The sequence below is a fragment of the Idiotropiscis lumnitzeri genome, chromosome 12, assembly GCF_059441095.1.
Source record: "Idiotropiscis lumnitzeri isolate Australia: NSW breed Sydney's pygmy pipehorse chromosome 12, RoL_Ilum_1.0, whole genome shotgun sequence".
In the NCBI taxonomy this organism is placed as follows: domain Eukaryota; kingdom Metazoa; phylum Chordata; class Actinopteri; order Syngnathiformes; family Syngnathidae; genus Idiotropiscis; species Idiotropiscis lumnitzeri.
The window spans coordinates 10,111,624-10,253,233 of NC_142402.1; the positions used below are offsets into that span (position 1 = coordinate 10,111,624).

Below are 141,610 nucleotides of genomic sequence, written 5' to 3' on the forward strand. Positions count from 1 at the left end.
CAATCAAATAATCCAATGGCGCCAGTATAAATACTCGTCGGATAGCCATTTCACATGTTAAACATGACCCCACTGTCCTGCCGGCGACGGTACTACTTCGTAAGACTGGAGAATGGCATCTCAGATCTGCATGAAATTTTACTTCTCTTCCACGATGTGACTTAGTGTACAAACCGCAAGCCTGCAAAAAGCCGCTCTTTGTTTCATCTCCCTTGATGGGGAATCAGCCCTCACCCGTGTGCCTGGTTGTCATAGCGATCACCCTCAACGTTGTTTGAACATAGAACGAAGGGGCTGCCTTGAGCACATTCAGAGAGGAAATCTAAATGTGAGGGTCTAATAGGCTGTAAATTCAAGAGCCATACCATTCCACACGGTTGCTTTTGTGATGATTATGGTACGGAATTCCTCTTTTCCATCTTTAGACAGGAATGTGAAGTTTTTTTTTTCCTTTGTCAGAGTGAAAGCGGGTGTTCATGTTGAGCTTCTTTGGTTGACTTTTTTGACCATAACAACAAAAGATGAATGAGTGCTTTTCTCTAAATCACCATAGTGACAGACTAAAACTTTGGAAGGAATCCAAAATGGTCACTTTATAATCAACGGCAACCTCTCTCCCCGTATTTGTGAGTATGGGGGAGTGTGAGGGAGGCGGAGCTTCACTGTTCCCTCACGGTGAGTGGACTGATTTTTCATCATTAGCATTAAACGCCAAATGGCTTAACCGTCTCACATTAAATGTCAATTGCACGTGTCTAACAGCAGCAGGGAGCATCACCCACCCTGACCGGTGACAACTACAGCTGACACCCCCACCATGCCCTTCAGTTAAGTGTGAAGAATCTAAGTACAGCATTAATGCAAGAAATTGTTTTCAGGGCAGGATGGACTAGTGGTGATTATATCTTATCTGCCTCCCTGTGCTGAGGTTTGGCTCATAATTGTGATTTTTTTTGTCCAATATTTTTGTATTTATTCTCTTAATAGTTTCGACATCTTTTTCATAATGATTGTGTATTTTTCATCTAAAATAAGTTTCTGTTGTTTTTTGGGGGGTATAAGTTTTCTAATATTCTAATATCTTTTACTGAAACTTATCTATTCCAATATGGGGGGAAAATAAAGTGTGTTGAAAATGAAAAAATATCACTCTGTTCAAATGGAAAAATATTTTATGGACGTATTTACATATTTTTACAACATTTTGTCACAATTCAGTCCTTTCACAATTTGTTGATAAACCACTGTTCAATATATTGTGCTCTGTGGGGAAAAGGCAAAAATGTACAGTAAAATGAAATTAATAGACTAATAAATGCTGTATTGGCAGAAAATCAATTGAAAGAACATAAAATGTGAGGTCATTTCATTTAGTCACGTATGAAATGGTTCTTATCTGCTAGGAAATCTTTCAAGAAACAATTACAGGTAAGCCGGGTACAGACAGATGTTTGAGGCAAATTTTCTTTTGTTTTGTTCAATGTCGGCCAAGGCCTGATTGTCGGAGGCTCTAAAAGATTATCCTATGAATGAATTATTCCTTTCCCATCTGCTCAGGGTCGACCAACATAAATGATTGACTACTTGTAATTTACAAGCAATTCCTTACATTTTGAAATTCAGTTAAGATGTTAAAAACATCCCACTTTTACCGGTTCTGCCAGTTAGAGAATTTGACAATATTGTCCGCACCTCACATTTATTGCATCTGTGGACTCTTGTGACTGGTGTCTGCCGCTGGAGTTCCCTCGTGTTTCCACCGCGGCCGAGGACTCTCCTACCTCGGGGTACACTTTTCTGTCCACTATTTTAAACTCCACAGACGTGAAAGATGAAAGGCTGCCATTTTTGTTGGCACGCGTTTTGGAGGTGTCAACCACTGGCGACACCCTGAAGCCTCTCCCTATCGCAAAGTTTGTGTCTTTGCTCCGGCTTTGGTCGCTAGTGTCATCTGGGAATGGGTCTGAGTCACTTCCATGTGGCATGGTGAAGTAGTTGCACCTTGGGGGTTGAGGCTTGGCCAGTTCTTCCAGTTCAGATGAGGATATAGCTGCGAGTAGGGTGTGCTGGCTTATTTTGTGAATCTGGGACTCCTCGCTGGAGTTCCCCGTGTCTTCTGCGGTACTGTCCAAATCCCTGTACATGCCCTCAGAGAGTGGCGGGGAATTTCTTATCAGATGGTTTTCCTTGAGCAACCATCGACCTTGGTCAATCAAAACGCCGTTACTGGGTTCCGGGTTCTGTTCGTCCTTAGGAGCTGAGTCAGATTCCCCCTTTTTGGAGCAAGACACAGTCTCCCTTAAAGTTTTTGTAAGGGAGTCAGCTGAAGAAAAACTCCCACCTTCTGAATGACTTTTACATATTTCGGAGGTAGCCCACTCCAGACTAGTTCTTTCAGTCAAGCCTTCTGGCGGTCTCTCCGAAGCATCTTCGTTACTCTCCGAAGTGCTGGCCACAGAGTTTTGGCTTTGATATCCACCGCTTTCCAAACTTTCTGGTCTATAGTCTGATAAATCTGAGGTGAGCGGGCTCTGAAGGCATTTTGAACCATACGAACAATCTCTTTGGATCGTTGGGTCGAGAGTTTTCTTCATTTCAGTGATATGCGCATGATCCGGCTCTATTCTAATTTTGCCATGCTCATCATACGTAAATATAAGTGAGGAAGACTGTAGAGCAGAGTTTACAAAGTCTAGGAGTTCTTGTGATATTTCCACTGGGTGGCTTAGGCTGTGGCTTTGTTCCTGAGGGTGGATTGTGGATAGTGGTGATTCAGTGCCATGTTCCATATTTAAATGATCTTTCTCATCTGAATCCTTCTGTGGGCTTGTACATAAGCTCTCATCAGGGACACTGGCTGTAACTTCTTCTTCTCCAAATTCTTCCTCAGGACACGTGTCCTCCTCATCCACCGTTTCTATCTGTTCTGAAAGATTTTCTTGTTCCTCATTTGCAGTACGATAAGTTACAACTGCATCACCGTAACCGTTTTTGTTGCTGTCCTCACTTAAGATCTCTGTTCCTTCCGCTTCCATATTTTCCTCAATGTCATCCTTTGCCCCTTCTTCATCTTCCATATCATCCCCTTTCTCGTTGACCACTTCTTCAACTCCTTCACTGGGGGAACTTGCTGAACCCTCAACTTCTGGATTTGATTCTGGAAACGCCATGTCATTGTCACTTTCTCTTTCAGTTGGTGTCCCACTTTGCTTCTCCACGACATCTCCAGATTCTTTCTTTGGACAAAGGCCCTCCGCATCCTGCCCCAGCTTCTCTGTCAGTTCATTTGGATTTACTTGTTCCTTGTCAATTGTAGTTACAGGTATGGCAAGAATACTTTCCTCGTAGCTAATTTCACTTAAGATTTCTGTTCCTTCTGTTTGAATATTTTCCTCAATTTCGAATTTGTCCTTTTCATCTTCTGTATCATCCCCCACTCCTTCACTTTCTTCAATAAGCTCATCATGGGGACTTGCTTTATCCTCTATCTCTGTATTTATTTTTTGCGAACATCCCAAGACGTCTTCACTGCCTGCTTCAGCTGGTGTATAATCAGGCATCTCCACTTGGTCTACAAATGCTTTGTCTGGACTAGTTTCTTGCGTTACCTTCTCATTCTCCTCCTGCTTCTGTAGCCATTCTATTCCATCTACTTTTTCCTCGACTATAGTAGGTTCAGATATGTCTTCATCATCATTACCCATCTCGTTTATGTCCTCTGTTTCTTTTTCTTGCACATTCTCCACTTCTTCACATCCCTCATCAGACAGACTTGCTTTACCTTCTTCCTCTGGACTTGGTTCTTGTGAACACACCAAGTCATTTTCACTTTCTAATTCTACTTCTGGGGTTATTTCTCGGGTGTCCTGCTTATCCATTTCCAGCAAGTCCGTCTGTTCTATTCGATCTACTTGTTTCTCCTCAGTAGTAGGTTCAGGTCTGTCTACATTATCATCACCCTTCTTGTATTTGTCCTCACTTAAGAACTCTGTTGCTTCCGCTTCCACGTTTTCCTCGATGTTATCATCCTCCTTTCCCTCATCAGGGACATTTGCAGTTCCTTCCACCTCTGGATCTGGTTCTAGGGAACATCCTAAGCTGTCTTCACTTTCCACTTTAGCCGGTGTCCGATCAGCCACTTCCTCTAAAAATTCTTCTCCTGGACAAATTTCTCGACTATCCTCTTCATCCTCCCCCACCTTCTCGGTCTGTTTAACCAGATCACATTCCAAAATAGCTTCGGGTATGTCTACATTACACTTTTCATTGTTGTCCTCATTTAAGGCTTCTGTTCCTTCCACATTTTCCTCAGTGTCATCTTTGTCATCCACTTCATGTTCTATAATGGCCTCTTCTTCTTCTTTGCCCACTTCTTCATCCCTCTCAACTATGTCGCCTTTTTCCTCTCTCTCCATGTTCTTTGTCTCTTCCTTGCAAGGTTCCTCTTTTTGGCCCCTTTCTTTAAACACTGCTTCATCCTCTGTGTCCTCCTCACTTCCTTTCGGTTTCATCTCCCCTTCCTCTGTGTGATCCTCTGCACCCTTTATCTTTCCTTCATCATCGTGGAGGTCCCCTGTGTCTACCAATGCTACTTTTGGTTTACTGTCATCGCTTGTTTCCTTGGCAGATTCTTCTTCCATTTCCTCAGCACATGATGAGCGATCATCCTTATCATTTGTGTTTTCATGAATGCAAGCATTATCACAGAATTGTTTTATGTCCTGCATAATCTGCTCCACAGGTGCTGCTTCTGAGGAGTTTCTTTCAGGCTCTACAACAGTACACTCTTCTTCGGGAGCCTGTTCAAGTGCTGAGGAAATTTCCTTCCTGAGGTCACACGGAATATTCAGCTCCTTCATGAGCTGGTCAACAATTGCACCCTGAACACAAATTGATTCTTGGGTGTCTTGAAATGTGTGAATGAGTGATTCTGACTCCACCTTTTCCCTCCAGGTTTGGAAATCCATCCAGCTCTTCATAAACTGGGGTGATGCTCCACTGTGCAAATCAATCAGGCTGGCCCGTTGTTCGTCCTGGTCCTCGATGGCAGAAATGTTCTGTAGGAATTTCAAGAGCAGCATGGCTTCTGAGGTATTTTCTGAATCTGTACTGTCGCTCGTTAGATCATCTCTCAGAGCCATCACCAACAAGAATGACAGGACAGTTTTGCAAGAGGAGCCAAACACTGAAGCCACCTGGTATGAAAAATCAAGAGGACTGTTAGATTGATCAGAGATCATTCGCATTGACTGAATTGATGTACAAAGTTCCTGCAAGACCGGCTTCAGCTTTGTTTTCATGCTTAAAATATTGACTTGATATGAAGGTGATTCATTGTTTGACTCGGATGAGTTTTTTGAGAACATACAAGTATGTTGGTCGGTGGATTCAACCTTTGGCATTGAAACATCTGTTGGTTCCTGTTCTTTCGAACAGAGGGGGACAGAGGGACAAGAAGCTGTCAACCTCAAAGTATCAGAGGGAGTCTGACAGTAATCTACTGTTTCCTCTGTTTCTTTCTTTTCCTCAGTTTCTGAATCACAACCAATTTGAAATAAAACCTTTGTTGGCGGTTCTGGTCCATCTGAGGTCACCATGTAAACTACTGGGTCTGGAATGACCTCCTCCAACCAGTTCTCAACATACTGTTGGATTTCAGCGGGGGACCGGTTGAGAGAAATCTTTGAAACACTTGGTTTAGCCAACTCCGTGGATGACAGTTTGTTGTCAATCATGGTTATGGACTTGCTGCTTGTTTTTTTTCTCAAGGATTTTTGGAGCTTCAAAAGATCTGACACATTCTTCTTCATGGGAGGCCTGGCAGATGGGGTATCTACATTGTGGCCATTATATTTAGCAGCTGATTTATTCATGTTTTTTTCCTTGGTTGAGGTTCTAACTAATGTTTCTGATTCCTTTCCACGTCTACCTGAAGTGTTAGTTTGCATTTTTTCAACTAGCTTTGGGTTTGGACCACTTTTAGCACTTTCTGTTGAACTGAGACTTTTTCCAGCATTAGCATTGCTATTGCGCCTGTCCGCTGATGATTGTTTAGGTTTTTTTTCCATTAACCTTGACTGGGAGATCTTTTTTGTCTCTGTCTTTTTCTGAAGTGGTTTTGGGGAGTTTTTCTCAATTATGGCTTCATTCTTTGACACTAAAGCTGGTCTGTTTGCCACCTGGAGTGTTGGGGACATTGGTTCTGATGACAATGACAGCATCTCCTCTTTCTGTCTTTGGAGTGAATCAGCAGTAGGCTGCTGCAAGCTAAAGTCGATATCATTGCTAGATGAACAAGGACCTGAGGCTGTGGACTGGTGGCTTTGTGGCACAGGAGGGGAACGATGCAAAGGGGTATCATCTGAGCCATCATTTGCTAGGTAATTATTGCAGCTGCCCTGTCTCTCATAAATACGCATCACAGTCTCTCGAACCTCCATCCCATTATTTTCTATCTTGAGGACCTCTGCTCCTCCTGAGGATTTCAGGAAGGATGTGTTGTTGCCTTCCAGAACAGTTTTCTGAGGATTTGGGATGGGTTGGCTACTGCTGCTGTGTCTGACCCTGCAGTATCCCTCCATTGTGTCTCCTTCACTAGTCCTCTCCAAATATGAATAATGGCCAACGGTGCTCTCTTGGACCCCGGACTCTGTCAGCATCTTCATGCTCTCAAAAGACGCCTCCTTCTTTACACGATGAGAGCCTGGAGTTGGGGCAGGTCTGATCATTTTTGTTGCGTCCCGCACGTTGTTAAAGCTGACCTTTGCTCCATTTGTTGGAAGCTGGTTTTCCTCTTTTGCCTCATCTTCACGTATGCCAGCGGATCTTTTGGCAACATAGATGTTTGAGTCAGGTGAGATGTTGCCTGACTCAGTGACTGAGGCACGAACTGTCCTCCTCCTAAGGCTTGAGCGGCTGACTGTGGTAGTCCAGTGGAGCATCTCCTCCTCTTTGATGGTAAGACGCACTTTCATCTCTACGGTCATGCTGCCGTCTTGGTTTACCCGGAAGGATTTCTCAATGTCATCGTCCTGAGGTAAGATGCAAGTGTTGGGTTGGTGAGCCGCTGACGTGCATCCACACGATTCCATGCTAGTCGGGTCAACTTCAGGTGATCTAGTGTGACTGCTTCCACTTCCCTCACGAGATTTGTTAATCTGGCCGACGATATATTGCTCGGATGACAGAGAAAAAATCCTGGAGCCTCTTCCACTGGAGACTGATTTGTGGCTGGCTTTAGGAACAGAAAGATGGTAAAGATCATTATTACTCAGGTAAAGTTATGTGACATTTTAAGCAATATGAGGTTTCTATTTAAAAGAGATACATTATTATGGAAAATTACATTTTTTTAATACTAATATACAAACAGTTGGGTCTCTGGAGTGCCTGCCAACCCATTGGGTGTGAAATTCCAAGTTTTTAGTTATCTGCTTATTTTATTGAGTAAACCAATCTGCATATCTGACCCATAGTTATGTAACAAGACATGACATGTTCCGATTGGCTGGACGAAGATCTTGAGTCACTTTGGTGTACTCTATCTGAATATCTATCAGCCAGGGTTGCAACATTACTGCACGCACTCTTGACGGCCGGAAGTCAACTGGCACAGTCGGCAGCGATTTCAAAACCCACTGCCTCACGTACACTATCCAGCGAGATGATGAGAGGCAGCCTACAAGGTTTCTCTAGGGGCAGAGGTCAGGTTCTGCCCCTGATTGTCATGGTGACAACAACTTAACATTGGCCCAGCACTGTATAAGGTGGTGCCCTGCAATTGGCTGGCAACCTGTTCAGGGTGTCCCCCGCCTACTGCCCGAAGATAGCTGGGATAGGCTCCAGCACCCCCCGCGACCCTAGTGAGGAGAAGCGGTACAGATGATGGATGGATGTATAGGGTGGGATGAGGCCTGGCTCTCTTCTATGAGAAGCGACCAACCCTCTCCCCACTCCACAAAAAAGGGCTGATTTCAGCGAGACAATAAATAATGTGTATAAAGTAGTACCTTTGTTCTCTATCCATGGAACGGTTTGACAAAACCATCTTGCACTCCTATTATTAAGACAACAAGGAACTCTTCAATTTTACGAAATGGGTCCACAAAATGTCTTCTTTAACATCTTCATTAAAAATGTAAAACTAAATGCTTTGATTAGTTGAGAACGAGATTAGCATGTGGATTTAAAAAAACAAGATTTACAGTGAGACTTGGGTTTGAGGACAACTGTGACTGCACGGCAGTTCTCTGATCTTAGTTCCAAGTTTTTAATGACTATCTTGACCGACTGAACACTTACGATAGTGGTCCTCAATCCTGTTCCTCGAGGGCCGGTGTCCTGCAGGTTTTCCAACTCTCCCTACTGCAACACAGCTGATTCAAATGATCAGATAATCAGCAAGGTCTGCAAAAGCTAGCGCACGATCGGTCAGGTGTGTTGCACCAGGGAGAGATGGAAAACGGGCAGGACACCGGCCCTCGAGGAAGAGGGTTGAAGACCCCTGACTTACGAGCTTGATGCTGGAGCATGGACCGTTGCCCTGTTTCCATGAACATTGCCTGGACCGTCTGGCTTGTCCTTTGGAAACTGTGGTTGCTGAGCCTAAACGGTTCATTGCCTGCCGCCACTAGGAATCCAGAGCACAAGATTAGAGCAGCGAGACCGCCGATCTGCAAGAAAAGGAAAGATGTTTTACGACATCTGCACTAAAAGCCTCTGTTGTGATAACCACAATAATGATTGTACTAGCATCACTAGGATTAGGGTAGGAGTCTTCTCTCTTCATCTGGTTCCCTGCCAGAATTGTTTTTGACCAAGGAAATCTTGGGTGAACTTGGCCATTTACAAGTTTGTCTATTTGGCAAACTTGTGTTTTTGGGGTGTAGGTGAGATTGATTGTTCAGGAATCACTCGTCTCGGATACCTGCTTCTGATTGGAGCTCATTTGGCCAAATTCCCCAGTAGCAGTTTGGCAAATTATGAGCCCTGGTATTCACCCAATAAGGCTGTTTCTGACAATAATGACCAAGCCTACTGTTCAATTTCAGTCATTTTGACTTTTGTTTTCCTCTACTGAAGTGATTTTCAACTCGTCGGCTGAGACACAAAAGTGGGCCACAGACAACTAGAAAAAAAAACTGATGTGTATTTGTATTAAAAAAAATTTTTTGTTTGTTTGTTTTTTGGGTACAGTACAGAGGCGTGCCAAGTTCCCACAAGGAGTACAGTCGGGAAGCGGCAGGCTATGTTCCTGCTCTATAGTCTCTAGTTTACTTTTGGCAATATTTCAAACTAATTTGAAAGAACGTTTAAAAACATACATGTATTTTCAGTTGCTACTTAAAAAAAAAAGAAAAAAAAAATTAGTGCCCTAAATTCTATAAAAATTGGTGTGGCATTGCAACCATAAGACAATGCAGGTTCCAGAGTGCCAACAGATAAGATAAGATGTCCTTTATTAGTCCCACAATGGGGAAATTTGAGATGAGAACCACTCTTCTAACGGTATCCTCCTAATTTTGTGTTGCGTGTTGAAACTGGTGTTTGCCACACTTAAAATACACAATTCACAAAAAAGTTAAGGCTGTGCAGCTGTCGGGTGAAATTTCAGGATAAACCTAAAATGCATTCACAAGTCATTTGACCTTCTCTAAACTTTTGAATGCACATGCCCAACCCCTCGTTGTTTCAGTGCTTCTTGCACAACTTGCAGTTGTCTAATGAGCTGAAAGCAAAATCCACAACCATTTTTCCCCAACTGACCATGTGTCACTGGGACATCACTGCTCAGTGGTAGAGTGAACATCTCCCGACTCAGAAGCTGAGGGTTTGATCCACGACCAGTGTAATCATGTCGAAGTGTGTTAGAGCAGGAAACTGAACCATCAGTTTCTAGTGATGCTGCCTCTTCAGTAGCTAGATGAGGAAACAGTGTGAAGCCCTTTTAGTGCCAAAGTTAAAAAAAACACAAGTGACAGCCCATTTACCATTTGCCGTATACCTTTCTGTGACTATTTCATTATCTCTGTTGCAGCCTGGAGATTATACTATGTGAAACTCTAACCTCAGTAGCCACTTCCCTCCAAGACCATCCTGTTTAAAGCCTTCCAAAGTACTGTTGATACATTTTTTAGGTGTCTTCTTGGTGTCATGATGTCAAAATGTGACCAGCATGAAAAAGACTTATTTGAATACCAATTTTAACTGAACCAGGAAATGTATTTGTCAATTCATGTATCAAACCATTTTATGAATGTTGCACTTGTTAGGAAGAACAGCAAGATATACAAAAAATGCTGAAACATTCAACTGTGAACACTTCAACGTAGTGACATAGTCAAATTAAGTAAATTTTTTGGGGGGGGTTTTCAAGCCCCCAAAAAACAATCCATTCATCAAAAGCATAAAATTTAACAATTCCAAGAGGGCCTTATGTCTCCCTCAGGCACCAACATCTATTCTTATACTCACTCTTCTTCCGTCGATAGAGTAGAGTTTGAGCACTGGAAACTGCAGAATCTGTGAGAGGTAGTCCAGCAATGCATCAAAGGTGGGCGCCGTCCTTTTCTGCAGCACAATCGTCCGTCTCATTTCAGGATCCTTGTTCTTGATGACCACCAGCCTCCTCGGCGTCCTCACGGCCACTCGCTCCGAAACCTTGACCGGCCTGCCACTGCTATCGCCGCCTCGCCTGAAGGAGCCCAACTGGAGTCCATGGCGCCTCCGCCGGCCCGCACTGAAGGCTCTGGGCATGTTCCAGGGGACCTGCCGCCGGTTTACCTCCTCCAAGTTGACCGGCTTGACTCGCTTCTGGTCAGAGCACAGGTAGGATGCCCCATCTTGTAAATCGTCCAATCCCGTCACCAGGTGGGTTCCTCGGGGTGTGGTGATAGTCCGCACGCCAAAGGGCAGAGGCACTTTACTGGAAAGGATATCCAGGAGGGCGTCAAAGGTCTTGAAGGTACGGGCGTTGATGACCATCCGGTGCCCACCAAATGTATGATCGCCACTTTTGTAGAAGCACAAACGCTTTGGCACTGAGGGGTCGGACATCGGCTGTACCGATCGGGAGGGTTGCGTAGGCCCACTGGCTGGAGAGCCTGCATGGACAGGCTTCTCCTGGGTAGGTGTGTTGCTCATGGTGAGCAACTATAGAGAAGACACAAAGCAAGGGACTGTTGTTGAAATCCATAATGTACTCTGAAAAAGTGCATAGGAGCTGATGTGTAATTAAAATGACTATTATCATTTTGAATGTTACTATTATCATATAAAATATATATATATATAGAACAGGTGTGGGCAAACTACGGCCCGGGGGCCACATGCGGACCGTTAAACGTTTTAATCCGGCCCGCTGAACTTGAAGAAAATTAAATGAAGAAACCTTGTTAATGATGTATTTTCTAAATATTGTGGTTTTTCAGAGACATATTTATTGTTGTAATGCTTTGGTTCACTTTCACTTTCAGGTTACCAAAGCACTGGTCCGGCCCCTCTGTCAAATTTTAGAACCCATTGTGGCCCGCCAATCAAAAACTTTGCCCACCCCTGACATAGAATGTAAAATGGTATAGTAGTCATCAGTAGTCAAATATAATTACACCGCAAACCAAATTTGGTCCGCTGGCTAGAGTTTGACACCTATGGTTTAGGTTGTTTAAGTAACTACTCGTTGTAGCTCAACTGCTAAAATAAAACGAGATGAAAACGCTTTTAAGCTGATCAGTAGATACATTATTGACACTGTCACGCAGTTATTTATTTAACATCGTATGTGGCATGGGCGGGGTGGCCTTTGGGAATTTCCAGAAAATGTGTGAATTTTCTGGAACGGCCAGTATGCCATTCACATCTATCGGCAATTAAGAGTCTTCAATAAACATAACCTGTTATACATGTTTTGGGAATGTGCGACGTAGTTGAAGTACCCGGAGAAAAAGCACACAAAGTGCATGGAGATCACAGCAGCTCTTGAGGGCCTCAACCGGCATTCAGAACCAGAATCTATTGGTTATGTGACACAGATGTACGAGCCACTTTTTAACCATGCTGCCAGAGCTTTCTTAAACATTGAAAAAAATATATGTAATGTATCAGTAAAAAAGAATAACTTTACTTAAGTGGAAATGATAATTACATCCGCTACCTTGACCAAGACAACAAGCCTCGAAAGTAACAAACAAGGCTCCGTATATGGACGTCAATTGGGACAGAAAAAGGCCTTCAGGTAGTACAGGAAATCTGAAAACATGCCTAAGAGATATAAATGACATGATCTTACCTTATTTCTTACATTGTGGCCAATTTAAAAGAGTGTATATCAGTCCTTGTCCGAGCTACAGAGAAAGCCTCTCAGCCGTGTGTGTGTGCGAGTGTGCGCAAGGGCTATTTTAGGGCTGGCAGCACTGCGGCCAATTTGCTTAATCTTTGCTCAGCATTGCAGCATCACAGTAAGGAAACACAAAAAATAAAATAATTGTTTGACAAGAACTACTTGTTTTGGTAGTGGTGGGATGAGTTAGTTACACATTAATGTAGCACAATAAAAATAAAGAAAACTAATTTCTGGTCTCATTGGCTGCATAAAGCTGCAGTAAAGTTAATATGGGCAATTAGCAACGTGAAAGTTATTGTCAGCTCAAAAAATCTTATAAATGAATCCACTGTTATGCACAGGAGACAGCAGAGTTGATTTGAACAGGTACCATTGACAAGTAGGCCGCATAATCAGATTAGAGATTTCTTGGGCCTAATAGGGATTAGCCGGTAGATTTTGCGCACTAGTATGAGTCAGAATAAAATTAGAGCACGGACTGAAAGCAGGTGATCAATTGGTCACTAACATTTACATTATAAGCCTCATTTCTTTGGTAGTAAATTCATACTATGGAGCAGTGGTTCTCAACATTTTACAACATGCAACCATAATGTATAACATGAAAATACAGCAGTGGAGTAGGCCCAATTGTTCATCAAAGGTGTTGCAGAGGTTTCATTCCTAAAAAGCATATTTCATATTCTTCTTCACCACTGCAACACAATGCAGTTTGAATATTAAGACTCGTCTTTAATATGGAACATTTTTTTAAAAAGTACTTACATAATAATTACATTAAAATCTATTGCATGTAAAGATTTTCTAAAAATATATCAATCTTTTTTCAAACTTTGTAACAAGTTTTATTTTATTTTTTCCCCTAATAAAAGAAATATGTAGTTCTGGGAGAAATTAATTTAAAAAAATTGCAACCAATTATAGGAAGAAAATTGGTAAATGAACAATTATTACAGGACCCCTGATAACCTAAATACTCGGTTGGTTGGATTAAAAGACAGGGGCATGTGTGGCCAGCGTGCCATCTTTGCACATTCCCAGTGGACTCTTGGTTTGGTTCCACTAACGGTGGGTGTTAAATTGTATTGTACTTGCATGTAGACACAGTGCAAATAAACAAATGCCCGTGTGCTGATTAAAACCTGCTTATACCGCAACAATATCCACGTGTAGCAAACTGTGCCAAATGTAAGCACAGTGTGGGGAGAAAAAACAATGAATGGTAAGCATTTTATGTTGGCACATTAACTAGCAAAACATGATGGAAGGAGGAATTAAGAGATTATGGAATCTCGAATCAATGTACGGACACGGACTTCTGATTTAGTTTATTTTACTATTTGTATGATTTGAGTCACATCAGGTGCTTTGGCGCCCTCTATAGACGGGGTGATAAATGGTAAAAAAAAATTTAAAAAAAGATCAACAAAGATGCTATTCATCATTTTGTGTCTCTCTTTTTTTTAAAAATCCATTTAAAGTGGCGAAAGAAGAGAAAATTAATCAATTCGGACTTCGGAGTCGTTGATTTGTTTATCCATCTCGATTATCTGCCCCTGCGACCATCGTGCATCGATTAGTCAGGTCTGCTACACAGCGGAGGCTCTGGCATCCGCCGCCTCGCTGCTCGAGCGCCGCTTCCTTCAACGGAGTGGCGTGCTCTTCATCCGGGATTCCCTTTTCCTTCTTTGTCTTTTCACTGGCCTCTCTCCGCGCGCTTGGTTTTCGACTCCCCGGTCGCCATGGGCAAGCGGGAGGAAGAGGAGATCATTCGAATCGCCAAGAAAATGGACAAAATGGCGCAGAAGAAAAACGGGGTGAGTGGCGCTGCAATGTGATGGGAATGAATGCCAGCCAGGCTAAACGGACATTGATATAAACGGTTAGCAAGAACGAATACAAGAAAGTGGCTCTCATTCAACAAAATGTCCCTCTGTGGTAACTTTTTCACTTCCGTTGGACCGTTTCGCTTAGCGTTAAGCACCCAACGTTGGCTTTAAACATGCCTCGGTGGGAGCTAACTTACCTGTTGTTATGTTGTGACGCTTAGCCACGAGCTAGCCGTTAGCTGCTAGCAACAACAACGGCGCTCAAACCATCACCGAACGGGGTGAAATATAAATAAAATTGAGCTTTGTGGGATATCAACGTTGACTGTGTTGCTAAGAACTGTTTTGTCTTTTTGCTCCACAGTCTGGTGCTTTGGACCTGCTCAAGGAGCTCCGCAGCGTTCCGATGACCCTGGAACTACTTCAGGTACCCTGAAAAAGCCCAAAACAGTGCTATATGGGGGTGCCTTGAGATGCAAGTGACCCAATTTACGAGTTTTCAAAATGCCAGACATCTCGCAAAAAACAGCAATGTGGTAAATACTGAATAATTCTTCAAAAAAAAAACATGATGTTCAATGCAGCTCTCAGATAAAGTTTGCCACCAAACTCAACATCAAAGAGAGTTGTTATTGTGTGTATTCATGACAATTGCCGGCCTATCTTTATGCTAATCTATAATATGTAATATAATCTATGATTGAAATGCCAACTGTTAGCATATGTAGTCAGTTTTAGAACCCTGACTTCAAGTAACAAATATTTGAACACAAACGGTGGGGCAACACATGCATGCCGATCGTATGACAACTCACAAGCATTTTCTTACTCCTTTATGAAAAATATTGTTGTTTTTGGGGGAGGCTGGAACAAAATAATGCTCTTTCCACTCATTTTCATTTCAATAACAGAAGATGATTTGAGACATGTTTTGTGTCATGACCGTGGTCACCCAAAAAAGTACTCGCATCTCAATGCACCACTGTGCAAGCAAACTATGAATCCTTTTTTTTTAATTATTTGTTTTTCCATCACAGTCAACCAGAATTGGGATGTCTGTCAACGCCATCCGCAAGCAGAGCACAGATGAGGAGGTGACATCTCTAGCCAAGTCTTTGATCAAATCATGGAAGAAACTTTTGGGTCAGTAGAAATCAGTTTAAAAATATGAGAAATCCACCTTCCTTTCCTGTGCTGTATTCATGATGGACTGGATGCATCGAAACTACTAGCTATAATAAACTACTAACTGTAAAGGCCACTTTATAAAGCAGGAGTGTAGTTGGCCCTAAGTGTTGCTCGAAAATTAGTTTTAATTACCCAAAAAATATTGTAAGGCACTGTAACATTGACACCCACTGAAATACAGTTCAGAAAAAAATAAACTGCACTTAAGTGATGATACAATTCTGTGTGCACATGAAAGTTGAGCGTATGAAATAATGTTTGTAAAAAAAACAGCTCCAAAAGATTCAATGCAAATTTATAAAATTTGAAAGTTCAAGACAGTAAATCCCTCCTATTTGCGGGGGGTCGGGAGCAGTCTGGCAAAAGTCCGCGTATAATTGATGTCCACTGAAATACAATAGGGAAAAAAAGTTCTTCAAAAAAATGATGATAAACATTTCACTATGTGTTCAATTGCAGAAATATTTTTGGGGAAAATATATATATATTTTTTTAAGTTTATCTCTTTAGACTGCGAGAAGCTGGCGGCTTCCAGCTTGACAGAAAGGATTCCAGTAGAGCGCTGCCAGCCAGGCTAGGCTCCAAGTTCTCAAGATGTTGCAGGGAAAGTTCTAGATCAGACTTGGCAGTGATGGAAATTAACAGCTGATCCGTGGGTAATCATTGGGAATGCTTAATACCAAGGTCTTGTGTATCAATGAGTCAAAAATGTAAGAAAATGGCAAATAGGAACAAAGTAATTATTTTTACAAGTTGCAAATTGGTAGCAGAGACTTCAATATGCTCACAGATTTTTCAAAATCAAATGATCTGTGAGGCATCTTGATAAAAATACTTGAGTCGCCACTTCGCAACCTGTAAAAATAACAATGACCAACTTCCTCTTAGCTATTTTATTATGCTTTTGAATCACTAATACATTGCTGCTTATTTTAAAAATATCTATAATGCAGACATCTCCATCTTTAGTTGGTCTTAAACTGAACATCTGTGAACAGCTGTTAGCTTCCGCCACTTTCATCATCTGGACCTTTCTTTGCATCATCTCGAGTCGTTTACCACCCCGAGTCCAGTCTGTGCTTGTCGGATCTCTACTGGAATCTTTCATCACGCTGCTGTTCACTGTCATGCCAGCTGGCAGTTGCTATCCGTTTGTAATCTAATTATTCCGTCTTTGTATTTGCAGACGAACCCGCAAGTGGGGACAAAGCCTCAGACGACAAGAGAAAAGATATGGCCCCTGTATCTCCCTCACAGGGAAGTCCAGAGGCAAAGGAAGAAAGGTAACAAACTGCAATTTGCATCAAGAGTCCTGTTGTCTTGTTGTTTTCTCTTCTAGTATGCATATATTGAGGTCGTTGCGTTGCTCCCCGTCAGCAGCTCCAGCAGTAACTCCAGCAGCAAAAGCGAGCACGCCGACGTCTCCACCAACTCGCTAATCAACACCTTCCCTCGTGCTCCCGGCACTGCGGACTCCATACGGATCAAGTGCAGAGAGATGCTGTCCAATGCTCTCCAGGCTGGAGGTATCAATATTAGTATTACTGTTTGTTCTGGTGGTGGTAGTAGTATTCAAGTGTATAGTATTCATTTTTTAATGTTTAATTGTCAATCATTGTTTCTGTAATGCATGTTTTAAGTTTTCCATTGCTATGAATAAAATATTTTTCCTCCATCACTCTCAGTTTTATTGAATTGTTAAAGTTTGCGTTTTTTTCTTTTGCAGACGACTACATCGCCATCGGTGCCGACTGTGACGAACTTGGCGCGCAGATTGAGGAATATATCCTTCTCTGTGAAAGCACAAGACGAGTCTGCTTTGTGGGTTATAGTTGTTTTTGAGCAAATCCAGTTGCTTTGTTTCCCTGACTGCCCCTCACGCATATTCCAAGAGTTCAAGAACACGGACATGAAGTACAAGAATCGCGTGCGCAGCCGAATCTCCAACCTTAAGGACATGAAGAATCCCAATTTGAGGAGGACGGTACTGTGCGGGAGCGTCACCCCCGAGCGCATGGCCAAGATGACCGCAGAGGTGCGTTCACTGGCCAGAAAGACTCCTCACTCCATTTCCTCATAGCATGGTTTATATTCATCTGATCTCCATAAACCTCCAAATTGATCTTAATTGTTTTCAGATCTGTGTTTAAAGTTGAGCTCATTTGCCATACAGCAGTTTTTTTATTTTTTAGAGGCGGGTCTGCAAGCAATTCATGGCATTTCCATTCATTTCAAATAACACAGATGAAGTGTTTAGAGTTGCAAGCGTGGTCACGGAATGAATTACACTCATATTTCAGCGCACCACTGTGTGTGTATATTTTACACTGGTGAACCAATTTTTACTGCATTTTATTTTTAATCAACGATACAAGTAAACTCTTTTTTTGCGCTGATTCCGAATGTACTCTGTTTTTTACTACCACATCAAGCTTTCATGATGGTGATATAATATGTAATCGTTGTTGTATCAATTAATTTCTGAAACGTCGTGGCTATCAACTACAATGCATGGTAAAATCAGTATCGCACAATCTTTTATTAGTAAATAAGATTGAACATTTTGCAAATGAGATTTAAAAAAAAAAAAAATTTTCTATCCGTATGAAAATTTGGGATTATAAAGGCCATGTTTAGAAAAATAAGTGGTATTAATGTAATTATATGTCCTGATATGTGATGCTCAGGAGTATGTTTCACTAACTTTGGTTGCAATTTTGTCCATTTTTTCCCCCCCTAATATTTCAATTGACCCATCTTCCTCAAATATGACCACGTTTCCACAACCTGGTATTTTAATGCCCTTTCAAAAAATGTGTGCATCTCAATATTTCAAATGTGACCCAAGTGATCTGTTTCGTGTTGGATGTTCACTTTTAATAAAATAATAAAATTAATGTTTTGTTTTTATGTATTATGTTCTGTTGTTCATTCATGTATTTTTCAGATCACCTTGGAAAAGACTTAGAATAATTGTCGTTCTTCCTCCTTCGTGCAGGAAATGGCCAGTGACGAGTTGAAAGAGATGAGGAAGAACTTGACCAAAGAGGCAGTCAGAGACCACCAGATGGCCACCACAGGGGGCACGCAGACGGATCTCTTCACCTGTGGCAAGTGCAAGGGCAAATGCTGCACCTACACACAGGTACATTAGCATCAGCAGGCTACGTTTCGCTCGGCTTTTGGAGCTTCAACCAATGTTTTAGTTGCGATTCAACTGTTCATTTTTGCCTTTTCATCAGGTTCAAACTCGCAGTGCTGATGAGCCCATGACCACGTTCGTCTTCTGCAATGAATGTGGAAATAGATGGAAGGTTTGTTGATTTTTCTATCTCTTTATTTTATTTATTTATTTTAGAAACCTTTGATTTCCACTTTCCTTGCAAAGACTTTTCACTATTAAGTTCTGGCATTGTAGAAAAAGAGGAAAATGTCAAAAAGTGGTTGGTGACAATTTTAAGTAACTTTCTGAACTCTTGTCGCTGTCGCTCTGATGCGTGTCAGTCCCTGTTAATAAACCTGGTCACGTTTTATCGCAACCAAACTAGTGCTTCAAACATATTTAATTTTAATGTTTCAAAGAAGAAATCTCTTAGAAATGTATTATTTACTTAGCAGTGACATTGAAATAATGCACTTTGAAAACATGAATGCGCACCATTTTAAATAAAGGCAGGAACCCAAACACTTAATGCTACTGGCCACTTATCCAAACTATTAGCCATTAGCTTAGCCATAGCTCGGCTTGGCTGCCCCGCTTTTGTTTCCGTTCTGTCTGCCAGACCCGACAACCTGTTGTTCAGGTGCTGTCTCATCCGGGATCTTTAAAGTGAGGTGAAACGTCACTGGAACTCATCAATTTGTATCGTAATCCAATATTAATGAAGATTACAGTACCCAGCAACGAAGGTAAAGGTGCAGTTAAAAAGGCACGTCTAGGTCGTCATCACCAGCGGCATCCGGGCCCGACCGACACCATCGGGTCCCGCAATCGGTGGGTGTGCTGGTGAAAAAGTCGTAACATTTATGTTGTTCTTTGAGTCAATGAGACTTGGGTTGGTTGCACGTGTACAACCTACGTTTGTGTTCAATCGCAATTGCACACTCAAATTGGAACCTTTCAGATGCATTGATATGGACTTTCTCTTTTTGTGTTTGTCCTAGTTCTGTTGAGTGGGCAGGCATCTTCCTTTGGCGCTTTGGATGAGTAGCAAAATTCCTGGACCAGATCCTGTCAATGGGCGGCCGATTGGAGCTTTTTCTTTTTTTATTTTTTATCATGTGGTGTGTACATTGTACACCAAATGCTGTATAAAGGATGCCACTTGGCTTTGAATTTGACTAAAATCTCCTGTGCATAGTTTGAGCTAATTGTCAGCCCTACCCTCTCTGCCCCGACCACCGTCAAATGCAATCTTTTACTATTGTTAATAGTCGTTTCCCACTTACTAGTTGTATGCAATCAAGCTTGACTCCTTCTTTTATCAGCAATTTTTTTTTATATATGTAGATTTAACACAGTGGACGGTGTTGTTATGCTTTGCCTACACAACAACACCCCCATGTTTTATTTAATTTCCCAATAAAGTGTAATCCATTTGATTAAAAAAAAACAGTTGATTAATTTGACTTAATCCGGATTATTGTAGCTATTATTAGCTATTAATACAGTTGTGCCTTAAAGGGGCCATATGGTGTTTTCAGATTTCCACAGTTGACTTTTTGCATATATATGATTATATATTACCTTTGACACAATGGCGATCTAATTTCTTATGAAATGTAAGATAATTTGGTGTTTCTAACCAGCAAGTAAGACGCTAAATTCACTTAAACCTCGCGTGGCTGCCGCACTCCTTTCATGACCTTGTAGTAGAAAAGTGAGGACCCAGTCGTTTTCTTAGATTGGAGCGGAGCGGTTGCTTAGGAGGAATAAGTAGGAATGCTCGAGAGATTAGGGAATGAAAGAAAACTCCATGTTGAGGGGGGTTTTGGAGTGGAAGTAGCATTTAAATGTGGATGAAAGCACTAGAAATGTTGACTTGGCATGATGGGCCCCTTTAAGATATGAGAGATAAAATTTGTTTGAGATGTGAGCTGTCATTGGGCCATTTTTTTTTAACTACACACTTCGTAATCAGCAGCACATGGGCAAATATTGAACAATTTAAGTCTTCATGTCTAACGCCACTCTCTGTTGAAGTTTACTGTTTGAATTAATTTAAGTTTACTGTTAATTGTAACCTATTAACTGCTACAGCTGCGGAAAATTTACTTCAACGACTATGTGTTGAATCTACCAGTAGATCAATTTTATGAGTTTTAAAGATATTGGAGCGTCTCTGGATGTTCAAACAAGAACACATTTTGCTAAATAAACGTTCCACAGCGTTTTAAAATCATTGTGCTTTATTTTGTCTCAATCAAAATGCCCACAAGTCATCATGTTCTTGGAGAATAGCATAAAAACTGAAAACTAAAACCATACACTGTAAACATTCACATTTTTTTCAATTATTTCAAAAATGTCTTCTTTTTTTCTCGGTAAACGCAGCGCAAAAATGAACACATTTTAGATCTCGTAAACAGAAGAAAAACAATATTTTTAATAGGCGTCGCACCAAAACCGCAGTTTGGTGTGTTTGAGGTTGATCTGCACTCGGCAAAGACGTCGATCAGCCATTCGCGTCCCGCCCTTCCCCAACATCCAGTTTGGTAGTCGTCACAAAAAACATGGGAAACACGTCGAGTTCAGCCGATGCGAGGGACGCATTGTTCCGGTCAGCTGGCTGTTGTGCTCAGTTTCCCAAAAAAAAGCACCTTTATGGCGAGAGTTTGACGGTGAGAAAGATGTCGCCCAAACGGAATGTCAAGGCACTGACCCTACCTGCCCCCATGTGAGGAACTCGTCTTTTTGAGCAACGCGGTCATGAGGCAACAAAAGTCAAAAGGGAACACACAAAAGCATTGGACGCTTGGCAACTCCAATCGTAGCGACTGCACACCCGAGTGCAAATGCTGACCCGTGGGTATGCTTTCAAATCTCTGCGCAAACTTGCAAAGTGGCACACAAATAACGGCCACCGAAACATGCTTGGGCCACCTCGGGTGCTAGGCCAACTAATTGACATTTGGGTATTTTCAGATATTTTTTTCCAGTGATTTTTTTTTCCATATTTCCCACTGTGCCCTGCTTTGGCCCCACCATGGCCCCCCTAAGAAAAAAAATCCTAGCTCCGCCAGTGAACAGAGGATAGGTTACAAAAGAAATTGCAAATAGGTGAATCCGCTAATGCCAAACTGAAAATATGCCAGGGTCCATATTATGTCCAAATTTTTTGAGTTATTTTTTGTCCAAAAGTTTGATTTAATAGGTGTTTTGGATCACGAAGGTTGGGATGTACGGTAAATCCAAATTTCCAGTAAGCAAAACAATAATTAGTTTGGTAGACATTTAAGGAAGTGTTATCGTCGCTGTCCAAGACAAAAAGCATGTACCTCCACTTTTCCCCCCTGACAAATAAAAAATATATGTAATTTCTGTTTCTGAGCTGGGTAAAAAAAAAACTCAGTCTTAAACTATCAATAGGCAAGCACAAAAATTACAGCAATAAAAATTGTATGTATGTTCACTCCACATTTTGTGACTTTTTTTATGCTTTTTTTTAAAATGTGGAGTTTTATATTGCCACTGTCCTACAAAAATCCTCATCTCCACATTTTTAATTGAAAAAAAAATCTGCAAAAGAGAGTTCTTCCTGTTTTGGATAAAAAGTAACATTAATTGTAAAATCTAAAATTTATATTACATTTTTTACAAACATATTTTTGCTGTAAAATAAAATCCACATATACACACATATATATATATATATATATATATATATATATATATATATATATATATATATATATATATATATTTCTTTTTCTTTTTTTTTTAAGTTTTATGCATAATACCAATTCACTATGCATGTGAAGTGTGGGCATTATTTTGTCCACTTGAGGTCACTGTCCTATATACTGTCTATGTGACTGACTGAAAGCACGTGACTTAAAAAGACGTTGAGGCAGCGAATGAGAGTGCAGAGTTGGCTGTTAAGTGGCTAAACAGTTAGTTTGTTACCTTCGTTCAAAAAAGCCAAAAGTTGAAGGGTTTATTTTACATCCTAACCAGCAGAGTAGGCTATTTTAAATTGTCTAACGATGTTTGCTTTAGCGGAGAAGGGTAGTTGTGTAACTCAAGTCAGTTGTGCTTAGCAATGGGCTCCTTGCACTTTAGCTTCTTTTATAAGTGTGACATGATCCCAAAACTTTGGACATTCTCTACAAAATATTTTACACACTCGTTCCTCCTGGCTCATGCTTATTGCTCTGCAGTAACAGTCGGTTTGGAAAAATAATCACAGCAAAAACCACAGTAAAGCCCAATATATTCAATATAAAATTAGAAGTAAATAGAATATAATATTAAACCAAAACGTGAGGTGTGATACGGCAAATGTCGCAAATGTGCATGCTTTTGTCTCACAGTACGAATTAGGATGCTAGTTTAGCATAGCATCTGGCTAGAAACAGTAGAACTGAGCTAAACTAGCTTGTTTCTCAATTTCATCGGAAAGCAATTGAAAAAAATCTTTCAATTTCAAATTGTCTTTACATTTAAACCTTTTGAGAAGTTAAAGAGGTGTCTTTTTCTAGTTAGCAATGATATACATCGTCCAAAATGACAGTTATTTAGCAAAATGAGATCAAATGCTTTTTGATATTCAAGGTTCGTAATAAATGGTTTTGCGTTGCTGTTTTCATATCAAAATGGATAATTTGTGCCTCATTATCATATATTGAATGGCAAAACTGGTACTCAAAAGGCGACCATCAAATGTGTGTTTTTGGGAGCCGCTCTCATCATTCATTTGAAACTGCCCGCACATGATTGTCAATAACAATTGTCAACTAATCACTGACTGCACGAGCCAAAGTGGAGGCAGGAAGAATGCACAGAGGAGAGACAACTACTCCGGGGGGAAAAAAATGAGGGACAGCAGGAAAAGAAGTTACATCTGGACGCATGGATCGGCTGCTCAAGTGGAGGCACTTTCTTTTTTTTTCTCATACCAAACTTAACTAAACAGAAGTTATCTGGATGCTGTTTATTTTGGACTCTCGCTTTTTGTAGTTCCGAAGAGAGGAAAGTAAGTAAAGTATATCTATGTATGTATTGAAAAAACAATAGTTCACAAATTTTTTTGTTTTTTTTTTTGTTTCATAAAACCCTAGCTTCACTTCCCTAGAATTAACTTCCCCGCAAAAAAAATGCTCCACAAAGTTAGAAAGTTGCTCATCAAATGAAGTTAATTTGCAAAAAAATACACCCAGCCTTGCTATTTAAACATAAATAAGGTACATAAAATAATTTAAAACATTTTACATTTTAAATATTTTCCATCACTTTCTCATCTTAATCTCATTTGTAATAAAGGTTTTTATTTATACTTTGAGTGTGTAATTGTAGAAAAAAGAATCCATCACAATTACTAACGTCACACAAAAGGAGTTGCCAAGTCACACAAACCCAAGAGTAAGATTAGATTATTAAAAATATATATAATATATTTTAAAAAAGCAAGGTAAAACCAAGGTCAAAGGCTGCTGTACCTCCATCACAAAGCTGCCTGAAAGGTCGAGCTCATGTGTAGCCATTGCCTTTGAACTTGATTCTCATCACGCAGTTAAATATCTCCACGGAAAATACCCACAATTCCCTTTATATTATTTACACACTCATATATATATATATATATATATATATATATATATATATATATATATATATATATATATATATATATATATATATATATATTAGGAGGAATCGTTTAACCCTCCCTGTCCCATGAAAAAAAAAAAGAATTATTTCAAAAAACGTCAACTAAAATAGATTATTTCTTTGAAAAGAAAGGAGTAAAAGTAAGAGAAGTTCCTTTGGAGTGTTGTGTTGCTATGTTGGAGTGTTAGCAGTACTTGTGATGTGGAGCCCTCGCGAGATGCTGAGACCTGAGTGTCTGCTGCTGAGAATTCCCCGAGTGTTGCGGCGGCCCGCTTGGTCGGCGTAAATCCTGCACTGGACACAAGAGAGAGGGGGGGGGGGGAATACCAAAAAAAGAGGGTGATGGATCACAGGTCGTGTTTTTCTTTTTTTTTTTTCCTTATTTTTTTAAGATTCGGGCGACTGCTCGGACAGAGCGTTAAGCAGGTTTTTGTAGGCCGAGGAGTTCATGTAACGCGGGTACGAGTCTCTTTGCATGAGCGTGTAGATCTGCAGCTGGGCATCATCGAACGTGTGCAATGTGGGCTCCTGCATGTTCCGGTTGATGGATTCACGCACCCGGGAGTCCAGACTGACCTGATGGGGGCAAAAAAAAAAGTCATTTTGGGGGGGGGGGGATGATAGATGCGGCAATACAATACGATCCAAGAAAATTAGAATAAATCACTAAAGTGAGAAAGATATGATCGAAGGAGATGATTCGGTAATTATGATGCAACAGAATGATATGGTTGATACATTAGATTGATCCGGTTACGATAGCTTTAAATGATCAAATATGATAAACTATAATGGATACCATCAGAGATCACAACTGGATGTCCCGTTTTGAGTTGCTGTCTGTCATGGAGCTCATAGCGATGAGGATGCAATAGATACGATATGTCACGACGATTAGATCGAACCTAACGATACGATTGTATACAGTAGAAACCAAATCTCTGTAAGATTGAGACAATAATAGCAGAAAAACGATAGAGTAGGTGGGTAGACCTCTTTCGGGGAAAGGATGGAGATATAATCCTCGTAGATGACACGGGCCTTCTCCTCCACGGAGCCCTTGTTGCTGTCCTTGGCGAACTCCTGACAGGCGAGCCAGAAGAGCATGTTCTCCTCGCTGAATTCGGTGCGCAGGAACTGACGAAAGGAGTTGCGTCCAGCCGGGCAGCTCATGAGCTTGTCAAAGGACTGGGCCCAAGAGCGCACCTCCTCCAGCGTTGGTTTAGGACTGCAACAGAACATCTCGATTGGACGCCGCGGTCATGGATGACAAACAACGGGGGTGACTTTTCCACCCACCAGTCTTCACAGTCCGCGGTCCCTTCCTTGACGTCGTACGATGCCTTCCGATTCCTCTCGTCTCTGTCCTCGTTCCTAACCGTCACACAACAGACACGCAAGTATTACATGACAACGCAAGACTACATGTGTTTCATAGATAATGTTCGGAAATATTCTTAAAAAAGGCTTTGCCACGAAGGTTACTGTCAAACAGAACATAAAACAAAGAGAATTACACATCATGTAAAACGAGACAGCCTCCGTTAGCTTAATGCCAACGGATATCTGAACACAAACAGTGCAGCAACACATGTCGACAAGTAATACAACAATACTCTCAAGCCTCAATTTGTTATACTCTGGAGAGAACGACAAAGATTATTGTGATTTACTGAGAAGCTGAGAGCAAGTTCAAGGTTTCAGTGAGATATGATGGAATCAGCATTCCATTTATGAGTTCAGCTCTGTAGTAACAAGCCGGACTGCAGATTTTACAACATATAATGATAGGTGGTGAATAACCTAAGCACTTATTAAAACTTGCAGGAGAAATTTAGGTGTAAGTACGGTGGCCCCAAAGGGTCAAAAAGGCTCAATCCTGTGAGTGTTTGTGTGTGTGTGTTTTTTTTTAACGATTGTAGCAGGTGTGATGGTCTGCAGGAGCGTACCAGGAGCAACTACAGCAGCAGCACCAACAGAAGCAACAGGCGTTGGATCCCCGCGGGTTGGCCTGGCCCGGATGGCCCTGGTGGGCCGGTGCAGTCCCCCCCGCTGCAGACTCCTGCTGCACCGACATCTGCCTCTTTCGCATCTCCATCGGCTCTGATCCCATGGGCTGTTGAGAGGAGTAGACTTTGTAGTAAGCACAATTGTTGACTGCTTTATATTTGACTTTTTGGGTCATGTTGCAAATGAAAGAAGATGAATGGCTTTTCACGTCTTTTCACTTGCAGCAAAAAAAAAAAAAAAAATGCGTGTTGTATTGTGTAGTTTATAGAATATGAAAGTAAAAGTAAATAATTGTGTGTAAATTTTTATTATTTTCAATTAATCCCCAACAAAATGGAAACAAAAATACACAAGAAATCCCAATTATGAAAAATGTTTGTATTTTATAATAATTTTGGAAATTGCATGTTTTATTGGCATATTTTTTCACTTTATTAGACCGCCCAAATACAAAGAGGGAAACATAAATAATGTATTTTTATTATATTTTGTTGTAATTATCAAAATTCATATAATCATTTCATTATTTTAAATTTAGTAATCTCCAATATGCCCTGTGATTTGCTAGCAACCGGGGATTGTGTGACAGACATCCCATTTACGTGAAAAAAAAAAATGGACATATGTGTTTTTCACAGGACAGCAATGATACGCTTTAAATAATAGACATCCTAAAGATTGTGTTTTTAGATTTATATATCGCTATTAAATTCAATGTTTAAATTTTTTTTGCTCCAACTTTGCCAACAAAAAAAGAGCGCTTATACAATGGCAGTGAACTCAACTCAGATTACACCAAGCAGAAGTTTGTCGGATAGGAAATTCTGATTATCTTAATGCTAATAAACGATGCAAACAGGCTAACGAATAAGATCTGTGTGATCCGTTCCAGCCTTCTGCCAAAATTGTTGAAATGTGTATTTTAATGAGGGAATAATTTAACTCTATAATACTGTAACTTGTAAAAAAACAAAACAAAAAAAGATGCCATACAGTGGACCGCCACTATTCACTAAGTCTAGGAACCTGCAGTCAACTGCAATTCCCCTCATTCCCGAAAAATTAAAACAAGAATAAACGCATAAGTAATAAGTGGAGGATCGGGGAAAAAAAACATGAATTAGTGGGAGAGCAATGAATGAAAGGCCCCCCCAAAATATAGTGAATAGGTGGAACATGCCGAACTGCAAATAATGCGCATCCACTGTGATTAAATTAAATTAAAAAAAATAATACTTTAACCATTTTTGTCGCACTACATCAGTTGAATTGCCACTGCTCCTTCTGATATACCTGCCTTGGCCACCTGAGGGCAGTGTGAGACGTCTCGAGTTCTCTCAGCTCATCAGTACGGCACTAATATTTGACAATCAACGCAGAGGATAAACAATAAATGTGAGGACTGTGATATCATATGCACATGTGTTGCTGCATCCTATGAGTTAAAGGGTTATAGCGCCGCAGTAGAGATGCTAATTAGCGGTAGCATGAGGCATGCAGCCTGAAAGGCTAAGCTATGCGATTGTTTTAAATACACAAAGTGGGCTTTTCTCTCTTCTTTCAAATGCTTATGTTTAGTTTGACATTGAACTTCAGCTGGGAGTGGCATCAGTTAGCTTGAGGCCTCTATTTTGATGAATTGTTCACTATTTGCCAAAGTGCTGCTTATTCTGAGGGGAGCTTGCAACTATTACCTTACAGATCTCCTATCTCAATCGCACGGCTTTATTTTATGAATATTAATGCCAATATTTCCCCGTGTTTCTTTTTTTTTTTAGCAGATGCATGCAGCAAAGGGCCCTAACATGCCAACAAAAGGTGTCATCAGCAGGTCAGACACTAAGAAATCCTGTCATATCATTTATGTAACACACACACACAGGCGCGCGCACACACGATACCTGACACAAGGGGGGGTGGGGTGGTGGTGAATAGATGCATTGAAGGAAAAGATTGATGGATGCATGCATGCTGAGACGCAATTGATGAAACAAGATGTTGTTTTTTTTCTCTATTTGAAAAAAATGTACGCGTGCGTATCTCCAAATCCGATTGAATGGCGAAGAGGAGGGAAAAAGAGGAGGAGATGGTTTGGCAGGGGGTGGTGGGGGGTTGGGGGGGTGGTCCACCGCACTGCACTCTGGCTTAATTATTGCAAGCAAATGATTACTCTCAAAATCGCAAAAGGTCGCAAACGGGGGGGGGGTGTAAAATACCCCCCTCCTCCACACTCCTTTTCTTCAATACAGCATCCTCCATTCTTAGCGCACACACAGACAGGACGCGTCATACTTACAATTCCACCATGTATGCACAGCGACAAGCGGTAAAAAAGCAGATAATATGTAGAAAAGGGAACGCTGCTCTTGATTACATCCGATGGCAAAGCGCTTCTTCTTTTGCCCCCCGCTCCTCGCCTCCTCCTCCACCTCCTCCCCGACCGGCTGCTCCGAGTCACTGCGCATGCGCACTCTCTCCCGACTCGTCGCTGAACCCCCCCCCCCAGTACAGAAAGTGTACGTACGTACGGACGTACGTTTGTGTGCGTGTGTGCACGAATTGACACATCGCCCCAAAGATTGGGGCACCGCTCAGTCTGCGAGAGGGGGTTGAAACGGACGCGTAAGCCCATTCACTTCATTCTGAATAATATGAAGGATGTTTTTATCTGCATGTATTTAAACGTCAAGATGTTTTACTTTTTTGCTTTAACTTGCTAGGGTAGACTCGAAATACGAGTGTTCTATGGCGGCAGTGAACTCAGTTTGAGTCACAACACAATTAGTCAAATGGGAAACGATTCTCGACGAACATGGGCTTCAAGATGCTCAATGACACTCCCAGTTCAAGTTTATTGATCAAGAAGAGAAAATGATATATGACAATGGCATTATATCATATCTAAGGAGCTGAGACGCTAATGCTGTACAGACCCCCTTGAAGTTCATCAGTCTGTCAGTTAAATACTGCCCCTAGGTGGCCAAGGCAGGTAGCGGCACAAGTATTTTATTTAGATTGCACGTTTCTTCTTTATTAATCCACAACTGTAAAAGTAAAATATGAACCTTTCTAAACATGTTTTTTTATTGTTTATGTTTGTTAAGATAAAACGTATTTGAGATTTTTTTTTTTACTCTACCCCGGACGGGAGGAAAAATAAAAAAGCTGGAAACATAAGCACATAAATTGCTGTTTTGGAAAGATACAAATTCAGTTTTGTACTTTAAAAAAATATATGTGCAATTTTATTTGTATTCATACATTTTCTTTATTAGTCTTGCACAGGAAAAATGAAATGAAAATGATTAAAAAGAAATTTTTTTTCGATATATTTTTAAATCTATTTTTATTTCATTTTCTTATTTTGCATTATTCATATTGGTTTCCCTTTATCGACAAGCATGTCAAATGATTATTTTAATATATTGCATATATCAATGAAATAAATATTTAAATGTACGTTTATTTTAAACTTCACGATTGCCTTGTAACAAATAAGATACATCAAAATGTTGGTATTGTAAATAGACTTGTAAATGTCGTATATTTATTTTACTTTTAAAACACGTGCGCGCGTGTTTTGTGATGCGCAATCTCAAAGCCCTTTGACAGCCGGGACGATGCCGGGACAATATTGCCATCTAGAGGCATCTTGAGGTATAGCAAGAACGTCTCCTATATACTGCACAGTAGTTACAGTTACAGTTTTGTATATTTATTTTAATATAATTTGCAACACATTCTCTCTTAAAAAGCCTTTTACAAAATATTTTTCGCTAATGGACATGTAAATGTAGATGACTAATAAGATTAGAAACGTATTATTTTGTATTATACAAATACAATACAAAAAAACTTTATTTGTATAGCGCATTTCACGCTTTACATCGAGCACGATGTATATATTTATTTTTAAATGATCCATTTTATATTATATGCCTGCGCAAATATTACTTCAATAAAGTTATTACATGTATATGTATATTTATTTAATATATATATATATATATATTACATTGTGTGTGTATTATTTATGTTTATGTTGTTTACACTGTATTTATACCATTATGCACAGATTTCAAACTCAAAGCCCGAGAGCCAGATGTGTACTGTCAAATTATTTTATATGGGCCACAAAAGCAAATTATGTGCATCGACTTCATGTTTCTTGCTAAAATAGCAAAATTGCTAATTGTGCTCAATTTTCTGAAGTAAACCACAACTATGACAAAAATTAGTTTGACACAGCTGTCTGAGGGCAAAAAAATATTTATGAAGATTAATACATTTTTATAGAGATAGATAGATAGATAGATGGTGGATTTCCAAATCGGCAGCTTCCCCCTCCCCCCCTGATATATTGTACGTACAAATATTCAGAGTTTATTGATAGTACTGTGACGTACCGGAATAGTAGTTGACAGTTTTAGCTGCATCTATTGTTTTGCTGTACATAAACACCAGATGGCACCCCACTGCTGTGTCCTTTATTTCTCTCTGTCATCCTTTCTTTTACTATTATTAGATTTATTTATTTGTTTCCACAGAATTCTTGAAATGATGTGTTTGAATGATGTTAGAAACCGACCATATCGCCACTGCTGGACTAAAACTGAAAAGTCCCTTCTGTCAAGATGCAGTAGTTGCATCTGGGCCCCAGAGACGTGAACATGTGACATGCTCGACAACACTTCATTTAACACTTGACCCTACAACGGCGTTACGCAACACTGACCCGCAAAATGGCCACGTGACCGTGTACCATACTCTCTGGCTCCTGGGAGTGTGTGAGAGTGTGTTGAGGCGGATTTGGGTCCAAGAGTAGAATAATGAAAACCGGGGGCGTGCGATTAAAGCAGGATTGCCAGGTTTTGTGGGGGGGCTTATGGAGAATAAATGATATTTTTTGATGGTGCGCAGAGGGCGACTCGCTGAATAGTTTGCACTGGCAGCTCAGAGCAAGAAGGTCATGGGGGTTTTAATCAGGCAGAAATGGGAACTATACAAGTATAAAGAGGACTTTACCGCTGTATTAAAGAGCCAAAAAAAAAAAGAAAATAAAGTCAAATTACTCACTCGGGATGTGCTTCTTTATGAATTAAAAATAATTTGATACATTTCTCAATACATGGGGTGCAATATGATTCAAGGACGGCTGGCTTTTAAAGTGGAACGATTCGATTTCTATTCAGTGGGATTACAATTTGATTCAATATGGTACGGCTCAGTTCGAGAGAGTATATGATGGAATGAGTTTGTTTTTAGTTTTTTTTACATATGACTGAATTTGTCAGTGCTGTAAATGTGACATTTACTTCAAAGCTATGGCTGTCTTGTAAAATACAATTCGATACATATCTCAATATATTTAAAATTGTAACGATTCAATTAGATGCACCTTTTGTGAATCAAAACCGATTTTCTAATTCAAATTGTTTTTTGTTATACCCCTACTGCTCACCTTTGGTATGCACCTGACATTTTACAGGTACAATAGTCTCTCGAATACCGAGTGACCTAACTTACAATTTTTTTGGGGCGGATTTTTTTTTTTTTGTCATGGGTTGTGGGCTAAGATTTAAGCTACGAGTGCTAGATGGTGCGCTAGTTTACAAAAAGCAACGATTTGTCACATAGTGAACAATCCTTCAAAAGAGACACCAAGTGCTTGCTTCAAGCTATTTATCGCCACTCATATTTGACATTTACTGTTAAACTAAGCAGGCAACAATTAGTGTTTGCAAAAGTAGCAAATGTTGTGTTATCGTAAGCGTTCATTCAAGGTCGCAAGCGTTCGCCAAATGTTTTCCAGACATTCACCAGTACTTTTCGTATCAAGAAAAAAAACCCCATTAAATTACATCTGGACAACATTTGGCAAACATTTGCGACCTTGAACGAAACCCGACAACCCCGACATGAACACACATTTGCTTCCTTCAAAACACTTGCGCTCCTCATACGGGATTTAATGCAGGATATTGAAACTTGTCATCTTCTTCTGTGTTACATCAACAATTCTACATTTAGTATGTCTGTGTTATACTGCCCCCGGTGGTCAGGGAGAAGAACTCCTTGAATTAAAGCATGAAATTATGTTAGTACAATACAGTGGAGGATTTTTTTAAAAATTCTTATTATTTAATGAAGAAACAATTTACACATTTTTTGTTGACTTTTTTCAGGGGCTACAACGGATTCATATCATATTCATTCATTTGATTAGGGAAATGTGATTTGAGATATGAATGCTTTGAGTTAGAAGAAGTCACAAAATGAACTTTGGATCTTTCAATGTAGCAAATTTACCACCGAAATGCCCCATACAGTCCACTATTTCCACTAGATTACACGGGTGTACCTCATGTTGTAGAAATGACATCATCTATCTGGAGACATAACATCTTTCTCTTTTAATCTTCCAAAGCCTCCAGTCAGACATGCTTTAGTCGCCACAAATAGACATTTGACGGGAAGCCACAGAGCAAGCCGGGCTAACACAAAGGCACCAACAGCAACAACGACAACTTAAGAACAAAAGGCGTGATGTATCCAAACACATCACGCGCTGCAGCGGCCAACAACACTTGAGCTTAAATTAATATGTTTAGTAATCATTTTTCGGTAGTAGGATGTATCTAAGTAGCAAAGTAGGTAGGTTGATCGGTAGATTGGTGGTAAGTAGCAAGTGTCCCTCCATGGCCCATCACCCCATCACCACATGGGTTTAACCAAGCAAATTTTGATTTCATTCAAACTTAGTGTACTTGTTAATAGTGGTGGCACAACACAAAATCTCAAAATTTAGGTCAATCAGAGCAGGTGTGTGGAAGTGTGACTCCTTATTGCTGCTTGCCCAAAACAATTTACATCTCTGAAACTTTTATGTGTTTGAGAACATGTGCAAAATTACATTTCATAAAAAAAATGGGGGGGGGTCTGGACTTCACTGCTTGGGGTGCCGCCCCAGCAACTTGGCCCCAGTTACAGGAAGAAATGTATGGAAGGATGGATGGATGAACTAGTGACCATATCAAAAGTGTGGTAGTCCTCAACAACTTTCTAATTCCATCACGATGGAGGGAAGAAAGTTAAATCATTATCGGTCAACTAAGAATGGCGAATGACTTCGTGGTTAGTGTTCAAAATGTCATCACATTAAAAATTCATAATGATTTATGGAGACTGCAGTACAGCTATGGTGAATTTCATGCCAAAGAGGGTTAGAGCCATGTTGGAAAAATAATTACAGCCACACATGATGTTGAACATTTGTGTCAAATGTGGACAGTTTCACTCAGGGGTGCGCTCACATTTGTTGTCAGTGGTTTGACATTGTGTGTTGAGTTATTTTGGGGGGAAAGTGAAATTTCTAATTTCACACAAGCTGTACACTGACTACACTGTACAAAAGCATTTTTGTTCAGTGCCAACTTGATTATGTGATGTAGCGAATAGGTTTATTGGCTGGTATTTAGGTAGCTAGTAGGTATGCATGGATGTAGTTACAAAGTAGGTAGGTAGGTCGGTATAGGTAAGGTAAAAGGGTACAATGTAAATAAATTGGCGTAAGGTAGGTAGATGAGTATTGAGTGGGAAATGGCTGAGTAGATAATTATGAAGGTAGAGATCTGCAGTCAGTAGATAAAATGGAAGGTTAGTAGGTACATACTGGTGGATATGAATTGTAGGTATGTAGTGGGAAGTTATTTAGGGAGATGGGTGGTCAGATTGGTAGATTGCTAGACGGATAAGTAGATAGGAAGGTAAGGTAATTCGGTGAGTGGGTTGATGGTGAGTGGAAGAAGCAAGAAGATACTAGGCACTGCAGGTCCGTCGGGGTTGTTGGTGGTTTGAGAGGTGGGAAGGTGGGTAGGTCGGTAGTAGCGTGACATGGGTGCGTACCTCAAGACACACCATATCCTGCTCATCGCGGTCGTGTTCATTGTAGCTGACAGCGCAGCCAACGCCGCGGCGGCAAGACCGGGTCAGCCTCTGTATACGCTGCAACATGAGGGCACGGTGGCCTCGCACCCCCCTCAGGGCCGACGTGGGCCTGACCTCCCACCCTTCGGCCCCTCTAGGGCGAGGCATGCTCCCACGGCGAGGCTCCGCCGCCGCTTGGCATCATGGGAAATCCACACTGCCCATGGCACGTCTGTGGTCGGGATGCGTCCTGCTGTGCATGGCGATGATGGAAGAGAGGTTGTTTGATGAAGAGAAGTGTTTGGGGAGGGGGGAAAGGGAGGGCAGATGGGGATTAGGACAATGTTATGTGCTTAGGACAGATTAACGCAAGAGGAGACTAGTGACAGACTCACGTGACACTTGAAAACGTCACCGTACGGCTATCTCAGTTTTGTCCTTCAGCGAAAAATATATATAATATCGTAATAATACTTCCACTTAAAAAATATCTTATAATCTCCATTTTAAATGTAATAATAAATCACGCTTTACCCCCCCTTCGCGGATACACACGTGATCACCTGTCGTCTGCAGTCACATGATTGAGCGTGACGTCACCGCTGTCAGCTGAGCAAAGGCTCGTCGGGTGAGTGATTCAGCCTCGGCTTTTCTTAAAATCTGTCAAATTTGAATTCAATTTTGCCCCATTATTGTATGTTATGTCACCGAGTGACCAGTTTCTTGTTGGTATGGCAAATTGGGCTCGCCTGGCACGATAACTTTGCGGGTTAGCGTTCTTTGCTTGTTTTGCTAGCTGGCTCGCAAACACGCTCATAACCTCTCTTCGCAGTTCTTTTAAATGTATTTATTTATTTATTTATTTTTGGACTATCGTTTTTCGAGTTCTTAAGTAACTAAGTGACAAACTGCTGCCATACGTTGACACGGAAACGCTAGCGTTCTGCTGTTTGCTAAGCTTAGCTTCACTACGGCTCTTATTAAGCGATAACATACGGTGAGAGATCATTAACATTATAACATAAAAAGCACTGCGTGGTTCTCGGTTTACTCCTGACTATAATTTATTTACTGTCCTCTCATGTTAAGCGTGACAATTTAGTGCAACACTGTCGCCTGTGGTTTATTTCTGTTTGTCTCCCACGTGCACAAGACCTCTGCTGCATTAAACTAAATAATCATAATAACTTGGGTTGAGTGCCTTTCAATGGACCCAATGACGTTGGAATAATTAAAATGTTGAGTATGTTAGGAATGCCATTAAAGGTGTAACGATTAATCGACAACGAATCATCAAATTAATCAGAAAGTGTTTTGATTTACGATTTAGTGTCCAGATGTCCTCAGAATTTCAGCCTTTCAAAAGTAAATATTTTCAAATTTCCGAAGTCCTCTTTGAATGCAGAATGGAAATTAACGGAATAAAACATTTGCAAATATCTGCTTATAATTACTGAACGCATCAGTAACTGAATCATAATATATTTCTATTTTAAACAATGTCTTGTTTTGAATAAATGGATGGAAATTCAAAGTTGTTTTTCAAAAATTGAGATCCACAAATTAATTGACAAAATTATCCAAAGATTAATTGATATTATAATTCAAATATTCATTAGTTGCAGCCCCAAGTGCTACCGAACTGGTAGCCAGCCGGTTTGAGAGCAAACAGCAGCGTGATGGAAGAGGTTTGACAAGCAGGTGAGGAAAAAGCAGGGTAGTAAACTGTTTAAGATGATGCAGAGAGAGAGGCCTGAATCTTTGGCAATAGTGGAAGGTAACGTATTATCAGGTGGTAATGGACCAACTAAAATAAAGAGTCATTTGCGACAGATGTGCAGTATTTAAAAAGAAACAGTGCCTACTGTAGTTATCACAGAGTCAGTGAACGAGAACAAACTAAATCCCTTGTGTGTTTTAACATATTGAAGCAATAAAGATGATTCTGTTTGAACAAATAGTTTTAGTTACGTTCAACAAAAAATGAAAAGTCTTCACACACATTGCCTTGGTGTTCCCATCTAGGTGGCCTCAACGTCATATTCAGTCTCAACAAAAAAGTGCATCCAGCAGCTGCTGAGGATGGACATCCGCGGGGCCGTGGACGCCGCCGTCCCCACGAACATCATCGCTGCCAAGGCGGCGGAGGTTCGCGCTAATCTGGTCAACTGGCAGTCGTACCTGCAGTAAGTGACACATTGACGTAGTTGATGAGAAACTGAGTCACAGTCTGGAGGGGCGCTTCCTCTTTCTGTTTATTATTGGAATTGCTGCAATGATTTTTTTTTTTAGTGGCCTCAACATATGCCTGAAAACGCAACTCAAAGTGTGTATATCAAGTGGAAATGTATCTTAAGGGTCCTCAGCACAACACACCCGCACAAATATTGGCCCCCAGCACCAGTTTACCCAGTTGACATGACATTGCAAGTGCATGTCGATCATGACAGGACACACGAAAAAGCCTCAAGGACCCACGCCTGAAATAGGACAGGTCATTTTGGTTTGAAGCAGCCATTTTGGATGAATTCAAGGCCACCTATTTTGATACATTCTGTTGGGGAATTTACCTAAATGAGCCCCAGTAGGAAGCATTTTTGCCAAAACATCTATTGTGGGTAGATAATGGCGTCAAAGTATCTGAGTATTTGCCATGAAAAAATGTGTTGAAGGGGCACACTGCACGCAGTTCTAATTTTTAGGTTTTTCTTCACAATTTTGCTGAAAGGTTTGTTGATATAATGTCCAGATGACCTCAGGGATACATTGTTGCAATTGTAGTCATTTTTGGTACAACTTTCGTGTTTAAAGTTTTTGCTGTACCCTAATGACGTGAACTTTGTTTTGCTTGTGTCTAGCATGTGGTAATTCCATGTCAAATGTTGCGACTGTGTGAACTGCTCTTGTGATTTTCTGTACTGTGTTAGAGATTGAATCAAGCCCAAATATGCCGTGCTAAAATGCGGCCTAGACATCCCAAATATCACTTTTATAGAGGGGTGCGTTGAGATTCGAGTTGACTTTGTTCCATGACCACGCTTGTAACTCAAAAACACTTAAAAATATTTATTTTAATAACGGGCAATATGTGCATCACAATGTATTTATAAAAACATGCATTAAGGCCATGATGAAATCGAATTAAAATGAATGATGATGAACGAGCGTCACACTGCATCAGTTGAAGGGTTATTGTGATGCTCCTTCTGGTCTACCCACCTTGGCCACCTGAGGGCAGTATAAGTAAGACCGACAGTTAAATTGTTCACTGAGACATCTCAGTTACTCTCTGCTCATCAGTACAACACTAATTTTAGTTGTGATATGGAGAGGATAAATAGTATCTTTCTGCACATGTAGCTGCACTGTTTGTGTTCAATCCATGTTGTGCTGCAACATCGATGCTAATAAGCATGAGCAATATGCTAATGCACTGAAAAGCTAAGGCATGTGGTCGTTTTAAATAACCAAGTTTTCTCTTTTGGTTCATGTTTAGTTTGGCAATAAACTTTAACCGGGAGTTGCAATGAACAGATTGAAGCTTCATTTTTGAAGTGTCCTTCACTATTTGCCAAAGGGATGCTTGAATGTGAAAAGTGAATTGAGTTCACAGACACCATACAGAGCGTTTATCTGAAGTCTGCGCTCGCAGGACAAAGCACGAAAATCGGCCGAACAATGAAAAAAACCTCTCAGGACGATGCTTCATACAGTGGAGTATCCAAAGTCAAACATGAAGTATTTCTCAAAAATCAACCAAAAAAATTGTGAATATAGCCATAGAACAGCAATGATTATTTCATCTTAGTACAAGTTATGTAATTAATCCTGCATGAATTACATACATGTGCTAATTTTGCCAAGCAGGTGCTAATGTAAATACATTTATTTTACATTGCATAACATAATTCATTATACTGTTTTATAATACGTGATCAAACTATGAAGGCTTTATGATGGTGTTGTCTCGAGTCTGGAACAAATGAATTCAACTTGCATTATATTCTACGGCAAACATGGTGGTAGTGAACCAGCATCACAGAAGGTTGCGTTGTACTTTAGAGGTTCTATTGTACATTTCATCTGGCTGACTTTCCATGTATGACAACTTCGCATTTTTTGTAAGGAGTCAGATGATCTCGGTGGAGGACTGTGAGTTCATCAAGAAGTTTGAGGTGGCCAACTCTGAGGAGAAGCAAGTCATCCTGACCAATGAAGGGCATCAGGTATTTGTATTCACTCAACATAAGACTCACTTGTGATGTATGGTTAGAGGTTGTCATTATAAGCTTTTTATTTTTTTCATACAGTGTGCAAAGACGTTTCTGAACCTGATGGCGCACATCTCCAAGGAGCAGACTGTCCAGTATATCTTGACTCTCATTGATGATACTCTGCAGGTATTGTGAACACCTCAAATAAAAAACAAAAAAAAACAAAATCTACAAACAAATCTAAAAAAAAAACAACAACAAAAAAAAAAACAATAATACCTTTTCCCTCACATTGTTACTATAGGGTATTCTTTGTCAAATTTGTAGAAAGAAATAATTTCATACATTTCGGTAAAACTTAAATTGAACATAAAATGTGAAAAACCTCAAACACTGCATATACTTTCCTGATGCACGTCTACGCTAATATGGCAGATATTGCACTTTATTTTTAAATTACGTAACGTAACATTATGCATGTATTATCAAATGAATCTATGAATTTCTTCCGGTCCTGCCAGTTCAGTGTAAAAAAAAATAACAATTGTTATTTAAACTAATAGACAATTTCTGTATTTTTGTATTTCTTTCAACAGTCAGTTGGTGACAAAGTATTGTATTTTACTAACTCATAAAGCATGCTGTACATGAATGATTTTCCTGATCTCTCGATTTGAGGGTCCCCTTTGACTTTGAATTAGAGATCCCGCCAATAGAGCTGTAAGGTTTTAGTTACATTTATGCCGCTTTGTTGATATTTTACAACGCTCAACAAATGCATTAGACCACCAGTCATAAAAAAGGAGAAGAACGCTTCCACCATCGTCAAGTGCTTTAACCCTGACTATTTTAATTTTAGGGAGCTCTTCACGTTTTGCCGTTTTGAACAGCAATTAACATTTTTTTGTAACTGAATTAATCTCAGCAAGAGGCTAATTACTCAAACTTTGAAATGAATCAAGCATGGATAGTCATTTTCCAGTTCAGGAATGCAACTAATTAAGTATACGTAATTTGACAACTTAGTAAGTAATATTCAGAGTTGTTTTTGGAACTGTCATTTTGAAATTTCATTGTGATGTTTTGTCATACAAAATATAAACTACATTAAAGGGCATCTTCACAGAGGTGTATTAATGGGACCCTGACATGATCTTTTCAGCGTCAACAACCAGCATCCTCTGGACGCCCAAATATAATATCAAAACACTTCTTTTGCGAATTTCCGCCTTGTTGTGGAATTACATGCTCCACTAGGAAGGTCGACTGATTGCCTGATATTAAATGAGCGGATTTTGGTGGCCGTAGCCAAGGCTCGCCTGATTTCACGTGATTCTGAGTACAAACACACTTGTTCATTTCTCTCATTTCAAGAATGTGAAATAGACATTGAGAACGCTAAATTACAGAGAGCACTCTTTTATACCTGCGAAGAGTTGCACAACACGTTACTTACTCGCATGCAAAGCTAACAACTTAAAGAATAACACAATATATCACATACAGAAAGAAATTACTCTGAAAAGAGACTTACTTGGACAGGGTTACTTGCTGTTCCAGAGGGAGTGGGTATTGATCTCTGGATAAGTGAAAGATGTCCTGCTAATGCACATTTGTGTTTCCCCCAAATTGCTGAAGCAGTCGTCAATAAGATGTTTGCCACAAACTAACTAACACACCTCTTGGGAGTTGTTTGGGCGTATTCAATGCATAAATAAACTCCAAGCACAAGCCTTACTGTGGCTTGGATGTAAGGAGGAAAAAAAAGATTTTTTTTGTTCTTTGTACTTTCTGGTACAGAGCAGTTCCTTAGGGTTTCTCTGGCTAACACGTCCTGTATGGAAGCGTGGAGCTGCCAAAGTGGAATAAAAACTTTTTGACTGTTCCAATGTACTTGCAAATATGTTCAAACATATTTTTAGGCTCAATGCTACAAACGTAGCATTTTTCTCATAATGCTGCAGGGAATGGCCTTGCGCATACGCAAACCATGTGCCATTATTGGAAACAATGCCAGATGGAAAACATACCAATACTTTAGAAAGTTAAGTAAGTAAACATTTATTATTCATTTTTATATTTTTATCATTGTCTGCAATGTATTTTTTTTTCTACTTGGCATGGGGGTTTTATTTCCACATGTGTATACCCAGTGGCATTATGGGAAGAAAAACCAAATGCAAATCACATCAAAACACACAGTTATGAATGAACAATGTTTGCTTACTTACTTTTCGAACGTATTGTATGATAATAAAATATTTTATGTTTAGGTTTTTTTTTCCCCCCTAGTCCTGCTGTACCTGCGCAGTTTGTTGGTGAGGGCGGAGTTTGCGCTGAGTTAGTGACGTATAAAATTGATCTGCTAAAACAGTCCATTTGACAGTTCTGTTTTTGCTATGTTGATACAAACAGCCCGAGGCAACGGAAGCATGGGTCGTTTTTCTCACAACTTTGGGGGCTACTCACGCTGGGGGAAATGCACATTTATGATGAAAACCTCAGCAAAAAGAGATTATCATGTCAGGGCCCCTTTAACGATTGCAGACATTTAAGAAAATACAATAAAAAATTACAATGGGTCTTGTAATTTTTTTTAAAGGCTCTATGTTTAGCCCCTGAAGTATGTTGTATGAAATAGCTGCCATTCCTGCAATATAATGCTATATTTTTGTGAAATCTGTACACAGAAGCTTTAATTTTATTCAATGAAATAGGTCTGCAAATATGTGAAGCTGAGTAGATGATCCTATTCAGTGGGTGCTAATTAAAATCTTTTATGTGACGCAGGAGAATCATCAGAGGGTGAGCATCTTCTTTGACTATGCAAAGAAGACAAAGAACACAGCCTGGTCCTACTTTCTCCCCATGTTGAACCGCCAGGACCTCTTCACCGTCCACATGGTGAGTTTGCCGTTTATCGTCGATAACAAGAGCCTGCTAGGTCAGCCTTCACCCTAAACGTCTTTATCAGCCATTTGTGGCAAATTAACCTTTTGTCCACCGCTCGAATAAAACCAGCAAGGCTTCCTAATCACCCGGCCATTAATAATTCCTCACAAAACACAACCTCTAGTCAAAAACAGGCAATTAACGTGATGTTGCCCTGGCAACCTTTAGAAATGGCGAAGGACCACCCAGCGATATCACAGCCTGCGCTAAAATAAGACGCCCACAGCATACAGTCATTAGAAACGCCATTCCTCACACGCTTTCATAATTTAGGATGGATGTGCAGAAGTCCCATTTAATGCCTATACTGTAGCCTAATATATTTCATGTCCATTTCAGATGACTCGTGAGATTTCATTTTATTTACTATTATATGCATTTCTTTCGGCAGACGCCATCGCTATTCTTCCTGGAGTCCACCATTATATTTCCGTGCAGAACACTATTACAAAAACGACAAATTCTTTCATAATGTGTCCCAGGTGTAGATGAAAATCCAGTTCATAAATGGTCAGATGGTTAAATGCATACGTGATGATAAGTATGTTAAGATATGATGGCTGTGTTTACTTTGAGGGAGCGCATGAAACAAGCATGCACAGATGTCCAATTTGCAGGTAAACTGTACAAGCGTCAATGAAAACACAGACTTTAACAATGATACATAAATTGTATAAAATCTTAAAGGTTATGTAGCATTTAATTGGACGAGGCTGACTGGGTGTGACTCCCGTATTTGTCCGCTGGCTGCCAGCCTCATTTATTTATGGACACTCCTCTACATCATGTTCAAAGTTGTTATGCAAAACATGTTTTTGTCAGATTTTTATAAATAGTGTATGCAAATGTAACGCAGCATAATTTTCAAGCTCTCAAGAGAAGGATTTGAATGTTTTTAACAAACCTCCCAATTTCTTTGAAAAGAAAAATTAATTTTTTTGTCAAAATGCACTGTTCCAAATTATTATGCCGCAATAGTTTTTCGCAAGACATATGGGTTGTGATTAGTCATTTGTTGAATTTTTAGCTCCTTGTTAAACAGTTGGGGCAGTGTTCTTTTTTTGATATGCTTCATATTTGCGTATATCAACATAAGGCTGATGTGCATTATCACAAAGTTCCAGTTTTGTCTTGTCTGTCCATAGGACATTCCCCCAGAAGATTGGTGGCTTAACTTTTAATTTGGGAAATAAGTCTTGCAATTTTATGAATTGGTTTCAACAGCGGGGTGATGATGGTGCAATTCGACTTTTGGCGGTTGTCCTGTCCCCATTCGGGAGAACATGCAAACTCCACAAAGGAAGATCGGAGGCAGAATCGAACGCTGCATCTCTGAACTGTGAGGCGGTTGTGCTAACCAGTCAACTACCGTGCCGCCTTCCATCTCTTGATTTTGTCGTACATATTTCTGCCTGCAGCCACTTCCAGCGAGGTTGGCTACAGATAAATGGATCTTAAATTTCTGAGTAATTATGTGCATTTGTAGTCATAGGAACGTCAAGTTGCTTGGAGGTGGTTTATAACCTTAACCTTTAATTTGCTTGTGCATAATTTTCGCTCTAATCTCCTGAGGAAAGTCTCCCTCACATCTATTGCTCCATGTTTAGTGTGGCGCACACCATGTCACTAAACGGCACCATGACTATTTGTCACATTTTAAATCGGCCAGCTGACTGATTAAAAGTTTGAAGAAACGTGTGATGCTAATTACAGGACACACCTTGCTTCATGATGTCCGACCATCATTTTTGTCCAGGCCTGTTTCATGAGATTGTTATTTTTAAATAATTCGGGAATGTCAGGTTTTGATTTGTTAATTTTCATACAGTTTTGTTGAATTATTTTGCCAAATTCAAGTTATTTCTGTGATCACTGTGGGGTTTTCTTTCTTTAGCAGAGGGATACCAACAATTTTGTTCATCTATCTATTATAGCCTTCCATCGCTAGTTCGAACATACTGTAATGTCCTAGATTGACACAGCCATCAGTGCATTTTCATTTATTGAACAAAATTTAAGTTAACAAACACATAATAAGCACATTTATACATGAGGTGCCAATGGCCACAACTCATGCCAAGTCACTCAACACATTAACAGCCAGCCAACACTCTAATTTGCTGGCACCCACATCACTCACCAGGCTATGCCCCGCCTTTTAAAACCATACACACTCAGTCACAGATGCTACAGTACAACACAAGGGTGCCGACCCCATCTGGTCATAAATAATACCTGCATCTCAGATGGACATACCATCGTGTTGAATAATTTAAAATAAATGATTATCCGATTACTCAATCAATCTGTGGGTTAATTGGTAAAACACTACATTCTAAAAATATATGATGGCTGCAGCCCTATATTGATTGATTTCAGACTATGCAGATGTGTATAGCAATTGTGTCACGTGAAAGTGAAGTAATCAGATTTGATTAATGTCATGTAATTCTAGCCTTAGATTGACTCTGGCTAAATTTCTTTCTACTGTATGTATATATTTGTCTCTCATCCTTGATGTCATCTGTGATCATGCAGGCGGCAAGAATCATCGCCAAGTTGGCTGCTTGGGGCCGTGACCTGATGGAGGGAAGTGATCTGAACTATTATTTCAACTGGATCAAAAGCCAGCTCAGCTCACAGGTTCGAGAACCGGCTTGTATTTATGTCATTTGTGATTATTAATGCAAATTTTTGTCTTCACAAAGACAGAATTTGATATAGGTCTTGTGTTGGACCCCCTGACCATCGATAATTTCTATTTTCATTCATTTCAATTAGAAAATTGTCAATAGAATGGAAGTCAGCTAGCTTTTCAGAACAAAATGTGTTCTACCTTGTTTTTTCAACTGTCTATAATGTATTGTCCTGGATTTAAAATGTACTTTGACTTGAGGAAAAGGTGCATGTACTCCACATTAAGTCATTTTTTCTACATTATTGCTGTCTGCTGTAATATTTCTTGTCAGAGCTTGCGTTGTTATAGTAATTGTATTTTTCTTCACATTCAGACGAAGCAGAATGCTATTTTGCATTCTCTGTTTATTACCTTTGTGAGCTTTTTGGTTGTGATTGCTCACTTCTGCTTTCAGCAGTGCTCTCGGCTCAAAGGCATCGATTGTTTCCTTTTTCCCTTTTTTTTTTTTTCTTTTATCTCTCATTAGAACCTACACGGTACAGGTCCAGACACAAGCTCGGGAGTAGGAACCATTTCTCCCAGTGAAGTGAGTATGAGCGAGGTGCATCGAAAATCAGCCTTCCTCACGCCTTGGGACTTTCACCTCTTCTTCATCCCATGGTCTCGCTTTCTCCATAAACGATTCCAGATTTCAGGGGCGTTGACTCTCAGTATACGGCACTCGTATGGGGGTCCACCGTGTCGCCTGCATGATGTTTGCTGCCGCTGGTTGCTTTTAACAGTGCATGCTGTAAAAATCACGTAATGCTAAAAGCGCATGACATTTTGGATTGGAGTAGCACTTAGCGTGGCAGCAGCAGCATCCATCAGTTGATTAACTGCCGCTGACTGTTCCCTCCTCCCTCCAGTAGCGCCTAATTATTCTATGAAACATACTCAGGATGCGTCTATTAATCTATGTTTTCCGGCCAGGTAACCTTCACTCCTCCATCCTTCTGTGTTTTTCTCCTGGCTGGATACATTTTGCTTTTATTCACCCGATTAACAGGATTTTCCTTCTTCTCCTCTTCTAATCTCTATTGACATGATTCTCGCTCAGGTGTGAGGGGACTCTTTGTCCACGCTTCCTCTCTGCTGTGTGTTTTTGCACCATTTTGATCAAGCATGTGCTCAGGATGCACAATGACAGACTGCATGTGCTGGACCTTGGGTGATGCTGGTGGTGGTGATGCAAGTTTTTGGTGCAGCGGAGCCTCCAAAATCCGCTGCCAATTATACACTTAAAATATAGTTTCAAATTGCACCCAGGATTTTATTGGTCCATTCATGTGTCTTCCTGATCCACCTGCTCTGCACTGAAATTGACAGGATCGTGCCCTCTGCCATGCGTTGCCAACATCACGGCTCACCTGATGTCTGGGCTCACGTGATATTCATAGTGTAACCCCGGGGGCACTTTGATGTCAATTTTAGTCAACAGCAGGAAGTGGTACTGGATAAAATGTCAGCCCCCTAACATGGATGAAAACGGATACATCTGCTTACATTTTTTCCACGACTGCAGTATTAATCAGAATACCGTGTTTAGACCAGTGGTGATTTATTGAATATAATATTACAAATGAAAAATTACACAAGTTCCCTTTAATGGCATTTCTTTCATTTGAAGGGGGTTAGATGCTTCGAGATTAGAATGCTTTAAGTTGCGAGCATGCGCACAGAATGAATTAATTGCGCTTGTTTCTCGAGGCACCACTGTACAATATATGATATGAAAACATGAACGAAACCTAATCATTGGATTTGGTAATCTTCTATAGTTTGGAGACGTGTAAAACAAGAGAAATTGTAGACCTTAAACATTTCTACAGGTGCTTTGTCCTGGTCTCCCGCCGTAGTGCTCAGCCCGACAATTCTTTATGAATAAGGCTGGAGGGTCAAGGCTCGAAAGGTACTGAGATCGTGTCCGGAGTGCGGTGGACTGACCGGCAAAAAAGGGTCAAGTGCCCAGCTCTGGTATAGTCATAACTGCTTGTGAGTAGTGCATATTTAGAGTACAGACTGTCGGCATCATAAAACCTTCATACTGTACTGTACTGTTTACAAGAAATGTTTGATGCAACATTGTCATACAAATACTCGAAGAAAAATAGTATACAGTAAACACTTCGCTTCGCGCTTGAGCGCTAATACTTCTATTAAGACTCCTGGTGGCACTACTGAGCAGGCTAAAATACGCAACTTTTTGCCATGGTACATTTTCTGACTAAGAGCCCCAAGGATAAGCAGAGCAAAAAAATGATTGATGGATTCTCATGAACATTACGGTGTTTAACTGTGGAGGTTCCGCTGTGCTCGTTTTCCTTCTTCTGCTTGTTGACGTCTCTGTGTCTCTCAAACTGTATTGACTTTCTAACAAATAGATTTTCCTCGATTCACCCGGAGCTGGCTGAAGATAGCGCGGGGGTAGATGTTTGATGTTTGTTCTGTTGGTTTGCAGAGCTCTCAGTATGTCCAGTGCGTGGCCGGCTGCCTTCAGTTGATGCTGAGGGTCAACGAGTACAGGTTTGCCTGGGTGGAGGCTGACGGGGTTAACTGGTAAGTGACTCCTCTTTTGACATCATTAAACCTATTTTAATTGGGCTTTCAATCATTTCGGCAATATTTCGACATTCAGATTGTTATACAAGTGTAGAAAGATGTTAACTACTGTAAAATATAAAAACAAACATTTTCTTGACAAGTGACAAATGGAATGATGTTCATGGTCAATAAACATTACTTAAAATTGATTTTATAGCTTAATTGGAGTGCACCTGTAGAAAGTCATACACGTGCTTTTATGAGGTCAAACAGCTGACAATGCATGTCAGAGCACAAACCAAGCATTGAATGGTCGAAAAACCTTCAGTCATATAATATGCTAGTCGCCGTTGTGGCTCGATCCCAGTTCAGTTTCATCATGGAGACTGTTGGCAGTCCCGCTGTTTCATTTGCATTTGTGTCTGGGTCCATGCGGCCTGTCTGCACATCGTGTTCCCGGGTCATCATTAGGCGTAATGGCGCGGCAGCGTGGAGGCGCACCGCCGCGGACCACAGCCATTAGTAAAGCTGCTTGCCACAGAGAAGTAGCTCATCAGCATTTGTTTTTGTTGCACATCCCCTTGGCCACTCTCTCCAGCATAACGGCGGTGCTGAGCAACAAGTGTGGCTTCCAGCTCCAGTACCAGATGATCTTCTGCGTGTGGCTCCTGGCTTTTAGCCCGCAACTGTGTGAGCAGCTGCGCCGCTACAACGTGGTGCCTGCGCTCTCCGACATCCTCCAGGAATCTGTCAAGGAGAAGGTCACCCGGATCATTCTGGCTGCCTTCAGGGTATGTGTGGAAATCCGCAACTTTTCACCTCCGAAAGTGCTTCGAAAGTGTGCCAAAATATTCCTAAAGTCTTGCACAGCACTTTTAACATGTAATCGGGCCTCGTGCTTTATCGCCTCTGGGGAGGCAGACGGAAATGACTCTATTAAACAACAGAGGAAGGCGATAGAAGAAACTCAAGTCCATAAAAGAAACATAAATACGATTTATATGGCCACGATGCTCGGTCAGCTGCCTGCTGTCATTGCTTTATACAGCCTATGAATATTTAATGACATGCCGCTTTTAGAGAGCAAAAATCCCCCAAAGTTTTGAAAAGACTCAATGCCTGAATGTCAAATGTAGGGCTGGCAATATTAGTCGACTAATCACGACAACGTCGACGATCTAAGTCATCGAGAATTAATTGAAGTAGCTGACGAGTCGTTTATTTCAATATTTTTTTTATTTGGCGCATTGCTTTTCTGTGGGAACAGCCACGTCTCGCGCTTTTCCCAGCTGGCCGTCTCTGGAGCACATGCGCAGTAGCGGTGAACCGGGTCATCTGTGATCTAAACAGATGCATTGTGGGTAATGAAGCGTGGTGTCATGGCTACCTTGTGTTAGCAACAGAGTCCTACAGTTACGGCACATTTCACTCACAAATACGATGCAAACCTCCCTTTCATGGCAGCACGACGGGGATTCTCCATCACTAAGAAAGGAAGCTCGTTGTGGCCGATGCCTTTTTTCATTTCTGACACGTTCACTGGTGTCTGCAAGTTGGCTGTAGTTAGCTCACACCAGTTACAGCGTGTGTTTGAGTAATGACAATTTGAATAAACACCAACCTGAGTTTATGGACACCGTTACAAATGGACATTATGGGCATTTGAACTCAAAATGTAACAAAATAGTTGCCTTGTTAGCTACAAGGCTCGTAAAATGCATAAATTATTTACTGCACTGCAAAATAGTAACTCTATTCTCCACAGTTCACACTTGGACAAAATTGTCAATGAAAGAAAAACCCACCGTGGTCACCGAAATAACAAAATTATTAATCAATATATAATGAAAATCAGACATTCTTTTTGAAATGTGGTTCAACAGAATCCATTTTGAAAACAAACTTTTGAAACAAGCCTGGATAAAAATGATGGTACCCAATAAGAGTGTAAAGATTTTTGACCGATAAAATACTTCGATATAAGGCCTTTAATGATTTGACACAAACCATGTATCACTTTTTTTAATGACATTTGATGTGATAAATCCGATATTTCGATAAAATATTTTGATATTTACTTTTCTGTAAATAAACATATGAATGAAAGACGACTCCAAATAAACAATACAATTATTTTCATTGGATCTTATTTATAAATCAACTCAGCTTTGTTGAATCTAAAATGTAATAATAATAAAAAAAATAATCGTGTCAATTTCAAAACAAGGTATTTCTCTTAGTATTCTCGTATAAACAAAAGTCTAAAAGAACAAGTTAGTTCTCTTTTTTTTTATACACTATCTTACCTTATTATCAGAATAAGTCGGTTCTTTTTATGGATTAAAACCTAAAAACAAACCCTTGTGGGAAATTGCTTCATATCTGGACAATATTCAATATTCTCTTTTGTGGAACAAAAAAAAAATTGTCTGGCACCAAGACACTTCTCTGTTTGCTCTCAATGGGCTTCATTTACTGACCGTGTGCGTGTGTACTCACCAATTTGTGCACAAAACGTGCTGTCCCACTACCTTGTACGACAGCCGCCGCTGGAATTAATGTCGCACTCTGATGTTGACAAGCCAGGAGCTCTATCTCCATCCTCCACAGACTGAAAAACTGAAGCAAACACCACCGTCCCTACTGCGAAACATAAAGGAGGCTCTGCTACGTTGTTGATAAATCTTAAAGTTCATCAAGGCTTTCTAGAGAGAAATTAGCTGCTCAGTGTCCGAAAGCTGGTCTCAGTCGCGGCTCCTATGTCTTGCAATAGGATATTGACCCAAAACACAGCTAAAAACACCCACCAATTGAACATTTTTGGAAGGAACTGAAACATGCCATCTGGAGAAAACACTTCAAACCTCAAACTTTTTTTATGGTCCAAGGAAAGCCCCAAGATAGAACATGCAAATTCATTTCAAACCTAGAACGTGTGAGACTACCCACTAACCAAGTATGCTGCTCAGTAATAATTCCTCACAGCTAAATGTGCTGTGCATTCCCCCAGCAATGAGGCTGCTTTCAAATAGCGTGTCTACCTTCACCTCAATGGCCATATTGTCTCATTCCCACAATAACGACGGCGATTCTCACCTGAGGATTCTTCAACAAGTTGCTTGCTTCCTAATCAGTATTGATTTCTTTGTTCTCATTAGTGCTTGTACACTGCCTCACAAGGCTGCTTAAAAATCAGTATGCTGCAAGCTCATTGCTTGCCACATCAAATCACAGGGGGAATAGAAAGGCTCGCATTTTGAGATTAAAAAAATAAATAAAAATGGGAAAAGCCTGGCTTATTTGAGAGCTTTGTCCAGACGACCCTGTAGCGCCGGGCACAAAAGCCGGCTTGAATAGCTCATGATTACATGACAGAGTAGAAGCTGAACTGCATTTGATCGCGGTATGCGAACACTCAAGACAGAGACAGCAACGCTTCATCACGCCTTCAATTCCCATTCAGCAATTTATCCACAAGAGAGACGCTGAGGGATGTTTGCATTATGACTGACGTGCCGCTGCTCATTAAAAGCAAAGGCGGGCGGCGAATGGAGCAGATGTTCTTCTCGGTGTGTTGTGAACAGAAGGATGGCTCATTGTGTGTCTCTCCCTTACATAAATATTCTTTTTGTGTAAGAGACCGCAGGGCTCTCTGAATTCTTCCCATCCAAATACTCATCTGCATGTATCGCTGTTTATCCCAAATGTCCTCATTAGCGGATGAGTCGACCGAGACTGCCAGCTCCATCAAGTTGTACACACAAAAGCTGTCCTGCTGTCTGGTCACCGCCTTAATTCTAATTCTGTATTGTATCGTATTCAGTCAATAGAAAGGATCCAGTTAGACCACCTACAATCGCTCTACTGAAGCCATTTTTCATGCCTGGAACTACCACAAGGGAGTCAATACTAAAACAATATTTTAAATAGTTGCATCTCCGTAATTCAAAAATATAAAAGGTGTGTTATTTATTGCAGTAGTTCAATTAAAAAATATGTCTCGTAAATATTCGCTTGCTACAGAGAGTGAAATATTTCAGGATTTAATTTTTGTATGATTATAGTTGACAGTTAAATAAATAAATAAATCACCAAGGGCGGCACGGTGGACGACTGGTGAGAACGATGGCCTCACAGTGAGAGACAGCATCGGGCGTGGGTTCGATCCCGGCTCCGGCCATCCTGTGTGGAGTTTGCATGTTCTCCCCGTGCTTGCGTGGGTTTCCTCTGGGGTACTCCGGTTTCCTCCCACATTCCAAAAACATGCATGGCAGGCCCATTGAACACTCTAAATTTCCCCTCGGTATGAGTGTGAGCGCGGATGGTTGTTTGTCTCTGTGTGCCCTGCAATTGGCTGGCAACCAGTTCAGCGTGTCCCCCGCCTACTGCCCGAAGATAGCTGGGATAGGCTCCAGCACCCCCCGCGACCCCAGTGAGGAGAAGCGGTACAGAAGATGGATGGATGGATGGATAAATCACCATCCAAAATAATTGCCGAAACAATGTTGCCTTACGAGTTTTTTTTTTTTTTAATTTGTTACTTGACCACGCTCGGAACGCGTAACATTCATTTCCCTTCTTCAAACTTCCCCTTTGATATGAATATAAATGCCATTAACTATTCAATTTCCCCCCCCAAAAACAAATGATGCATGTAAATAACCAGTTTTGTGCATCATATCAAATTCATTGTGCAGCTCCTGATGTGCTCACCTTGGCCACTGGGAGGCAGTATAATACAGTCATGCAGAAAAACAAAGAAGAATAGTACTTCTATTACTGAAAGTGACACTCATTTTTGTAGAGACTAAATAATGTATCGCTGTGAGTCATGTTATGTTTCATGTTTACATGTGTTGCTTCACTTTTGTGTACAAATATCCGTGGCTTCTGCAACCTCAACTGTTGCTAGAAACCATTAGCATGACATTCTGTGTTGTTTGTAAAAATAATTTAGGTCGCCATTAATCTTCTGAAAAGTCTGTTGCTTTTTTAATGAATCTGTATAATCTGAGTTTCACTTTGTGAAGTGAACTACTGAAATAATTTAACTTTCTTCAAACAAAGAAGAGCTAAATGATGAGATTGTTTCTGTTGGGATGTTAATCATATTTCCCCTCCAAAATTGCCAACACTTCACAAATTATTCAGAGTTGGTAAGCTTATTAACACAACTGTACATAATGTTAAAAACTATGATGGAGAAACGTGAACTCGGACGCCACACAATATTGTGACGCAAACACACCAGAGTCTACTGGTTAATTTACGTTAAAGTTTCTGTCTACACGTAACATAAGATGGTCTTTAACAAAGTGCGGGGAACTTGTTGACAATGTGGGACATTTTAAACTAAGAGACTGTTTAGGTGCCACTGATTTGGCTAGCAACAGTGTTGCAATGTGATCCTGTACTCTTGTGTCATTATGGGATGGAACATTCCCCTTCGTGGAGAAGTCCATACTTTTAATTGGGAAAAGTTTAGCACTTTAGTGCTGCTGTTTTGGTGAGCAACAGATAGGGCTGAGTAATTAAATCTTTGTGCAACTGTGAGACACTGTTTTATATATGAATCACATCAAAACCAAATTAAAAATCTGTCCAGAATAAGCTCATTTCTAATATTTTGAAATATGTAGTTGTTACTAGATTATTACAATGTAACACACAATGTGTAAGTGGCTACACACCTATTCATCCCTGGTGCTTTTGTCCAACGCCAGAATCTCCTGGAGAAGTCGTCCGAGAGGGAGACCCGCCAGGAGTATGCGCTGGCAATGATCCAGTGTAAAGTACTGAAGCAGCTGGAGAACCTTGAGCAGCAGAAGTACGATGACGAGGACATCACGGAGGACATCAAGTTCCTGCTGGAGAGGCTGGGGGAGAGCGTGCAGGATCTCAGGTGCTCATTGACTTGACTTTGTCTTTGACTTGGCATTCTTGAGATTCAATTTGACTCGGGTTTGAACGACAGGACTTGGCTTAAAACTCCATATTTATAACATAGTCAAGTCGACCAGCAGGCGATGATACAGAGTGCAGTGTCCACCTCATTAAAAGCAAGTACCAAGAAGGCTCCTCCTAAGATGGTTAAATTTTGATTTGAGTATTATGGTTTTGATAAAATCATGAAAATGATTACAGCAACGTGCAAGGTTCACAACACAGATAACCATGACATCATCTGTCACTGTAAAAAAACTCACAATGACAGGTAAGGGATGGTCCATTTTTTTTTTTTCAACAACAAGCTCAAATGATGTATATTTTTTATCAGGAAAATGATATTAGCTTAATTAATGTCTTTGTTGCGATGACACAATTGCTCACCAGGCAGAGATCACATCAAAACTTTAAAGTGGAGTTATTGTCAACCTGGTCGCGAGTGATATCACGTTTTTCTGTGAGGAAATCTAGATTTACCTTACAGATTGGCGATTTCTTTGTGGACCAACGGCCCAGACGCTGGTCATGGTCATGTCACTGTCTGACTATGTTTCAATGTTAATTATGAAACCGAGTCAAGTGACACAAGTCACTCAGACGTTCCAAAACAGATCATGCAAGCAATAATACAATAAATGTAGATTACAAAAAAAAAAAAAACATTTCAAGTTGCAAGAGGAATGTAATTCAGTGCAATTGAGGAAAAAGTAGCCTTTCTTCAAAATACTCAATTAAAAATTAGAGTATCCAATTTAGCTCAAAAGGTATGATATTAAACGTTACAAATTAAATGTAGCTCGTTACTGCCCTCCTTCGATGAATCGATGTTGAGTTGATTGACTGAGCATGATTGCATAACTTGCTTTCACCAAGTCATGACTAAATTTTAAGCGGACTTGCTTAAGTTTTGCCGCAGCAACTTGGGACTTTTTTTTTTTTTTAAGGAAACTGGAAAGTTAATATTTCACTTATGACTTGTACTTATGTGATAACTCCCACTTTTGGTATCAGCCAATCAATTTGAAAGGTCACACTTTTGACGTTTTCTGTAAACGACAGCTCGTTTGATGAATACAGCTCCGAACTCAAGTCCGGCCGCCTGGAATGGAGCCCGGTGCACAAGTCTGAGAAGTTCTGGCGGGAGAACGCCGTTCGCCTCAATGAGAAGAATTATGAGCTGCTCAAGTAAGACTGAGTGCATAGTCTGATCCATTTTGTGTTTTTTTTTTTTTTCTTCTTTTCTGTGGCTGTTTGAAACACAACTAGCGATTTTCTGCAAATAGCTGCTCTCGTGTTCAATTAGTCGTGGAGAGCTTCTTTCATCCATTTTTCTGTAGTGCTTGTCCTCAATGTGGTTGCAGATGATCTGGAGCCTGTTCCAGCCAAAGTTATTTTAGTAAACGAAAAGGAAAAAAATAACTCAAAGTAAAATTGAAAAAAAAAATATGAACGAAATGATATAGTATCAAAACTGAAAAGATTTAGAAAAATGGAAACTTACTGGAACTACATTTTACGTTTACAAAACAAATTTAAACTAACTATAGTTGTAGAGAAAATGTGTATCATTTTAATCTTTGGCAATTAATTTAATTAATGAGCCTCTGGGGTTAATTCTAAAAGCATTTCTTTTTATATTAACGGCAAGAGAAGGTCAAACACTCGTTTGGGAGTTGTAGTCCTCTTAATGTTTGTCGCACACAAGCAACATCATCAAGAAGCAGCCGATAAAAAAAAAAAAAAGAGCCAGCAAATGACGTCGCCCCTCTGAGGCGAGTTTGCGGGTGGCGTTGGCTTGAATGGCTCACCTGCTCTTGACATTTAATCAGCCCAAAACGCAACGCTTGATAAAACATGCTTTTCTTTTTTGCTTCATACATACAAAAATATATATAAAATATATTATTGAAATACTACAATGTACAGTCCACCCCGGTGTAATACTCCTCACATTTATTGTGATTCAAAGTCGGTGGACTGTTAAAACCACAAACTGTACCCTGTATTATCAAAATGCTTTATCCAGATTCTGAACACATTTTGATGGACTCTTCCTTGGCGCGTGCGGCACCTCTCCCATGTTTTGTGGAGATTAGTTTTGTCATTTTATGATTTTAATATTGCCCTCTGGTGTAAAATAGAGCAGATTGTATCAGGGCTTTTTGGCAACGTTTCGCATTCGTCTGTAGGTGAAAATTGAACCCAGTCCTGCTTTCCAAACGAATAAAACACATGGTGCTAATCTCTCAGAACCATATTTACTCTGCTTTTATTTTATGTGTTTGCATTTGATTGGACAAACTCTCATAAGAGTAATAAAACATCCATTATTTTAGTCACTGGTTTTGCGGATGAATCTTTCCCTTCTCAGATTTGGCACCTCTGGTTAATCATTACCGCTGTCCTTCTTAGAGGAAAAAAAATTCTGAATGGATGCACCAGTATCGTACAAATGTACTTGTAAAAAAAATTTCGATTCTAGGTCACATGATACCAGCCTCTCATATATATATATATATGTATATGATCCTATTCTGTCCTGCCTGAGCATGTGGTGTGCATTTTGGCGGATGGCAACCATTTCTTCAAAAACATCAACGCATGCTTTCTCCAAGCAATTAAATGACATGCCAGGCAAAGTTTGCTGTAATTCGAAAGACACAATAAAGACAATTACACATCTTGTGTATTTCAGGACACGTACTTCGTCTAACAAGCACATGGCTTTGTCACTGTTAGCTTGATGCTAACTTAGAATGCAAAATGTCATAGAAGGGCTAACATTAGCAGTATAAAACCGGTAACTTTGTAGTACATCATATTGACCACTTGATGGCGCCATGGAGTAAATGAATTGTAATAAAGTGTCAGTACATGTGCCGGCACACTTGACTGAATGTATTGATGCTTCGTGGGGCTTCATCTCACCATCACAAGTCTCGTTGACAAAGATATTTTGTTCTAATTTTAATTGATGACAGCAATAATATCTGCATCAACTCAACTTAATTATTAATAACTCGGGGGGGGGGGGAACAATTGCATTTGCATAAATGTTGAATGTAAAAAATAAAATCCAAGAAATAACCACAAAATAATTGTAATTTAGTCAACTGTAATAGTTGAGTGAAATTCATTCAACCAGTAAAATATCGCGCTTCTGAACAATATTTTATTAAAATAACAAAATTGCCCGTTATGGCGTTTTCAAGTATCCATACTTAGTATCAGTGAGTGCTCAATTGTAAAGAACTTGTATTTGATTGTTCTCCCTCTTCAGGATCTTGACCAGGCTCCTGGAAGTGTCTGATGATCCTCAAGTGATAGCAGTGGCGGCCCATGACGTCGGCGAGTACGTGCGGCACTACCCACGCGGCAAACGGTAAGACGTTGACTTTCTTTGGCTTTCTTTCCCATCCTAAAGCCTCACCTTTCTTCTCTGACTATCTTTTAGGGTGATTGAGCAGCTGGGTGGGAAACAGCTTGTGATGAATCACATGCACCACGAGGACCAGCTTGTGCGCTACAACGCCCTGCTAGCCGTGCAGAAGCTCATGGTCCACAACTGGTAGGAACACTCCAACAGCCGTTCACGCCATACTCACACGAGGCGATCGGTGCCATACTTGGGGCCCACTTGTCGCACCAGAAGTCTGAAAGAAAACTGGCTCCAAAATCAATTTTATTCACAACGGCCCAATTTGATACGATTTATGATTCATGATTCACTTTGATTGATTTTCGATTCAGAATTTTACGCTGTACCAATTTGACTTTCATATGGAAGACATTCTCACGTCACGCGACAAGTCCCATTCATTTATGAGAAGAATATGTATTGAACAGTTTGATTTTTTTTTCGTTTTAGTACTCAATATCGAGCTATGAAAAGGAAATTCGTTTCAATTTGATTAATTGCTTTTTTTTTTTTTTTTTTTGCACACTCCTAATCCAATGTATGATCTCTACACACAACGGACGACTTGTAAACAAGGCACCTATTTTACGTCATAAAAACATCTCGATAAATCACAGTTGTCAGACTCCCGCCCTCTTCCCGCGTGTTTTAGATTTTTCCCTCTTCCAACACACCTGATTCAAATGAATGGGATCGTTATCAGGCTCATGCAGAGCTTGCTGATGAGCTGATCATTTCACTCCGGTGTGTGTCAGCCAACCTTGCTTGTCATTGCCAGTCCGTTATCCGTAACTTTAACGGTCTAGTTGAGGGCCGATAGATCTTCTTCTACAACTTACTACGTCACGCATTTGCAGCAAAGACTCTTGCCTCGTACTGTGAAAACCAGTCAAGGTATTCCATAGTATTTACAATCAACATTTACAAAAATCTCAAACATTTAATGAATAAACAACATATACCATGTACATTTTGTAAACAAATAGTGGATTAATGGAAGGAAGGTAATAAAAGTCCATCACATTCCAAAACACTCATCTTCCTCCCTTTCTGTCCGTCTGAAATATCGTACTTCCTGCATACGTGACCCAGACCGGAAGTAATTGTTTCCAAAATATTCTCGATATGAATCATTTCCCCAAGATTTACCAGAGAACAATAACCAGAATGGTTTATATGCAAATAAATACACATACATAAAATATGAGACTCAAAGATTGTAGATTTATGTTGTCATGGCAACCAATGCAAGGTGATGCGAGCGCCGGCGCATCTGCTAAGTTGTGAAGTGGACCAGTTTTTATATTTTTAATGTAATCACAAACAAACACACAAGGCAAGTGGCACATGGATAGACGGACCTTCCATCAGTAGTGATGGGAAAATGAAGCTTCAAATTCGCCTCATGAACCAGTTGTTGTATTTTTGAGTCCTGTAGATGGCACTGTTGCTTTAAATAAAGGGTTTAAAAAATGGCAAGTCAGCGTGCTTGCAGCCCAATGTTGAACTGAGAGTGCCATCTACTGGAGTCCAAGAATACTACTGATTCATGAAGCAGATTTGAAGCTTCATTTACCCGTCACGATCCATCAGTACTGACCCACCTCTAATAATGTAATACGGTAAATCAAATATATTTGGTCGCTAGCTTGTCTACCTACTTTGTCCATCCCAGGGGTGGTCTGCATCGTAACTGTGCATGCAGTAAATGAGAGATTGTTGTAATCAGGATCTGTACACTTCTGCCTCCTATCTAATTATAATTACCTCCTTTAATTTTAGAAATGAATGCAATGACTCAAAATTCCTCACAATGGAAGGAACGAAAAAAATTGTACGCGTTATGTAATTAATATGATAGCTCCTTTCCCCAATTTGCCATGATAATTGCTGCCACCTTGCGAAATTGAAAAAATCCCACGGTTTGAAATAGCCATCTGATATCCCGATTTCCGCTGTTGTCCAATTCATAAAATAAAAATAAAGTAAAAAGCCCATATGGCAGTTGTAATGCTTACTGTAGTCATGGATGCAGCACAACGGATTTGATTGAAGCATGCTGCTGCTTTGCGCCTCAAAGTTTTTCCAAGAGGCTTGCTGATGGAACACCTGAGCTCAAGTATTATTTCCACTCAGACACACAAAGAAAAATATATTTACCCTTCAAGGTCAATTTCTTTGCCGTCCTCATGCAAACCGATTAATGGAAGGATGGAGGACGGTGACCTCTTTTTTTTTTCCTCTACAATGTGTTCCAAAACACTTGGAATATGCCAAGCCTCTGCTGTCATGACAACACAAAGTGGATTTTTGTTTTTTATCACACTGCTCTTGTTTAACCTTTTTTGTAATGTTGACTTCATCTGTTTGGTGTTTTTAATGTGATTTTTGTGACACTTCAAATTGGCACCAACTTCTATTGTTGTAGCCTCACCAGAGAGCAAGCAGAAGGTTCGACATTGAAAATTGGAGCTGTTCCTCTGCTCAATGAACAGGGAAAACCTTTCCCGATGGTTGCGTCACCTTATTTGGGATTAGTATCATCAGACACACCGTGTGCCGTCACCACCCAATACCGTGAAAACTCGAGGCGCTTGCCAAGCGAGCCAACATGAGATTGAAGACTTTAGCTGTTTCTTCTTTCTGGAGCTTTGGTTTGGTTTGTCTTGAGATTCAAGACTTATGGGTCTGTTGTGACAAAGTCAATTTGTGTCCTGAAGATCTTTTTTCCAAAGTCTGAGAGAGGAGTCGACTATGTCCTCTGTGTGACAAAGTAGACATTAGAACAGGTGTGGGCAAACTACAGCCCGGGGGCCAAATGCGGCCCGTGAAGCTTTTTAATCCGGCCCGCCGGACTTGAAAAAAATTAAATGAATAAACCTTGTTAATGTTTTATTTTCTAAATATTGTGGCATTTCAAAGACATATAATGGTTTAATGCTTTTGTTCACTTTCATTTAAAATTAAATGTATTTTTTTTCTCCGATGAGTTGAGGTTACCAAAACACTCCATCCATCTGCTACTGGTCCTGCCCCTCTGTCACATTTTAGAACCCATTGTGGCCCGCCAATCAAAAAGTTTGCCCACCCCTGCAGTAGAGGATAAAAATTCTATACACCCTCGTTTAAATGACATGATTTTGTGTTCTAAAAAATGAGAATCACAGAATATATTTGAAAGGTAAAAAAATATATATTTCAAAGATGTAAAGTACATCCGTAGTCATCATTAAGCACTGTTTACGTGTTCCAAATGGAGGCGGAAGAAGAAGCTTAAAAAAGATTTCTAGTGCGACCCTTCGCTAGGTTCTTTATTCGGTGTATCCCAAACAAAAGAAAAAATAGCCCTTTTACACTTAGGTGATGAACTTTCACATATTAGCAATTGCTCTTACGTGCACATAGTGCAGCACATATGCACATACCCTAACACTTTTATAAATCATTATACCCTCGTACGCACATCATTTTTGTTACACTCAATTGTCCCAAAAGGTCTGACGTTTGTTTAGTTTCATGACTTAAATACCTGATTTCTCTCTTTGCTTTAGAACCTCCTTTTATTTATTTTCATTTTTTTAAACACAGCAAGTGATTCACACTTCTTCAGTTCAGTTCCATAACGGCTGCTCAAATTAACACCTCAAAGAGCATCACACCTTTGCTTAATGTTTATTCTTATTTTCAATTTTTAGAAGACACTTGTCCCCCTTAAGTCATTCTAACTCACTCTAATTTCAAACATCCGAGTACTGTGGTATAGTAGGTTATATACTTTGTAAATGTCATTGATTTTTAATTCTTACTTGCTTTTTGAATTCGGGGTGAATATTTGTTTTGTGTTCCCCCCCCACGAATTTACACGGTCACAATAGTGGTGAAAATACATTTCTGAACTTTTTTCACCATTAACAGATTGCATTTAAAAATACAATGAAAAAAAAAAGAAATATTTTAGAGAGATGTAAGAAAAATATATTTAAAATAAACAGCTGCAATCATGCGAGGATACGCCTATTAGGACAGCTAAGCTTCCTTTTGGGGTTAATCAAAGTCAATTTACGGTCATACCCCAACAAATTTAGGTCATTTTTCCCACATTCATTTTTATAGCCACCGCATGTCATTGAAAGCCTTGAAGCATGGGGCACATACTGTGCTTGTCATTTACAAAAGTAGTTACACACACGCTGGTGGAAGTCGGTCATCTTCCCATCATCTGAGGTACTTTCAAACCCATAACGAGACAGGATGAAAACGGATAAATGCCAGATCTTCCGGAGCGGAGACATTCCCCCAACCTCCGCATTCTTCAGAGTCACCAGAGACATTTGATATTTCTAGTCACAGCCATGTGAGCGTCGTCGAGCCACAAATGCAAATGTTACCCGGCAGCAAGAGGGGACCGAAGAGAGTGAACTCTCAAAATAAGATCATCAAGTTCAAAATTTGACAACGGCAGACGGCGGTATCAAAACCAATGCGTTCAAATAGTAAAGGAGTCGATGACGTCCAAAATATTTCCTGTTGGAAATAATGGAAATGGAAATAGTGTTCTGAGTAGAAAATGAAGTTAACCCGTTTTAATATTCAAATAAAATACTCATTATTTAATGATAAATAATAACAGCCAGAAAGTCAAAGAAAAAGCAAATCTACTGGTTTAAATCCTGAACCCTGCGTTTCAAACTCGCAACTTATTTTGCTGCACAGATATTTGTCAAATTGAATTTGTCGAAATCTACAATGTAGTGCCAAAATGTGCTACATAGTTCTGACAAGAACATTTCCATAGTGCTCAATTTTTGATTTTCCCAAATTCTAGTGTAACTGAACTGAAGATCATTTCGGAACCAGAAACGCTAAGATAGGAATTTTGGGTTCCGCGCCATCCATCCATCATCTGAGCTCTTTCTCCTCACGAGTGACGCAGGCGTGCTGGCGCCTATCCAAGGTGACTTCTGGCGAAAAGCGCACTACACCCCGAACTGGTCGCCAGCCAATCGCAGGGCACACATAGACGCCATCACTGAGTGGGAACCCATCCCTCACAGCCCGCACACAAGTCAGGCTGGTGCACCACTACACCATCAGTGACTTGTTTTCCGCGCCAATTTTGGTCTAAAAATCTACTACACCATGCTCAACTTATTACACATCATTTTGGTTTTCTGACCACTGCCCAAACAAAAGAGTCAAATTTTACAACTTGGGACAAAAAGTGAATAAAACAGCAAAACCAACAAGCGTATTTCTTGAGCTGAAGTCACACAAGATGTTCTGATGTCAGCAGTTCTAACTTCTGATATTTTTAGCCAATTCCTTCACATAGATTTTGGTTGAATTTCCAAATGCATAAGGTAGTGCCAAAATCAAAATGCATGTCTTTGTGGATTTAGGAACATATCGTAGCAATCTAAATTCACCAAATTCTAGTATAAACATGATTATACAGATCAGTATTGTAGATAAAGCCGCTAAACGTAGTCTCGTTCGAGTTGGCCGTTAACGTTTTGATGCGCGAGCAAAGCTAAGCTAACCTCTTTCTCTTTATCAAATCTCTTGTGTGACTTAGTGATTTTGGTTGAAAACCAAAATGCTTGTTGTGCCAAAATATTTGACGTTGTTCAGAAATGGACAATATAATCACATTTTGGACCTAGCGCTCAATTTTTTATATTATTTCTTCCTACCAAATTATTGTGTAAGTAAACAACCTGTTAGATAAATCACTAATGTCGCTTTCCTAAGCATAACCAAAGTTTGGGGTTAGCGCCTGTTTCTGGTATGCGTGCAAACATTGTACTTTGATTTGCACGGGTCTTCCTGAAAATGTTGTTTGAATTCAGAAATATGTGAATTAGGGTTCCATGGTGCATTAAAAAAACATTTTAATCTATGGTAAAATAATCGTTTTAGCTTTAATTATTTAATCAATTAGCATCGTCACATTTTTGACTTTTTTTTTTCATTTAAAGAATGCTAACAATTTTGTTGGTTTGGAATAACTGTGAGTTAAATGTCTAGCTGAAGTTAGCTTGTCAGTGTACTAAGATACTTCTTTCTCGCTGACACACGAGGGAAGCAAAATTAAACTGGTTCTTTTGCTCTGATGTTGATTGCTAATTAGTTTGATTTTTTTTTTTTTTGTTTCTCAGGGAGTACTTGGGCAGACAGCTGCAGTCCAGCGACCAGCAACAAGCCCCAGCTGTGGCGGCTCGAAGCTGAATTGTCCTTGTGCGTGTGTGTTAACAGTGTTTATTGTCTATTTAATAACTCACAAGATGAAGCAAGGCATCATTCCTAATTAGCCTCTCGTGTTGTGCGATGTCTGTGATTAAATGTATAAAATGTTCTGAAAGTCTTGCCTGTTAAAGATGGTGTATGATTTTCCCCTCAATAAAGGCCATGAAGTACGCTGCTTCTGTGTGACTTGATGCTTCCATTGTCCGCACTTAAGCTGTTGCTATGGCGACAGGAAGTGCTACCTTTTAAGATGAATGCATTTCCCAGTCATCTTAGATTTAACTGCATTTCAAGTATAGAGCATGGCAGGTGACAAGCTGGAGGATGTGACGCTCTCTCACCAGTACTATGTATAACGCAAAACCTGAGCAACTGTCCACGGTCGGTTCAATTTGACGAAAATCTCGAACTCCTCCACACGAATGCAGGCTTTGGGTAAAGCTGTGTGGCAGTCCACATCATCTTTTGGTTTAAATTAAAACTAGTCCAAGCTATGTGACCAGCCACTTAGAGTAGTCAGGTGACTCTATCCATCTATGAATGTGGACTCTCGGTAAAGCTAATCAGATACTTGAATACATCCCAAATCAAAACTAAGCCAAATAAATGTGTGCTGCCAATTCGGCCATGAGGTATCCAGATAACCCTGATGAATAAATACTCTGGATAAATCTATGTGGTCATCCACATAGCATTTGACTCCATGAAAAATCAAGATAAAATTCAATTCTCGGTAAAACTATGTGGTAGTGAGTTGAATTAATCAAAAATCAACCCTTAACCAGATGAATGCAGGCCGTGGATAAAGCTTTGTGGCATTCAGCATAGTCAGGAATCAAAAGGTACCCAAAAGGAGACTTTAAGGCAAATGAGCATCATGATTCAAGCTGGGCATTTTTGTTTTATGGCCCTGCTAGCTTAATGCTAATTAGCACAATGTCGCAGGACTATAACTGTTTGAACACAAACATAGCAACATTTAGACAGAATATAATAATATACGCTGTCATATTCTTTATCCTCTTGTGTAGAAGAGCTAATATTAGTGCTGTACTGATGAGCTGAGAGGAATTCTGTCACAATGGCCCCAGGTGGCCTAAGTGGGTGTACCAGTAGTGGTAAAATTTAATTAATGCAGTGAGACAAAAACAGTCGAATTAGTTTTATTTCTCTTTAATTACTTTTATTAATTACGACTGTTTTAACTTCTGAGTGTAGTCGAAGCATTTGTAATTCCATGATGCCCTATTGAAAACAAACTGCACCTAAATGAAATGTTCACATTCAAACCACACTCGCCAGACTGTCGAGAAGACGTATGTTGAGACAACAGATTAAATTTGCGCACACAATGACAGAGGCCCATTTCATCTTGCGCAGGATTCATTAAAAGTCTCACCAGAAAATGTCACTTGAAATGCAAAAAAGTAGTTTCTTAACTCGTAATAAAGAAGAACGTGTTTCAGAAAGGTCAGCGTTGGTGTTGAATGACTAGGATGAAATGCAAGCCAGTGTGTGTGTGGAAACCCAATATAAGAATCAAATAAAGTCACCGTGTATTTTGAAGGTCAACTGAGAGAGGGTCTCATCGCCTCACGCGTTTCATTTCGAAGGAAAAATATGTTAATATGGAATTCACACGAGGGAGGGAATAACGCTGAAAGCTGAATTTTTTTTTTTTGTATTCTTAATAATTATGTCCAAGTTGTTGAGCCGACTTGCAAATTTTTCGACGTATGAGCCATCATGCATGCTTTCTTTCGGGCTTTTATTCCGAAGCACATATTTGAGATACAAACGCAGCATGGTGGCAGTGACCTGAACTCACTTCACAATAAGCTGCACTTTGCCAGATATAATTCGTAAATAGTCTTCTTCAAAAAAGAGGCTTGAAGCTGATTATCGACACTCCCAGTTGAAGTTTACTTTCAAACTGAACATGAAATCAAGAAAATTACACTTTGTGTATTTAAAATCCAAACAACATTGTCTGAAAAACAATCTCTGTTAGCTTAATGCTAACATCATGGAAAAGCCATTGGCTAACCGACAGCTAGCATTGATTGTCTCTTAAGCAACACGTATTTGGACACAAATGGTGGAACAACACAGAACAAATAATATAACAGCCACCGGCATATGGTATTTATCCTCTGCGAAGAATGACTAATATTACTGCAACTTCTTAAATAGCACTAGAAGAAGATGTGGTCTAATCTTCATTTGTGTCTGCATGAGTATTAAACTGCTTTCTGATGACCAAGGCGGGCACAACCAGGAGGAGCAACACAATGAGCTCAATTGCAACATTAAATCATGATGTACAAATTTTTCATTTCTTTCCATTATATTAAATTTGGTCCTATGTTTATATATAATACAATATTATAGAGAGCTATATATCCTTATGAGAAAACAAACACATTCCCAAAATATTTGTTTGGTGTCTTAGCGAGGCAAACATATTGTGATTTTCATTCATTTATGATGATAAGAATTTTTTCCTAAAGGTTCTCCACATAACATTAAATAATCACAATGTGAAAAATATTTTGATTTAATGTTTGCAAATTTATTAAAAATAAGAAACCACATCTATGCAAGTATTCACAATCTCTGGCCCATATGTCAAAACTGAGTTCAGGTGCATCTTGTTTCCACTGATCATCCTTGAGAGTTTGCTACAACTAAACTCTGAGTCTACCCGAGGTAAAGTGGATTGGGCATGATTTGGAAAGACACCCACACGTCCACAGGTATATAAGATCCAAAACCAAGATGGAGGAATGTTTTCAGGACCAAATGTGGGGAAGAGTACAGAAAGATTTCTGCTGCTTTGAAGTTTGCAAAGAGCACAGTGGCCTCCATGATCCTTAAAGTCCAGAACCACCAGGACTCTTTGTAGAGCTGGCCGACCCTAAACTGAGAACAGAGCTCCAGTGGTCCCCTGTGGAGAGAATAAAACCTTCCAGAAGGACGACCATCCCTGCAGCTCTGCACAAATCAGTCCTGTATGCTAATATGGCCCAATGGAAGCCACTACTTAATAAAAGACACATGTCAGCCTGCCTGGAGTTTGCCAGGAGGCACCTGAAGGACCCTCATAGCATGAAAAAGAAAATTCTGTGGTCCGATGAGACAAAAATTGAACTCGTAGAAAACAGCTTCTAGATACAGCGCTCATCCTTGATGCGTTGATGCGGGAAAGGTGTGCGCACGCCCACGCACACACATACTGAGAGAGTGTCAATATTGTTCGAGAGAATCATAGATCCTGCATGCCGCTCTGCTCTACAAGTGCTATTTAGTGTGGTGAACTCTGGTCTCTCAAACAGATGGTATGCCTCCCTTCTGCCGCCCCTTGTGCGGTTTTATTCTAATGGTAGCAATATTCTGTGGTCAGGGTCTCATGAAAGCAGCTGCATGTTTGATTTTTTTTTGATGGAAGTCCCAAGGTTGTCTCGGTTATGTCACCTTACATCCGGCCAATGCGTTAGGACAGGGTTCTCACGTGAGAGTTCATGTTTATTTGGATGGGATTTTTTTTTTTTTTTTTTTTTATGCTTTTAGCTTGGTGTTTGCAGTGTTGGGTTGATGGCGGGAAACAGAAGTTCCAAAAATGAAAAAAAAAAACGAAAAAAGAAATCATATAAATGTGAAATATTTACGTAAAAATACATGTTTTCTTTTTTATTTGAAAATTATAGTCAAAATAAAATCATTAAATCCAGAATCCATAAACCCATTTTCTGAACAACTTATCCTTAACTCGTAATGATTTTTTTAATTACATAAAATTTTAAATTGTTTCAAAAATATTACATTCATATTACATCAATATTCAAATATGCACTTTTATCTTTCTGTTTTTTTTTAAATATTTTCCTAATACATTGTGATAAATGTAAATACAAAAAATGTGAAATGATGCCAATTATTTACATATGCACACAAAAAGATTCAAGAAGTAAATATGTATATATTTTTAAGTTTTATTTAATTATGCCAGCTTTTTTCTGTGTAGACAACATTTTCCATAATGTATCCCCTTTAAAACAGCTTACGCTTTTACAACACAGATGTTGCGCATCCATTTCTTATCTTTCCAGGCCAGGCTGCATGATTTATAAACATCATTTTGTCATGGAAATGTGTTCATCTTCATTATATCTTTAATTAATATGAATTTGTGCATATTTATCAGAACGTCTTTAAATGTAAAAAGGACTTTCATGTTCATGCAAACCCAATGAATGCATCATATAATGAACATGAATCCATTATGAGTTGGTTAATTTATCTTTGATCAAAGCTGCCATTCATGACCATTGTCCTTCTTGAAATGATTCATTAGTATTATAAATCATTGGAATATTACTAAGGAAGTAAATATAACTTCTTATATATTGCACATTAGAAAGTAAAATGGGTTGGAACAAAGCCATTTTAGACATTGGAGTCGACACTGAAGATGGAGATTTTTTTTTTTTTAATGACGCACACTAACATTAGAATTTCGCAGCTATCAATGATCATAATTGTACATCTGATTTTAGTTATGAAATCTAAAATACCATACAATGTAAGAAATAGGCTGTTAACTACAAGCGAGAGCGAGCTAATGCGAGCAGCAAACACTTGAGGCCATTGTTGGCAGAAACCTTATCATAGGTCAGCTACCGTTATTGATAAAATTACAAGAATGGCCCAAAAGTCAGTTTTTTAATAACTTCCTGAATTTTATGGATAGGTACCTGAAGTTCTGATACAATTTAAAGTACAATGATCCTTGTCACAACTCTACATTACCGATAAAAACTTTCAAATGGTGTTCATTTTCTTCTTGGCACAAGCGTTCGCCTTCTTTAATATGCTACATAACAGCAGAGAGATTTCCTTCTTTCTTTATTGAGGTTCTCCTTCTGTTGCTCCTGGGTGTCTGGTTTTTGACATAAACGCTCTCCTTCAGGAACCCCCACAAGAAGAAGTCAAGTCTGGGAAACTGTATTAATGGGAGATTATTCTCACTCCAATGCGTCACCTTGGCGCCAACGTTATCTCTCTTGCGGTAAGAGCAATTGCCCCAACTTGCTGGGCTAAAAAAAAAAAATTCTGAAGAGATGTCATTTTCATCCAAAATGTAGAAGTGTGACAAAGATTAACTCATGCAAAACTATTACCATTATGCCCTTTAAATTGTGTCAGAATCTCATCTGTAAATTTCTGCATGCTTTTCAAACTGAAAAAAAAAAGACTTTTGGGAAGCCTTATTTATATTCAGGTCCAAAAATATTGGGACATCGACAATTCTCATTTCTCATCTTTTTTCCTTCCAGATCAAACCACAGTGGATTTTAATTACGATTTGCTTTCACTTCACACTTTTAGATTTAGTGTGAGGGCAATATATGGACTGTAAAAAAGAACGATGTAGGAATTAGAACACTTTGTATAAACTGTGTCTCCCCCACTGGAATGGGACAATTTAACAATCATAAATGAAAGTTTCACTTTTTCATACTTAGTTGCAAATCTTTTGCAGTTAATTATAGCCTGAAGTCTAAAACGCATAGTCACCAGATGCTGCATTTAATCCCTGGTGGTCCTTTGCCAGGCTCCTCTGTAAATGTCTTCAGTTCCTGCTTGTTCTTGGTTGCAGTATATTTGGCCTTCACTTTTGTCTTCCGTGCTCAATTGGATTCCGTTCAGGTGATCAACCGGCTCATTGCATCACATTCCACTTGTTTGCATTTTAAAAAAAATATTTGGTTGCTTTCGCAGCATGCTTCGGGTCATTGTCCATCTGCACTGTGAAGCACGGTATTCTGAGCTCTGAAGCATTTGACTGAAGATGAGCAGATATTGCCGAAAACACTTGAGAATTCATCCTGTTGCTTTTCTCAACAGTCACATCAATAAATTCCCTTGTATTTATTGATGTGACTGTTGAGAATAGCAGTTCCAGTTGGAAAGTGTTGCTTTGATTATGTTTTCATTTTTGGGACACCAAAAAATGCTACACACTGCGAGTCTGTAATGACGATGATAAATTGCTAATGCCAGTTGCTAACATCAACTAGCTTTTGTGCATACGGCAAGCAAACACTGCGACAGTGGATGGTATTTTATTTTTTATTTTAGCACACAAAATACACAAAGCAACAGCAATGACAGTATCTAGTTGCTATAAACCGCTACAATTAGCCATCGCAGCAGCAGCGTCTATTTTTATTTTTAGCCGTGTCCCTGTCTAAAAATGAAAACAAAATATTATGCTAGCTAACGTTAGCAGCTAACTCATTGTAGCGCCATTGTGTATTTACGTTATTAATCGTATCCCCAAAAATTTTTCAGAAAAAGAATACTCCGCAACCCAATCTGCTTTGGAAATATTTAGCATTAGCAGCTGACATTGTAGCGGTCTAAACATATTTAATTTTACTTTTGAGCCTAAAAGAAAAACAAAATACCGGCATACTATTTTTCAACAGTCATTAACACGGCTACAGTTACGGTGAGAATGGTGATTTTCATCAATGCTGATTAGCAACACCCGCTAACTAGTAGCAAACTCTTAAGAGTAGCATCTCGTTTGCTCTTTTTTTTTTCTTTCCAATTGGTGGCAAAAACATGTACTGAGTTAGCAGTGGCAATATCATTCTTATGTTATATAACTGTGTCAAGGTTTCATTCTTTAGTTATTGTCCATTACTAGGTTTCTCTGGCCTGCGGCAAAAAACATTGCAAGTAAATTCACTTTACTCGATATTGTGTATACCACATAACCTCGGCTGTTTTTTTTTTTTCACCGTTTCGTCAATAAGTGTAATATGTTTCCAAGCAACTGGTGCTGAGTGACAAACTGCCTCACTCACAAAGAGGTGATCCATACGATTGTTTTATTTTTGTACATTCATACCAAAACCTTAAAAATGTTTTTCCTTAATATGAGTACAGAAGCATGTTAGCTTCCTGAAGTTTGTCTCATTTTTTAATAAGCCTGTGGGGCAATTTCTTGTGAGCGCTATGAAGTTTGCGTAACAACGAGTTGTGGCTGTCTCAACTAGCTAAATTGTGCTCAGAGGTTTTCATACCCCGGTGGAATTTGTAAGCTGTGTGCCACTCTTTAACGAAAGCATCGGGGAAAACACATTTGTTTTTAATGGAATTCAAATCAATCGAAGGGGCATTTCAGAAGCGCACAATCAATAAACAAACATAACAATAAGAGAAAAATAATGTGATAAGTTATCACATTGAAACATGATACGTTTGACTTCTTGTTCAGGTCACTAGTGGAGTCCTTTTAGTGTCTTTATTAATAAAAGTTACAAACAATGTCAGTGTGCTGCTCTTCGATAAGAGGCTACTGTTAAAAAAATGCTTAAGATGTTAATTGACTTAAGATAGATGCCACATACAAACTACTTTGGCTTCACCACTGACCTGTGCCGGAAGAAATTGCTTCATTTTGTTAAGATGAACGAAGAAGCCACATTAAAACATAAAATATATATCATGTTAAAACATAAAACCTGACAACTTAAATGTGGAGTTTTATCGCATTATAGCGTGATGTTGAACTTTTTTTTTTTTAAATCTGGGGTGGCTGCAATACTCAAACAGTTTGTATTAGTAAGAATATAGAAATAAAAGGTGTTTGGTTTTCAAGCTGGTGACGTCATTGGGGTGTCAGCGCTTAAGCAAGCTGCACACTGAGCCACGTTCACTCCATCTGCTTCTTCTCCTTCTCCACAGCAATTACAAGCCTCAAACATTATTACGAATCATTTCATTGGCGTTTTCAATCGCTCTTCGTTAGCTCTGTACCATTTGCCTCAACTTTTTTCGAAGCTGGGACAAAGGTAAGCTCGTGTTAATGCTGCGTGACATTTTGGTGTGGTTTCTTTTCCGTAGATTGGCGACACAAAAGCAAAAGTGGATGAAATGACCAATTTTTGCATGGATTCCAAAAGGATTTTGCCGTCGCGTGCACGTCTTAGACGCAGATCATTGCAGAATATCTGCAAATAATTAGTTCTGATCATATTCTTGTAAATAAAGACAATCCATGTTGTTTTACAATCGTAAATCTCTTTCAAATAGCTCTTGATTATATCTTTTTTGCCACAAATTTGAGCGCACGTCTTTCATGTCGTAAAATTGTCTTCAAAACTAATTTTGTTCTTGCATTTCATAGTAATGTCTCGTTATTCTTGCTTTAAGTCACTCAAAAATTGTATAATAGACATGTGATAAAAGGTTTTTTTTGCCTCTATGTACGATGAAATAACCCTGGAAACCATTCGTGTTTTAATTTCACAACATATCCATTACGGCGTTGCATTGCCTTTAAAAGTCATGGAATTTCTATCTGCACCGCCCAATATTATTAATTCGTTAAAAGATATATTTTTCCTTGTCTTGAATTTGGCATCTATTTGATATGTTCATACATAAACAGCTTTTAACGACGCACAACACACCCTACTTAATTCCCATAGATATAGGCTTCAGTTTATTATTTGTACTGATGTTCAATTATAATCCATTTAACTCGTGGTGCTTTTATTGTGGTATACATCTATAAATGCCATTGTGGATGCTTTTATTGTGTTTGGAAAATAGGCAGCGATCAAGAACGCAAGTCCATGGAGACCGGCGTGGTGCACATCCGCAGAGGAGGAGGACTCGAGGACAAGTGTCCCTGGAGCGGAGAGGGGGTTGCAGCGGCGGGGGGTTGCGCCTGGCCAGCTTCCGCCGCCTCCTCCTCGGCCTTGGACGCCTTCAACGGGACGTGGGAAGGCGAGGCCGACGACGCCGAGCCCATGTCGCCCATCATCCCCATCATCGTGGCCGTGTACTCGCTGGTTTTCGTGGTAGGCCTGGTGGGCAACTGCCTGGTCATGTACGTCATCATCAGGTCAGTTCATTTTGTAATTGTACGATGTAGTGGGTGATACAATGTTATTATAAATGTCTTGCTGCTTTTTTTTTAAAGTCTAATTGCTTTACATCACTTTTGAGATTCAAAAGAAAAGTTGACAAAAGTGAATGTGTCATTTCATGTTCGCCACTAGATGGCAGTCTTGCATCCTCTTGTCAGATGAATGCTTCAGATCATTAAGGGTGCTCAAATGGGAATGAATCAATGGTCCAGTTTTTAAGGTCGGTCGGGCCACGTGATTATACAAAACAAAATGTTCTTTTGAGTCATAACAGGAAAAAATGGAATAGAATGTGATTTATCTGGACAAAAATTAAAGTACAACACATGTCATGAATCCAAAACCACTATACCACCGTGCTGCCCACTTTCATCACTGTTTTTTTTTTTTAAATGTCAACATGAAACAATGCAACATACATTAGTTCTTGTTAATAAAAAATGAAAAGGAGAGGGAATAGGACAACTAAAGTTTATAGGCAAACTTTGCAACATCCTCAAAACATACATTCGCACAAACTTCTTAACAAGAAAAGATGACAGAAAGCAAGAAAAAGAATGATGTGAAGAGTTTTTTTTTGTAATAAAAACGTAAGCAACGGGGATTGAGGGGAAGACGGGATGGATGTGGTAGATGCATTAAAATGATAGCCTGAATAGACAAATATAAAAGTGATGAAAAAGGAAAGATCTGACAGACCAAATAAGTGGATAGAGAAATGATGCGTGAGAAAAATGTGAGTGAATGATTGATGAGAAGAAAGCACAAAAAAATGTATTGAAAACAGGATGGTGGAAAGAGAAAAATACAGCATATGTTTTGACTCAACAGCAATCGTGTGGAGAACTGTATGTTTATTTTATACGCACATCAGGTACACAAAGATGAAGACAGCCACCAACATCTACATCCTGAACCTGGCGGTAGCGGACGCACTGGTCACCAGCACCATGCCCTTCCAGAGCACCGACTACCTCCTCAGCTCGTGGCCCTTTGGCGAGGTGGCGTGCAAAGTGTTCATCTCCATTGACTACTACAACATGTTCACCAGCATCTTCACGCTCACCATGATGAGCGTGGACCGATACGTGGCCGTGTGCCACCCTGTCAAGGCGCTTGACTTCCGCACACCTGTCAAGGCCAAAGTGATCAACGTGCTCATCTGGGCGCTGTCGTCCGCCGCCGGCGTTCCCGCTATGATCCTGGGCAGCACCAAGACCAACAATGGTAGGTCTGCAAAAGTTGGTGGGTGGTGGTTTTCACCCGGAGGCTTAGGATGAGAACATTTTCTCAAAAAAATGGAGCGACAATTCATCTCATATTGTTTTTCTGACCACCAGGGACAACAGAATGTGCTCTCCAGTTCCCAGAGCCGTACAGTTACTGGGACACGCTGATGAAGATTTGCGTGTTCATCTTTGCCTTTGTGGTGCCCGTCATCATCATCAGTGTTTGTTACACGCTGATGATCCTCCGCCTCAAGAGCGTCCGCCTGTTGTCCGGCTCACGCGAGAGGGACCGCAACCTGCGGCGGATCGCACGTCTGGTTTTGGTGGTGGTGGCTGTCTTCGTGGTGTGCTGGACCCCCATCCACATTTTCATCCTGGTCAAGGCCCTGTCGCCCCATGTGCCCGAGACCACGTCCGTCATGGCCGCCTACTTCTTGTGCGTGGCGCTGGGCTACACCAACAGTAGCCTCAACCCCATCCTCTACGCATTCCTTGATGAGAACTTCAAGAGATGCTTCCGGGACTTTTGCTGCCCTGGCGCCCGCAGAGACTGCCAGGGGGTGAGCCGGGTCAGGAGCACCCTTAGGGACCACTCGTGCCCACCCGACAACCGCGGCGACCCGAGGCAGGCCAGGCCCGTATGACTAGCCATGGACATGTCCTCTGTGCCGGGACTCGAGGATTCCAACGATTTGTGCTTGACGCAAGTCACCACCGCTGTCTGAACCTCATCCTGGGCGTCCGCCACCTGTGAAGGCAGATTGTGGTCTACTTTGATGACACCGTGGTCGTAATGTCTCCATGGTGGTCCACAACCTGTCATATCTACCATGTTGATGATGTCACCAGTGGTCCACTTGGCCTTTGTAGTCCACTAATTGTAGCACTGGTGGTCATCAAGCATGCTGATCGGTTACTTGTGATAACACCATGGTGGTCCGCCACTTTTACTGTCACCATGGTTAAATGTATGGCAACTTGTGATGTCATTAACTAACTTGCTGCCAGAACCAGGCAAAGTAAATTTACTTTTTGCCGTCTATATCCGTCAATGACGGTGAATGTGTTAAGATGGTTCACTTTTGATGACGCCATGGTGGTCCGCAACTTAAGTCACCATAGTGATTTCACCTCTGTGTGCCATTTGTGACATATTTAGTAGTCTGATTGTGATGACACCATGGTGGTCATCAACTTGTAAGATCAACCATTGTGGTCCGCCAATTGTGATGTCACCACGGCGGTGATGGAACCATGGTGGTCCGATTGTGATGTCACCACGGCGGTGATGGAACCATGGTGGTCCGATTGTGACGTCACCGCGGCTGTGATGTCATGATAGCGATCTGCAACTTGTGATATCACCCATGTTGGTTCACTTGTCATGTCAATGCAGTGGTCTGCAATGGTGGTCTGCCCACTGTGATGTCACCACGATGGCCTGTGACATTGATGCGTATCCTCAGTTGGTGTTTTTACCAGCTTTGACTGAACACCTCACGCAGCACCCCGAAATGCCGCCCCATTTCACCTGTACGAAAAAAAAAAACATTTTGGCTGTAATAAGCTTATGACCCTTATTATAACCTTGTGTCCCAGTTGATTTCTTTCCTGCTATACACAGCACCCGCAAGGCAGAAATAGCTGTAAAGATGACATTTATGCTAGATTGTGGTATCTCTATTTTTTTTTTGGGGTGTAAATATAAAGTAGTCCTCTGAGTAAATGTGTTGTTTGGTGCAAATTTTGAGGAAATACAAAATAACATTCTTTGTTGCTAAACTGAATTCGTGGGCATGAGGCCGATTGAAAAAAAAAAAAAAAATCTATACTCACATCCGCTTTGCAGTTTCCTTGGGGAAAAGGGTTGCAGAAAAGGATGAGGAGCACAATCAGACGGACACATTTTAAGGAATAAATCCAAGAACAGCACTGAACGCGTAATGAAACTTTGTTTTATTCATACATATCCATTTTGCAACGGAGTTACGACTCTGTATTACTTCTTAAATGGGGGCCATACTCGATAATGATAAAATATGAGGCAACCATCGAACAAAATGTTGTGATATATTTTGAGCATGTGTGGCTGAAATGTATTTTTTTTGCCACTTCGGGTTATGAGGTTACAAAGGTCAACTTGGCTGCCCTTGTGTGGCGAGACAAATTATATAGATTTTCACCAAACTGTTTACTGCAGTGCCTTGAGACACGAGTTTTTTTTAGATACAATCTGTCATTTTTTGCTTTGACTTGTGATCTTAGATGACATACGCGAGCTGTGTTCTGGCAGTAAAACACAACTTCCTTCATGATAAGCAGCACTTTAGCAAATCGTAAACATTTAATCAAAAACGAAGCTTCAAAGTGCTTATTGGCACTCCTGATTGATGTTTACTGTCAAACTAAACATGAAACAAAGGAAATTACAACTTGTATATTTAAAACAACCACATAGCTTTGACTTTTGGACTGCTAGCTTAATGCTAACACTAAATAACACCAATATTATGGTGCTATAACCCCTTTAAACACCGGATTAGAAGATCTTTTTTGTCTTCAGGGTCACACATTGAATGGCTTTAAGTAGAACGACAAATATTAAAGCCGTACTGATGAGCTGAAAGAAGTTTGAGATGTCTCAATGATGAAGTACACCTCAAGTAGAATCACAATTCAATTGTAGTGTAATGAAAAACAGTATAATTCCTTTTAATTCACTCAAATCATGTTATTACTTTATGATTTTATAAAGTCCAATATTATGGAGTGCAATTTTTTTCCTCATTAAAAGACACATTATAGCAATTCTTGTTGTTCGCATGGCCAGAACAACTTAATAGCGTTCCCATTACTTTCACTGGGAACAGATAATTTGAGAAATTAGTGTTTTGCGTTTTGAGGGTGGGCACTAAACAAATTGAAAGCGTCTGCATTAAAGCACTTCATGACTGCTGGGTGGTCTCATACATACGGTATATGAGGTTCTATAGTACCAGATCAACATGCTTCCATTGCTTTGTAATATAATAAGAAAAACAAACCATGGATCCTTCATGATGTGTTTCGTATTGACATGTTACGAGATGAACTGTGAGTGTATATATTCAACTCATTGTTCTTTGCTGTATCAATATGACTGTGCCACCATGTTAGCAACAATAAATTAATTTGCACATTGTGACTGCTTCAACCATTTTACGGTCACCAAGTGGACTTTTAACCACGCGGCTCGTTCATCGTCAATGATTGAGCAACTCTATTCACCTGAGACACAAAGACACAGCGTTTCCACGGTGATGCCACTATGAAAAGCACTTTTTCGCATCCTATTTCTCCCCCGTAATTTGGCCTTGGAGAGGAAATTGTAAGGATGCTTCAGATAATGATGATGATGATAATTATGATGACACTTGTTTAATTGATCATAAACCAAATCCAAAAGTTCCTCAGCCTGCAAAACATTGTAATTTTCTTTCTCGTAGAACCGTTTGACAAAGAACAAAATCTATAAAATGGAAGGTTATGACTCTATTTTTGAATTCAGATTTTATTTATTTTTAAAAATTAATTTTCGAGAGTACTTAAAATAGAAACTTTGAAAAGGAAATTTGTATATACATCCATCCATCCAGAGGGGGTCACTGATGGAGTAGTGGTACACTCGCCCGAGTTGTGTGCGGGCAGCGTGGGTTCAGTTTCCACTCAGTGATGGTGTGTCTATGTCTGCCCTGTGACTGGCTGGCGACCAGTTCAGGGTGTAGAGCGCCTTTTGCCCGCAGTCAACTGGGATAGGCTCCAGTACCCTCCCGCGACCCTGTACAGGATAAGCGGTGTGGATAATGACATGACCTCCATCCATCCATTATCTAAGCTACGGGCATGCTCGAGCCTATCCCAGATATCTTTGGGCAGTAGGCCCGGTACACCATGCACTGGTTTCCATAGTAGATTCTCAAAATATTGTAATGGACAACAATAATAAAAATTAAAATATCAGAATTAAATCATTCATATTAACTATACCTAGTATTTTTTTAAAAGTGTTTTTTGTTGTTAAATACCTTGGTTGGGATATAGTTCACTTCTAGAAAACATTTACTAACGTTTTGCATGGGTAATTATTTCATATAATTGAATTATTTTTAACTAATGCAACTTTATGATGTTCGTGTAAGGAAAATATGTACCAAAAGCAAAGAATAATGTCATTTGGGCTGTTATGATGTCAAACAAAGCGAATGGGAACAGAAGCAAAAGGACAATAGGCTGCAATGTACCTAAACGCTCATTGGCTTGCTCTGCTCACATCAACCAATGGCAATCTTTCACTGCCGCCTCTCACTTCCGGGTGTCATCAATGGAGAAATCTCTTCACAGTTAGCGGGCGACATTGTATGTTTTGAAGCGGAATTAACGCTTTCCCCACCGGATATAAAATGAACAGACTTTTTGGACGCACTAAATCAAGAGGACCTGCACCGGATCTTTCAGAGTGTATCAGCAATGTGAGTGTTGTCTAGTATCGTCAGTCATATTGTTGTTTATTTTGCCTTCCGTTATTTTTCCCTTAAAGCGACAACTCGCCGTGCTATTTGTAATTGTTTATAGCATTTAATTGTAATTAACATTTAATAACAATTTGTTTGTTTTTCTATTTATTTAATCGTGCTCTGACCACTCTTATAAAAAATGATGATAATCAGTAGCTGAAAGTGGGGAAGCCATTTAAATTTATATCAAGGCGTCCCGGTTGCCATAAGTTTGTTGGGGCGCAATTAACGCTATATGACGTTTCAGGTGGACGCCAGGGGCGAGAATTTCGAGAAGAAGATCAACATGCTGGATGCGGAGCTTGTTAAGTACAAGGAGCAGCTGAAGAAGCTGAAGGATGGACCCTCCAAGGTGGAAAATACGAAATGGTGTCCAATCAAAACTAAATACACCAGACGTGGTCTTTGTTTTTATATTTCCCTTTATTTTTGTAGAACATGGTGAAACAGAAGGCCATGCGAGTGCTGAAGCAGAAGAAGATGTGAGTAAACACAGGAACTTTCGCACTCACTTTAAAATTTACCCCCCCCCCTTAAATAAATGCCTGAAGTGCACTGTACTACGAATGTTCCATACATTTTTTTCTGATTGATACCATCATATCAAGTACGTCTACTCAACTTTTGACCACTCATTATGCCAATACCAAGTAACTGATACCATAAGTACTTTTGATATGGAATGTCTCTTTTACACCAATGACAAATCATTTAAAAGAAAAAAATGTTATTTACGTCAGAAAAAAGGTAGAACATTCACTCCGCACTTGAGGATTTAAGTCCAAAATAAAAGACGAACAACTAAATCCATATTAGGTTTAAAATAAAACTGACAAGATTTTTTTTTTATTTTGTGTCTGTTCAAAATAAATTGTCGTGCAAAATAATACAGGTTCAACTGTGAATAAGTGAGCACTGTATAGAACTCTGGAAAAAAATACAGTAAAGCTCAATGTTGCCTGTATTGCATTCAACAGGAGAAATAATATAGAAAAGCATATATTAAAATTTCAAGGCACTGAATAATAATGTTAAATGTTTTCAGCCAATGAAAGCAAGGAAATGAGTAAAAAGCGTGCATGCATGGAATGCTGTAATGGGAAAAAGTAGCAACCATACCATACCAAAAAACTGAATTTGAATCAGTACCACCCGTCCAAGAGACATAAAAGACAATTACCAGCAGCGGGAGACAGAGCGGAGAAGCCTGACAGCGTTTACAGCTTACAGCCTTTTTTTGTGACAGCCACATAAAAGAGATGAACAACACAACTCAGTAATGCAATGTGTGGTAGGAGATGGGCGGCGACACGTTAATATGTACCTGTATGCAAACTCCGTCACAAACCGAAACCCCAGTACCGACCGATCCACGTGAACAGTTTCCTGTCCAATGTTTATCACGTTTGTTGTCGCACAGGTATGAGAGTCAGCGAGAGCAGCTGGCTCAGCAGGCTTTCAACATGGAGCAGGCCAACTACACCCTCCAGACGCTCAAGGACACCAAGTCGACCGTACGAATTGCTGTCTTCTGTGCATGTGTGCTGTGCAATATTTCCTCTTCTGTCCTTGCGAATGAGGACATCACCCTTGTTGTTTTCTGATCAGGTGGATGCCATGAAGCAAGGCGCCAAGGAGATGAAAAGGGCCTACAAGGAAGTCAAAGTGGACCAGATTGATGTATGGCTATCTCCTCCAATCGATCTATTTAACTAGCCATCTATTGATCCATCGATCCATTCATATTCATCACTATCCAAGCCTCTGGATTTCTCTCTACCTTCATATCTGTCTGTTCATCTGTCTTCCAGGACCTGCAGGACCAACTAGAGGACCTGATGGAGGACGCCAATGAAGTTCAGGAGGCCATGAGTCGCAGCTACGGCACTCCTGACCTGGATGAGGAGGATCTGGAAGCAGGTATGCTCCAGTGGCATTTCAGCAACTCATACAGTTGGACACTTCATTTAAGTTGAATTGCAAACATTTTAAACATCAATTTAAAATTTATTGGCACGGGGAGAACAAGCAAACTCCACACAGGAAGGCTGGAGCCGAAATTGCACCTTTGACCTCCGTATTGTGAGGTCATTGTGCTAACCAGTCAGGCCACCGTGCCGCCGCGCTTATCATATGCCGTCATATAAATTAGCAGGTAATTGGAACATAAGATAAACACATTTACAATAGATGCCAGAATAATAGCAGAACAGCGACAGTCTCATGTTGAATCGAAAGGTAAAGAATAAAAATGTGTCTTCAAATGGGTTTTAAAAATTTGAAGAGGTTGATGGGTATGTATTTATATGAATAACTTGTTGTCATTTTAATTCTGTTAAAAACAAGCTTCTTAAATTTGAAGGTGTTATGTTCAAAACCTAAACTGAGAACATATATGCAGATCAAGGAAAGGTTCATCCCTGAACAATGTTTTATAATGTTTATCTAGAAGTGAAAGAGTTTTGATTGTTGGTCAGTTGAGGTCTGGTATTCTCCCTTTGGCCATCAGAAAGGGTCAATTTAGTAATAATCCTGAGCAAAGCAGATTATGTGAAATGTGTGGTTTGAACGATGTCAGAAGTGAATTTCATTTTCTTTTATATTGTCCGCTTTATGAAGATCTATGAGAGAGCATTGTTAATAACTTTGAAAGACATAACCTTGATATCCTCTATTGGTCGGGTGAAGAAAAAATTGCGGTGAATGGCGTTTTGATTTGATGTTTTCACAATTGCAAATTTAGTTTTAGTATTTTTACATCAATTTCTGTTTGGGACTGTTATTGTTTTTAATCCTGGAGCCGGGTCATCCTGATTGTTTGATGTCTTCTTCTAAGCCCAATAATAGTTAAAAAAAAATGTCGGCGTAAAAAAAAATTTTTTTAAAAAGGATTATATTGCCTCCTGGTGGCCAAAGTGCTCACACCAGAATGAGCAGCACAATTGAAGGGGAATGTGACAAAAACTGTAATTCTTGCAAAGGTGAAGTCAATCGCAAAAACTTCTTTGCAATCAAATATTATGTGCCTTCACTCGTCGAAACTTGTCATTCTGATTATTATTGCGTTTGTGGAATATGAGTTAAGCAGCAAATGCCACCTGTTTTCTGAAGCTGAGCAACTGTCATGTCATTTTCAGTCGACAGAAATGACAAAACGGCAGCCGCCTGAGATGACTAAACACTGGTGGATTTTGATGCTTAACTCATATTCTACAAAAGCAAAATTAATCACAATGCCAAGTTTAGGCTATAGGCCTGCATGGAATAAATTATTGGGTTGACGTCCTCATTAAATTGTATTTAATCATGTCAGCACAAGTATGCAAATTGGAGATTTTATTTCACAGTCATGAATGACGATCTGTTTATTTGTGTGTGTTTGTTTGTGTTTTCAGAGCTGGACGCGCTGGGTGATGAGCTGCTGCAGGACGAAGACAGCTCTTACTTGGACGATGCTTCGGCCGCTCCCTCCATCCCTGACGGCATACCCGGAGAAAGCAAGACAGACAAGGTAGACACACCAAATGTCTGCAATGCATTTTTAGATTTATGTCCATATTTTTGAGAACTTTCTTGCATTTGCAGGATGGCGTCTTGGTGGATGAGTTCGGCCTCCCGCAGATTCCCGCTACTTAAATGCACATGTCAGCTGTACTTTTACTGAAAACTCTAATATTTATTAATTTATTTTGTAACATACTGTAGATTAAGACAAATGCATGTGACTGGCGACTACCTACTACGTGCAGCCCCCGTGACTTACTCATTTCTATTACCTTAAAAAAAAAATTCAGATCATGTGCGTCAGATAAGGTACTGTATTGATTTCTCAGTATTGTTTTTGTGAATTGAGCGTGTTTGCTGAATTAATGTTTGAATTAAATCTTGATTTGTTAGTTGTAATATAGCTCACTTGTGTCCTCGTTTCAGTTGGAGTTATGTAAGAGAACTTGCCCAAATGTTTTGGGATATGTAAATGATGATACTTTAGAGCGGGGGCGGGCACATTATGGCTCGGGTGTCCTGTACAACTCACTAATTCTTTAATCTTGCACCAATTTACATTTATATCATATCATATTTGTGGCTTTCATTACGTACTTTCACCCACTTAAATTTGGTCTGTTAAAATGCACATATTCATTTTTAATCTGTTTCGCAATACATAGTTTGGTAACTTGATTTATTTTAAATGGAGTGATAAAACACAAATACATATTATGTTGCATATACAGTACATATGACATATATTAAGTAATTGGTCTATTTATAGTCAATATTTTATAAAAACATGCAGTTATTTATTTTATTAAATTGGTTAATTTATTTTTAATGTAACAGTAAAAAAATATATATTGTACATTTAACAAGTATTTTGTTAAATAATTTATTTAAATTATTGTTAATATGACCAAATTTATAGTAATTCATACACAAGGTAACTCTGTGTGGGTCGCATAATTAAAAGCACATTTAGAATTATTTATTAAAAAATAACATTTAAAAGCAAAGTGAAGAAATCAAATGTATCTTCCTAAAATTATAAAAAGAACGTGCGGCGCAAGAGTCTGAAATTTTTGAAAAATGTATTTTAATTGTAGGTGTGGGGAAAATGCATAGGTTATAATCTCGATTCAAAAACAATTAGACTTGGGGTAGAATTTACTTTTGTTGGCAGTTTATTCAATTTATGTGCAGTTTAACGCCTAAATTCTGCTTCACCTTGTTTGCTTTGAATTCTGGGATCTTCTATTTGACTAAAGTCGGCAAACCTCAAGACTCCCACTGGGTTTATCTTATCGTGAAATATTTACTTACTACGCCTAATATATTTTCTGTAATTATTATCATCGTAATTATATTTTTTGTAGCGAATTACATTTAAATGAGTGGAATCTAAAAATTGTAATCTGAAGTTCAATAAATTATAATTATGAATACAATACAATACAATAACTTAAACATTAAACAAAAAGTTTGCCCGACAACGCCTTCAATGAATGACTATGTTAAATCAAAGCTGTTAAATTAAAATGCGACTCTGGTGGGACTCGAACCCACAACCTTTGAATCACTTCACTAATGAAATGCTAGAAGTCCAATGCGCTATCCATTGCGCTACAGAGCCTGGTGGGAGCTATTTTCTCACACTTGTTGAATAAACTGTGGTATTCTCGTGAGGAAAGCTGGACTATTTTTAAACATCCATCCATCATCTTAATGGGTTCCAGCCCACGAGGGTCGTAGGCTGGAGCCTATCCCAGCCCTCTTCCGCCAGTAGCCGGGGTACACCCTGGACTGGTTGACAGCCAATCACAGGGCATCCGAAGATGAACAATCATCCGCTTTCACACTCACACCTAAGGACAATTTCGAGTGTCCAACCTACCTTGCATGTCTTTGGAATGTGGGAGGGAACATGAGTACGCAGAGAAAACCCACGCAGACACAAGGAGACATGCAAACTCCACACAGGAAGGCCGGGGCAGGATTAAAACCCATGACCTCTGCGCTGTGAGGTGCGGACTGTAAAAAGATTCCTTACCAAGTCCTAACAGTTCCTAAACAAATCCTAACAGTTCCTCACCAATTCCTAACTATTCTTAAGTTAGTCCTTCTTAAATTACTCCTAACAGTTCCTAACCAGTTGACAACCAATTCCTAACAGTTATTAAAGAAGACCTAAGAGTTCCCTAACAAAGTCCTAACCAATTCCAAACAGTTATTAAAGAAGACCTAAGAGTTCCCTAACAAAGTCCTAACCAATTCCAAACAGTTATTAAAGAAGACCTAAGAGTTCCCTAACAAAGTCCTAACCAATTCCAAACAGTTATTAAAGAAGACCTAAGAGTTCCTTAACAAAGTCCTAACAGTTCCTAATCAATTCCTAATTGTTCTTAAGGAAGACCTAATAGTTCCTAACCAAGTCCTAACCAATTACTAACAATTCTGAAGGAGGTCCTAACAGTTCCTAACCAATTCCTAACAGTGCTAGCTTGTACTAACATGACTCCGAACGGGCTTCCTAACTGCAGGCGAGGAGGGGCAAAAGAGACAATGATATTTTGCCTTTGTCACTTGGAGGGCGGGGCAAATTGCCCAATCATGGCCTGTCTCAACGCACTGTTCACAAGCAGCACGTCTCCTATCCTTTTTGTCTGTTTTGACGCGTTTCAAATTAATACAAAAGATCGTTTATATAATATATCACAACAAGAAAAGAAAATATATATTTATTTATATATGAACCTCCGTGCTAACCAGTCGTTCACTGTGATGCCAATTTTTATGTATATATTGTAACATGCATTATAGGGATTATTTTGGAACTATTGACTATAGTAGTATTGTTTAAATAAAAGGTAAAATGAACTGCTTCTGGAGTTACCCGGAAGTAGTTAGCCTGCTTATAGCTATTAGCATTGTGCTTCATGCCGCGATTGATATAAACGACCATATTTAAACATGTCGCCGCAAGCTATCACTGTGGTAGTCGCTTACGGTATGAAACTTTCCTGTTAATAGAAGACATTCGAAAGAAATAATTGTACTTTAACGTTGTGAGTAAATTACAGACGGCGGAAATAAATTTCTTGCTAGCGTTTTTGCTATCTGGGCATAGTGGGAATGTTATTCTCCTTTACTCAATGTTTTAGCGCAGTGACCACCGTCTCGAAGTTTGTTGATTATTGCAGTGAATGTTTTCTTAAGCGCATACATTTCAAATGATTCATTTGAAAAGAATCTCATATTGTTTTGTGGTTGTCATTTGAGTCTGCAAAGCGTGTGGCTCACCGGCACCACGGCTAAGGTTATGGCTGGTGTTTTTATCTAATATTTGTCAATTACTTTTTAAGCGTCATGTGTTTTATTTATAATATTTGTGTGTTTTTCCATCTAATACATTTCAGTATTCTTTTTGCGATATTTTATAGCAATAACATTTCTACACACACACACACACACACACCCACACCCCCACACACGCAATTTTGTATGTTTTCCTAGGTTTCTAATTTATTTCTGGTGATTGTGTATTATGTATTTATTTTTTAATCGTTTTCTGTGTTTCCACAATATATATGTACCTTTCCAATATTTTTGTATTTTTTCATCAAAGGTTTGTCTAATTTGTTAATTGCTTTCTGATTTGTTTTTGTTTTTTTTCTTAACATTTCTGTATATTGCCCATAACTTATTTGTTTTTTCCCTTATATTTTCTTTTTAAGTGTAATAAGTTTGTATTTTTTCTCAGTATATGAGGTTTCCCCCCTAATTTTTTATGTAATGTTTTTGTATATTTTCCAATGTTTTTTTTCATTAACTCCTTTACTAATTGCTTCATTTTCTTCTAATATTTTACGCAGGATTTTAAATTTTTTTTATTGTTAACTGTGTTTTGTGTATTTTCTAATATTTTTGCATTTTGCCATCCTTGTTTTTCCCTTCATATCCTACTTTTTCCCCTCGTCATAATTTTTTATTTTAGTTTTGTATTTTGTCAATGAGGCGAACTATGTGTTAGTACATCTGTATTGCAGTTGAGAAGTTTTTAATCTCGACTCTTGGTGTTCTGTTGGAGTGTGCATGTTCTCCCTGAGCCTTCAAGTTCTTTCCATCTTTCTTCGACATACCAAAAACACACAAGTTAATTGGAGACTGTAAATGGCCCCCAAGTTTGAATTTGAGTGTGAATGGTTTGTCTGTATCCCGCCTCTCGCAAAATGAATATTCTGGAAAAATTTGTCAGTGGGATAGATTCATGCGCACCTCCTGCCTTCTAATATGGATTAAGGCTATACAAATAGATGTATGAATAGATGTTTATTCTTCTTATTTTTGCCACTTCCCCATTCCATTCCAGGTTCTACAAAGCACAACATCACAGTGACCAGTCAAGAGGATGGCAAGAGTCCCACTGTCAAAGACCTGTCTGATTGTCTCACTCAGCTGACCGGAGTCCCTCCTGCCTCTCAGAAGCTTATCTTTAAGGGTAAGAGTCGCTTTTGGATGGGTGTCAGTGCGATCGTTTCCCCTCATTGGAATTTTGCTGACATTCCAGGGAAGTCACTGAAGGACATGGAGCAGACGCTGTCCAGCTATGGGATAAAGGACGGATGCAAACTCATGATGATTGGAAAGAGGGTGAGGCTTTAAAACGTTCTGTATGTGTGTGTTATGTCGTATAAAGGCGGATTCTATCAACAGAACAGTCCCGAGGAGGAAGCTGAGCTAAAGAAGCTGAAAGACATTGAAAAATCGGTGGAGCAGATGGCAAAAAAGCTGGAGAAGGTTGACGGGGAGTTGACTGGACTCAAGAACGTACGGTTGTTTTTATTTTCCTGCATCCCTTTTCTGTTCTGTTTTTTTTTCAAATTTAGTATAAACGTGTCAAGGAGTATTAACACTCTGCCCAAAATACATTTTAAAAAGGTGTATTTAGTGGTGCCTTGAGATGTGAGTTCACTTAGTTCGGTGCATGCGCTCATTTTTCAAATAATCTTTCCCCATCAAAATGAACAGAATTGCCATTAATTTGTTCAAATTTCACCCCCAAAACAACAAAAAATGAAAATTATGACGAATCTTCATTAATCTGTATTTTAATGAAGAAAATAAATAGCACTGCATTCTGTTGTACTTTATAAAAACCTTGACCACCTGCGGACAGTATAAGACAGACAAACATACTGTTCATTGAGACGTCTCAACTCCTCTCATCTCATCAGTACGGTACTAATAGTCGCCATTGTTCACAAATGATAAAGAATATATAACTGAGTACCATGCTATTCACTTTTATATTCTCTCTGTGTGTTATGCTGCACCATATTTGTTCAGTCCGTTGCTTGTTGTCTTTGGACTAGATTGCACCATGATATGCACACATACACACACACAGCTACACTGAATACTGTTAATCCCTTAAGAAGGAAGCCATGTTGTTTCCACCCAGTACAATGAAATACGTCTACACAGATAGATTCCACTTCAGATGTGCAAGGTGCAGCACTGGAATGGATTTTTTTTCATGGCACAAATTACACTTTGGAGTGAGAGTACACCAGGAAGTGGAACAAACATGGTGCATTTGCCAGCTACACATGCACGGACAATGTTGGAATCATACACTATGTCCTCCTACCTTATGTTGAGTGCTTCCTTGGTCCCATGTCTCAGCAGCTTAATTTACTCAGGACAGCGGTGGTTTTCAATGTCTGTTACCTGTATAACGGTAATGTAATGAGAAAAAATACAGCATATGTTTTTGAAAAATACAAAGTTACAAGAGCAATGTGTTTTTGAGAAAAGATGTAATCTCACAAATCTGAGCAACAATCGTATTTCAAAACTAAGTTTAACCAGCAAAAAAATCAAAAGTTGGAACCTTTTAAAAATGAAAGTTTTATAATTTTGAGAAAATGTCAGAGTAGAAAAAAAAATCAAGTTTTCTATAATAACATACAGTTTCATGGGGAAAAAAAAAAAAAGGTATTTTTTGAAATGGATTCATATCCCACTTTTGTTTCTCAAATGCACATTTTCTCTTAATATTTTCACTTTAATCTGCGTTGGGGTGTAGCCCTGAATTTTCCCTTGTATGAAACACTTGTTATTATGAATCAGGGCTTCCTGGCCAAAGATCTTCAGGCTGACGCTCTGGGCAAACTGGACCACAGAGTTAAAGTTGCGGCTGAACAGTTCATGAAGATCCTGGAGCAGATTGATGCTTTGGTATTGTCTTTCCCCTTTACATTTAAATGCATGCAAAAAATAATAGTACAGTCTTACCTTGAATTGTGAGTTTATTTTGGGCCGTGGCCATGTTCATAACTTATGACACTAACACTCATCTCAAATCTTCTTTCCCCACTGAAATAAATAATAATGCCCTTAATCTGTTGGAGTTCCCCCATGAAGCACATCACAATTTCTGTAACGTTTTATTCTGGTTATAAAATCATCACTACTACAAGTACAGTATTAATTGAACAGAATGTCAAGAATCAGAAACTATCATGAGTATTTAATGGGCATTGTGCTGCTCTTTCTGGTGTGCACGCTTTAGCCACAAGAGGGCAGTCTAATAAATTGTAATAATTACTATTTTTGGGAGCCCATTTATGGCATTTTCATTCTGTTCTAGCTTTAAGCTAGCAGATTTCTTGGGCAAAGATAATAAGGTTTGGTTAAATGCACTTGTAATGCTCTGTGTTTTAAGCGGTTGGGCTTTTTTGGAATAATTGTTTGGTTGGCTGTAATAACAAAATTTTTTGGGGAAGCGAATTGTTCATTAATATTTGTGTACAGTTTCATATGGTGTACTTAAGTGACTAAAGTGTGTGACTTTGTTGCCCTCAGAGTGTCCCGGAAAACTTCAATGACTGCCGGCAGAAGAAAAAGGGCCTTGTGAAGACGGTGCAGGTGAGTGCCCGAGTCCCATTTCCTCTGCGAGTCACCAAACTCCTGCAGAAAAAACAACCAGCGTTGCTCACAAGATGTCCTCACGTCAGGACTTCTTGGCCCAGTGTGACAAGATGGAGGCTTGCATATCAGACCACCTGACGAAGATCCAGTCTAAAAATCTGGCCCTGGCAGATTGAAGACATTCTGTATTATTACTGTTGTTATTGCTCTGTGAGCAACTACTGTGCTGTGTACAGAGGGCACCTCCATTATCTCTATTTATTACTATAGTGGTGCCCTGAGATACAAGTCACGCGGCTTACTTTGAGATACGAGCTGTAATTCTGACATTTTTTATTTTTTTTTGCTTTGACTTGTGACTGCAAACTTGCGATATGAGTATGTTGGCAATGAACGCAACTCACCCCACTTTACAAGACTCACAACAGCAACATCTTAGTTTAACCTTTAGTCCGCTCGCTTAATGCTAATGTTAACACACAGCGGGGGAAATGTGTCGTACAGTCGGGCAGAATGCCCGTACCTCCAAAATGGTCACTTTTTCAGGAGATCCCAAAACACGATGTTTATTCATTAATTAATATTGCATAATTCAAAGAAAGCAAGCAATTTTCTACATTTTAGATTGTTCAGCAATTTGTAAAACGCACACGTGACCAATAGCATAAATCAGTGACAAAAAAATAAAATCTATTTAATTGTGACATAGGAGGACTCGGCATGACGCCCGCTATGTAAACGGTGCACCAAAAAATGTACACATTCACTGTAACAGTACTCCCAGTTCTTTATCCTCTCCAAGGAGCAAAACCTGGATACCTCATTTACAGTTCCATGTACATGTCCATCTGTCTGTCTTATACTGCCATCAAGTGGCCAAAGTGGGTAGCAGCACAATGACCATTCAGCTAAAGCAAAAAAGGCTTGATTCATATTTTTTTTTTTTTTACTAGGTTTGATATCATCAATTAATCATTTCGAAACTTCGTTAATTTAATCCTCTGACTTTCTACCGCTTAAACAATGAGTAACAAAAAAAAAAATTAATACTCAAATTTGTTTTGATTTAAAATATGTCAGTGTATCAAATTGAATTGACTCGTTTCACTTACAAATGTAACCATCCTTGAATGGTATCGCGCCCCAAATATCAACATTCTTTGATCATTGAAATAATTGTTAGGTGCCTGTCCCGAATGACGTCATTAATTTATGTTTTTATGAAGTACAGTATTATAGAGTTTTTTTTTCTTTCTCATTAAAAAAAAAGCATATGATACGGTTTGTTTGAGGTCGGCTTAAATGGATTGAAAGCATTTCCGTTCATTTCTTAAGGGAAATATAATTATAGTGATATTGAGTTTTGGGCATGGTGACTAAATGAATTGAACTCGGATCTCAAGGTGCCACTGTAGCGTGCTTGGTCATTTCACTTTGAATGATTATAGTGTATTTTACGTCCACATGATTTTCATCATGGTCTCATCCCAGCGTCACCGTGTGTCATATTGCAATGAATGTGATAGTTACGAACAACGGAGTGTTTTTGATTAAAACACATTCAAATGGTCTAAAGTGATTAACTTTTTTTTTTTTTTTACTCTTGTATAAGTTAAAATGTTTAAAATATCAACATGATAACAATCTAGAAGAAAAACAGGAATTTAGTCATTTTTCTTAAATTTCATTTTACATTTTATTTTGAATAGCAGACATTGTTTGCAAATATAAGTCTTTTTTCTAGTTTCCAGGTTAAAGCTGATATTTTTAATTTAGGATAAAATTAATGTCACTTAAGCAATTAAGAGGCTAATTCTGGAAAAAAAAAACTTAATGGAATAAATAACATTTCATTGTAAAAACCAGACAATTACAGGACAATCTCTTCAAAAACAGAAAATACATTTTTAAACTATCTTTAAAATTGCACTGAAATGGTAATTAGTTGATTCACATTTAGTTTTACAGTCCACCCGCTGCTGCCAATAGTGAAACGCAGTAATAACTCTCAGGCTTGTAATTGCCTATGGATGCCGGCAAAGCACTACTTTGGGCTGAATGAAGCCGCTCAACTCACTTTACTTTAGAAAACATGACCCATACATGATGATGGTAACAGTTTGAGCTTGAAATGAATTCAATAATTTCAAATTGAGATTTAATTTACGGGGTACGGGAGTTAAACTTATTTTTGCACAAGGTAAAATCTGAAAAAAAAAATGGCACACGCTTTTAATAAATGTTTTGCAATTTTCTTTCTTTTTTTTTTTTTAGCCGGAACTAAGTAATTGAGGAATTTTACTTTGGATATATAGTGGTTGAATATTATGTTTTGCTTTTTCCAATGGCGACCGTTTGAGCATGAAATCAGTTAAGTCAGTAGCTTTACTTCATTTTAGCTGAGTTTTCCAGTGACTTTTTTTTTAACACTATTCTCACTATTGAGTTTTGTCACTTTAAACATTACCTTAACAGTAAATGAATGTTGCTTTTTGTTTTCCAGCAGTCAACGTAATTTTTTTACGCTTAGAAAATATTACTTCATAACATTCATGTCGATTTATTTTAAAGGTGCATCGTAACAGTTTGCAGATGAAACTAAATAAGTCAAGACTTTTACTTTATTCTATTTTATATTAGTGATTAACTTGTTACACAAAGTACATTAAAAAATACGTTTTTTTTTAATCTGAAGGTTAAATTCAGGTGCTAAAGCAGTTAAAAAAAAAATCAATTCAAATGTAACTTAAAACACGTTTTATGACTGTCTAAACCTGAGCTGGTTAATGAAATTAGCATTTTCTTAAACACTTGTATGACAATTAAAATGTTATTTAAAAACTTTTAGTTCATGAAGGAATGTGACAGTGTAATCCTGTAACATATAAATAAATAAATAAAATAAATTACAGATTTTTTTTATTTTTAGGTGTAGCAATACTACACATTTGCTGGCATAAATGCCTTGTATCAGGACGGGATCGCAAACTAATATTCAGTCACAGTATCATGCACAGTGTTTAACATATATATGACATAAGTTCAAGTTTATACAGCTTCTTAGTGATGTGCAAATGAGCAGGAAGCAGCTACATGACAACCTTCCAGTGGGCGATACAAAACACATAACCTTTATGTACAGAGCGAAACTCCTCCAGTGTTTGCTTGGTACTAATCGTCCTTGTCCTTGGCGCCGTGCTTGAGGATACGCGTGAACGCCATGTAGTTGAAGTTGCCCTTCTTGTCGATGGGTGCCTCCCGGAAGAGCTCGTCCACCTCCTCGTCCGTGAACCTGTCGCCCATGGTGGTCAGCAGCTCACGCAGCTGTTCCTCCTGGATCATACCTGGAGGTGCCAGAAGGGACCGCCTTGTTACACACAGTCTTGTATTGTAACGGAGTATAAACACTTACTGTTTTTTTTAAACTGTATTTTTACTTTAACTTCCTTCTGTATAATTCTGGCAACTTTAACATTTACCCCACTACATTGCAGATAAAACTAAGTGGTGCTTTAAGAGAAGAGTTGAATTTGTTCAGCGACCACACGCCTAATTCAAAACACTTGCATCTCATTTTCTTCCACCAATGAGATGAATGGAAATGCTACAAATGTATTCAACTATCCAAGAAAACTATTCATTCTATAATATTGTACTTAACAATTTGTGCATTCAATCCAATTCATTATGCTACTCAATTTGGTGTGTCCGCCTTCGCCACCGGTAAACAGTACAATATAAGCATGCAGACGCGTGAAAAAAAAAAATTAGCACCACTTCTATTCTGACTTGGTAAGATTATGTAATAGTTGTCATTTTTTCAGTAGAAATAATATATGCCTGTAAGTATTCTGTCCTCATGTGTTGCTCCACCATTTGGATCTATGTTGTAATTCTTCTCATGCTGCGTAACCATCATTGGCAACGTGCATTGCTGTGATCTGAAAACTGATGATTTCCCATATGTAAACGAAAGTTCCACCTAGGTACAAATAAATTTCACCCAAGCACGTATGTTAGAAGCAGTTGTGTTGAATGAATGCAAAAGCAGGTTCTGTTGAAAGACACAGACTTTTGCCATAAACGTAACTAAAGCGCAAAACAGTCAGAATGGCTCCTAAGAAAAGGGCAACTGCTAAACGCAGTGTTGTTGACAGCGCTCGTCGGGCATGAGCAGGAAGATATGTGCACTACTTCTCACCTTTTGTAACAAGTATGTGTTCCAGCAGCAAATGACGACAACGACCAAAACCACTAGAATGGTGACAATGAGGATAGAAACTAACCAAAATATAATTGGGATTGGTATTCCACAAGGTGACTTTTACTTCTTCTCTGTGAACACATTTGTACTCCTACCAAACTATCAGTTTCAAGTACTTTATACAGGACTAAAATATCACAGCAAAATCCCACAATGTGTAGTGAATAATGTGTGATATAAGTAGGATTAAAAATATATGCAATGCAGTATAAATACAACTGTGAGAATTTGGAGTGACTGTAATACGATTAAAAACGATGAGACACACAACACAAAGCTCATTACCACCAGCATACAACAATAGCACCACTAGGTGGCAGTATTGCTCTGTAAATACCTTGCTGTTCATCTCGATTGGTATCCCACCTTCCAAGGGTTAAGTACTAATCTGTACTACAGTATGACTGTTGGGATTGTTTAACTGTTACTCATCAATTGTACATCTTATCAAGCTTTCACAAATGAACAAAGTTATCAAGGTTTGTGGTTATTTTACTTTATTGTGTGACGAATAAAGTATAATATAATTCTTGTCTCTCTCCTTGATGGTCTAGTGGGGTGCTAACTTATTAAAAGAGAAACAAGGACCACTGAAGTTGCAATTAAAGAAATGAGACTGGCCCAATAACCGATCTGGTCTTTAGAAAGTTTTGGCAACACTCGCCATTAGAGGGTAAGAGTCGGAGTATTAAACGTGTGGCATTGGACACACTCACCAGTGCCTTCCTCGTCAAAGCAGGCGAAGGCATTACGGATGACATCCTCGGGGTCGGTGCCATTCAGCTTCTCTCCGAACATGGTGAGGAACATGGTGAAGTTGATGGGACCCGGGGCTTCGTTCATCATGGCCTCGAGGTAGTCATCAGTGGGGTTTTTCCCTGAAAAAAACAAAAGTGTGTTAACTACTGATAAAGTCCTGCTGTAATTGGGTTTACGGACTACCTAGCGAGGCCAACATGTCGTGCAGGTCCTCCTTGTCGATGAAGCCGTCCCTGTTCTGGTCTATCATGTTGAAGGCTTCCTTGAATTCCTGGATCTGGGACTGGTCGAACATGGCAAACACGTTGGAGGTGGCGCGCTGAGGGCGCTTCTTGGTGTTCTTGCCCTTGGCCCTTTTGCTCGACATGTTGGCGACACAAAAAGTCCCGTCCTCCTCCTCCTGGAACGCACACATTCATCCACAATATGCATAACGTTGCAAAACATCTCCCAAAATTTAATTCTACCATGCACACTGCGATTCTTTGATGCTACGTGTAGTTGAATCACTCTTTGAACAGTTTAAGCTCTCACTGAATCGCTGCATGATTCATCTTCATTCATTGCACTACACACCATCATCTCACGTCCGCTAGCTACGCTGACCCATTTAAACCACCGATTGAGCTAGAACAAACGCAAATAATTGGGCTTGCAATTAAATTAGTTTAATGAATAAGAATCGCAAATAAAGTCACGCACCTGAGAATATTGACGCGTAATTATTAGTCACGCACAGATGCCTGCATACAATCTTCTTGCTAATGTCGACGGGCGGGACTAGCGCTGTACTTCCTGTTTATCAAACGGACCGATCAGAACCGCGGCTGGTTGTGTGTCACTTCCTTTTTGCCAAACGGGCCAATCAGAGACAAGACTGGAAGTTTTCCGTGATGCGCGTTTTCGTTTTCTTTTGAGAAAATTAGTTAGTTAAATGTTGAAACACGACTATAACACAAACGGATAAAACTCGTGATGGAGAGAGTCTTCGGAAGATTTTCAGCTTTTCAAAAAATGGTTCAGCTCATTAGGCATCGTGCGCTCACAACGTCCCCCTATTGGCCAAAGTTTTGATTGTCTTTTGAACCGCGCGAAGTGTTTTTTTCCGTCAGTATACGTATGAACAAATTAAATGTAATCAAAACAACAAAATAACAGATTTTTTACGTTATCTGTTAATGATTAATGTGAGGTTAATGCTATGGAAATACATTAATAACTGACATGCCGTGTTTATGTTCAAATTTGCGTTTAACAAAAGTTTGTGATATTGACATTGATTGCGTTTGAATGCTCGTTATTGTGTTAAAAAAACAGCAGCAGCAACAACAAATTTTCCATCCGTGCATTGGCTTGGTTATATGCACTTTTGCCTTACTGAATGAGGAATGGCAATTATTTTTTATTATTTAATTTTGACCTATTAAGGTAAAGTTTTGCCAGTGTTGGAGTCAGTGATATGTCGCTACACTTATAAATCTAACCTGTTTGTCACCTGAGAATTAATACTTTCAATAATGGGGTAACTCCAACAACGACTGAAGAACAACAAAACGTAGAATTGTGATTAAAAAAAACTTTTGAGTGTCGAAGTAAGTTATGAAATGTGTTATCATGAGTGGGTTGCACCAGTCTGACTCAGTGCGTTATCAAGATACGTGTTTTGTTTTATCAATTAAAATTAATCGAGATGATACGTGAGCCTCTTCTCGAGTCAGCGAGTATTCATACGTCATCAATTATGTCAATTCCCTAAAATTAATGACGTTTCTAAGATTCGATATATGCTCTTCAGAAATTACATTCTCGAAACCATTGCCCACTAAGAGGAACTACAAGTCAAATTTTTACAAATACAGAATTGATTCAATTATATGTCCAAAAGAAACAATGTTGGTGTGGAACGTTCCTTGTTTACTACTCGACCGCCAGGTTGAAGTATAACACACGGATTTCAGCAATTTTAGTATTAAATGTGTTAAATTATGCACCTTTAGAGAAAAAACGTATTCAAATATATTCAATGATGTGACCAAAACTAACTAAATTTAAGTACATCTGTGTGGATTGTATCACGTAGGTGACACTCGTTGCATGCTAGTTTTATTTCCACAAATTTAATGTAAATCCCGCCACACGACATTCTTCGGTAACTATGAGATAAAAAAAAATTTATGCGTCCAAAAATTGACTACTTTCAGTCACTCTTCTTGACGAACTCCGTTTATTACTGCAGTTACTTGCGGGGGCGCTATTGCACACTTAAACTGGTATTGGAAAGGAAGAAGAAGTCGTCGCTGCACTTTCGCTGAATGGCGGCGATGTCAATTTGAGATAGTAAAACATGGCGTATTAGTTCCGCACAAACACGTGCGTGTGATCAATATTTTAAAAATAAATCATACATATATTATTAAAATAATGTGCGTCACGACCAGCTTGAAAAGCGACCCAAGGACGAAGGAAACAATTCTAGTACTCCGCTATTGTAGTTTCCAAACGCACTTTCGAGTTTTTTTCGTGGTATATATGTGCCCCCCCCCTTGTAAACAATAAAAATCCTAATAATAAAAAAAAATCTTTCTGTATATTCTCGGGAAAATGGTGTGTATAATATAAAAGTCGCAGAAGTTGCAGCGAACCAATTTCCTCTATAAAATGATTGGGGGGGGGGTGGGGTAAGCCAAGGAGCTCTCCTTCTTCTTGTGATCTAAATTTAAATGTGTCCCAGCCTTAAAAGGTCCTGAGGGTGTCTTGGGCGTTCTGCAGAGTGGCAGCATTATTTTTGGTCTGTGGACCACTCTCCTGTCCACTGGCCTTCACCCCTGTTTGCCTTCCCTCGTCCTGGATTTGCTTCACTTAACATTTTTAACATCTCATATTTATCCATTGTTGGATTCCTTGAGACTTGTTTGTGGTAAGTCCTGTATATTTCTTGTATTAAAAAGCAGTTTGTCTGATAAGTTGTGTAATATATAAATTAGAGGTCTTCTGTAGCTGGTTAGTCATGTTACACATTTGCGAATGTTAACATTCTACCCTTGAAATGTGCTGCATAAATTAAGTTGTATTGTATTAATAGGAGGCTGCGTGCTTCATTGTTTTGAAATTACATTAAAAATAAAGAAATATAGTGTTCCTGACTTGCTGAAGTTAAGATTGAGTTATGCAGAAGAGCACTGATAAACGGGCACAACAGAAAGTAATATCAATCTCACAATAATCTAATTATGGAGCAGGAAATTGTGAAATTGTGTAGCAAGCAACCGGATTTCCATAAAACTGGCAACATCTTTTATTTTCATGATCCCTGTATCTGATATATATATATATATATATATATATATATATATATATATATATATATATATATATTATACAAATAATTTTTCTTAGTTTTTGTGTTTTTATGAAACATACATTATTTTAGTTTTAACTATTTAATCACTTCAATGTTATATATGTACAGGTATGTAACTATAAACTAGTGGGCAGCAATTTTCATTTAGTATTTTATCATTTGTAAAGTTCTACATGAACTGAAATATAGTTGCTTATTTTATTTTATGCTGTTCGTGTATTTTAAACTGGCAAGAGTTTTTAAAAATATGTTTTTACATTTTGTATTATCTATATTTCTTAAACATGTAGCATTACTTTTCTGCACAATTTATATTTATTTCACATTTATTTTGAAGTTTAAATTAAATGTTATTTTATTATTTTTTGCTTGTAACAAGGCAGTTACTACATTTTTATTTCATGATGTCTATTGGTATGACATTTTTGTTTATTGATTTTAGCTTGTTTCTTCTTTTTCCCTTTTTTTTCTGAATACTTTCCTCCCACTAAATAGAATTGGAAGTAATTGTATTCAGTAATAAATAGTAGCCATTCCTTCGCACACCTGCAAGATAACACCCTGACATCACAAATACATATACAACAACTACAATTTCATAAATAAATTCACACATTAAAAAACAGCAAACCTACGACTTCAGTAGACTAACAAAACACCACCATGTGCCCATAAAGCAATATACAATGTACAAAAATCAATCTACATTGGTCATAAATCCATCTATGGTGGTAATGATAATGTTTCTTCGTAGAGCAGGTCCAGACGTAAAGTGTGTGACGTTGCGGAGCGGCCCCCAAGATGTCAGAATCAGTGCAAGTTTCACAGAAGGAGCAGCAGCTGCAGCATCGCAAGGAGCAGCATCAGAAGGAGCTTCATCATCGTCATCATCATCGTCATCATCATCGTCAGCAGCAGCATCAGCAGCATCATTATGAGAGCAGCAGTCACTTGAGCACCAAGTCGACCGTCAGCAAGCAGTCCTTCTCCACTTACAAGACCACTACCCGTCGGTAAGAGTGTCCGAAATATCAATTTGAAAGGGACTTCGGGTTGTTTAATGCGATTATTATGAGAAATGCGTGATTTTCAATAGAAACCTTGTACAGTGGTGCGTTCATTTATCAGGAGCGAAAAAAGTACTTATAAGCTTTCTGTTACAGGAACTCAGTTATTCATAATTGTTATACTTACAAATTTCAGTTTTTAAAGCACTGGAAAAAATTAACCAAACTAATATAAAATTAGTACAAAATCACAGATTTTATGTTAACAACACTCAATGTTTATGAGTTTGTGTTGTCATTGTTTTCTTAATTAAAACATTCACCTCAAAACTTTGTTTGAGGTAATTAATTGCCTCAATAAAAATGTCTTTTATACAATATAATAGTTTTCCAATTCATTTTGCCGGTGGTTGTTTTTTTTTTCTATTTTCTCCAAATAGTTAATTGCAGATTACACTCAATAATAATGTCAATGTCCGAAATCTTTAGAGTACAATTTTAATGTTTGGGAACAAATCTCCTTGTTAAAGACATGTTTAATTTGGACCCCAAAAGGCAGAGACAGGTGATAAAAACGGTTCTTCACAAAGGGGGAAAATATTGGTAATGACACCGCCAATGTAGTACAAACCAAACTCATTCACTACCATCCGGGTAAAAATAATAGATCTTTGACGTCTTTAGCCGTCAATGGTAGTGAATGAGTTAAAATCTTTTCTATGTTTTCAAAAGTGTTGGTCAGTGTTTTCGGGAAGATGATGTAGTCCAGAAATCAGTTTGAATCGCCAGATGAGTAGAAGTGGCTAAAGCCAAACTTTGCAGGGTTTTGAACCTCTGGACCTGGATTTGACACATCTGTCTGGTGTCCATTAATGCTAATTCACTCAATTGACCCAAATCCAGTTGTAATTGATTGTTGCAATTTATTTGCTGTCATTGATGATTTTTTTGTCAAAACACTTTGACATTAAGTTGTAATTTTAGCATGTGCTATATAAAGTAATGTTTTATGTAAATATTTCCTTTTTAAAACTATACAATCAAAACTATCAAGTGCTCCTGTTTTATGTCTAGTTTTTCATTTTCTGTCATTTTCATCCGTTAGTGTCGGTTAAAATAGTCTCATGGAAAATCTCCAGCTGAGCAGCTGCATTTGTGTCTCACACAACACAAGTCAATACGACGCGACACGAGTTGACATGTATTGTCGTGTCCTTCACGGAGCAAGTGTGCCACAGTCTCTATAAAGAGGTCAGGAAAGGAATTTGAGCTGGAGTCGAGCGTTGCCAGATACATTCATGACCAGCTGGGCTATTTGTGAAGTCTGACTCGGATATTTAACTGTATTTCAGTGAAGGGACCTTCCCTGAAGTTTGATTACATCGGTCAAAAGCACATTTGAATCAAAGATGCCATTTTTGTGTCCCTTAAAGTAATTTTGACGCTGATTTAAAATGTCTTTTTTTTTTTTAAAGCATGTTCGGAATTTGAGATATTTTATTTTTTTTTTTACATTTGGTTCAAGTGTGGAGGTTGGCTTGTCTGGTACGAAGTGGGAGACAAGCTAAAGATAAAGATGTCCTTTATTAGTCCCACAATGGGGAAATTTGAGCTGGCTCACAAAATTGCAGAAAGTGTTTTTTTTTTTTTTTGCTTTGTTTTATTTTATTTTTTTTTAATACAAATGACACGAGAGTGGAGAAAATGAAACCACTCCTCATTTCGTTTCCACTATATTGCCCAGTGAACAACCACGGATGAGACAAGCATCCCATTGCGATATTTCACGTTTGGTCTAAATGTAGTATGAGGGTCTGCAGAATTACAATATCACCACTTTGTATTTTGAGAGCGAGAGAGACTTCATGACCATGATCATGACACACACCACTTGCACAACAGACGCGGCATCTGTAAAGCTGACGAGAAAATTCAGCATTTTGGCACAGCAGCTAGTAAACAGTCATTTTGATGAATCAAAGTGTATAATCTTGTGTGTTATGAACAAATTCCCTGATCTGTATTAAAATTGAGTAAACATTTATTTAAAAAAAAAAAAAAGATCCCGCCCCTGACACTACTCGTACAATACAATACAACTTTATTTATATAGCGCATTTCACAACAGCTGGAGCTATAGAAGAAATATTTCTTGTATTTCTTTGTGTTATCCTGTTATGTATTTATAAACCCATAACCAAATGGTGTCCGGGGTCAGGCTTAGGTGGACTGAAATACATCTTTCATTTTTACATTCAGGGCCAAAAGATACACTGCATGCATGCCAGATGCCTTAAAAATAAACCCATGCACATTTCGGTCATTGTAATAAGGAGACAGGCACAAGCAGCAAAAAGCAAATGGTGTGTATGAGTAACAGGTGAGATTGAGTCCATCCTAGCGAAACCCAAACTTCAGAACTATGAAGCACATGTGCTTGGCATTTGTGCTAAACACTAGTGCACTGAGTTTCCAAGTGTTTTATTACCATTATTTACCAGTTACTGACTACAGTTATTACCAGTTATTACCATATTATAAATAAATACATTTCAGTGGTGACTTGAGCTAGCGTTGCCTTAGGAAGGTCTGTTTAGCTAATGCTAACAATGCAAAGCCCCGGTCTTGGCATGCTAATGGCTAGCAATCATTCGGATTGAATTTTTTTGTGGGGGTGCTGGAACAGATTAAAGGCATTTCTATTCATTTCAATGGCGAAAGATGATTTGAGATATGAGTGCTTTGAGTTACAACTTACAAGCTTACCGAATGAATTAAACACGTATGTCACGGCACCACTGTTTAATGTTTTCTCTGTTACTTGCAAGCATGAAAACCGATGTGAAGACCGAGAAGAAGGGTCTGGAGCAGGTGGTCAAGTCTTTGAGTCCGCTACCCAAGCGAGCCAAGCGCACCTACCTGGCTACCGATTTGGACAAGGAAGTCATCGGCTATGTGATTCCGATTTTCAGAGCCAAGTGAGTGCCAACCATCTTACAGCACTCATAAAAACGTATTGTATTGTATTAGAACCTTTACAGGGAAACATAAATCGACCTCTTCCAAACTTCTGAATGCACAACTATTCCATGTTTCAGTTCTAATTGCACAACTTGCAGTTCTCACACAAGATGCTTAAAAGCAAAATTCATACTGGAATTTCACCCAAAAGCGCAATGACTCAAACTTTTTGTGACTAGTGTAATTGAGACATGTCCCAGGTTTGTGACAATTATGTTCCCATTGTGAAGCCATGAAGAGGTGCGCGGGTTGATGGAGGCCCGCGAGGACGATGTGACAGAGGAGGGCATCAACTACGTGGCCATGAGGAACCTGTTCGTCCGTGAGGCCGGCGAGGCAATGGAGGTCAGGGTGGAGAAAAAGACCAGGACCACACAAATCCGGGAGTTGGCTGAGCGCGTGCAACTGAACAGTACTGTAAGTAATCCTTTGTCCTTTTTTTTTTTTTTAAAGGAATCTTCATCTTCGTTCATTATCCAAATGCAAATCTCTGTATGTGTGGCCACAGTTGGAAGAGTGGACAGAGTTCCGCAAGAAAATGAACCCGGATAGCCTGACGCACCCACCGGAGATGACCACCAAGCCCCGCGGACAGACTGTGTGGGAGGGCCAGACCATCAGGCTGCACTGCACTGTGGCCGGGTGGCCCAGACCAAGGATTGCCTGGTAATGGAAATAGTTTCTGTTTTCATCATATGAGTACATAAGAGAGAGTTTTGTGGGCACATTGTTTACTGAAAATGGTCTGATTTTGAGGGTTCTGTTGAATACTTCAAATATGTGTGTGTGTGTTTGCGTGTGCGCGTTTGTGTGTGTGTGTGTCTTCGTACTGCATTTAAGGTACAAGAACAATGTGCTGATCGATGCCAAGGCATACCCCGAGAAGTACACTGTGGAGAGCAATTACAACATGCACTACCTGGAGATCAAGAAGTAGGTAATCAACAAGCCTCGTTGACTCAGGCCCCAAAATTTGTGTTCATGTAGGATGAAGTTGAATTAAAAAAAATATATATTTTTTTTTTCTCTCTGCGCCAGCTGCGACTTCCTCGACACGGCCGCATATCGGGTGTCCGCACTCAACGTAAAAGGGGAAATGTCCTGCGTGGCCACTGTGGTTGTCAAACGTAAGTAAATTGCAGTCAACGCTCAATCATTTCCTTTTTCACAAGGGGTGGGCAAAGTATGGCCACATACGCAGCCCGCTCCCTTTTTTGATCCAGCCCAATGACCAAAAATCCAATAATGTACATTTTTATGCAGTTATTTCGCTGACCCCTCCCCCCTCAAATTGGTTGATTTAAAAAAAAAAAAAACGTTTATTTGAAAAATATTTTTAATCCCATTGAATATTTGGTTCTTGATATATTGAAAATAAAATGTTTTTTTAAAAAACTGTTTTATCTATCTATCTATCTATCTATCTATCTATCTATCTATCTATCTATCTCTCTATTTATATATAATATATATATATATATATATATATATATATATCTTTTGACAAGCAAATTAAATTATTAAATTATAAATTAACAATTATTTTTTGTTTCACTTTAAAATAAACAATTTTATTTAACAATTTTTAAGCATTTTATTTAGGTGATTAAATAGTGATGTGTGGAATTGAAGCTCATTAATCAAAGTCAAATATATATAGAGAGAATGAAAACATCCAATGATTGCAAATTATTGTTTTCTAATTTTTTACGCTAAAAAAAAAAGAAATTGTAGCTGGCTCGTCTGTCCAGTTTAACAATCAAATACCGTACGTCTCTTTTCCCTTTTGCAGGCTTCCATGATGACGAAAGAGATTTGAGTGTGACCCAATCTCGTGAGTCAATCCGAGAAACGTCTTAATAATGATTACCATAACACTGTTACATAGAAAGCGTGATTATCTTTAATTGTGTGACTAACTTTCTCAAGATGTAGAAGGGGAAAAGGTTTGGGGAAAAGAATGCTTTTTATGAAGCTTGTTAACTTTAACGCTCGTTGGGGTCGTGGAAGTGACGTACGCACACTGTCAGGACGACGCAGGGTGGCTTAAAAAGTTTCCGTGCGTATTTATGAAAGCATCTCTTGTTTCACAGGTGGCTTCAGCTCCGAGCACGGCGTCACGTTCAAGACCACCATCCTGGACAAATTCAAAGTGGCATATGGTCGCGAGGGTGAGACGCTGAGCCTTGGTTGCACCGTTATTGTGTATCCCACCGTCAAGAACTACAAGCCCGAAGTGGTGTGGTCCAGAAACGGTGAGTTGACTCACTTTGGGGACATTGTTTCCCACCTGTTGTGAGCATGACATCTGAAATTTTTGACTTTCTCCACTCACAGGAGTGCCCCTGAAGGCATCGCAATGGGTGCACTCGCAGTGGGCTGGACAGCGCGCCACCCTTACACTGGTCCACCTCAACAAGGAAGACGAGGGCATGTACACCATGCGTGTCATCACTAAGTCTGGCTATGACACCTACTCTGCCTATGTGTTTGTCAGAGGTAGGTGTGGCTGGTGTTCATTTTTTCTACTGGAATGATATAAAAGAACTAATATCTAACAATTTAGGTCACATTAAACACATTAATCAATTTCAAGATGACTATATGATGCATGCATATGAGGGAAAAATGAAGTGTTTCTTTGAGGAAGGCATTTCTTTTCTGAAGTTGTTGATGTACTTGGCGTTAATTGGGGAACAGGAGGGTAGCCCAAACCCCGATTCATCTAATAAGCCCATTATCTCACAGAGCGGCGAAGGCTTGCAAGTGTTAGCAAAGGTCGCTAATGTTTTTTTCTCAGATGAAAAATAATGCACTCACCAATTTTTGCTGCTCAGTGAGACAGAGACTTTCGGATTTGTGTCCAGAATGCAAACACTTGTATACACGAAGGTGGAAGAAGTAGGTCAGATAAGTCGATACTGAGTAGGTAATAGAAACCAGCCAGATTTAGAAACATGACTGCTCACATATGTGTGTGTGTGTGTTTCCGCTATGCCAGATGCCGACGTGGAAGTGGGGGGGGTCCCTGTAGCCCCCTTGGATGTGCGCTGCCATGATGTCAACAAAGACTACGTGGTGGTGACCTGGAAGCAGCCTGCCGTGGAGGGCAGCAGCCCCATCCTGGGCTACTTCATTGATAGGTAGCTCGCCCCTCCCCACAATCGAACTTCCATTGGGTGCAGGGCCAAATACGGCGGTGCCGTGAGATACAAATGACCCAACTCATTTTTTTCATTTTTCAAGATATGAGCCATCATTTGGCTGATATTTTTGCTTTGATTTGCGAGCCACAAACTTGAGATCCTGGCACTGTCTTGTGACAGTTAATTCAACTCTCACTTCACAATAAATAACAGTATGCTCGATACTATTCATCATATTATTCAAGCTTTTTATGCCTCTCCCAATTGACCCAACATAAAACTAAGAATTACGTGTTACATTACATGTGTTACATGTATTTAAAACAAGAGTGAAAAATCATAGTTTGCATTAGGAAAGTCTGCTTATCTTAATGCTCACGAAAAAGCAAAACATTAGCATCAACAGTTGAGGTTTTCAAAGTGATGGATATTTAGACACAAACGGTGGAGCAACACATATAGACAGATAATACAACAATACTTACGGATATATATTCTTTATTCTTTACTAAAATTGACAAATAATTAAAGTATCTTACTGAATCAATTAGTAAGTAGTAGGAAAACAAGAACTATTCTTCTTTTTTTTTTTTTTTTTTTTTTTTTTTTTTTGCATGACCGCATTATACTGCCTTATGGTGGCCAAGTCCAGTCAAGTCAAGTTTATTTATTTTATAAAACTCAACTGGTGTGTTTTAGTAGGTGTGAGGTGGGAACACACCACTGGGCACAGTGTAACGACGCCCCGGTCAAGTACGCTCGCTTCCCCGTCACGGGCCTGGTGGAGGGCCGCTCTTATGTGTTCAGGGTGACGGCCCTCAACAAGGCGGGGGTGAGCCGTGCGTCACGTATCTCCGACGTAGTGGTCGCCATGGATCCCTTCGACAGGGCCCGCCTCCTTGGTGAAGAACAATATAGACGCTTTTAACACTAAACCAACAAAGTGAACTTCTCAAACTATGAATGTTTTTTTTTCTCCACTCCCGTAGGACCTTCTGCCCCTTGGACTGGTATGATCAAGTTCACAGAGGAGGATCACACTGGTATTTATTTAATTGTTCTTATACGATGCATGTGGAAAGTCTTCACAGCGCTTCACTTTTTCCACATTGTATTTGCCGACAACGAAAATATGCGAGTAATTTATGCCTCCCCTGCTCTCAAGAATGTTTTATAATTACTTAGACGTGGCCAAAAAATTGTGGCAAAACACTACTTTTGTCTAAATGAAACTCCTCAACTCACTTCAACATAGCTCCTTGGCACCAGGATACCACCATTTCTTGCCAAAACTTTATTTTAGTCTAACTCCTCACCTCACAAGATGATTGAAGAAGGCGCCAAAGTAATAGTTTTATTGCTCTGGCCTAACCAGGTTAGTTTTTAAATAACAAATAAATAATAGGCTCCCCAACTAAATTCTGCAAATTGCTGAATTCACAAATGATAAACCGTGCAGGCGTTTACTGTAAGTGCTATTTTCCTCTCAAATTCATACACGGACCCTTTTATGACATTGTGACATTTTTTCTAAAAAACGCAAAACTAGGAAATCACATGCATGTAAGTATTGACAGCCTTTGTCGTGCCATAACATGAAAGCAGTGTGAAGACTTTATCGGATGTACTGGATATTTTTATTTATTTTTTTATCAAAGTATATTCCATCATCATCATCATCTTGATGTGCCCCAGCTGGAGTGGTCCCTGGAGAACCCACTGAAGTCGTGGTTACCGAGGCGACCAAGAGCTACGTGGTGCTTGCCTGGAAGCCGCCTGTCCAAAGGGGTCATGAAGGAGTCATGTATTACATTGAGAAGGTGAGAAGTGCTAGATGAACAGTTATTTGAGGTGACCGGATAGTAGTCAGCATTTAGTTATATTATGAGAATAAAGTCATGATTTTTAGAAAAAAAAAGCATAATTTTAAAACATTATAATAGTTGTCGTCACACCTGACTAGATGTAATTTCATTCAAAAAAATATTTAGGGATCAGTCATCTTGCGAAAATTATATTGAATTAAATCACAATCATACGTGAATGAATTTGTATTTTGGAGTGGTTCATTTTATTAGAATAAAGTTTAAATTAAAAACATTTCATGGAATTTTTTTATTATTATTTTGAGTAATATTTATATTAGAAATTAAAATAACAAAGTAATGTCATTTTAGAAGAAATAAAAAAAACAGTCTTTTGGGAACATTGCAATATTAAAAGATTGATATGATTATTTTATATTTTTTTATATTAATGAAGTAATAGTTAAGTTGACATATTACACGTATTTTTTTTAAAGAAAAAAGTCGTAGGAGAAATTTTATGAGAATAAAGTTGTGACTTTACAAGCAAATGTTGTTATTTCACTACAATATTCGTAATTTTACTGGATCAAATTTGAATATTACATGAATAATGTGGCATTTTTTTGGAAAATAAAATTCTATTTTTCCAGGTCAAAAATCTTACATTTGATTCAAAATATTAAAAATCGCTGTTGGCTGCTATTTGCTTCAGTGCGTATCAGACTCCGACACGTGGCAGAGGGTGAACACCAGCATGCCCGTCAAGTCTCCTCGCTTCGCCCTGTTCGATCTGTCCGAAGGGAAATCGTACAGCTTCCGCGTGCGCTGCTGCAACTCCGCAGGCGTGGGCGAGGCCTCCGAAGCCACGAGCGCCATCACCGTGGGAGATGCTCTCGGTGAGTGGGACGGACAAACATAACAATTATGGAAAGGAACTTCATCGCCATCATCACCGTGCTTCTGTGCAGACCTGCCTTCTTCTCCGGGCACGCCGGTGGCAACCAGGAACACCAGCACCTCCATGGTGGTCTCCTGGGCTGCCTCAAAGGATGTCAAGAACCTTGTGGGCTACTACATTGAATACAGCGTGGTGGGCAGCGACGTCTGGATCCCATGCAACAACAAGCCTGTCAAGCAGACCAGGTAAAACACTTTGGGAAATTTAGTACAAATCATATAGGCTGCTATACATTATTTGGACAAAAGTATAGGGACACCTGGGCCCTATTTTACATATCCTGTGCTACAAGTGATTCATTACTGTAACATAAGGTTGGCCTCTGTAAAGTAAAACAAATACTAAGCTTTGAACACGCTTGAAAATGGAATTTTACGATTCAGATTAAAAGGCACCCCCCCCCCCCCAATTGAGAATAGTGCTTCACTAAATGGATGATTGGATGGATAGTTTTATTAGTGAAGAAGGTTTGTAATTGAAACATTTTCCTTAGAATAAATTTGTAATAATATGAAAATGAATTTGAAAAGTATTTTTTGGAGGACAATATCATAATCTAGTAAATGTTTATAAGATAAAAAGTAATTTTACAAGACTTTGGCATAAAGTTTTTTTATGCATGAATTTTATGAGACAATAAAATATAAATATGCAAGAAGAAAGTTGTAAATTTACGACGAGGGGAAAAGGGGTTGCAATTTTACAACATTTAAGTCAGAATGTTGAGAGAATTAAATTGACATGTTTCCTGAAAAAATTGGGAATAAAAAATGATAATTTTCCGAAAACTTTACACTTTTATGCAAATAAAGTTGGGTATTTTCACAAATAAGTGGAGAATAAAGTGGTACTTTTTAAGAGATAGTCTCAATTTTCTCAGAATCAAATCGTACATCTATGAGATTTAAGTTGTGATATAGTCCTATTTATTTATAAAAAAAAAAATCTAATTCTGAAAAATAAAAGTATGTGGTTGAAGTACTTTTGAGAAAATAAATTATAATTTTACGAGGCTAAAGTTGAAAGTATACAGGAATAAAATGGGAACATAGCGATCATTAATGAAAGAGGTACACTGCCTTAATCCTTTTATAAATTTATAAATGTCATTCCTGTTAGATGCTTATCGTCCCGCTTTTCCTTCTTTTCCATTTTCCATTCTGGGTGGCATCACAAAAGAAAAAAAAGAAAATCCCCTCGAAAAACAAAATGGTGAAGGTGAACTCCAAACTGCAGCACATTAGTCTCCCGTTGTGTTAGGAAACGCCAAGCCATCCCCATTATCACCACTGCTGTGCCACACTTTCAAATTGCATCTTGTAATGTATAATGCAATAACAGGAAAAAAAACACTTCACAATCCTTGTTTTGTGGCTCATGTTCAGGTTCGTGTGTCACGGCCTCACCAGTGAGACGACGTGTGTATTCCGAGTGAAGGCGGTCAACGCCGCCGGCTACAGCTTGAGTTCGGCGGCTTCGCAGCCAGATCTGGTGCGGGCGGCCATTTGTGAGTCTCCTCGCCATTATTCTTTAATTTGATTGGCCTTTAGTCTTTCTCACTCTCACCATCTGCGCTCCAACTTCATCAACTTTTAATATACTGCTGAGAACACATTTTTCCCCTTTTTACGTTCATGTGCTTTGACTGTGCTCCTTCTGTTTTTTTTTTCATCACTAAGTGGAAAGCTTTACTTAAAAATTTCACCAACCTTATCGTCTTCATATGATTTCTTCTGACTTGATATGGTCTGAGATGGCATGTTTGGCTTGCTTCTTCTCTTTAAGGTGACCTATTATGGAAAATTCATTCTTTAATTGCTTTTATCCAAATAGTTGTCTCTCTGCCTACCCACTCGTCTATTGTGAAATGAAACATTATTAAGAAAGAAAACAAGCTTTGGTGGTTGCAAAGATTATTGTTCGCTTCTCATAAGTGAAACTTGCATGTCGCTGGCATCAGGCCAAAACCTTGAGAGCCAGCCATTTTCAACCCTTGAGATTGGTCAATAATGTGTAATAGGAACACTCACTCGTGTGGACTGACCAATAATATAGATTTTTAAAAAATATGAAATTCACCAAATTGTGAGGTTTTGGCCCGACATTTTGACAACAAAATGCTGCAGTCATGTTATTAAGACAACTCAGAGCTGTTTTAAATTTGTAAACCGAAATGCTTAATATGTCTCCTTTAAGAATAGTGTCCGCTGGCTTTTATGTGCATGTGCATCACTAAAACCTGGCTTTTTTTTTTTTTGGCCCACTTCTGTGTGGTGTCGATGTTGACGTAGCTGTGTGCTAACTCTTCAGGAGGCCTGGTTGGTGCATGGACAAGGTGAAAAAGGCTAAAATCATACTTTAAGAGCATGAAGCTTATGAGTCAAGCTTCTGTGTAAGTACTTTATCCATTATAATGGCCACTTAAAACGTGTGCGTGTGCGTGTTTGCGTGTGTGTGTGTGTGTGTGCGCGCGCTCAAAGCATGTTACGGGTTTAAGATATAGCGGACCATTAAAAATAAAAAAAAAAATAAAAGAATTTGTGATTTGTGAGGCAGAAACTTCTTACCAGAGTGGCAAGTATTTTTTTTTTTAGAATTTGTTTAGAAAAAGTTTCAATCTTATGAGAAAAAACAAATTGTATTTGAAAAAATGGAACACCATTTCTGAAGTTATTTTCTTGTAATCTATAAGAAATAGTCATATTAAGGGAATAAAATGAGAATGGAAAAAAATAAAATCATAACCTTGTGGTGAAAACATTCACATGTATAAAGTTGGATTCATTTTCTCAAGATTTTTTTTTTGCACAAAAACGAATACAGTAGTAATAATGCAAAGAGTTGTAATTTTGTAAGAATTATGTCATATTTGTTTGTATAATTCAAATTATCAGATGGCAATAAAATCTGAATCTTACCAGAATAACTTTTTTTTTCAACAACAAAGTCACTAACATGAATAAAAGCACAATGCTGTAAGATTATTTTTATTTAAATAGTCATAATATTGCTAAAATAAAACATATATAAAATTAACATAAAAAAAGTTGTATTATTATAAAAAACAAGTTTTATTTATTTGTATCGATCTTTTAATCTTGTGACAATGAAACCAAAAAGTTTCTTAAATTTATGGGAAAAAAATCTGGATTCTTATACATATATAATATACGAATATGAAAATATATAAATTATGTGATTTTAGAAGAATCAAATTAGAATCTTTCAATAAAAAGACAATCTAAAGAAAAGGAAGTTGTAATTTTACAAGACTGAACCAGGAAAAAGTCAATCTCACAGGGATGAACTCCTCATTTGTCTTGCAACATACCGACTTTATTCTCACCCCAAAAAAAAAAAAAAAATTTGCATAGTTCTGTTGGCATTCGTAAGTATTCAAAAGAGAAGCTAACAAAAGTACGGTAGCCTTAACAAATTGCAAAAACACATTTAAACTGCATGTGAGTGAGATCCACTGGCCCATCCATCTAGGATCATTTGTAAGATCGCATAAATAAACAAGAGTATCCTGTACATGTGTTATACATGCCAGCCGTTCCTGCGATGCCAACCGGTGTGCGCCTGCTGGAGGCTCACAGGGACACCATGGTGCTGAGCTGGAGCGAGCCGACCAACACCGGAGGAGCTGACATCAGAGGATACTTTGTGGACTACAGGACCGTGAAGGGAAACGTGGTCAGCAAGTGGCATGAGCTCAACCTCCACGCCTTGACCACCAACTCCTATAAGGTGAGCTCAAGCGCAAACCCTTTTTCCCCTAGTCTGTTTTCACGCTCCACTCGTCTGCATCTGTTTCTGCTCAGGTGGAGAACTTGAAGGAGAATGTAGTTTACCAGTTCCAGGTGCGCGCCATGAACATGGCAGGTGTGAGCGATGGCTCGGTGCCCAGTGCGCCTTTGAAATGCCAAGAGTGGACCCTCACTGTGCCAGGTAGAGGACCACGGGGGCACTATAAAAAAACGATTTTTTTTTCATTTGTTTCATCTGTTCTAAAGCATTGTTACTGACAACAAAGATAATTATACATTAAAACAACATTTTATTAACATACATTTCTTTCAGCCATCTTAAACATTTGTATTCAACAACAACAAATGTACCGAGCAGAGCAATATAAAATAACACAGTGACCTAATAAAAATGGTCCACATGCTTTAAAATGTAAACCTAATAGTTTTGAAGTAGAATACGTATCTTTGTAAACGAAAAACATCTGTTAAATTCATTGCCGACTCAGCATTTTCCTCAATCGTTAGGAAAACGTGAATGCTACGTTTTTTTGAAGACTGCAAGTTTTCATGATGTCAACAAAAATGTACTTTAGGTGCATCGAGCACTAAATTGACTTAAATATTTATGAAATTGTAATTTATGTGTTTTAATTTGTGTTCAAATTTCCCGCTAATTTAGATTGCACCATATGCTAATTGAAGACTCAAAACTGCCTTCAATTGAATTTGAATTGACTAGAATATCCCATTGGGTGGTCGTGGGGTTTTTCCACACCGCAACAACGAGGCACTCTAAAATGTGCCATGCCAGCCCTAAACTTCAGAAAGATGCGTTTTCAGGCTGTAGTCATCGTTGGTTAGCAAAATAACTATAAATCGCAGTAGCACTAGATCACCGTTGGTGCAAACTAAGGCACCCACATTTTTATATCGTGGGGGAGGGTGACTCATGCAGCTGGATTCCAAAGTATGTCAAGCGGCCCCCCCCAAAAAAAATCAGGAAAGTGAAATCCTGCTCTATATTCACAACTACATTGTTTTCAAACGCATATTCTGTTCTTTGAATTATCTTCTTTCCGCAAATATGTGTGCGTTAAGCTATGAAAGTGGATGACCGTATCGATGCAAAATGTTCATAAAATGCCCACCAATGGTTTCCTCATCCAAGGTTCTCCGGGTGGTCTCCACGTTCTGGAGGTCCGGGACTCCTCCATGGTGGTCTTGTGGGAGGCGCCTTCATTCGATGGCCGCTCTCCCGTCAATGGCTACTATTTGGACTTTAAGGAAGCATCAGCCGGGGAGGAAGGCTGGACGGCTGCCCACGAGAAGGCCAACAAGTCCACGTTCATGAAAGTGAGGAGCACTTAGATGCATTTGGAAATGAAGAGAGAGAACCTCTTTATGAGTGTTGTTGTTGTTCCAGGTGACCGGGCTACAGGCTGCTGCATCCTATGTCTTCCGCGTGCTTGCTCAAAACCTCGCAGGTGTGGGAAATCCCTCCGCTGTCTTGGGTCCCATCCTGGCCGAGAGTCGCCCCGGTGAGTGCAATTGTTAAATCTTGTTGTGAAAATCTCAAGAAAGTCCAAACATCTTTTGTACACTAAAAAATGTAATTAAAAATCTCACCAAATTAAAAACGACACCAAATGTTCAAAAATATTACACAAACAAAAATAGATTAAATAAATAATCTAATTAAACAAAATTGTTAACATTTTAGTTGAATATAAAAGTGAATCTGAATATTTCAAAAATGATAATAAAATTTTATTTATACATTAAAAATGACAATTGTTAATTTAAAAATCGGATTAAGAGTATTTAAATTGAAAAAAATGACTGAAGACGCTATTACATCAGTGCTTCTGGGGGGCATGAAATGTTTTCTTTTTTTGCGGGAGGGTGAGAAAAATAATGGAGAAGTACTATATTAAATGAAAAAAATAGACAACAATGAATAAATATTGCATAAGAAAAAACTAAATGAAATATTGAATCAAATAATAATCATATCCAAAAAATAATTAGATTGTTTTTTTGTATAAAAAATAAGTGTATTGAATTAAAAATTATGCAAAAATAAATTGAAAATGTAATAAAATAAAGATTAAATACAAATGTATTTAAATTGAAAATTACTCAAACAAATGAATAAATCATTTTATTCTCAAAAAAAAGACAATAATAAAATAATGATTAAATGTTTAAATACATTTTTCTTTAATAAAATGACGCTCTATTTATGTCCCCGCAGGCACCAAGGAGATGTATGTGGATGTGGACGACGATGGTGTGATCTCCATGGTCTTTGAGTGTCCCGAGATGAGTGAAGGTTGCGAGTTTGTTTGGTCCAAGAACTATGAGGCCATCACAGACACTTCCGGACTGACCATCGTCAACGAGAAGGGCAGGTGGGCATCAATTTCCACTTCTCAAGGGTTTGCAGCAGGGTTCTATACTTGGTCCATCAATCGATGACACCGGACTGGAGTGCACCGTGGTGGAAACGCGGCTAGAGATGGCCAATCAATCATGGAGTATCTCTCATCAACTTCTTATTTGGCATCCTCAATTTTCCAGGTCTAGAGCTATCTTGAACAACCCCTCCCAGGAGGATCTGGGCATTTTCTCCTGCGTCGTCACCAACATGGAGGGCGTCTCGTCCAGCTATCAGGTTTCAGACGAAGGTGAGCCGTGTACCCAAATGCACTTGTGTGTTGTTGGGCGTGTGGAGAGCGGCTTTGTAACTGATACGCGCAATTCCCAGCTGCCAGACAAATGGAAAGTGGCACTCTGTGCTATGAGGAAAATGCTGAGGTTGTGACAGTCACCTCTTTGTTCTGCACTTGATGTTGTTGACAGGTCTGATGCGTCTGCTGGACATCAGCCACGACCACAAGTTCCCTGGTGAATATGCAGCACCATCAATAACACAGCCTTCATCTCATTTCACTCATCACATCGCACCACATTCCATCATTCCGTGACATTGCTCAATACAGGATACTTTAATGTATTGACGTATTGAACTAAAAAAGTTATTTTTAGTCCTATCTATTCACATAGTTGTTTTTATGTTTTTTCAGTCTTTTTCTCTGAATTTATTTACCGGTAGTTATGTTCTAATTTTTTTTTTATGATTTCTTTCTATCTTTAAATTTTTTTTAATTTTTTTTTTAATTTCTTTTTATTTTATTATTGTTTTCATTTATTATTTTTCCCCATTAGTATTTATTTGTAATTAATTTATTTATTCATTTATTTATATAAAGAAAACTCTAGATATTTTGTAAGTTTAAAGTCTGTCTGTTCTTATATTTTTATTTTTATGTATTTATTTTATAATCTAACTTTTAATCCTTGTTTGGTTATCTTTAAGGCATTTTAATCTATTTATTTAATGTATTTTTTTAAATGAATTATATTTTTTATTTTTTAATCATTGATTCATTCATTTATAAGTTATCGTTGTTTTTATTGTTTCTCTCCTTATATGTATTTTATTTATTTTTACAATTTCACTTTATGACCAGTGCCATTTGGAATTTGTACCACAGTCCAAACCGTTACCAACATAAAACCTTTTAATAACTTTACAGTAATAGTAATAGTTATTAGACAAGCATAATGTACAGTACCAGTAGTTAAGTTGAACCCCATAAATTTGTTAAAAACAATGAAACAGTCTTTAAACACGTATCAAATGGAACAAACCACTAATGCAATTTCAAACACACACATACAACACTCAAACATGTTGGCCAGTAGTAGCAAGCATGAGACACTAAAGTCTGGCAGCGTTGACAGAATAAACCCACACAATCCTAACGTAACATAGAAAGCTACCAAATCAAAAGCAGTAACGAGGTACAACTGTATACAAAAAGCATGTGTTCATGTCTGCTACTGACTCTGCTATTTTTGTTTGTCCTCAGTTATTCCCTTTAAGAACGAAATGGCCATGGATTTGCAAGAGAAGGGCAGAGTACGCTTCTGGACTCAGATGGATAAGTTCAGCAAAGACTGTCAAGTAGAGTGCGTTTTTAACGACGCCACCATTCAACAAGGAGACGTAAGAGCCAAACCTATTGTTTTTTTTGTTTTTTTTTTACATATTGTCCACAAAGTCAAAGAGCCACTTTTTTAATTTTTTTTGTAATTTTTATGTTGGTTTGCAGAAATACACGATGAACTTTGACAAGACCACTGGCATCATCGAAATGTTCATGGACTCCCTAGAAGTCGCCGACGAGGGAACGTTCACTTTCAATTTGGTAGACGGCAAAGCAAAGGGCACCACCAGCCTGGTGCTTATTGGCGAAGGTACTACACACGGCAAATATGAAGCAGAGTTTTTACAAAAAGGAGCCGTCATTCAGACAATTTTTTTCTAGGGCTTGCAAGCACAAACCTGAGATACGAGTGCTGTAGGTTGGCAGTGAGCCTAATTCAATTCATTTCACAATAATGTGTGGCAAATATTTGCTAAATAATCAAAGTGCCACTCCTTATTGAAATTTACGGTCTAACCAACTCAAATTAAAACCAAAAGAATTATACGTTCTGTTTTTTAAACTATCACACAGATTTTCCATAGGAATGTCTGCTAAGCTTAATGCTAACAAAAGTGCAAAACATGGCTGCACAGGGTTGAGGGCCGACAATTTTTATGAACAAGTCTAGTGAGCCGGAGGGCAGGGGACTGACCAGCGAAAAAGGGTCAAGTGCCCAGCTCTGCAAAGCAATCCTAGTACATTGTACTGTATAAACTTCTGGTCACATTTGCATGTTCTTTTTTTTCTGTATTTAACGTGTGTCCATTGAGGGGCAGAAGAAGAACAGATTTCCCCTCTTTTGAAACGTTGCTGTTCTTATGTGCAGAGTTCAAAGAGCTGCAGAAGAAGTCCCAGTTTGAGAGAGCCGAATGGCTCAGGAAACAAGGTACAAGCGCATCCTCTCATAATCAGTCATATATATGCGTGTGTGTTTGATTGACACGTTTGCGTCCACAGGTCCTCACTTTATCAAGTACCTGGACTTCACCATCACGCCGCAGTGTGACGTGCTTCTGCAATGCACGGTAAAGACAAAAATGAGCAACAGATGAACAAATTGTTTTGTGAGAACACGTCCTCAATTTTCTCCGCAGGTAGCAAACATGAAGGCGGACACGGAGATCATCTGGTACAAGGATAGCCTCTCGATCGGCAAGCATGATGAGGCCGCCAAGAAGCTGGAGAAGAAGGACGACGTGCTGACCTTTAATATCGGAAAGGTTGGCCAACCACAGGGGAATGTGCTTCCGTTTTGTCCAGCTATATTCTTGCACACAAATGCGTAAATGACGAAACTGCTTTTAGTGAAACTTATCATGCAACGCACTCTTTGGCCTAAAGTATTGGAACACGGCTCTTTAAGTTACAAATTTACAGTAAAGTAAAGAGCATTAGCTAATTTAATATCGAGTAGCCTACCACCACTAATTAGAAGAGGTTCTAAACCCTCCCCTGGTGGTCAAGGATAGACGGAGCTGCTGGTGCACCTTCAATCACTGTCACTCAGGGTTGAGACAATTGACAGTTAGCAAACTCTACATTGTCATTCGCTGACTCCCACGTCACTCAACACGATAATTTATATGCATAAAGCTTTAACATCAATAGATAAGCAGTTCAAAAATTGCTTTATAAAAGGAATGCATAGTCGCCACTTGTTGGATTTAGTCTATGGCAGGGGTCGTCTGGAAAGTAATCCCCACGCTAAACAGGGATTACTGTATTCTTTGTGTAATTTCTGAACAATTAGTTTTCTATTCTTAGTGTACAGTTTAGTATTTATCTTCAATAGTTTGCTGTTTTCTGTATGTCTAATATTCGTGTATTATGTCTATTTGTGTATTTCTCTGCTTGTATTCTAATACTGTGTTTTTGTATTTTCTAATAGTTTTTTAAAATGACCCTTGCTCTATTTTTGTCCAATATATTTGTCTAATCCAATAGTTGAGTAATTTTTTTCCATTTTTTTTAATGTTAGCTTTTTCATAAAGTTTTCTTGTCTGTAATATTTTTCCCCGACATTTTTTGCATTTTTCATCGTAACATTAATATATTTTTTTCTAATATTTTTTGGGATTTTTTTTTATTATTCTCTAACCGTTATCCATTTTTTTCATAAATGTTTGGATTTGCATCTTATGTTTTTTTTTTTTAATTTTGTCTGGTATTGTTAATTATTATATATTTTTCTCGTTTTCTTTTTCCCCAATTTTGTTTTTTAAAATATTCTTGTATATTTCTATAATATTTTGGATTTTTTTCTGTTATGTATTTTAAAATTTCTCATAACATTTTACTTTTAAATAGTCCCTTATAGCTGTGTAGTTTTATTTTACAAAAATACTTATTCAATTATTTTTCTATTTTTTCCCATGCTCCATAAAGTGCTAACACATTAATTATATTTTCTATATTTTTCATCTAATCATTTGTTGAATGTTTGTGGGTTTAGATACGTTTAGGTTTAGAGCATTATTGCTCATTTGAGATTGAATCAGGTGGACCGTACCTACTGTTCTCGCTCATAACATCGAAACAGAGTAATGACACTGATAAACATAATTTTTCTCTCTATTTTTTTTTTTAAATATGAAGCCTTCTTACTACTTCCTCACCATCATTTCTTGTTGAAAACAGCTAGGTGTCCCAATACCTTTGTCCAACATTGTGCGTTTCATAATGGGAGTTATTTCCAAACATACGCTGAGAGGAAGCAGTTTGTTGTCCGTGCGCTTCTGTTTCATCATTAACACTGTTTTCATAAAGTCACATTATCATCCATCTTGTGCTGTTGTCTGTTGCCATTAATGTGCTCATGTGTCTTAATTCGCTGTGGGTTATTAAACAGGACACGCAGGCACAAAGTGAAGAGATAGAGCCGCCCGCTGAGGACGCTTCGCTGCCGTTGTTGCTGCCGCCGCCAAGACCCAAAGTCTGGACCATTTGGCTGTTGATGCTTTTTTCATTTATTTCATGCTACCATTCCATTGTTTGCCATGTCGCGTCAGCAGCGTTGTCTTGTTTGTTAAGCCGACTGTGCAGTTATTAAAGAAGCTCCGTCAGTGGACGCCAACTATTTTCTCTCTTAACATAAACGCTTTTGCTCCTCAGATTTGCAAGAGTGACATGGGCATCTACGAAGTGTACCTAAGGGATGAGCGAGGCCAAGACAAGAGCAGGTTCGATATGACTAATGAAGGTAAGAGCACGAACAGGAATCCCACATTCCATTCACAAAACATTCTAATGTAAATCAATGAATAAGGGAATTATTTTCTCTCCGATGTTGTAACACTGCTGTTCATTTTGGACTTGTTTCCTGGTCTATTGTGCTATAACATTTCTGTACGGTATCGTCAAGTATTAATTGAATCCTGGAAAATTAATTTGGAGTCATATAATTGCTTTGTATTTACTTTGAGTTAATAATCACTTATTTGATTTGTATAAAAAATATGTTTTTAAATGTTTGTGTTCATCATCTGCGTATTTTTGGTCTAATTTGTTCGCATTATCTACACATTTTAAATCGCAGTTATGTAATTTTTGTATTTATTCGTAAAGTGTATTTTTCTCTAATTTGTGCATTGTTTTATCTGTGTATTTTTTGCATATATATATATATATATATATATATATATATATATATATATATATATATATATTACATTTTCATTTTAGTCAAGTCATTTTTTCATTTAATGTGTTTTTCTAATATTTACAATATTTGTATTTGTGTTTTTTGTCTCAATATTTGGGGGGTTTCTGGTATTGTATTCTATTCGAATTGTGGGTGAGGGGGTTTTTGGCATATTTCTGTTTGTCTAACAAATAGATGGTTTTTTTCCCTAAAATTTCATTTTTGCCCTAATATTTGGTTATTTGTAATCTGAATGTTTTGTATTTTCTCCTTTTTATATAACATTTTTTTTCATAATGTTTAAATTATTATGAATTAAATACATTTCGTTTAACTGACCGTGCAGCGGGTGCACGCTGCTTTTTGCTCGGGAGGCAAGTCTCTTCACACCGTGACTAAACCAGGCTCACAAATTGCCGAGTTCATTCTGTACAAAGTGGCGCATGCTACTTTCCAGCAGTGCGTTATCCTTTTCTGTTTTTCTCTAGACTACCAGACTGTGATGAACGAGTTATTCAGGGTGATTGGTGAGTCTTTTAAGTGCACATACCAGCTCTAATGATGGATGTATTCAGTGATAATTACAATTAACTATGATAAACACTTGTTCTATGATGTTTGATTTTCTCCCTGCAGCCAACTCCTCCTCTCAAATCGAAGTCATCAGCACAGAACACGGCATCATCCTCTCCTCCAACGTCACATATTACCACGAGGATCAGCGCATCAACTGGCTGCACAAGTACGTTCATAGTGAATTAACATTTCAGGAAAACGCTATTTATTTTATGCTCTAAATGTGTTTACTAAAGCATACTTCTTATGTATGTATTATGCTGACTCGGGATGTTCAATACCACTTTCTTTCAACACCAATATCATCAGAAAAAAGCTGCAGTGTTGTCTTTTTACAAGTCTTTTATTTTCCAAACTCCCATCATACATCACACACACACTCTCACACCATGTCCCAACTGCTCGAGTCAACTCCTAAAGCCTTCAAAGCCCGCATCGGAAAAACACGAATCAGTGTCGCCTTCGATGACAATGAGAAAAATCGGCAATATGCAACAAAACTGAAAATCCAGCAAAGAATTTGCAAAACAAATTACCTGGAGGTGTTTGTGAACTCACAGCAAAGCAATAACTTATTTTAACATCATCCTGAAGAATTCCGAACCATTCTAGTCTCCACATATTTACTTGTTGAGTACTCACCCATACCGAGTACAGAGACCTCTAGTGCTTTTGATAAGATTTTTTTTAGCCTTAAGTATCTTAGCTGGTATCGGCAGACTCCATAAGTACCTGATACCTTAAAATAATGCCATATCGCTTGATACCGATAACTGGGATCAGTAATTGAACATTTAAATGTTCCTTATGGGGGTCATCTTACCTCACTCTTTACTTTTTTGTGTGTGTGTGTGTGTGAGGGGGGGGGGGGGTTCTTATGAATGGATGTTTGTCATTTCCATTCATTTTAATGGAAAACGGTGATTTGAGAGCCAAGTGTTTTGAGTTAAGAGTGTGTTTATGGAACAAATTCAACCTGTATATGGAGGTACCACTGTACCTAAATACAGGGAAAGATGGACTACTTTCTCTACCCAGGTTGCTGTCTTGCTGTACGTTAGCATACCAATTTTTTAGCATTTTTTTGAGCGGCCCCTTTTAAAATTAGTCACCCCCGCCCCAAAAATAGATGACCGGCCGGCCCAGAGGGCCCATTTATCCAGTCCAGTCTTAACAAAAGGCCTACTGTAGTGAAATGGAAGTTCAGCAAATCCATTACTTGGCTAACTCACCAAGTCTCATCAAACCAACCGTTCAAAAAAGATTGTTTTGTTCCTACACTACCAAGGGACGCTAAGATCGCCACTTCAGAGCGCGTGAAGGTGGGAGTGACGGGTGAGAAGCTGTGGCTCAAGATCAACGAGCCCAACGAAAAGGACAAGGGCAGATACACCATCGACCTGTTTGATGGCAAGGATGGTATCAAGCGCACGTTTGAACTGTCTGGACAAGGTAACTTTTTTTCTTCTAGTTTCAAATTTAATTTTCTGGTTGTTTATTATTAGACGCAGTATGATTAATGTGTGCATGTGTCTCCTTACTGCAGCATGGGAGGAAGCGTTTGAGGAATTCCAAAGGCTCAAGTGAGTAAACAAATTCATGTGATTGACTGCAAATAAATGCTTCCAGGTGGCCTGAACTGAAAGTAACCCCCTCTAAGTGCTTTCAGAGTGCATTTCCTGCCATTGCACACATTTTTTATTCTTTTGAGACGCTTCTGACATTGTGGCTCTGCTTTTTCCCTTCCTTCTGTAGGGCGGCAGCCATCGCAGAGAGAAGTAAGTTGAGCTTATGCCAAATGTCACTTTCTTTCAGACTTTTTGAGTTACAAGTGTTTCCTAAATCCATTAGCTGAACCGCTTATATGAGAAAACCACTTAAACATGTCAAAAAAAAAAAGTATATATGCTGGAATAATGATTATCTCATCTCAGTTTAGTTACACAGTGTGAAGTCTGAGCCTTTTAGTTGAACACAAACTTTGTTTATTTTGGCACAGGTAAATTGTTCATTCTGCCACGGTGGAAGAGACTTTATTTTTTAAGAAATTGTTCTCATACGCTGTCAATTTACAGTGGCACCACGATATTAGTTTAATTTAAAAATTTACAGTAATGACATAATTAAATCGAGCGTAAGGAAATCAAACCTTTTTTGCCACGTTTTACTTCAATTCAGTGGACATTGTGTAGCCTCTTCGGATGTGTGCACCTTGGCCACCAGGGGGCAGTATAATACGGACATCCAGATATGCCCAGCCACGGCTCAGCCTCTCAGTAAGCAGCAGTAATAGTTATCGTTCTTCACAGAGAATAAAAAAATAACAATGAGTAGCAATGTGATAAATGGCCGAATTTTATAAAAAACAACTTAAGAGTTTTACAGCATACATGCAAATACTACTTTCCTGGTTAACAAAACACATTACAAAAATGTTTGGGGGAGGCTGGAGTATTTTCATTTATTTTAATGAAAGATGATGTTTGTCTCCTAGTGTGACCTATATTTTTTTCCTACCACTTTTTTTCTGCTGTCCATTTGGGCTACATCTTTAATTTATTCTGCAATTCATTAGGAGCATGGCATCATCTATCAGAGAACTGGAAATATGACTCCAGCAAGCCCATAAACAAATACCAAACACATTCTCCCATATTTTTATATGCATAGATCGCGCTCGTGTCATTGGAGGTCTTCCGGACGTGGTTGCCATCCAAGAGGGCAAGGTAACCTACCTAATCTGGCATCTTTCATATTGCATTAACTCCATTCCTTACTGGGTATTTTTTTTCCTCCTCCAGTCTCTTAACCTGACCGGCAACGTGTGGGGCGAGCCCACGCCTGAGGTGAGCTGGACCAAGAACGAGCGGGAGCTGTTGCCCAATGAGCGCTACGTGCTCAAGTTCGAGCACGGCAAGTACGCCAGCATCGCTATCGACTCCGTCACCCGCGCCGACTCGGGCAAGTATGCATTGGTGGTGCGCAACAAGTATGGAACGGAGGCCGGCCTGTTTACTGTCAGCGTGTACAACCCGGAGGAGGATGAACACTGTGAGCAGGAAAAGAAATAGGACTTATGGTGCAAAGTGGAAGAGAGAATAGTCGGGTGATTGACGGCAACGCAAAGGCAAGCAAAGCAGTGTTTTCTTAGCATGTCAGTATTTTAAGTAACCTTTGAAAACAGGATGCTACTGTGACGAAAGAAAAACAATAAAAAAAACTTCTGATAGCTTAATCCACTCTTTGTTTCATCATTAAAAAATGATTACGTGTGCATTGGGGTGGGCAACCTTCAACACGTGGGTAAATAAATGGCCCATCAAAGTGTCTCTCAACAAACAAATCAAACCTCAAGATAACTGTAACGGAAAAAGGACAAAACCCCACAAATGTTCATAATAAGGAATGATAAACATTTATTTGTGTCATATGTTTGCATGACATTGGCAGACTTGTGGGTTAGCACATCTGCCTCACAGCAGTGAGGTTTTGGCTTTTTATTCTGTATTTTCTTAGGTATTTTTCTTTTCTTGAACGTCTGGCATTTTAATGCATTTGTTTATAATATTTTTGTATTTTCTAAAAATATTTCTGAATTTTTCATCTATTTTAATATTTTCCAATAATATTTTTATTTTGTTTAAGTACTGGTGATTTTTTTCAACTCACTTGATTTAGATATTTGTGTCGAATATTTTTCTATTTTCTTTTCAAAAAGTGATATGTTTAGCTAATATTAATGTTTAGTCCCCATTATTGTTGTGTACTGCTTATATTTTCTTTCCCTATATATATATATATATATATATATATATATATATATATATATATAATGGTTAGCACGATGGCCTCACAGTGAGAGACAGCATCGTCGTGGGTTCAATCGTGGCTCCGGCCATCCTGTGTGGAGTTTGCATGTTCTCCCTGTGCCTGCGTGGGTTTCCTCTGGGTACTCCGGTTTCCTCCCACATTCCAAAAACATGCATGGCAGGTCAATTGAACACTCTAAATTGCCCCTAGGTATGAGTGTGAGCGCGGATGGTTGTTTGTCTCTGTGTGCCCTGCGATTGGCTGGCAATCAGTTTGGCGTGTCCCCCACCTACTTCCTAATTACTCTTTTTCTCTTTAATATTTGGGGGGAAAAACATAAAGGGCACCTTTTGGGTTTTATTATTATGACGATTATTATTTTAGGTTGCAGCTGTCATATTAACCCAACCTAATACTGGTTAAAATGTTTTTTTAATAATGGAAAAAATAAATTTAAAATACATATTATTTTGGGAATTCAGCACTATTATTATGATGAGCGCGCGTGCGCGTTCCTTCTCACCGTCATCAACATCAACATCTCGGTGCTCCACACAGGAGCGGCACCTTTCCTCCCCCCTCATCCGCAGCCCAGCTCGAATGTCCCGGTGTCGTGCCAAAGTACTTACCCCCGAAGAAATCTGTATCCCCTGTCGCGGGAGCGCGCACGCATTGACTGAAGGCGGCGCGATGTTACTACGTTTGTTTTCATTGAAAGGCACGAAGAATGTATGATTTTGTGTTTTTCATTTGCTGTAATTTAAACTAGGTTTTCCATAAAAGTGGTAGTCTTCGTCGGTGTGGTTTTCAGCGCACCATTTGCTACAATTTAACACGTAAAGTAAGCGTTTGACTCCGCAGAAATTGGGGGGAAATTACCCGCATTTGCATTCGTTAGACCAAAGAAATTTTGCAATCAATGAAGCTACCATCAGGGAATTTCAGTGATCAAAACACGATGAAAAGGGGAGAGGATGTGTGAAGTGGGCTATCGTGTTTCCAGCGAGATCAAATTAAGTGGCAAAATGCAGATAGGTGGTATCCTGTTAGAGAACACGTAATTGTATTCCAATTGACTGATTTGTTTATTTTTTTATAACCACTGATAGCGGCGTCAAGAGTAGCAAAAGAATAAAAAAATAAATAAAGTCACTCGCGTTCTGCGTCGGACTCGAGGTGCATTCACTGACCACTTACGCAGTAGGAAAGTTACCAGGGAATGCTGATTCTGGCAGCACCCGCCAGAATAGGTACCCCTCTCTAATCACAAAAATATTAACCCAACCCATCAAGTGACTTATTCTGTGTACTTATTGGATCATCTTGAGTAAGTATGGCAAATTTGAGCAGGATCCCTCTTTCCAAAGCAAAGTTACAAGGGGGATACAGATTCTGGCAGTTGCTGCCACAATAAGTACCCCCCCCCCTCCAATCACAAAAATATTAACCCCAACCATCAAGTGATTTATTCTGTGTACTTATTGGATCATTTTGAGTAAGTGTGGCAAATTTGAGCAGGATCCCTTCTTCCTAGGCAAAGTTACTGGGGGGATGCAGATTCTGGCAGGTGCTGCCACAATAAGTACCCCCCCTCTAATCACAAAAAAATACCATTACTATGAGCACCGTATACGCCCTTCCATCACGTACTGAATACTATTTTTTTTCCATGTAAGGTGGTGATGATTACACCAAATTAAATGTACTTTACTTTATTTAATTAAATCACCCTCTGGTTTATTTTACCACGAGGGCAGTACATGATATATCACTCGCACAAAGTTTAACAAGATTTATTCATAGGTTCGTCAAGTAAATATGATAAACCATGAAAAAAATAAGGCAAAGTAAGTATTCATGTTCTCCCCATACCTGCGTGGGCTTCCTCCTTGTACTCCAGTTTCCTCCCTCGTTCCAAAAACATGCATGGTGGGTTGATGGAACACTCTAAACCAGGGGTGTGCAAACTTTTTGATTGGCGGGCCACAATGGGGTCTAAAATTTGACAGTGGGGCCGGACCAGGAGCAGATGGATGGAGTGTTTTGGTAAGCTCACCTCATCTGAGGAAAAAAAATACATTTAATTATAAATGAAAGTGAACAAAAGCATTACAACAATATATGTCTTTAAAAAAAACACAGTGTTTAGAAAATAAAACTTTAACAAGGTTTATTCATTTAATATTTTTCAAGTTCGGCGGGCCGGATTAAAACATTTAACGGGCCGCATGTGGCCCCGGGCCGTAGTTTGCCCACATCTGCTCTAACTTGCCCCGAGGTTTGAGTGTGAGAGCGGATGGTTGTTTGTCTGTGTGCCCTGCGATTGGCTGGCAACCAGTTGAGGGTGCACCCACCAACTGCCGAATACAGTTGGGATAGGCTCCAGGATGTCCGCGACCCTCGTGAGGAGAAGCAAATCAGATGGTCATACAAGGCTTCCAACACGTGACAGTCTCAGCAACCCTCCCATCCAGTCGGCCTGCTGTACTTTTGAAGGAAATCGAGGAGTGCTTCCCTCATTTGCAACTGGCAACTCTGCTCCGCCGTGGCCGCGCCAGTCATTCGGGGAGGTGGAGAAGTAGTAGTATTCCTAGTAATAGTTCCACCCAAGGGGGGAAGAGGACGACATGGAGGACATGGGGACCCACTGATAAACAAACCTCCATTGAAGACAACAGAAGGTACATTTTAAAGAATATACTGTAGCTACATGTTTTATTTTTTTTATAAAATGTAATAAAATGTATTTTTTGGGCGACGCTTGTCATCTTGTCTCGTCGCCAGGCAGCTAGCGGTAGTTAGCATCGAAGCTAGCTGACATTTTTTCCACCTTCGAATGATTCATTTCTTTTCATTTATTTGTGGGAATTGGAGTTGTTCACTAAATACCCCCCGACGAGTAGAAATAGTTTGTTTTCGGGTGTGAACAGATGGCGTGTGTCGCTTCTTACCGGTTGTCATTTTACTGAGAAGCCGACGTGAAGTCAACAGCAGCTAGCCGACGGACGACCACGGCTCATTCATTTTGGGCTTCTCCCATTTCAACTTGCTTCACTTGTTTCTCAAACATCCACCATTCGCCATCGCTTGAGAGTTTATTTCCCCCCACCATTTGTCCCTTGTCCTTTCCCACGAATACAGCCGTGACGTTCAAATCCCGCAATGACGTTTATGAGTCATCTTAGTTTTAAGTTGTAACATGTGCACATACTAGCTTCGTTCGCCGAATTGGCTTTTTTTTAACTTGACATTTGTACAATATGAGGCGATTTCTTGTTGTGAGTCAGTGGGAGGAATTTGAAGATTCGAAGGGGTCACATAACGGCAAGTGGCAGTTTCTCAAAAGTGTGTTTTTTTTAGCTTATTTCTGTAGTGGAATTTTCCCAATAATTAGATCGTGTCCTGTCAAACTCGTCGTCAATAAAGGTGTGCACTCGCTTCAACCGGTTATCGACACAATAGATCCATGGCCACTCTTGCTTTCCCAAAACGTCGAAATATTCATTATACTCACTATTATCCCTTAAGATGCAGGCGTGGGGTGCCTTGCTCAAGGGAACCTGACAGTTCTTAGAAGCCGAACTAGCAACCCTCCAACAACAGGTCGCCATTGATTTGTCCAAAGCGAGACATGAACCTCGAATTGTGAGGAAATTAATCGCAATTTGAGGAGGCAATGCAGATGAAGAACAACATTCTCCTCCCTCAGGCATTTCATGTAAATATGTCACATGAGCATTACTGTTTCCTAATCAGTTAGTCACACAAGTCTGAGAGGCCAGTCAAAATGTCTCAGTCAGCACGTATTAGCCAATATTTGTAAGAGTGTTGAGAAGATATTTCTGTCATAGTGCGACTCGACTCGACTTCATTTCAGCCACTACTAAAGTATCGTAAGGTAAGGCGCCTCATTTAAAGCAAAACAATATTGGTGTCTTTTTACTTTTTGCTAGTGATGCCGAGTCTTTTAACGCACAAGTGTTGTTTCTGCTTTTATTTTGGTGGTACCTTTTTTTTTGGCCCTGTTCCTATTAGCTTGAGAGGACTATGGTATTGGCCTATGTGTTACCAACTAAGGACTTATACTTCGATCTTTTGTGACCGATGAGGTACATTGACTTAATTTGCTTGTGCTGCTGCTAATTTTATTTCGTTAAGTTTCTGCTTCCTGTGTCAATTCCCGGTAGCTTGACAAGACTCTTGGATTGTCAACAAGTCACTTATTTGATTTGGATTGGAATCCATCTCATGTATTTAGCGATTAATCGCAAATTGATTTAAAATTTATTTAAACTGCTTACAATGTACATCTACTAAAAAAAAAAGAAAAAATTGAGTGTATCATTAGATCGCTATCATCTGTTTCTTCCTCTTTCGGTTTTATTTTGGTAGGTTTCTGCTTCCTTTTTAGTCGCATATGATTTTAATGGGCTGTTTGTTTGCCTGCTACTTGTATTTTGCTGGATTACCAGTTCGGCTGTTATCAACAATGTTTTTGTCTCAAAGCATTTTGCTCAGGCTCTTCTTTGGCTGGTGTTTTGCGTTTGAGTTTCATCTGTTTGCATCTCTTTCTTACTGGTTTTATTGTGGTAGCTTAAGTTTTAACAGAGGACTTTGATTTGGATCATCTGTGACCAATGTGGTGCTTTTTAGTTGTCTGGTAGCTTAAGTTTCAACAGAGGACTTTGATTTGGATCATCTGTGACCGATGTGGTGCTTTTTAGTTGTCTATGTGCTGTTCCTGGTTATATGTTGATTGGTTTGTTATTCTTATTTTTGATTCCCTTAGTTTTGGTTCGATAACACTCTCTCTAGTACCAAGCCAATGTTGACGGCTCTCTTGACTACATTTTTTTAAAATCAAGGTACTTAGAATTATTCGAGGACTCGTGTCACCCAGAGTATGAAGAAACTGTCAACAAAGCGCATTGATTTGGATCCTCTCTGAATTGTGTCACACCTTTGAGTCCATTTGTTTTAATTTATCTTTGTGGGTCTTTACTTTCTGTTTTTGTTCCTGTTGACTTCCGAGGGTCAGCAGGGGACTTTGATTTGGATTACTGTGTTTCTGTTTATAGTTTTTTTATTCCTTATTTTAGAAACTCACATTTTCACACCAGAAATTTTTTTTTTTATTTGAATCTTGTGTGACTTGTGTGTAACGTTAGATTTGAATTTGAACCATTTACCAAGAAGGACCACTCAGTCAAGATGGAGACTGATTATGTTAGCATCTCACGCTACCTGCTATGCACACTTAAAAGATTGTTGATGTTCTCTTTGAACATTTTAAATTGTGTTTGTGGTTGATTTCATGCATATTTGTGTGATGGTAAATGTTCAAAAAGGGAGCTTCCACTTTGTTTTTCATATTGCTGTCAATGATTTGAGAACCGGTGTTGTCTGTGTGCGCCGCTCGATATTTCCATTCAGCACACTTGTTGATGGCGTAACGCAAGCTCAAATGAGTGCAATGTGATCCTTGTGCGTCTCTATTGTCAGTCTGCTAGGACACATTGTTGTTGTCCCTCAATCAACAACCAGTTGTGCAGTGGCATATCCTCGCCCAAACAATAGTAATATTGTTAGGATACATATCTGCTGAATTACTCAAAAAACATTTCAGATTTAGGCACAATTTCTTTCCAAATACAAATGATAGGATTTGAATTAGGGCTGCATAATATATCGAATTAAGTATCGGTAATGGCCGATGCAATATGCATATCAATATATATTATATGCTTTTATCTGAATTTGATCAGGCATATGCAGATTTAAATGTCTATCACCACTCAATATTTGGACTAACATTAGCGCTGTACTAATAAGATGATAGGGGTTGAGAGTCATTTGACTGCTTTGTACTACCCACTCTGTCTTTGATGTTGTATTTATTGTTATCTTATGTAACATGTAAAGTGCTTTATTACACTTGCAGCTGTTGTGGAATGTGCAGTATAAATAAAGTTGGATTGTATTTTATTTTTTTCAATCAGATGCGTCGGCATTATAGAGGCGTAACCCCTCCACACCCAAAAAATAAATAAATAAAAACAAAAACAAAATCTTCTTATTATTATTACTATTAGTATTAGGCGGCACGGTGGACGACTGGTTAGCACGATGCCCTCCCTGGGCATCGGTCGTGGTTTCAATTCCAGTTCTGGCCTTCCTGTGTGGAGTTTGCATGTTCTCCCCGTGCCTGCGTGGGTTTCCTCCGGGTATTCCAGTTTCCTCCCACATTCCAAAAACATGCATGGCAGGTTGATTGGAAACTCTAAATTGCCCATAGGCATGAGTGTGAGCGCTGATGGTTGTTTGTCTATGTGTGCCCAACCGCCGGACATTAATAATAATAATGATAATAATAATAATAATTCAACCTCTACCTTGCAGTTTTTACTTTTTACGGTGGAGTTGCAATCACAATTGACCGTGAAAAACTAGTGATAACTGTAATAGAATGATACAGTACCATACAATAGAACAGTTGGGCTCATTTCAGCACACTATATTGGTATGTAAGTGTAATAATCCCGCAGGGATTATCCTGTTTTACAGGGCATATTTGCCGTCACATGTTTTGGATGTAGGTGAATTAATGTGCCGTGGTAGCTCCCGGCCATTGTATCAATTTGTCCTGTTCGTCCAAGCCCGTTGCCACCAAAAAGCAACAAACTTCCCTGATTAGTCACAATAACAAGCAGACGCAAGCAAAGATCATATCATTCATGTGACCATGTGTATGTGAACGTCACTCCGCAGGGTACACCTTGTTATCAGGGGGGAAAACACCACGCTATCAACCGTCAGCACCTTAAAGCTGTCATCTCATTGGCTCAACTCTGCCAAATCTGTCTGCTGCCAGTGGAAAAAAAAGAAAACACGGCATGAATTATAAAGTTTATGACAGCATTTCACAAGAGTGTAGTGAGCCAACAAAGTGATAAGTCAGGGGATAAATAAAGAACTCGTTGAGGATGGTTGATTTTAGTTATGCAATGAACTTGTGGTCGTCATGGTGGAGTGTGATCAGGCCTTGTGGACACCATGAAGCGACAGAGATCCTCAGAAACCACCAGCACGGAGGACAACACTGACAGCAGTGAGCTAGATGATTTGCCACTGCTAAAGTCCTCTTGGTCCTGGGTGAGTCGGTTTATGGCACATTTCCACCGCATGAGGCTTACCCTGGAACTTGGGACTATTCAGTAAATTTAGTTACCGGGCCAAAAGAAGACAGTTTGTCGTTTTACAACTTTTTGCATTCTCACCATTGTTTTGATTTGTCTTCCTTCTACGGTGGAGTGCAGTTAATTCTGCTGTTCAACTGCTTTGCAAACACGAGACACGATTTAGTTTCAGGAACTATAAGAAACCAAGAACTGAAAAGTCCTGGAACTTCTGGATCATTTAGCTAAAGGCATTTGACTAATTTTTCTAATTTGTTGTTTGCCTATGTCTGAGACTGCCTTTATGGGTGTGCATCAACTGGAGTCTCGAGACCTTTTAGACAAATATTTAACATGTTTGACGATTTTCTTCTTACGGAGTTAGGAATTCTCCTCTGCGCACTACTTGAGTTGTGGCCATTCAAAACGTGTGTGTGAAATGTGATAATGAAGACACTGATGAAATGATGTTTGTTATTCATTACTTTGATGAGTTTTCATCGCCCTATCTTGGGATACCTGCCGGCGCTCATCCCTGTTTTTGAAATTGGAAATGTTTATTTCATTAAAGCGGGAATTAATTTGAAAAAAAAAATCCTCACTTTTCATGCACTTAGTTAAGTACAATGTAATTTTGTGTGTTTAAGAAGTGCAGTCCACATATTCACTAATCATGTTTCATGAAACATGAAAGGTTGGACATGTTGACATGGTAAAGCCACTGATTCGTTTGCGTTATTGATGTGATCTGAACTTGAGTTTTTGTGATTTGTTGCAGACTTATGAATTTATGTTTATGCCACACTCTGTCGGAAAGATTTTTGAAAGTTGTGCTAAATAGTTACAAGAGTGCAAGCAATATACTTTGTAAGTTCACATCTGATTGAAGTAGATAAAACCTCATTAATTTATGCTTGTGTTTGTGTTTGTAAAATTTGTTTATTGTAATACAGATTAATTGCTTATTTGTTGAGGCGGGGGATCTTTAAAAAATACTCATTATTAAATCACAGTCGCAATGTTGAAGGAGGAAAAAAAAATCACAATTAGATTTTTTTTCAAAATCTTTCATTCCTCCTCTGCATCATTATATGAAAAATTTCCACTGCTTGTATCCAGTTTGCCATCTTGTTTAGCCAGCAAAACGATGCCCCCCCTTGCGCCCGTGTTTTTCATCTCCAAGCAGCTCCCCTCTCCCATGACGAGTCTCTGTCTGAACTAAAGGTCAGCGGGGATGCAAACATTTAAGGTTATGTCAACAAAGATTTACAAGCCCCACTAAACGAGACCCTGGCCTCGCTGTCTTTGTTTACTCCCTTTTACAAAAACATCACGTTGCCGTTAGGGTTAAGTAGCCAGTTTTTAATGAAGGAGATTTTCCCCTGCGTTTTGTTTTTCATTGTAAACCTGCGCGACTCACTAGTCATTGCACTTTGCTCATAGGTGGACACCATGAACTACGTGGGTCAGCTGGCCGGGCAGGTGCTGGTCACCGTCAAGGAGCTGTACAAGGGCATCAACCAGGCCACGCTGTCTGGATGCATTGACGTCGTGGTCGTCCGCCAGCGGGACGGCACCTACCAGTGTTCGCCCTTCCACGTGCGCTTCGGCAAGCTCGGCGTGCTGCGCTCCAAAGAGAAAGTGGTGAGTTGCCTTGACGGTGAAAGATGTTTGCACAATATCTGACCTCATGGAGCCGATTTATGAGTTTATGCTTTTTGGCTCCAGCACCGCCAACAATAAGAACTCAAAGTTCGGACAATTTAGCGTTGTATGTTGCCATTCAGGAAGCGAAGGCTTGAATTACACAACGTGTAATTATCTTTGTTTTATGTTTAGTTTTGACTGTAACCTTCATCTGAGAGGGGTAATGAACAGCTTGTAATCACTTTTTGAAGAATATTGCTAATCATATCCGACAAATTGTTGCCTTTTATGAAGTGAGTTGAGTCACTTTCCACAGTTCTGCGCTTCTGTCTCAAATTTGTGCTTGCAAGTCAAAGCAAAAAATGAATAACTAAAATCAGTCAATGGCTGCTATCGTGAAAAACTTGTATGTGGGGTCACTCGTGTCTGAAGGCAGCACTTTATTAGTAGCTTCTTTAATACGAATGCTGCAAAAGAGGTTTTTTACTATTTTTTCCATTAGCTGTGAAGAATATTATATTTATTATTTTATTCTATTATTATTTTTCACTCTGGATTGGCCTTTATTAAGACATGTTGAAGCGCCTACCAGCAACTTTGCACAGTCATTGATGAGGATTGGATCAACATTCCGCAGGACACAATAAACAACATGATCAACTCTATGCCAAGGAGATATATTGCACTGCCTGAGGCAAACGGTGGCCGTACCACCGTAACCACCCCCTTCTGACCTCCACAATAAATCAAAAGTACACATTACAGTGTGTTCTTTTATTGTGGCCAGCCCAAGGCACATCTGAGCAATAATCATGCTGTCTAATCAGCATATAGAGGGGGGATGCATTATCTCTCAAAGAAATGATCATCAACACTGATTTAAATGGATTTGTGAACAATATTTAAAGAAATGGCCTTTTGTGCATGTAGAACAAGTTTTAGATATTTTATGGCCATATCTTACAGCCCTAATTCAGACTCTACCTGCTACCATGCAAAATTGAAGGGTCAACTTTGCCCCCAATTCTGTTTTCGTGCCATGTCTGCAGAGTTGCAACATGAAAAAAGGCAAACAAATAAATGAATCAGGCTTTTGCAGGCTGCCTTCCCCATTTAGACTTTGCATGTTGATGAATGGTCAGTGGGGGGGATTAGTGAGAGGTTGGTACTTTCTCACTATCTCCCTAGAATGCTGATGGACTTGTAGGAATGAATGAATGAGCCGTTCCCATGGCAACAAGCACTACAACTTGAATGCGTGGGCAGGAGTGGAATCTGCAGGGGGGCTAAATGCTGTTTTGTAACCAGCATCCCATCTTTTACTGCACTAAAAATAACGTACGACATGGGTGAATACATAACATACTTAGTCAACGTTGCAGTAATGGGTCTTTTTAAATTGTGCTGACTTGAAGTATACACCATTGTTCTTCCTTACTATATTGAGCCAACTGTGGTGGATCTGCCTCCAGATGGCCGTTGGAGACGATTTCTGGTGCATGTGAGCTGTCACCCGCTTGGCAGGGTTAAAGAGAGCGCTCATTTATTCTGGCTCATTAGTTAATTAGGCATTAAACTCTGCCGTCATCCCTTGCCTTGTGTAAATTCCCACATAGGGCCCAGAGTGTGGGAAATAAATCTTGTGAACCGGCGAGCGAGTGCAATTTTCAACGCGGGCAGTTGGTGCTGTGGATAGCACGTCTGCTTCGCAGTAGAGAGGATCTAGCTTCAAATTCTGGTTTTCTCCCACTTTCCAAAAAGATCTATATCTATGTTCAGTTCATTGGTGACTAAAATTTGGCGATGTGAGTGTGAATGGTTGCTTGTCCATATGTGCCCTGTGATTGGCTGGTGACCTGTCCAGGGTGTTCCCTGTCTCTTAACCCAAAGTCAACTGGGATAAGCGTCGGCTCACCCGCAGGTCCAATGAGGATAAAGCACTAAAGAAACCGGTTGGATGGGTGTGCTTCGATCAAGTTGGAAGCCCAGAGGATGCATACCAATCTTGTCAACTAAATCGAAGCAAAATCCAAATGACCCTCATTCAAGTCTGTCTTTCATCTTGCTTTATAGTGATATGTCTGTTTTATTTTTTCTCTCTTGTCCAGATCGACATAGAAGTGAATGGAGAGCCAGTGGAGTTGCAAATGAAACTCGGCGACAATGGCGAGGCTTTTTTCGTTCAGGAAACCGAGCAGCAAAATGTAAGTGTGACACTGTATGATTATTTTTCAAAGTAATTACAAACACTGTTTTGACTGGTGTCCTTGCTCATTATCCTCTAAGTGTGTGAAATTCAGTCGTACAAGCGACAACCACCAATGTTGATCATTCTCTTCACTTTCATAGCCAGTAGTGAAGTAGAGCTCCATTGTTGTTGGATTCACAGATTAGCGTGAGCTTCTGATGAACGGCTCATACTTAAATATTTGGTGATGTTGATGACTTGGCAGCAGGGAGGTGTTTGGCAATGTCAGTTGTAGAGGTGTGACAATTAATTAACGACCAATTTATGATCAAATTAATAGTAGTATTTTGATGTACGATTTTTTTACCATGGATTCCCCTTTGAATTGAAAATGGTACAAATCTTGGATTTCCAAAGTCCTCCATGAAAGGAGACTCATTACCATTGTATTTTCGAGATATTTACAAATGTCTGCTTTTACTTTGGAAAACAATGATCAACATTTTTACAGATTTTCTGTCATGTTACAGCCCAACCCAGTAACTCAATCAATTTGTGTTTGTGCTTATTCTGCACTGTCAATTTGAAATCTTGCCTTATCTTGGAACTAAGAGATATCTCTGTCCTCCAGCAGATTGTCCCCGCCCACTTGGCCACATCCCCCATCCCGACAGAAAGCCACCTTTTCTGGATCTCGGAGGTGGAGCACCGGTCATCAAAAGACTTGGGAGACGACGACCCGGCTGACCGGGAAGATCCACCCGATCCGCCGGCTCCCGCCACCGTGTCAACAAAAAAGAAGAAAAAACGGAGGAAGAAGCACAAAGGAGACCCCCGCCGAGAAGAGCTGACACCCCCGATGACGGTTAACCCGACTGTTGCTGCTAATACACCCGCTGCTACGACCAACGAAGAAATGTTTGAAATGGACCTGAGCTCTGACGAGGATATTTCAGGGCCTCACGTGTCCAGATCACCGTCAATGTCCACAATACGAGATGTTGACCCCAGACTACCGGCAGCCAGACATAACTTGGATGTCTACGCACTCTCCGATGGCGACTGGGCAACAAGTGACAGGTGGGTTTTTTGGCCATATGCAGGGATTTGAAATACAGTATGTAAAGCTTCTATGAATCCTGAATGACTGCCAAAACGTCTTGTTTCTCAGAATTGTCTGTTTACGTGATAAGATTCTGTAGGAAACAAACCTCTGGTGACACCGGAATTAATACTCGTCCTGGGTTGTGTCACAGGTGACTAATTTGGTATGCAGTCTCGAACTACGGATGCGGAAAGGGAACATTCAGTGCAATGTGTAGGAATTAAATAGAACAGAATGCCCCGTAGTCACTTTCCTATACTAACGCAGTAATGAGCAAAGAACTATAGATGAAGTCAAATTGATGTGGTCTTAAAGCCTTGCTCCAGGTGAATACCTGAGCAGAGTGTTCACACTTATCTGCGAACAATGAAGAGAAGTTCCACCTCTAACTCGCAGTGTACACTTCATAATCCCCTTAGAAGTAACGTTTCTCCGTTGACCAATCATTGCGTAGTGGTGTGTGTAGCTCCACCCTTGCACAAGTTTTGTTCAAATAAACGACTCCTGAGAGTCAATAAATGGGAAGTATTTGAAGAAATACAGCGCCTATGGCTAATAAACTATACCTTGTGTATATATTTTTATGTCGGTACCTTCAGCCATGGCTTATCCCAAGCCTTTTCGCCAAAGAGTGACTCTGAACTGATGGTGAGACCCTCTGAGACTTTGTTGCGAGCCGAGTCGCATATGCAGTGGACCTGGGGAGAGTTTCCGGAAACAGCCAAGGTAAGAAATTAATCTTCAAATTGACATTTTTCTAGATTATTTAGTGTTGTTCCTCCCTTTCCTTGGATCGCCAATATCCAGGTGACCAAAAAAGACAAAGCGGAGCTACTTAAAACAGTGACCATCACCCCTTCCGAGAGCACCCATTTCCGCGTTATCCTTAGCTCCGAGGCTATGGAGGACTACGGCGAAACAGATGATGGCAACCATCTGGCGTGCGGCATCGTCAAACCCGAGCCACGCACGCTCACGAACACCTCCACTACCATAAGTCTTGCTACTCTCACAGAACCTGTGGACATGCTGCCGTACAATGTGGTCACCTCCACCCCTGGCAACAGCCAGCAGAGCGACTCGCCCTCTAAGAAGAAAGGTAGGTTTGATTTCATCACTTGGCATTAGTAGGGTTGGGCGATTAATTAATTTTATTGGTTAATTTGAGTTTATTGCTTCGGATTGTTTTTGGGACTGGTTTCGAAGTGTAAAGGGCGTCGTTGCTGACAGATACTGCTTGCGCCAACAATATGGCTGCCCACAGAGAGGAGTTGTCTTTACAGACGCTCAGCCTTCCTTCTCCACTGCAGCACTAGTAGATACACAAGCTTGGTTTACTTCACGTGTGGTTTGCTGCACCCAAAACCAAAATCAGTGTTGACATTTCAGCAATTTCTTTACTATAATGAGCGACCTTTCCAAACGCGCTTTCAACCTATATTTAAAAAAAAGCATAGTGCCTTTAATTCCCGTGAAGAAACAGACAGCTGGGTGTTTGTACTGTTACTCTTTGACAGAAATATGAGCCATGCGATTTGACGGCCCAGTTTTTATAAAATTGTTGAACATTTAAAATGTGAATTCATTCAGGGTCGTCATTACATAAGTGTAGGTGTTTTGGTGGAAATGTAATTCCAAGAGGACACACATATTTATATTTAGATAGGGAAAAAAAACGTGGCGTGAAAAAAAAGGTTTGAACGTTCATTTAGTATCAGGAGATCTCAAGCAAATTCCAATGTGGGGAAAAAATGAAAACTTCTTTTGTATAGTGTCATTGTCATTTCCTTTTACTATAAGCAAAGGGGAAAATATATTAAATTCTGAAGCCCAATTTCTGCCAAATTAATCAAGGCCAAATCACCCAGCCCTAGTCTTGAGCTGGTGTCTAATTATTTTGGTGAACGTAGGCGTACCGAAGAGGAGCCATCATCAGGGTCCTGAGGACATCTACCTGGATGACCTTAATGCACTTGAGCCCGATGTAGCTGCCAGATACTTTCCCAAGAGGTTAGACTGCTGATGATGTTAAAAGAAACGGTACGACGTGATCTTACCTCGTGTTCTCTTACTGCAGTGAGGCTGAGGCGGCTGGCAAGCATTGGATGGAAACAGAGATTTGCTCGGGTTCGCAGTCGCCGCAGTCGGTCGGCAGTGCTGCGGCCGACAGCGGCACCGAGTGTCTGTCGGATTCAGCCAGCGACCTCCCGGACGTCACTCTGTCACTGTGTGGAGGCCTGACAGAGAATGCAGAGATATCCAAAGGTAGTGGAAGTACGCTTTAGCTGTAACTGCCCCAGGTTGTCATGGTTACATTAGTCATTCTTGGGTTTTGGGATAACCAGTTTCGACGACCTTCGATAACAGATCCTCAAAACAGGTTGTAAAGCAGTGCGCAGTGTATAATGAATTTAGTTTTAATTAATTACCCAATTTTTATTTTAGAAATGGGTATAATTTACTTTTTTTTTTGTTTTTGTTGTATTAACAATAAATCAATTTGCCAGCTAGTTAATGAGCTAAATGAATAAAAACAAAAAACATAATTAATCCATTTTAGAGATATACAGGTATGAACAATCACAGTTTACTGTATTATTTCAAATCAAGTCAAATTCCAATGAGATTTTGGTTGACAAATAAGAATGGGGATATTATTTCAAATTGAGCAGACTAAGCCTTAACGCGTACCTTCAACTTGGTCATATTTGAACTTTTGAAGTTGAAGTTTAGAATACCTGGCCTGTACTTAAGGGCTGTTTTTCCTCCACTGCAATATTGAATTCATGTAAATGCAACTTGTAGGTGGCGCCCACAGCAAAGCGCATGGCTAATATGGTATTAGCCATAATTATTGTTTTATTACTAATCGTTTGAAATTTCCATCACGATTTATCTGTTAAACATGTCATCCTACCAATTTCGCAATGTTTCAATCTGAAAAAAAAATGCAAACAGCTGACAAACCTTTTTGGAAGTCCTGAAACTGTTCTCTTCTCTCTTCAGAAAAGTTCATGGAACACATCATCACTTACCACGAATTTGCTGAAAATCCAGCTATTATAGATAACCCCAACCTTGTTGTTAAGATAGGCAATAGGTAAGCATTGTTTATTTTCAAAACTGAAATGAACACAACCGACTAATGCAGTCAATAACTGGTTCTCAACTCATTTGGTGTTCTTAGATATTACAACTGGACGCTTGCCGCACCCTTGATTCTAAGTCTCCAAGCATTTCAGAAGAATTTACCCAAGGTAATTAGAAGTTATTAGTGTGCTTCCACTCTGTACAATTGTCGCTAGCTTGAATCTGAAGACTGCATCATATGATTCAGGCTACAGAGGAGGCCTGGGTGAAGGAGAAGATGCCAAAGAAGTCAGGCCGCTGGTGGTTCTGGGGAAAACGAGGGGACAGTGCAATCAAGCAGGTTTGTGTGTTGTTTGACAATATTTTTGTTAGTGTGATAGTGTGAATATAGTCGCGTTCTAGATGTAGTTCCATTTTATTGCAGTCTGAGACAAAGCTTCAAACCAAGGAACAGTCTCAGTCGGCGGACGAAGGACCCGCCATGACACAGGAGAATCTCACTTTACTGTGAGTACTAGTCTCTTACAACGAATTATTTAATGTCTACATTGTTGTGCTGTAAATTTATTAAACTAAATGTATTGTTAAAGGACTAAAAGCGCTGACTCGTCCAGTGACGAAGAGTGCAAGGAGGTGAGCGCTGCGTCGTGTCAGGAGAGACACCATCTTAATGACAGTCAGCAGCATCTCGGCGCTCACGCCTACAGGAAGTCGCTACGCCTCTCCTCTGATCAGATCGTGAGTGTGCTTATAACTTTTTAAGCAACGTGATATAAGGCGGGAAAATAGAACGAGGTTCAAATAAATGCCTGTTTGTAGTTCATTTCCCATTTATGAGCTCCATCTGCTGGATGAAATTAGTACTTCCCCATTCAAATTTAAAAACCTAAATTGCAATATATTTGTATATTGCAAAACTGATGTCTGGGTATTTAGTTATTTTGAAAGGTTTTTGGATAGACTACTGTGGTAGGTTTATTAATAGGTAGGTAGACTCGAAGGATTGAAAGGTTGATAGATACTACAGGTAAATTGATAGATGGATAGGTGGAATTACTGAAATCGATCAAGGGTGGATTGTTGTTGTATTGGATTGTCCAAAACAGTTAGTTTTTGTGTGGTCATGTAGAGAAGGGATCTGAACGAGGGCAGAGTGATAAGGCAAAAAAAGCAGTTTTTGACCCTTTTTTTTTTTTTCTTATCATTTTTAAACTGCCAATTTTAAAAGTCATCTGTACTGATAACTAGAAAGAATAAACTTCAGCAGATCAATATTTTACTAATGTATTTAAGATTATTGAAAACACAATGAAAAAGATTCACATTTTTGAGATTAACAATTTTTGCTCAACAACTCAGCACATTTAGAGCACAAAAAAATACTAATACAGAACTAGTTTACAGTATCTATTGAATGATTATGAAAAATCAAATTTGGATTTTTATTCCCCTCAACATTGCGATTACAATTTTTTCTAGGTCCTTTTCTAATGTGTTTGTCAACAAACCATTACAATAAACAATATCAGATTTATTATGTATAATCGGTTAAGATTAAGGCAAATAATACATTTATTCATGTCTAAGAAAGTTTGTCTACTACAATTACAGGTATAAGTTTACTAAGTACTTCGACATGCATGACATAATTCTGCCGCACAGGTGTTCTGTTAACATAAGTATATGCTATACTGTTATGGCACACATTCAAGTGCAAATTACAACAATAATGCAAACAAATCGGTAACTTTACTATTACTATTTACGATTCATGAAACATATGTAAATGTTTACGACACTTCTTAAATCACTTCTTAAATCACGCAACCAATTAATAGAAATAGAAATAAAACTTCCATGTATAAAAATGAAGGCTTTCTGATCACCAGCCAGTAATAGCAGTACACATGCTAGTGTGTAGAAAAAGTAAGATTCCACCTGTATATGACGTAACATCTTTGTATTTTGAACACAAATAAGCACCCGTAGGCATTATAACTCGGCGGCGTCTCTTTAGTCTGTTTTTAGTATCATTAATGAAACATCTTGACAACGATCGTGCCATTTTCAAATTATTTGCCTGGAGGATGCAACCATCTGGTTCATGTTTTTTTTAAAGCATTTCTGGCGCCGCCAATAGTGGATGATTGCTGTTGTCGAAAGACCATCAACTTTGAAAAAGTTCTGTTTAGAAACATGATACTCTTTTGTTAATGTTTTTCACACAACATAAGTACAACATCTAAAAGCAATTAACACGCAGAACAACTGAAGACATTGGGATTGCAAAGAGAACAAAAGTATCGAAGAACGTATAGTGACATTTAAGCACAGTTGACACGCTCACATCTGATTACTGTAAATGACGTGAAATCTATCATGATCACTAATTGCAATCATAGATTGTAATTGCCTAACCCTAAACTGAAGACATCTTTAACATGAGTATGAGTTGTTTTTCTGGATTTTTGTATTTGCGCTACCAGGCCAGTCTGAAACTGAAGGAAGGCCCCAACGACGTGACGTTCAGCATCACCACGCAGTACCAAGGCACGTGCCGCTGCGAGGGCACCATCTACCTGTGGAACTGGGATGACAAAGTCATCATCTCTGACATTGACGGGACCATCACCAAGTAGGCCCCAAAATAATCAATAGTAGCTTTATCTATCAGAAATGACGTAAGTAAATGAATTGTTTCAGAGGATGAGTCTCGGGAACACAAGATTGTCGTCAACTTCTGAAGGACAGACTGTGATGTCTCAGTCTGACCATTGGGGGCGCTGTGTTAAAGGAGAACCTTATTAAGAGATGTTGATTGGAGAATAAAGTCATGGGGATGGCTACAGTTCACAAGCAGATGGATGTTAATTTATGCTGAGCTGGAAATGAAGAAACTCTGCTCAGCGCAAGCCTATTATTTAGTGGAGCATATCAAACTACAGCATTCTCTCAGTAGCAACGAGCGAAATGTTCCAATGCAAATGCACATTTTCTTTCTGCTGAATCTAGTGCAAGCATCTCCATGTTACTCATATATGTATGTACAAAACGCCCCAAAACATACTGTTATATTGTACAACAAGACGTTTTGTATCGTATCTACGATATATAAATCGTTGTATCGCATCGACTCTTTGCAAGCAACTGTTTAATTGACAGTGGGACGTAATGATAAGAGCACACTCATGATAAAATAAGACTTTTTCATGCGAGTTATCTTTTCGATGAAGGCAATTATAGAGTATGCCAAGGTGTCATGATGCATTTTCTCGAGTAAATTGCTCGAGACATGTTTACCCCTCTCAAAATAGCACATATTGTCTCATTCTAATAGGATTTCTAATTACGCATTCGCTTTTTAATTAGCTTTAAGCTCACCTCCGACACGCCACTGATGTTGACTTCCATTACCCCCATAGCCTGCTCGGTAAAGTTGCATAGGTGGCCCACACATCAAACGACCCAGATAGACTGTGGCTCATTATTCGGCATGACCCCACAGGAGACTCGTGACATGCGGCTTCAGTTAGCGCCGCGCTCACAAGGCGCCATAATGAGCTCGTTTACATTTGAGATGCTCCATCCTTTCCCATGTGCAGCTAATCTTACTTTATACAAGAAGACTACGTTATGTTCTCATTTCTGATAGTCGCATCACATCAGTTCTGTCACTTCCAGGTCTGACGTGTTTGGACAGATCCTGCCACAGCTTGGGAAGGACTGGACCCACCAGGGGATTGCCAAGCTCTATCACTCAGTAGCTGAGTAAGTGCACAGTGACAGTTGATGACAGAGGAAGAAGCAGCTGTGCTTGATTCACAGTTGTCACGTTGTAGGGTTTGCCTTTATTGTGGCCCCGCATTTATGAGGGTTGCTTAAACAGACGTACTTTATTATGAATTCTTTTATTACCAAACTTACAGTTCCCAGATGTCTTCATATCATGTTTCTGTCAAAATACTCAAAGGAAAAATAATTACAGAACACTTAATTTCTACTTCTCACAGTCTAGTTAAAATCACTTGGTTTTGGGTGGACGAGTCTGTCTGGTGGGGGGGTTCAACAAAATTAATACAACTTTGTGATGTTGTGAAAAACTTTGAGACTCCCTCCGGAGAAGGAGCTGTACACCTGTATCCAGACTGCAGATGAGTAGCGATTGTGCAAAGCCACCATTGGCTAATTTAACCGCATCCAAAGTCATTCCATCGACATACAAAAAAATGGACACACTCCTGGTCTTTAATTATGAAGACCATATGTAAAGAATTTGTTTCACTTTCTGATTACTCCAATATAACCAATCTAATTACGCAGCTATTCTTAGCGGTTTGCCATGTCTTCTCTTTCCCCTGTCGGCAGGAACGGCTACAAGTTCTTGTACTGCTCGGCTCGCGCCATCGGCATGGCGGACATGACGAGGGGCTACCTGCAGTGGGTCAATGACGGTGGCACTATCCTGCCCCGCGGGCCCCTCATGCTGTCCCCCAGCAGCCTCTTCTCGGCCTTCCACAGGTAACGCAAACACACAGACTAAAATTTCAGTTTCAACTCTGCTTTCACTTGACATAAATTGTATTATAACATCTCTCATTGCTGAATACAAACAACTTGCACGGTTAGGGACTGAGCCCTGTTGCAAATAGCGCAAATTAACGACTGTCTAGTTGTCGCTTATGCACAAAGATTTGTAATTTCTTATAGATACCACAAGAGGGCGGCAAATATCTTTCATTCTATTCGACAAAGCTTTGGCCTGACTAAAGCTCCTCCCCTCAGAGCAACAACCATATTTTAGTCAAGAGTCACACGGAACTTCCTCTCTCCCTCCCTGTGCGCTCCCTTCTCTCACCCGCACACCCCTCCCATCCCATGCGCCACGTGGTGTGTTCCGAAAACTCTGAAATAACACATCTCAGCAAAAGACAAACGTTACCACAACAACACACATAGCCCAATTCATTAAC

At 39.3% G+C, this 141,610-nt stretch overlaps 10 protein-coding genes and 1 non-coding gene across 25 annotated transcripts in view; 7 read left to right on the top strand and 4 right to left on the bottom strand.

Moving 5' to 3' along the window:
• Positions 1–1,650: 1,650 nt before the first annotated feature.
• rp1 (RP1 axonemal microtubule associated) lies at positions 1,651–12,376 on the bottom strand. Its single transcript, XM_088311902.1, has 4 exons — positions 12,287–12,376; positions 10,474–11,151; positions 8,513–8,672; positions 1,651–7,234 (listed from the first exon to the last, which is right to left on the bottom strand). The coding sequence occupies exons 2-4, from the start codon at positions 11,140–11,142 to the stop codon at positions 1,665–1,667; spliced, it is 6,399 nt and encodes a 2,132-aa protein (XP_088168028.1). The 5' UTR covers positions 11,143–11,151; positions 12,287–12,376; the 3' UTR covers positions 1,651–1,664.
• Positions 12,377–13,895: 1,519 nt separating this feature from the next.
• tcea1 (transcription elongation factor A (SII), 1) lies at positions 13,896–20,748 on the top strand. Of its 4 annotated transcripts, none has more exons than XM_088311859.1 (10): positions 13,897–14,157; positions 14,534–14,596; positions 15,207–15,312; positions 16,544–16,640; positions 16,738–16,883; positions 17,084–17,140; positions 17,238–17,392; positions 18,356–18,502; positions 18,600–18,671; positions 19,522–20,748. In XM_088311859.1, exons 1-10 carry the CDS (start codon positions 14,083–14,085, stop codon positions 19,528–19,530), a joined length of 927 nt encoding a protein of 308 aa, XP_088167985.1. In that variant the 5' UTR covers positions 13,897–14,082; the 3' UTR covers positions 19,531–20,748. The 4 variants fall into 4 exon arrangements, with proteins under 4 accessions (XP_088167986.1, XP_088167985.1, XP_088167983.1 ...); XM_088311857.1 differs by having other exon boundaries at positions 13,898–14,157; positions 16,735–16,883; XM_088311860.1 differs by lacking the exon at positions 19,522–20,748 and having other exon boundaries at positions 13,896–14,157; positions 18,600–18,680.
• A 1,531-nt stretch (positions 20,749–22,279) lies between these two features.
• Positions 22,280–34,616, bottom strand: rgs20 (regulator of G protein signaling 20). 3 transcript variants are annotated; one of them, XM_088310676.1, is made up of 6 exons: positions 34,519–34,616; positions 34,103–34,373; positions 26,137–26,303; positions 25,487–25,561; positions 25,181–25,415; positions 22,280–24,763 (listed from the first exon to the last, which is right to left on the bottom strand). In XM_088310676.1, the coding sequence occupies exons 2-6, from the start codon at positions 34,289–34,291 to the stop codon at positions 24,575–24,577; spliced, it is 855 nt and encodes a 284-aa protein (XP_088166802.1). In that variant the 5' UTR covers positions 34,292–34,373; positions 34,519–34,616; the 3' UTR covers positions 22,280–24,574. The 3 variants fall into 3 exon arrangements, with proteins under 3 accessions (XP_088166802.1, XP_088166801.1, XP_088166803.1); XM_088310675.1 differs by lacking the exon at positions 34,519–34,616 and having other exon boundaries at positions 34,103–34,417; XM_088310677.1 differs by lacking the exons at positions 34,103–34,373; positions 34,519–34,616 and adding an exon at positions 28,494–28,633.
• Positions 34,531–62,295, top strand: atp6v1h (ATPase H+ transporting V1 subunit H). Of its 2 annotated transcripts, XM_088310672.1 has the most exons (14): positions 34,531–34,751; positions 36,149–36,309; positions 38,250–38,349; positions 38,434–38,523; positions 41,128–41,241; positions 43,828–43,932; positions 44,454–44,513; positions 46,428–46,525; positions 47,109–47,301; positions 52,234–52,412; positions 53,516–53,641; positions 55,737–55,838; positions 55,911–56,024; positions 62,033–62,295. In XM_088310672.1, exons 2-14 carry the CDS (start codon positions 36,206–36,208, stop codon positions 62,100–62,102), a joined length of 1,455 nt encoding a protein of 484 aa, XP_088166798.1. In that variant the 5' UTR covers positions 34,531–34,751; positions 36,149–36,205; the 3' UTR covers positions 62,103–62,295. The 2 variants fall into 2 exon arrangements, with proteins under 2 accessions (XP_088166798.1, XP_088166799.1); XM_088310673.1 differs by lacking the exon at positions 44,454–44,513 and having other exon boundaries at positions 34,534–34,751.
• Positions 62,296–69,839: 7,544 nt separating this feature from the next.
• oprk1 (opioid receptor, kappa 1) lies at positions 69,840–73,556 on the top strand. The gene is made up of 4 exons (XM_088310674.1): positions 69,840–69,985; positions 70,749–71,043; positions 71,943–72,295; positions 72,409–73,556. Exons 2-4 carry the CDS (start codon positions 70,772–70,774, stop codon positions 72,939–72,941), a joined length of 1,158 nt encoding a protein of 385 aa, XP_088166800.1. The 5' UTR covers positions 69,840–69,985; positions 70,749–70,771; the 3' UTR covers positions 72,942–73,556.
• A 3,083-nt stretch (positions 73,557–76,639) lies between these two features.
• Positions 76,640–80,757, top strand: chmp5a (charged multivesicular body protein 5a). Its single transcript, XM_088310678.1, has 8 exons — positions 76,640–76,805; positions 77,098–77,202; positions 77,286–77,332; positions 78,271–78,364; positions 78,459–78,530; positions 78,662–78,770; positions 80,246–80,361; positions 80,436–80,757. Exons 1-8 carry the CDS (start codon positions 76,737–76,739, stop codon positions 80,484–80,486), a joined length of 663 nt encoding a protein of 220 aa, XP_088166804.1. The 5' UTR covers positions 76,640–76,736; the 3' UTR covers positions 80,487–80,757.
• A 1,129-nt stretch (positions 80,758–81,886) lies between these two features.
• Positions 81,887–81,978, bottom strand: trnar-ucu (transfer RNA arginine (anticodon UCU)). Its single transcript is given in 2 exon segments — positions 81,887–81,922; positions 81,942–81,978. It is a non-coding gene; the product is annotated as a tRNA-Arg (tRNA).
• A 1,223-nt stretch (positions 81,979–83,201) lies between these two features.
• bag1 (BAG cochaperone 1) lies at positions 83,202–87,982 on the top strand. Of its 2 annotated transcripts, XM_088310680.1 has the most exons (7): positions 83,202–83,352; positions 84,715–84,843; positions 84,913–84,995; positions 85,059–85,172; positions 86,478–86,585; positions 87,213–87,275; positions 87,365–87,982. In XM_088310680.1, exons 1-7 carry the CDS (start codon positions 83,316–83,318, stop codon positions 87,452–87,454), a joined length of 624 nt encoding a protein of 207 aa, XP_088166806.1. In that variant the 5' UTR covers positions 83,202–83,315; the 3' UTR covers positions 87,455–87,982. The 2 variants fall into 2 exon arrangements, with proteins under 2 accessions (XP_088166806.1, XP_088166807.1); XM_088310681.1 differs by lacking the exon at positions 85,059–85,172.
• Positions 87,983–90,180: 2,198 nt separating this feature from the next.
• On the bottom strand, positions 90,181–93,157 carry myl12.2 (myosin, light chain 12, genome duplicate 2). Of its 4 annotated transcripts, none has more exons than XM_088310685.1 (4): positions 93,004–93,157; positions 92,485–92,701; positions 92,259–92,420; positions 90,181–90,622 (listed from the first exon to the last, which is right to left on the bottom strand). In XM_088310685.1, exons 2-4 carry the CDS (start codon positions 92,666–92,668, stop codon positions 90,450–90,452), a joined length of 519 nt encoding a protein of 172 aa, XP_088166811.1. In that variant the 5' UTR covers positions 92,669–92,701; positions 93,004–93,157; the 3' UTR covers positions 90,181–90,449. The 4 variants fall into 4 exon arrangements, with proteins under 4 accessions (XP_088166811.1, XP_088166809.1, XP_088166808.1 ...); XM_088310683.1 differs by lacking the exon at positions 93,004–93,157 and adding an exon at positions 92,878–92,974; XM_088310682.1 differs by lacking the exon at positions 93,004–93,157 and adding an exon at positions 92,836–92,965.
• Positions 93,158–95,050: 1,893 nt separating this feature from the next.
• Positions 95,051–120,854, top strand: myom1a (myomesin 1a (skelemin)). 3 transcript variants are annotated; one of them, XM_088310522.1, is made up of 38 exons: positions 95,051–95,218; positions 96,417–96,675; positions 99,498–99,647; positions 99,921–100,107; positions 100,199–100,356; positions 100,531–100,623; positions 100,729–100,817; positions 101,483–101,524; positions 101,784–101,945; positions 102,028–102,189; positions 102,692–102,833; positions 103,539–103,738; positions 103,826–103,879; positions 104,532–104,656; positions 105,357–105,540; positions 105,613–105,787; positions 106,988–107,109; positions 109,156–109,352; positions 109,427–109,553; positions 110,523–110,707; positions 110,778–110,892; positions 111,609–111,765; positions 111,935–112,041; positions 112,217–112,261; positions 113,290–113,426; positions 113,533–113,677; positions 114,236–114,295; positions 114,367–114,434; positions 114,504–114,629; positions 116,258–116,341; positions 116,521–116,608; positions 117,538–117,576; positions 117,686–117,791; positions 118,914–119,077; positions 119,172–119,208; positions 119,381–119,403; positions 120,296–120,351; positions 120,427–120,854. In XM_088310522.1, the coding sequence occupies exons 2-38, from the start codon at positions 96,464–96,466 to the stop codon at positions 120,694–120,696; spliced, it is 4,593 nt and encodes a 1,530-aa protein (XP_088166648.1). In that variant the 5' UTR covers positions 95,051–95,218; positions 96,417–96,463; the 3' UTR covers positions 120,697–120,854. The 3 variants fall into 3 exon arrangements, with proteins under 3 accessions (XP_088166648.1, XP_088166649.1, XP_088166650.1); XM_088310523.1 differs by having other exon boundaries at positions 96,422–96,675; XM_088310524.1 differs by lacking the exon at positions 116,258–116,341.
• A 2,854-nt stretch (positions 120,855–123,708) lies between these two features.
• lpin2 (lipin 2) overlaps positions 123,709–141,610 on the top strand; it is a 20,770-nt gene continuing 2,868 nt past the window's right edge. The window contains exons 1-16 of one of the 3 annotated variants that reach the window (XM_088310525.1): positions 123,709–124,116; positions 130,054–130,254; positions 132,366–132,461; positions 133,077–133,525; positions 134,150–134,276; positions 134,358–134,649; positions 135,461–135,560; positions 135,628–135,815; positions 136,557–136,650; positions 136,738–136,807; positions 136,888–136,980; positions 137,065–137,147; positions 137,231–137,378; positions 139,127–139,275; positions 140,322–140,408; positions 141,006–141,158. In XM_088310525.1, the coding sequence (XP_088166651.1) occupies positions 130,063–130,254; positions 132,366–132,461; positions 133,077–133,525; positions 134,150–134,276; positions 134,358–134,649; positions 135,461–135,560; positions 135,628–135,815; positions 136,557–136,650; positions 136,738–136,807; positions 136,888–136,980; positions 137,065–137,147; positions 137,231–137,378; positions 139,127–139,275; positions 140,322–140,408; positions 141,006–141,158 (2,321 nt within the window). In that variant the 5' untranslated portion in view covers positions 123,709–124,116; positions 130,054–130,062. Of the gene's footprint in view, positions 124,117–125,203; positions 125,334–130,053; positions 130,255–132,365; positions 132,462–133,076; positions 133,526–134,149; positions 134,277–134,357; positions 134,650–135,460; positions 135,561–135,627; positions 135,816–136,556; positions 136,651–136,737; positions 136,808–136,887; positions 136,981–137,064; positions 137,148–137,230; positions 137,379–139,126; positions 139,276–140,321; positions 140,409–141,005; positions 141,159–141,610 lie in introns of those variants that run through there. The other 2 variants (XM_088310527.1, XM_088310526.1) reach the window with 2 other exon arrangements.

Bases quoted from the DNA above. Each gene is read 5' to 3' on its own strand.
- rp1 (XM_088311902.1), bottom strand. From the start codon at position 11,142: ATGAGCAACACACCTACCCAGGAGAAGCCTGTCCATGCAGGCTCTCCA. The intron at 8,673-10,473 runs GTGAGTATAAGA...CTTTTCTTGCAG, and splicing joins ACTCTATCGACGGAAGAAGA to ATCGGCGGTCTCGCTGCTCT. The intron at 7,235-8,512 runs GTAAGTCAGGGG...CTGTTCCTAAAG, and splicing joins CATGCTCCAGCATCAAGCTC to CCAGCCACAAATCAGTCTCC.
- tcea1 (XM_088311857.1), top strand. From the start codon at position 14,083: ATGGGCAAGCGGGAGGAAGAGGAGATCATTCGAATCGCCAAGAAAATG. The intron at 14,597-15,206 runs GTACCCTGAAAA...TTTCCATCACAG, and splicing joins TGACCCTGGAACTACTTCAG to TCAACCAGAATTGGGATGTC. The intron at 17,393-18,355 runs GTGCGTTCACTG...TCCTTCGTGCAG, and splicing joins TGGCCAAGATGACCGCAGAG to GAAATGGCCAGTGACGAGTT.
- rgs20 (XM_088310676.1), bottom strand. From the start codon at position 34,291: ATGCCTCGCCCTAGAGGGGCCGAAGGGTGGGAGGTCAGGCCCACGTCG. The intron at 25,562-26,136 runs GTACGCTCCTGC...TGTGACGGTTAG, and splicing joins TGCTGCTGTAGTTGCTCCTG to GAACGAGGACAGAGACGAGA. The intron at 24,764-25,180 runs GTCTACCCACCT...TGCCCCCATCAG, and splicing joins CCATCCTTTCCCCGAAAGAG to GTCAGTCTGGACTCCCGGGT.
- atp6v1h (XM_088310672.1), top strand. From the start codon at position 36,206: ATGGACATCCGCGGGGCCGTGGACGCCGCCGTCCCCACGAACATCATC. The intron at 43,933-44,453 runs GTTCGAGAACCG...ATCTCTCATTAG, and splicing joins AAAGCCAGCTCAGCTCACAG to AACCTACACGGTACAGGTCC. The intron at 44,514-46,427 runs GTGAGTATGAGC...GTTGGTTTGCAG, and splicing joins GAACCATTTCTCCCAGTGAA to AGCTCTCAGTATGTCCAGTG.
- oprk1 (XM_088310674.1), top strand. From the start codon at position 70,772: ATGGAGACCGGCGTGGTGCACATCCGCAGAGGAGGAGGACTCGAGGAC. The intron at 71,044-71,942 runs GTCAGTTCATTT...TACGCACATCAG, and splicing joins GTCATGTACGTCATCATCAG to GTACACAAAGATGAAGACAG. The intron at 72,296-72,408 runs GTAGGTCTGCAA...TCTGACCACCAG, and splicing joins CAGCACCAAGACCAACAATG to GGACAACAGAATGTGCTCTC.
- chmp5a (XM_088310678.1), top strand. From the start codon at position 76,737: ATGAACAGACTTTTTGGACGCACTAAATCAAGAGGACCTGCACCGGAT. The intron at 76,806-77,097 runs GTGAGTGTTGTC...ATGACGTTTCAG, and splicing joins TTTCAGAGTGTATCAGCAAT to GTGGACGCCAGGGGCGAGAA. The intron at 78,531-78,661 runs GTATGGCTATCT...TCTGTCTTCCAG, and splicing joins TCAAAGTGGACCAGATTGAT to GACCTGCAGGACCAACTAGA.
- bag1 (XM_088310680.1), top strand. From the start codon at position 83,316: ATGTCGCCGCAAGCTATCACTGTGGTAGTCGCTTACG. The intron at 83,353-84,714 runs GTATGAAACTTT...ATTCCATTCCAG, and splicing joins CACTGTGGTAGTCGCTTACG to GTTCTACAAAGCACAACATC. The intron at 87,276-87,364 runs GTGAGTGCCCGA...TCCTCACGTCAG, and splicing joins GCCTTGTGAAGACGGTGCAG to GACTTCTTGGCCCAGTGTGA.
- myl12.2 (XM_088310682.1), bottom strand. From the start codon at position 92,883: ATGATGGTGTGTAGTGCAATGAATGAAGATGAATCATGCAGCGATTCA. The intron at 92,421-92,484 runs GTAGTCCGTAAA...TGTTTTTTTCAG, and splicing joins CGACATGTTGGCCTCGCTAG to GGAAAAACCCCACTGATGAC. The intron at 90,623-92,258 runs GTGAGTGTGTCC...TGGCACCTCCAG, and splicing joins CTTTGACGAGGAAGGCACTG to GTATGATCCAGGAGGAACAG.
- myom1a (XM_088310522.1), top strand. From the start codon at position 96,464: ATGTCAGAATCAGTGCAAGTTTCACAGAAGGAGCAGCAGCTGCAGCAT. The intron at 101,946-102,027 runs GTGAGTTGACTC...CTCCACTCACAG, and splicing joins AGTGGTGTGGTCCAGAAACG to GAGTGCCCCTGAAGGCATCG. The intron at 120,352-120,426 runs GTAACCTACCTA...TTCCTCCTCCAG, and splicing joins TTGCCATCCAAGAGGGCAAG to TCTCTTAACCTGACCGGCAA.